General features: G+C 38.3%; 2 long non-coding RNA genes across 2 annotated transcripts; both read right to left on the bottom strand.

Moving 5' to 3' along the window:
* Positions 1–941: 941 nt before the first annotated feature.
* Positions 942–6,640, bottom strand: LOC137850142 (uncharacterized). Its single transcript, XR_011092297.1, has 3 exons — positions 6,360–6,640; positions 1,190–1,365; positions 942–1,052 (listed from the first exon to the last, which is right to left on the bottom strand). It is a non-coding gene; the product is annotated as an uncharacterized lncRNA (long non-coding RNA).
* Positions 6,641–55,327: 48,687 nt separating this feature from the next.
* LOC137850141 (uncharacterized) lies at positions 55,328–109,508 on the bottom strand. Its single transcript, XR_011092296.1, has 3 exons — positions 109,242–109,508; positions 65,519–65,605; positions 55,328–56,012 (listed from the first exon to the last, which is right to left on the bottom strand). It is a non-coding gene; the product is annotated as an uncharacterized lncRNA (long non-coding RNA).
* Between the last annotated feature and the right edge of the window lie 6,463 nt (positions 109,509–115,971).

Here is a 115,971-nt window from a genome sequence, read left to right as displayed (position 1 = left end):
ACAGCACTAGGCAGCAGGAAGCTTTTATTTTTATTTTTATTTTTTTATATTTTTTTTTTTGGCAGATTCACACCTCAGATTAGACCTGGAGACCTGGATATATTTTTAACACGTGTGTTGCTCGTGTATATTTTAACTTTGGCTTACGTATGTAGGGTACATGTTGTAGTGGGAACAGAGTGGTGCAAGCCTTTTCACCAAGGTGACCTCAATGTCAGGCAGCACAAAGGGACAGCAAGCACAGGCCACCCACCCCATCCCTCAGACACGTTGGTGCCCTCCCTGCACTATGCTAAGCCTCTGCTGAGCCAGGGCCAGTTCCTGCACCTGGCTCACATGCTGCCCTCTGCCCAAGGGAGATCCTGGGGAGCTGGCTGCGAGCATCCTGGGTGCGAATGGAATGCCTTGATCGGGAGGAAGGGTTTCCTTCCTGGAAAATGTACTGCAGGGAAGGACAGAGGTTTTGTGCTGCTGTCACCTCCTGATCTGAAGCTGCACAAATATGCTGGATCTGCTTCACTGCCTGGAAGGCGTATTCCCCCTCTGCTTGCCCAACTTGTAAGTATTCAGTGCAGGGGGGAGAAATAAGCTTTGTAGCGCCAAGAGTTTCCTGCCTGCTGGCAGACAGCAACCCTATTCCCAAGGGAGGCTTTGATGTATTTCCATGAAAGTCGGGGAGCTAAGTGGAGCTGATAATCTGCCCTTTTGCATGATGCTCCAGAAGTTACCTGAACACTCACTAACTTAGGAAACAGTGTGGGCTCTTAATAAATAAGTCATGCAATAAGCCTTGTACCATTTATAAGTAATGAAAATGGAATGTGCCTGATAGCACAGATCCATTGGTTAAAAATAATGCTTTAAAAGGACACTGCTACAGTCAATAGGCCACAAATATGAACTTTATTCTTACCCCTTTGTAAGTGTGTAGGTCTCATAATATTAACTTACGTGTTTGAAGAAACCTTATCTTTCCGTAGCAAATAAAGCAACATTGGTTTTGTGAGGAAAAAGAAAATCCAATATTAGTATTTCTTCAGTCATGAGCTTTCCTGGGGAATAATAAATAAGGCGTAAATCAGAGAGTGATATAAAAACAAAATTAATATCCGGATTTTTTGCTAGGTCATTATAAAACACACAACTACATTTCTTTTCATGATTTGAAAAAGAACTTCAGGTTACTCACTAAAACTGTAATTTCAGACTTCAAGGCATGTACGTATGTCCCTTCTGAATGTGATTTATGAAAGAAGCAGTGGGGTTTTGTGTCTTCATGAAAGAAAGGCACTTCATTTACTGTCTTCTGAATCTGATGGCTCTGTGTGTAAAGATATTCTGGCACTATCAAAGGGCAGCAGAAATCTGCAGATGAAATACAAAGACCAAAAGTATAAGTAAGAAGTACTTTGAGAGTATGCTATTATTTGATTATTTAGCAGCTGAAATAAATAAAAATAATAATAACAAATGTGTGAATATTTACATTTTTCCTACCTAATAGCCTGAACCTTGTGGTAAAGTCAAAATTTCAGACAGAAAACTGGATACATTTGGTTGTGAATCTTTGATTAAAAAGAATGGCTAGATTAGTGTTGAGTGGAGGTGTCATTTTGGAAAAAAATGGGATGCATTTTATAATATTTCATATGATTTCCAGAGTTCTATTTGAAAACAGAGTTACTTTTATATGGTAAATGTTTTAATAGTAGGCTTCAGGAGAAAATAGAATATGTTTATTTACTTGTCACTTTTAAAAACAATTTTATAGTAACACTTTGAAGAACTATTCAAATTTACTGTTGTAGTATGGTGAGTAGACCAATATGGGTTTCAAGATGTACTTTCCCTTTTTTTATAGTTAAGAAAATAATAATAATTAAAAAAAAAAAGAACAATCCTCACCTTCCTTCATGCAACTTATTTGTTGAAAATAGGTATAATCATTTTTGAATGAAATTATTCATTCTTTTGGTCATTCTGCTAAAGAGCAGAGGGTTTTATAGGCATACTTTGCTGGCTGTAGTTCAGCAGGATGATTGTTCTGTTAAAACATGGGAAACAAAAAATATCACTATTCAATAAAGTTTTAAAGAAGATAACTAATGACAAAGGGTGTCAAGTCAGCACTAAATTTCTGAAAATGAAAGCCATCTGTCCATTATCCTTTCACTGAATCCAGCTCCATGTATCATTTTGAAGCATTCTGTCAAGCTGCATCAGTCACCTCTTGTTATGCTGCGCCCAAAACACGCAGAGACATAGTGCACACTGCCTAGAGTTGTGCCTGCCCCTACCCAGCCTTTCTATAGTTTACTGAATGGCCAACTTTCCATCCATGTTTTTAGTTCATGATCCTGCAAACCTTAAGAATACATTTTGGTTCCAAGGGCTTTAATAAATTCCTGCTCTGTCATTTCCTGGGCAAACTCCCACTGACTTCCCAGGAGGTTTGCCTGACTGACAACTGATTAAACACAGAGTAAAAGCTTCAGGGTTCAGTCCACTATTTTCAGTGTGACTAAGAAGAACTACTTACCTTTATACAGGAAGGAAATACATGACATTAGGTCATGCTTCTGCAGGTATTTATCACTAGACCTACAGCATACAGCTTTGAGCAAGTGACATAATTAATCCACTTCTTTAAAATAGACTCACATTACTTTAATACAAATGCTGTGTTTTTCATCTTAAAACCAGTCTCATTTAAAAAACAATGTTAAGGAAGGCACATATTTTTCCATCTTCTTTTCAGAAGAAAAGTGGCTATTGTGTCAAAAGGTTTGAAATGTCTTGCAACATAAAAGGGGAACAACCTGTGAGGAAAATTGTCTTATCAGAAAGTTCTAATTGCTATGCAAGAAGTTTTGATATTTTTGCAATATTCCTTTGCATTAAAGAAAGAAAGATGTACTCTTGCTTGTGATGGATTTTCAATGGACAAATTCAGTAAAAATAAAACTTTAAAAAATGTGCCTATGTTAAAACGAAGATTAATTTGGCTTTAACTGTAGGTTATATAGGCTCTCAACACCTCTCAACTTCTTCATATGAAATAAAAGAAAGGAAAATAAATTTTAAAAAATTGCTCTTTTGGAAAGTTCTTCCAGGTATGTGGCTAATGAAATCATGAGTTTCCACCGTAATTTTCTTAGGAAGAGAAACCCTACAATGAACATAGATAAGATATTTCAAATGTTATTTATTTGTCTGTAGTTCATCATTTTAGGTTAGATGATAATGAGAACAGAATAGTTTTAACAGAATATAGTGGTAATTACACTTATCTTGAACCCCAAGCTATTTTGTCAGCTTTTAGAGTCTAATGAAATGAATGAAAACTCAAGTTGTTGTAGTCTTCACTGCCAGTTTGAGCACCATTAACTACCCTTGATCAGCCAACAACACATTGGATCATTTTGGGTATTGGTGTACTTTAGAAACTTTAAACATTTATCAACTTTAAACATTTAGAAACTCTAACTTTTTTCCATGTGAATTATTTTAGACTAGGAATTACTTTAAATATCAAATACCAGCTCCAGATGAGAACCCATTGTGGTCCTTCCAATTAAAATAAATAAATAAATAAATGTAATCTTACATACTGCTTTGAAAATCTACGTATACTTGAATCTGTCTTCCATGTAACATGTTTATAGAGTGAGCAGTACAAATCTAAGGATTTAAGGTTTATTAAAATTTGTTAGAAACTGTGGTTGGTACACATTATAATGTTAGTTATAAGGCAAAACAAAACAAAATAAAACAATAACAGCAACAACAAAACAAACCACCCACCCCTGCTTTAAACCTTTAAAAGCTTCCTGTTCTAGGGCTGGAGGCACTGAAATGCCTCCCTATGTTGCTGTTTTTCTCTTTTCTTTGTTTTGTTGAAATATTTTAAGTCCCTGAAAAAAAATAGTTACTTCTGTTATTGCTTATTGCCAAGTGCAAAGATCGACTAGTTCAGACATTATGAATTTAATTTTTAAAAAGATATACAGTGGAATTTAATGATAGATATTTTAGAGATACTTTCTTCATTCCCTTCACTGTCCTTTTTGTATGTGGTACTGTTAATCTCTATTTTCAGTATGAATCAAAGCATTATCACATTACGGCTCAAACACAGTTAACCTGGAAAAAGCCTTGGAAGGGAATATTAAGCCTTTAGAAGACTCATCCTGCAAAGTGCAATAAAGCAATGAGAATTACCTTTAGTCATAAACTGTAAATATTTGAGAAGCCACCAACCAACTAAACAGGTAAAGAAAAAAACCCTTGCAGACTTTTTAATTATCCTCTTTTAAGTATTTGGCCATAACAACCATTTGCTGAAAATACCTTTTTATTCATGAAGAGCACAGAGGATCTATCTTTATCATGGAGCACCACTCAGTAGTGAGAATGTGAGGCTCCCCTTTGCATGTTCTCATTTCTGGTAGGCTCACCTACCTGACAAGAAACCACTGTCTTTTGGAAAAAAAAAAAAAAAAAAAAAAAGGAAAAAAAAAAAAGAAAAAAGAAAAAAAGACAAGAATAAAATCCCCAAATGGATTTTAGACTATAAAGATCCATTATTATAATTTAGGCTGACCATCTGCATAAAACACATTGGATGACCCATAATTATCTTAATCATAACTTCTGATCAAACTATAGTATATATTGCTCAAAAAAGAGGTCTGTGACCAATTTGAAAACAAGTGATGGAGAAGCAACTATATCCATTGTCAAGTTGTGCTCATTACTGATTATCCACAGTGCCATAACCTGTATATTAACTCTCACTTGAATTTGCATAATTTCAGCTTCTAAATACTAAACTGAAGACATTACACATGGTCACATTACCTTTGATTTCCAATCTAGACACTTGAGATTGCAGCTGGCCAGACTATTCATTCTGAACAGTCATCAGATATGACTCTTTTCACTGTTTATATTTGAGAATTGATCCTGATTTTTATGGATTTGTAGTAATTGCTTAATGAATGAGAATCTTGGACATATTTGAGCTGGATGTTATTGTGCAAATGCTGGCTTCAGAGAATTTTTCCTCACTTCACCATTTAGTTGCAACACCTCCATGTTTTGTGTGTGATTGGTCAGATTATTAGCTATTTTAACAAAGATGTGACATGCATAAAAGCTGTAATTCCTGCCTCAATGAGCTTATGAATAAGTCTCTGATAGAAATGTAACTGTGGGGCATGACAAAGCAATAGACCAGAGGAAAGACCAGCAAATACAAGACATAGCATGATGGATTGTTTCTGTAGGTAGATTAAAGGGGATACAGAGAACCTGAGGCTGTTTCAGTTACTGATAGGCAGGTTTTGTAAGAATAAAAATAGAGGTTTTGGATTAGCATAAAGAAGACACTGTGATTTGGGGAGTGTGGAAGAAAACATAGATATAATTTTCAAAACAGCCACAAAGAGACTGTATGAAAGCTCACATCTTAAGTGCAGACTCTACAAGGGTAAGATGAAAAGAGCCTGTCCATAAAAAGCACTACACAATATACAGCAAAGAAAGCTATGTATACAGCTTGCCTACTGACAGTGCCTATATCTCATAGTTAGAGAGGCCCATAGAGGGAGTGTGAAGTGGCTACACTCCTAATTTAGGCATCCTCGATAATCCCATAATTACACAAGATGAATTCAGGACCTTGTGCCTTTTAATAATGCAGCAGTAGCCACAATCTCACCCTGCAGGCAGAGAGGCACAGAAGTGTAAAGATCAGCCAAGGCTTCAGCACATAACCTCCCCCTCAGCTGGGCTCAGAGGCTGATCCCGTTCTGGAGGTTTTGTCCCACTCCACAGGCAGACTGTGCTGCCTTTTGTGACGGAAACACACTAAATGTGTCACTAGGACAGGGACTTTGCTACTGGATTGGCTTTGTCCTTATGTTACATGACCTCTCCTTGCACCAGCTGCCTGTGCTGGGTGATGTATCTGAGGTGCTTTGAAAGCCAGAGGCGTCCACACTTGCTCTTTTTCTGTCTTGAACTCAGAACATCCCCACCCGTGAATCATGCACCCAGCTGGTACAAAGTGTCCAGGTGGCCAGGTGGAAACAGCCTGAGTGTGGCTTTTGGTTGTTTGCCTAGAAATAATGTCACACGTGAATTTCCATCTCTGCTCCGATAAAAGCACTTCTCCAGGTGAATTAAAATTGATTGCATGAATATTCATAGGCAAGGAAAAAACATTAGTCTGTACATAACAGGATTGCACATTCTTGTTTGCAAATAGATTTTCTTAAATATTAACCCAGTTCCTCTTGAGACGATAAAATCACCACTCTCATTTTTCCTCTCTCCTTTAATATAAATCTGCTTACCTCACATTCCTGTGATATATTTCCACTGATGTGTCCCCCATCACCACGGTCGTCAGTGCACTATGCCATGCTATAGAATGATGGCAGTATGGCAGGCCTAAAATTGTTCTTATGATCCTGTTTCATTCAGGAAGCTGACATAAAATGGCCTGTCCAGGATGTTTTGAATGTCTGGAGCAGAACAAGGAGTTAACTCAGAACTCCCACTGCCCCTGCCAGTGTCACCTCCACTAATTTCTTATCGAGTCCAGGATCTTCTTTGACAAGACCTCAGATTTTTCTCTGCCACTTTGTTCTGCCAAGGGAAAATAAATAAAATGTGTTTTTAGCCTGCTATACTAACAAAGCTAAAGTTATCAATCTCTACAGATTTCTGCTGAGCAGTCTTTTTTGAGAGGCAGCAAGCCAGAGTTATACCAAGTTGTACCAAGCAATACAAGGAACAAGTGGGAAAATGCAGATAGTGTGGTGTGCATAGAAAATATTGGAAGATGTTGTATGTATTGCAAGGGAAGCAAGATGTCCTGAGATTTCATTTCAGTAGGTTATTTTGCCCTGAACCTGTAATTCACATCATGCCTTTTTTTTTTTTTTCTTTTTCTTTTTCTTTTTCTTTTTCTTTTTCTTTTTCTTTTTCTTTTTCTTTTTCTTTTTCTTTTTCTTTTTCTTTTTCTTTTTCTTTTTCTTTTTCTTTTTCTGGATTATAGCAAAGTTTGATAGCTATCACTAACTTTTTTTTTTCTTTCTTTCTGAAATTTTACTAGTCTTCTGTAAGACTAAAGAAATTAAATTTATTTTAAAAGAAGGAGAGGATTTTCCGCAATATCCACAGCTTGCTCATGCTAGAGAAGCAAATAAGGGCAAAAATTCAGAAATACATCTCTCAGATGTATTTCGTCATTTCTCTCAGATGTACATCAATACATTTCATTATGTAAGTGATAGCAGGTTTGAAGCTGCATGTATGCAAGGCAACAATGGTAACCTGTAATGTCATTAATGACACACTTAGAACCATATAAAAGAAATGTAATTAAAGTCACAACATAACTACATGCGTAAAATGTAGCAATAACGTATTACGCTATTTTTGAACTCATTTTTTTTCATAAAATTACAGAAACATAATTCACAAATGTAAATAACTTTATCATTGAATCCCTGGTTCATTTAAAATAAACCCATCAAATGCACCAATAAGTCTTCTTACCGCAAACTGAGTTCTCTTTAGAATCTCTGAGAAATGACAGGAATTTACAGACTGATACCAGACAACTTTTATTCACAGGACAATCATCTTTTCCCAAAAGCAGTTCCAGAGAGAAGTTCCAGAAAGAGTTAACAAGACTGAAAAGCCTTATAAAAATGAAAAGTGTTTAATTCAATGGAGTAAAATTTCAAGATTTTGTTTCATTTTTCCTCAACCGTAAACTCTACAAGTTATAAAGAGACATTTAACTTGAGGTAAAGGAATGAAAGGATCAATATCAATTTAGGTTTTGAAAAAATATTTTTGAAATTTATAAATCTAAAATCTAAGCTATGTATAAAACTCAGCCCCTTAGCTCTAATCTGCTTTGATTGGTGATTAATTTATTTTTACCATGATGGGCTTAATAGTATATAGGTTGTTTACACTAGCTAATATAAATTCAGCTACATGGGCTCCAATGAACAGATGTTCTAAATCTGCAATGTTGATGAGAATGCTCATTAATAAATGGATAGATTTATTCCTGAAAAGTGCATTCTGGCATTTGTTTTATTTTATATATATATATATATATAATTTTTTTTAGATTCCTTATGGAAGTCTAGTTCCCTTTGTCTTAAATTAAATGAAATTGTCTCAAATGTGTCACATGACAGACTATAGCAATAGCAATATGATTGTAATGAAGGAGCTAAATACATTCAGTAACTTCCTGACAGATTTTATTTTTTCATTGCTTGAAGAGGTATTTGTTATAGCTTTTTTTTTTTTTTTTTAACTTAATCAGTTCAAATAGTTGAGTAAAACAAAAATGAAAGAAAAATACCCCCATAATCTACTGAATAATAATCCCATGTGAAAAAAAATAATACATATTACAGGTGAGGGAAAAGACAAAGAGGGTTTTTAAACATAATTTTAGGAGAGGTCATCTCAACATTTCTACTTTACTTGACTGAAGTGGTCTGTTTAGAGTATGTTATGGAAAATGTCTGACCTGTGAACTAAACCAAGCATTCTGCAAAAATTGCGGGATCTTTATTAATGTAAATTAGCAAGCCCAAATATTTTGTTGCAGAGGGGTCAGTCGGAAATGCTGTAATCTAATTACTCTTCAGTTTCATTTATGTGCACAGACGTTTGCTCCTGTAACAGGGAAGACTATTTCTTTTGGCAGCCGCCACAATGTGGAAGCCGACAGTATTTGCCGGCTGATAATAGGACTAATGTGCTGGCGCCCTGACAGAGGGCACAGGAGGGCACGCTATTAGATAAGTGTTTCTGCTACATTACCCAGACAGCGTTGCCCTTCACAGAATGTCCCAGCCACTGTGCGGTTTGATACCGCACAGCTATAGAATGCTAATACCAGCCTAATTATGTATTTTGGCTTCCTTTTTGGCAATGGTCGGTGCTTAAGCAAAATTTAGTGCCATCTTATATGCTCCTACAGCTGGATAATTAAAGGGCATCTCAGTTTTCAGAACGGGAAACTAATGATATGAAGATCAGTGGCTATTTAAAGAGTTACTTGGTGTGCTCAGGGAGTCCTGACAATTAGGTCTGTTTTTAGACACAAAATATATTTGGTAACAAAAGGATGGCTGTTTGCTGCAATTTAGCCAAATTTCTTCCTCCCAGGTTAACCTCCGTGTCACACAGGCTTCCTTGTGCGTTTCCTAGCAAAGAAAACTCTGTTGGTTTTACGCTGAATTTGCAGGGTGCACAGTTTGAACATGTGACAAGCAATATGTGATAGAGCGTCAAGAAGCTCAGAATCAAGACTGCATTTTCACTAAATGACACAGACCGATAGCAAAGGAACAACTAGACACTTGCTCCTGTCCCAGAGGAATACGATGTTCCTGCTGATCAATTTAAGGAAGTCTCTGTGCAGTACAGGATATCTTAAAATGAGATAAATCTGCAAAGAGGGTGAAAGTATTAACTTGATTTATGGACCAGCTTTCTACCTTGTCCTCATGGGCACCCAGCTAGAAAGTTATTTTCAGTTCTTACCTCTTAGTGAATATCAGCATAAAGATGTCCACAGGACTCAGCTGGGAGCTGCTGGTGTGTGAACACCCCCTGAACACAATGTGGGCACTAGAAGCTCGCTGACTTGGCCTTGAATGTATGAATGAAAGCCTGGATCTCAGTCTCGTGTCGAGTGTGAATGCAAGGAGCAGGACTTCACCCACCACACACTTACAGTGGGGTTAGTATTAATTTAAAAACATGACTTTAGCAGCATGCGACACTTCTGCATTCATATTGCTATGTCAGGAAGAGGAACAGAGGGCACACTCCTTTCGAACCTCCTGTTCCCTGTGCTGCAGCAAGGGCAAGATGTGCTGGCATCACATTGCTTGTGGGCAGGTGGCACCCACTGCTGCACCCAGGGAAGCCTCTCGTGGCCTTAGAAGGTTCTCTGGCTCCCAGGGAGCTGGGTGAGCCGCGGGTGACAGCCCGTCATGCAAAGCAGCTGCTCCTCCTGCTCCCCTCACCGGCTGGCTCCCGACCCCGAATTCCAGCGGCATTCCGGCCCCGTAATGTTTACACGGAGGGAGGGCTGGCAGCGTGGGGGAGCCAGGGCTCAGTGGTGCACGCTCTGCCTCCCCGCCACCATCTGCAGGGAGACAGGCGGCTGGAGCGGGCAGAGAACAGGATGGCTTTCACCACAAAATGGTTTGCCTGATGACAGGAGTTACTATGCTCTGCTTTCCAGTGGCCCGATATCTATCTAGAATATAAATAGACTCATATCTCCCCTTTACTTCCATATGGGATCCACAGCATGTGGCGGTTCAAGTGACAAAAAATTCCTCACAGGCTGTTTTGTATGTCCTGGATCTAGGTATGTGTATTCATGGCTATAACCCATGTGGAGGCTTGGTTCCAACTGATCTTAAAGCAGCCCTTTCTCAAGCAAAACTGCTAGAATTAATGTTATAGCTGGTGTCCTCAGCTGTTCAGTCCCACAAAGAAGTTTCTAAAATAATTGCTCTTCTGCCTTCTTCATTCTTATTGTTTGACTTCTGATCTATGGCTTACTGAAAATAGTAAGGAATAGCCCATCAGTGCAGCTAACCAAAATTCTTTAATTCTGATACCTATTAATGCTATGTAGCTTATTTGGCATTGATGGGCACTGTATGCAATTTATGTGGTCAGCTCTAAGAATCAACTGATAAAGTATTTTATAACTATATATTTATTGACAGGAAGTCAGGCTCACTAATTCCCTTTGAAAGGAGGAATCAGTGAGTGCTTATCCATCCTAGAATGGATAAAAATTACTAGGAAAGCATATCAAAAATAGAAACAAAGGCACCATCAGATAAACTCTGACAAAGCACTATGTTTGAATACTATTACATCAATTACCAGTTTGCATCATGCTTAACAGCAGCCAGCATTAAAAATGAAAATGCATCGATTATCGTATATATTCATTTGCTCACCTGTGTGCCTAAGAATATTAAAAAGAGAAGGATAGATAATGAGGGACCACACTATCTCATTTTTAAAGTTTTGCCTTGTGGTTTTCAAAAGGGAAGCCAAACTCCAGTGCACCTGTGACCCGAATAGTGGAAGGGGTGTAGAGTTATGGGGGCCACTCTGATCTCTATACAGCACTGCTTCTGCTCCCGCTGCTCCCTGCTCCTCTGTCCCTGTGTATCTGGCAGCAGCTACAACCTCTTGAGCAGATGATGGGTAGTAGATACAGAGATGGAGATTATGGCTAACAACTACAATAAAAGTGTCTGACTCAACATTTCGAGTCACATTATCAACAGCCCTAGTATTGGGCCCCTATTTCAAATGCCCGCATTTTCCAAGCGGGAACATTTTTTCCCAGCTAACCTTTTAAAGAAAGCGCAGTGTTTAGAGATACCCACATCCCTGAGAGCCAGGCTCGCTGCCGTATAAGGCTGTGTTTTGCAGCGGGAGCCAGGAGTGCTCCCTCTCTGCCCAGGCCCCTTGCAGCTACCCCACAGTGGGCTCCAGCCTGGCTCCAGCTGGGATCCAGGGGCTGGGTGCAGGCCCCTACTGGGTAGCACACCTACACAGCCAGCTGGTCCCCCAAAATTCACCAGTGCAAACCCAGCACTCGCTGCCGCTTGTGCAGCAGTGTTTACTCCTGCAAAGCACAGGGAGGTTGGAGGGTAAAACAGAGACATAGCATGTTTCTGAGTGATACTCCGTCTGGTGCCAAAAGTGTTACCATAATGCCACCATTAAAGCTCCACACCTCACACTGTCCTGTACTACTGCTAACAGCCCTCATACTGAACGGCTTGGACGTGAGAGAAGTTTTTAAGTTCTTTTTGCAGATTGCACAAGGTGGCAGAAATCACTGGGCACAGAGATTTAGTATTTGTTTTGCACTTACTGAAAACAAGACATCCGTTAACCCTGGCAGCAGTCAATAAGGTTTATCCCCCAAAAAGATGAAATGTGACATGCTTAACTCCCCAAAACTACTGATAGTATTTCAGAATAAGGTCTGTTACCACATTGTAGGTTTCTGAGCTGCTTTGTCTTCTTTTGTTTGCTGTCTCGATGTTGTTGATCTAATTCTATTTGCAGATAACAAGGTTAGATAAATTTGAAGGTTATATGAGTTGAAAGTTACGCGATGCAGTTTTCCTGGCCCAATAGCCCTAATCAGAACTGAGAAGGGGAATAAGCCATTTATGAAAGTAGAATTCATACCTCTCAGCCAGCTGAAACTGGGAGCAGTTTGTTCCTAGATTTATTTTTTTAATTGGATACAGTTTGAGCAGATGCCTGCAAGAGCCATTACATAGTAGCAGCTACTTAGAAGGACCCTGGAATTCATTAGTGCTGTTACAAACAGATATTTAAAGGGCTGAAGTCAGTCTTTTAATAGACAAAATGGCTGTAAAAAGACACAAATATATTTATCTGTCCAATCTTTTATTTTATTTAATTTAAATATTTTATTTTATTTAATTGACATCCAGAACAAAACTTATAGGAAATATCAGCATACCCATTTTCTCTTCTGCTAGATGCTGAGCCACTGGAAGACCATTGTAAAGTTCAACACAAGATAATTTCTTCCATTAGAAATGCCTTTGCACTTCCTCTTCTGCTGTAGTAACACTATTTTATCATTTCACCTACAACCACAGTATCTAATCCTCATTGCCTTGTTCCAGCTTCTCTGTTTCCTTGCCTTCAGCCTTCTCATTCTTGTCCTGTTCTCTCTGATTGGACCTCGGTAACTTCTCACTGAGAAGTTCAACATAGACCTGCTCTCACAGCTTTCCTCCTCTTCATCTGTTCTTCAGCTCCTTTTCTAACTCTATTGTTGCTTTGCATGCTCTGGTGTGCTGACTTCCCCTTGCTGTTTGCTGTTCTTGCCTCAATTTTCTGTTTTTCATCTTCTAACAGGGTTCAGGCCATCCTGTCTCTTGCTTTCTACCTGCTTTCCAGTTGTTCTTCCCAAGAATTCTCTTGTTGAAGAAATTGCCTACGTACTCAAACACCTTGCTGCTATGAGGAGTTGCTTCATCATAGCCTTCCTGCAGTCTGGACTCCTGTGCTATCTCCTCCTGGTTCTTTTATTTACTCATTGGAAATATTCTTGCTTCTCTCCCACCTTCTCTTTGTACTCCATAGATCTCATACTATGAACTAGCATTTACAGTTAGTCTGCTGGCTACTGTTCCTTCCCTAACTGTTTAATTCATATTCCATCTCCCTGGTAAAATATTCCCAATGTGGTTATCTCATTTGCAAGCATGATTAGATTAAAATATATATTTAGTTTATATTTAGTTTCAGAAGTGCAAAACTTATCACACAAGTAAAATACTCTAACATACTACCTATAGTGTATTACTGTTGTACTTGGATTAAATCAGAAATGTTCTGCTGACTACCATAGGTACTATAATGTTAATGTACAAACAGCAAAGGGTATTGACCTTATTTCAAATGGTAGAGGTGTGTTCTTTATCATCTAGTCATGCTTTCTCAAAATTCCCTTCTCTGCTGAAGATACAGGCTTTAAATCCTTGAAAAAAAAAAAAAAAAGGAAATAAAAAAAAAAAAAAAAAGTTTTGCATAATTCTCTCTCAATGGCTTTTGCATGTTTGTATTGCATGTTTGGCCCAATCTTACCACATTAATTAGGACACAGTCACACACTGTCTCAGCTGGGAGGCAGAAACTGATAACTGAAAGCTCTTAAGAAGCAGATTCTTTAAACTACCTCCTACCTGCTCCTGAGTCTGTAAGCACTCTTTCTCTGAAGTCTAACAGCCCTAAACAGCCAATGACCTATGCTAATCTATTTGCCTTTCCACTGGATCATAAGGGACAAAAGTAAAGACTCATGCAGACTCATTCTGTGGTGGTGGGTGAGTGCCATCAGGAAAGCGCTGCCATTCCCGGCGAGCCCTCACCTACAAGGTTTCACTTCCACAGACATGCAGGAGAGGCTGGAGAAGGCTGGTGTGCAGACCTGGTTTTGATGCAGAGTTAGGATATGGCCAGAGCACACAGGCTGGCTCATAAATGTGGAAGTGCTCTGAGGTCTGATAATGCGGGTGTAACTACAGCCATGAAATTGCCTCAGCTGAGGTGCAGGGACTTTCAGCAGCCCCAGGATTTCAGCTGTTATTCTCCACCTCTTCCTCCAACTTTCTTTGGCCCACTCAGGGCATTCCAGCTATTCTGCACCATGGTGAGGGTTGCCCCTTGGCCAGTTTGGCTGGCTCCCTTCTGATCTCTGACCTCCTAGATGAAGACATAAGAGAGTAGTCAGCAAGACAGGATGCAGGCTGAAGGTCAGCCTGGATATACCTATCTAAGCACCCAGGGAATGACAGGGTCACTTGGTGGCCAGTAGCTATTACAATATTTAGGAAGGTCACAGAAGCCCTGGAATATCAGCTTCACAGACTGAAACACATGTTGTAATAGTCTGAAAACCGATATCATGAGAGAGAAGCCAGGACCCAGGTGCGACTTTCACAGTTGAACCCTGCCAAAGTGAACACATTGCACATAGCAATTTGAGTAAAAAGAGGGAAAAAGAGAAACTCAGACATAATCTTCTTCTGGGAAACAGGAAGCTTGCTTTATTACATTTCGTGTGAGTGACCTTGTAGAACATTTCTGTATTGCAGAGTGTAAGACTTCACGTCCTAAAAAGAATCAGAAAAGGAGAGGGGACTACATTTTGCCTGGGGTAGATGGCTACTACAGTGCAGGGAAGCTGCGCCAGCGTATACCACAAAGACTTTGGGTCAAGGTTTCCTGTGACCAAAAAGCAGTGCCAAACTTGCACTGAAAAAGGACTATCCCCAATATGGAGCCCAAGACACGGGTACAAAGCTGATCCACGCTGCACTCAGCTTCATCCTCCTGGGAGCCACCTTTGCTGGCTATGGCCTGCACGACCTAACCCACCTCCTCCTCCTACTTCTGCACCGCACAATTCTTTCAAAAGCTTCTTTTCTCTCCCCTCTGCCGCCTTCATAGCATTACGGGCAGATCTGCCAGAGGAAAGCAGGTCTGTCAGTGTTGCTGAAACAGGCCTGCGCACCCCGGCCCGGGGGCAGGCACCCCGTGTGCCCGGCTGGCCGCGGTGTGGCGGCGGGGCTGCGGGAGGCGGCGCGACGCCTTGTTTACTACGGGCCCCGGCGCTGCTCCGGCCGCCGCCTCTGCCCCCATTCGTTCTCGGCGGTGTTTGCTCGCTTCTGCCCGTCCCCCTTCGGGGACCCAGGGGGATCGCGGTGAGGGCTCGGCTGTCTTATCGTGGAAGGCAAGAGCGGTCCTCCGGGGCTGCCTCCGCCCGGCCCCCGGAGCAGGAGCAGCGCTGGCAGCAGGAAAACAGCTCGCCTTAACCATTTCCTTGCGGAAGGAGGAACGCTGCCCTCAGTGCCTCTCCCCAGCCCGGAATGATGCCAGAGCTCGACCTTTTCCTGATGCAAAGCTGCTTATCAAGTACCTGACTTGCACTTAAAAGAAATGTATGTGTGGGGTACCGTGCAGACTGTGCCACCTCATCTTTATACAGTGCTTTTATCAGGATATGCGGGATTATGCGAGCAGTTTACACACACATGCAAATATACAGCAATGCAATTACAAGCTAGAGTGCATAATGCAAACAGATGAGCCACCCGCAGAACTGGCAGAAGACAAATATCTGTTTTAACTGCTGGCTCTTTTCTGAGGTACCAGTAGCACAGCAGTCACCCAGCTGAAGCAATGGAAAGAAACACGTGATTCACCTTGGTGCATTTCTCATACGTCACAAATTCTTCCCTATCTGAAATATGAGGGGCCAGAACTTCCTAGGAATCCTTCTGCCAGGGCTGTCCTTGCATAACAGAAGTATCTATGTGTGGGCTGCGAAATAAGCTCCCTACTTCTACCTGTGGATTTCTGTTACTGGCCCCAAAACTACGGAATGCTCTGCAACAGCTTGCAGTGTTTTTAAGGGCATATGCGAAAATGATCCTTCAGAAATACCCTAACCTACCAGCTGTTAAAAATAATAAAAAATAAATAATAATAATTTTAAAAAATCTTCAAATATCCAGAGAAATATATCTTTGCGTAAAACAGAATTCATCCCTTGGTATATAATTTGTACAAAGCTAAGATAGCATGCTTCTTTACAGTCATATTTTATTTGACAACACAAATGACGAGAAACAGAAAGCCCACTGCAGAAGTCAGCCTTGACACATAATGCCAGTGCAACCAAGACCCCCTCAGCTTGGGGGGAGCATAGGGATGTCAGCACAGGGAGCACACATGTCCATGTGCAGGATTTCTCTGCTCACCAGGTCCGGCTTTGAAGAAAAGCCCTGAAGATGTTTTGCTTTGTTCCTGCATTGTATTTTTAGACAGCATAATAAGAGAAGCTTAGTCCCTTTTCAGCTGTGCTAAAGGACATGCTGATTCCCAAGCTGAGTGAACAGATACTCTCGTATTAGGAGAGATCAGGAAGAGTGCTGATTTGCAGCCCTTTCCCACTGCAGTCTTAAGCAAACAGAGTTTAATTAAATCAATAATGGTCAAAACTACTTTGGGCAGAGAGGACTTTCAGTTCCTTTAACGGTGATGAATCCACTGCCTCTGAAAACAAAAACAAAACAGAAAGGAGAAAGTCTGGGGATTTTTGCCAGCCCTAATCATTTAAAATAGTTTTGTTGTTCTCCTTATTTCAAACCGCTCGGTACCGCCACAATAGCTCTTTGATATCGGACACTGATATTGATCTGGGTGCATCTGTCTCGCTCAGCAGCTGATAATGACAGCACACGTGATTTCCTGTTATTGAAGCCCCACAGACATTTCTGGAGCCAGAGCTTGGCAGCTCCGGGGATCCTTTCCCATCAGCCGCCCAGTGTCCAATGCTCTCATTGCCTTTCAGCCGATGTAAGAAGGATACGCTGCAGCCCCGCTGAGTTGTAAACAACTTGTTTACCTCCTTCTCAGTGTAATCTGTCCCTGCTTCTATCGGCTCCTGTGGCATCAACAGAGCATTAAAACACCCCGAGCTCATAGGCTGATGTGCAGAAAACAACTCAAGGATCCTTTCCCAGCTCTTGCTTTCTAGGGCACAGGAGGTTATTTATACCTGTTGTCTCCAGTCAGCCAAAGCAGCCCAGCTTTTGCATGTGGTTAGCTTTGAAGAAAACTAGTTTGTGACATTAATTCTTCTGGCATGACAATATAAGCAGTGTGAGCATGCTGCTGCTCTTCCTGCAAAGTTGCATTTGGGTCAGGCAGAAAGAAGCACCATCTTTTTTTTTACATGCTGCTTACATCTGAATCAAAAAAGCAGAAAGTGTGCATGATTTTATATCTCCAAAGTGAAGGGAACACCACTCAAAATTGCAGCAGAAGGCTGGTTCATGGGGTAAAACCCCGTGGATTTTAACCTGCATGCAAGAGTGGAGGGGAATTTGAAAACATCTGAAAGTCTCGAGTCTGTCCCCTCCGTATTCCTGGCCAGGACTTTGGAACAACGGTACAAGAAACTGACCTAGAAACAACTTCCCTGGGGTTTGGTGCTGGGCACTGAATAGGAGTGACTGGGCTCTGTGTGAATGTGCTCACTTTGTACATGAGCTGCAGAGCAGCTCTCAGGTGCCCTCAGAGAGTGCGATCCTGCTCCTCTGGAAATGGAGGGCAAACCTCCAATCAGATTTGGGGATTTTAAGAACTGACGGATACTTGAGGCTGGCTGTAGCTCACAACACTCTGCACCCAAGTATCTGAGGTGCTGCAGCACCTGTACAGGGGGAAATTTTCCCAGTCAGTGTCCCATCTGCAGAGCAGAGGATCAATAACAGGCAACTATTTTTGGAGGTGCTCTTTGAAAACTTGTTCTGAGAAGTAATTGGCTTAACGTAAGTGTCTTTCTTTGTATTTTGTAGTACCTGCTCAATCACTTTGGTGAAAAATTTAAAATGCTATTAAAAACAAACAAACAAAAAACAAAAACAAAAAAACACACACACACAAAAAAACAAACCAGCAGTTACTTTTAGTTCTCATGCTTGAAATAGAAACTCGATTTTGATAATTACCAGCTTCTGTCACCCTAATGGTGACACAATAATGTCAAGACTTTTTGATATTCAAATTGAACTGGAGCTCTTGTAAGATCATGGCAGTGTATTTAGCGGAATAACCTGATCAGGGTGATAATCCAGGCAACCTCATTTAGGCATTGCCTCATCTCAGACAGGTGTCCCTGGGAGAGGGTGGATGGTGGGGGGGAGGGCAAGGAAGCATCTGATATGGAAGAACTGAATTGCCTATATCCTCTGGTGTCTCAAAAAGGAGAAGTGCAAATTTGTCCCTCGACAGGGCATTTCTCTGATAACACTTTTGCAAGGAACTCAGAGAGCTCAGGAGGGTGATCCAGTCTGCTGTTAGGCATCTACCTCTTTGGTTGATGAAGAGCTGCCCAGGATGCAGTATAGCATGTCCTGGTATCTCTTCTGGCTGTCTTATCAACAGAAAGCCATGATATCCTGCCCTCACCTTCAACATCTATCTATATCAATATCACCTATATCCACTCTACACCTTCCTTAAGGGAGGTTGTGATGAGGATGGGGTCAGCCTCTTCTCTCAGATAACTAATGATAGGACTAGAATAAATGACCACAAGTTGTGCCAAGGGAGATTTAGATTAGATGATTTCAGTCACCTGGAGGTGTCTTCAAGGAAAAAACAGTCTCATGGCTGACTAAAAGTGTCCCACAACAGACATATTGCTGAGAGGACAGGACTCACCTGCCCAAAATGCCCCAAACAGGCAAAGTAGAATCCTAATGAAATGAGGTGCTCACAGGGCTAGATCCACCCTGGAAAGAAATGGACTGGAATACTGCCTGACCATCAGATGACTTTTAGGCAGCATTTGTACAAACTGGATCTTGTCTATGTCATTACAGCCATAGAAACAGCTTGACTAGAAGTAAGGGAAAGAGAATTTTCCAGTTTTTCTTTCCATAAGTTCATTAAAAGTCTGCTCATTATAGCCAGCACTGAAATGCTTATCAAGGTCTACTTCAGACTCAACTGCATCTCCATTATGACCTGAATTGCACAGTTAGTTTTCTCTCTTACCTGGACCACGTAAAATGAAGTTATCTTCCTCCAATTGCAGTTTATATGGTAAACAGACCTATGATTGAGACTATGATGTGTTTAGTTCTTTTAAAATAACTAAATGTGGTTGGGAAACTATTTTCACATTTCCTTTTTCCCGTTCTCATTATGATCATATGCACATGAAAATATTAGAGAAAACAGTGTGAGTCTAAAGGTAGAAAAGTACAGACAGTAATAACATTTTCAGAAAGTACAGACTCATATGATTCCTAAATGTATTCTGCAGCCAGCTCCTAGATAGTAAATCATTACTGTTGCTATTTAGTCAGACTATGGGTTGTAAAAAAAAATATTTCCCCCTTTGTTGTAAATAATAACTTACATTCTTTTACTTGGTGCTAAGTCTGCTTCTTTAAAAGAAAGGAGAAGAAAGGAAAAGAAAACACATCCAGCCCTGAAGTTTTGTGTGTTTTGGTTTTGTTTTCTTTTGTTTTCTGTGTGGTTAGGAGTGGTACATAATAAATTAATGATAGGAAATTGCAGAATAGATGTATACAGGTCAAGGTCACTTTGAGCATAAATCCACGGTGGTCTAGAAGTTGTACATTTCATGCTATCTGGCTTATACCACTTTATTGATTTTTCACTCTGAAGAAAAAAGAGAGAGAAAGTCTTTAATAGATTTTTATATCCGCAGTCTGTTCTAAATCCGCCTTTGTTCTGATCTTCCTGATGTTCCCACACTTTCATGGCAATAACAAAGTCCTGCTAAACTGCAGTGCTGTCCTAACACAATGACTTGAAAACCAATGGCCGTTTCAAGCTCATGAAAAACATTTGCTAGAATAATCAGAGAGACTCTAGTGTTACAATAGGTCTGTGTGAATAGCCCACAGAGCCAAGAGGGGATGGATAGGAAAATCTCCTTTCGTCTGACTCAGAAGCAGAAGCCCAGTATCACCCGCTTTCTCCACCCTTCAGTATACATATCAAGAGAACTGCAGTGCGGTGTAGAAGCCTGATTAACCCGGTAGAGCTTAGCCATAATGCTATATAGTGATTTAGATACAATTGAAAAATAGTTCACCATGAGGTTGAGGTTGAAATGGGTGCCTGTATGTTGGTTCCAGTTTCTGAATGGAATGAAAACAACCCTGTTACTGACCATTGCTGGATAGGGGTAAACCTTTATACCTCTACAGCAGTCCCTGACTTTTGGAAGGGACAATTAGCATCAGGGAGCTTATCCAAAAGGAACACCAGTAAGGCTGCTTGCTTATAAAGGAAAGAGAAGAGACCATCTAATGAAAATCACTGGGCAGGTTCCTTAAGGATCTGACCACCAAAGGAGGATTCGCTGTATGTTTAAATAACAGATTTCTTTGAAAAGATTTTTGGTAGTGAATGGTTAGCAGAGAGGGTGTTACCCAGATCACTTTTCTGAAGAGATAGCCTTTTTATACGTCAATGTTCAAATAGCTTTAATTTTTACTTAGCTCATGTAAACCACGTAAGGGTTTTATTGATATTCTGTGGGAAACTAATGACAACATTTGAATGGAAAACTACTTATTCATGGATTGGAAAACTTTTTCTTTTAATCTCTTTTAGAGAAATGGAAATAAAGTACATCATAGATAATCAATCTTTATGAAGCTTTTTATAAATTATTATTTATTATTATTTTTTAAGGAAGCTTCAAGCATCCAGTTGAAGGTTCAGCTGTTAGCTATTCATTTTTCTTTTCCCCTGTTTTCTGCAATTTAAGCTTAATTTCTTTGACTGCTCTTAAATATTTTTGTTCAAGCTTGTCAAATGGAATCATTTAATGCTCCTTGAGCTGAAAAGAAGGGAAACATGTGAGTCTACTTTCTGACACTATTAGTAGTACACCAGTCATCATAGGGCTAAAAGCCAAAAAGCACATGTCCAAACACAGGGGTTCTGGAAATAGTTGAAAGTAAGAGAGAGCACCAGCTCCCCAGCCATCCCGTTGTCACAACCCAGGATGAAGGCTGAAGGAAGGGGACTGGAAGTAAGCTGGGCCACACAGTAGTCCACTAATGTCAGTACTAGCTGCTACTGCTGACAGTCTTCCCCCTAAGAGCAGGGAATGTAAATTAGCTTGCACAGCAGCACCACTGTTACTTGTTTTTCTGTTCCGTTTAGAGAAGAACTACTGTATTGGCATTTATCTCTTTATTCAAAATAAGCAACCGTTAAGTGCAGGAACACATGGTATATGAAGTTGACAGAATTATTAGTACATTGCCTAACATTAGCTTTTATTTTAAAAACAAACAAACATTTGAAATTACTTTAAAATTCTAGCATATGGGTTCTAGATATGTTGAAATGTTGTAAGTGCAGGTTAAAACAATACTAAATGACTAAATGACTAATTTCAAGATGAAATAAAGTGTCCTTTGGGTAGTTTCTGGATTAGTAGGAGGTGAAGCGCTCAACATGTGTGTGGTGTGGGAATATTCATATATATTTAGTTTATATCACACTGGCGACAAAGCCTACCAGGAGCTTTGAAGTTTATCCTGAACAGCTTGGCAAGGTGTGCCATCATTCAGGTTTGTTGGTGATTTGACTTTGGTGAATTCAGATTTTAAGGAGAGAACAAAAAGATTGTCTTACGTGAGGACAAATTTACCTAGCACTCTGCCAGTCGAACAGCAGAAACAGCAGCGAAAGTTTAAGAGCATTCATACCTAGTTTCACTTTATCTCACAATTTTTTCCTTCTATCCAGCAACTTTAGAATACCAAAGAATGTGATGGAGAAACTGGCCATTGGAGGAGGTCCACAAAGAGAGACATCCACATTTCTTCCAAAAGCTTTGGAGATGTATTGGCAGAATATGATGTTCAAGCTAAACAAACTCACCCCTAGTTCCACTGCTGATTGTTGATGGATCTCCATACAGCACTCCACAATATGATCCAACAGCAAATGCCATAGGGTAATGTAAGATCAAGCTAACTGGTTGGCTGGGGCTTTATAGACTATGCTGACTTCCTCAAATAAAATTTTAACAAACTTTTCCAATCCCTAGAATCAAATCCAAACTTAGACTTAAGAATTTAACATCTTTGGCTAATGGCTCACCATCCTACACAACTCTTCTTTCAATGTATTTACTAGTGAGAACTGTCCCATTCTGCAGACAAGTTATTTCCTACACAAAATGCCTCCAAAGTAGTTTACTCTTCCTCTTGACCTTGACCTCAAGACTGATTATGCATTTTTCATTATACAACCGACAGCTAAAATGCATAACATTATGTTGGGATGAGTCAAGTGAATGTCTTGAGATCTTATCGTACTTCTGGTTTTCTCTGTCCTGTTCTCAGGGGCATGATAGACACAGCCTTGGTAGCAGCAATGGTGGAACATTTCTGTATCTAAACCTTGTTCTTCATGATTAGAGCACCTCCATCTGAAACCAAAGACACCTTTCTTCCTGTCCAAATGCTCTGGCCACGCAGCTAAGAGGCAGGTACAACCAGTTGAACTCCCCAGTAAGAGCAGCTGCTGTTCTTTCTGCCAAAGCCATTGCACTTGGCATAGTTATTATGAACTGGGCCTCGCTGATGATATGGGGGGGGGGGCGAGGGGAAGGAGGTGGGGGGAAGGAAGGGCTGTGATTCAAGCTTTGGCAGAATCTGAGCAGATTTGGATAGTCACATTATCTGAACTCAAACAAAACTACTAGCAAAAAGGTGGTGCTTGTGAGCTGTCTGGGGCTAAGGTAGCAATCTGCATAAGTCTCAGACTTGAGAAAGTAAATTCTGTATAAGCAGCAGCCCACATTTGTACTGTTAAATGCATTTGCTCCAGCAAATGGTCATACCTCCAAAACAAGGGCTGCAAAGAGGCATGTATTCCCAGTATTGCAAATTTCTCCTTTTCTACAGCAGACTGCTGCATTCTCACTACCTAACCTTTGCCAAGGGTCACCTCCTGTGCACTTTTGTCCCTAATACCTACCAGAAGTAGAGTTTGAGGAAAACAAGAACCCAACCTGGACTTTATGTGTGAGGGAACTAAGTTGGATCTCTCCAAGACAGGGGCCACAAAGGGACTGACATTTATGCAGCGTGACAGTCAGGGACCATGGGATGAACTGTGACACTAAATTATCTGATAATATGGACACAATCTCACTTTAGGAGTTTTTTTTTTTGTTTTGTTTTGTTTTTTTTTTTTTTTCCTTTTTAATCAATTAATTTCACAGAATCACACAGAATCACAGAATTTCTAGGTTGGAAGAGACCTCAAGATCATCGAGTCCAACCTCTGACCTAACACTAACAGTCCCCACTAAACCATAAAACCATATCCCTAAGCTCCACATCTAAATGTCTTTTAAAGACCTCCAGGGATGGTGACTCCACCACTTCCCTGGGCAGCCTGTTCCAATGTCTAACAACCCTTTCAGTAAAGAAGTTCTTCCTAACATCCAACCTAAAACTCCCCTGGCGCAACTTAAGCCCATTCCCCCTCATCCTGTCACCAGGCACATGGGAGAACAGACCAACCCCCACCTTGCTACAGCCTCCTTTAAGGTATCTGTAGAGAGCAATAAGGTCGCCCCTGAGCCTCCTTTTCTCCAGGCTGAACAAGCCCAGCTCCCTCAGCCGCTCCTCGTATTTGTTTTTTTGTTTTGTTTTGGTTTGGTTTGTTTTTTTAATTATTTTTTTATTTGTTTATTTGTTTGTTTGTTTTTATTTCAGAGCCATAAGCTATGGTATTTGAAAATCAGATACCCTCTGTGCTTACTTATGCAGTTGACATTCCAGTAGAGAGTGTCGTAACCTTTTCTGGATTAAATTTTAGTGTTTTTTTTTTTTTTTTTGTTTGTTTGTTTCCAAAAGAGAAGTGTTACCTTCCTGCCTTCTATTTTCTCTCTTTAGCTGGTAAGGGGCTAAGTACTCAAGATAACTTTGAGAGCAACAAGGTCTTAATCATTTTTTTTTGGCTGATAAACAGAATGACTGTAAAAAACTCTATATAGAGAAAAATGCCTTTGATATTGAATTGGTTTTAAGACTGCTCTAACAACACTGACTTCTCTGGAGTTAGTCCAGAGCTTAATGCTAGCACAAGCACCTTCTAAGTTAAGTCCAATAACTCTCATATCATGAGTGTTTCATTTGGAAGAAGAACCAAGTTATAGTTTTATTTTAAATGGTGTTGACTCTGCAGATTCTATGCCAGAAGCTGTAAAAGGAACTGAGTCCAATTATGCAATTTTTTAGATAGGAATTATTACTTTTGGATTATTATTTTTTTATTTTTTTTTAAAAAAAAAGCAAAACAAACAAAAATAACACAGCATTTTCTCTTTATGCAAGAGATCTTAAGGTTGACAGGAGTTTGGCAAACCACTGGACCTACCTACACATTGCTTAGATGTAACCACAGTAGGCATTTTACTTCCAGTGCAAAACTACCATAAGACGAATCAGTTGTGTTGTGGTGTAGGTACTCTTCTGTATAGTTAAAAGATTTCTTCAAAGTTAATTTAAGGTGGGGAGAACAAATAGTTCTAGTAAGTCTACATGCAAAACAAAGCTTGGTGTAGTTCTTGGCTGAAAATTGGCCTTGTAAAATTGACATTGTGGAATCACCTATTTTGCTGTTTATCAGTAAAAAAATGTTGGTACATTTGTTCATCAGATGTTTTGATTTTTCAAATGAGAACTGGGATGACTTAAGTCAAATCTTGATGTTTCTATATTTCATCTATGCAATCACTTATAAAATTCCTACAGTGAAAATTTTGGTTAAACTCTTATACTAGAATCTCTATTTGAGCCATGGATGTTAGGTCCTGTAACACTAGATGTACAAGAAAATAGGTCCACTGAGTACAAAGGTACTGTTCTAAGGCTTTAATTCAAAACAGAGGCAGCATTAAAGGGGGGTCTAACTATATGTTTTTAACTTTCATGTACAAGTATAAAAATACAAGCACTAGAAATATGAAAGCTTGTTTGTTCTGCATTCTTCATCTACTCTCATATTTCCAGACTATTTTTTGCAATAGATATTGTAACTATAGCAACATTCTTTAATGGATAAATAGCATATTTGCAACTGTGCTGAGATGGCTTTTGAAGAACTAAGCTCAAGTTTGTCAATTTACCTTTTCCATATATAAACATACATGCATGGGTTGTAGGGGAAAATTTCAGGACTTGAAGTTATTATGTACCTTTTTATGTCCATAATAAGAATATCTTGTTTTCACTGTTCACAGCTGTATTTCTCTGATATTATAAAAAGCGTGTACTTTACTATGAGGAAGGAGAAGCAGAAAAAAATCAACCTTCTTTATCGAGTCTTCATCTACAAAATGCTTTTGTCCTATATTTTGTCCTATTTGAAAGTCACTTTTTTTTTGCCAGCTTAAATGAATATGAAACAGTTTTAAATGCACATTTTTATTAGCTACTTAAATAACACAGATAACAATTGTTAAAATATTTACTTTCTGCAGATTATGCAAACTAAGTGACTGCTTTTGTTGCCATTGAAGTTAATGGGAGTTTTGCCACAGATACCAGTGGGAACAGGATCTGGCCTTCAGGAACTCAAAAATATTATCAAAGTAAATATGTGTTCTTCTTTTTCAAATAAAACCGTGATTAAGCTACAGTTGTTTCTGTGCTGATAGCAGTCTTCAGAGGAGATTTTTTTTCAAGTGGTTGGTGCTGCATGAATCTAAAAACATCTGGGGTGCAAATTCTGTAGCACTTTTTAATGGATGGACTGATACCACAGTAGTAAGGGATTTCATTGCACAGCCATGGGACAGCAGTCTCAGACCAACCTGCTGCAGAATCTGAAAGAAGGTAGAGAATATTCTTTTCAGGGATGACAGATATCATGCTGCCCCTAATAGTACTTAGATTAAAGACAATTAGTACAGAATAGTCTGCTATAGTACTAAATTATTATGTCCTAGGGGATGCATACAATTCACTAGGGGTTAGTCTTGTCACATCACCCATAATTAGTTTTCCAAAGTTGTCTTACTACTAAGTGGTGCCTCTGGCGATTAGGGGTATGGTGGTAAATAAAATGCTGGGTGATCCTATCCCTGTTGTTTCAAGCTGGGCAGTGAAAAGTTCAAAGATCTTAAAAAGAGATTTTTATTTACCCTTAATCACCATCAGTGAGAATATTGTATCAGATACTGAATCTAACCTACACTATGCCATTTTCCATTGGAGATATTTCCAGATGTAACATGGAAGATGTGCATATGGACTTTTGACTGTAAATATCAAAATTTCTGTTTTCAGCTAAAGGAATATAATTTGGTTGCAATGAAAAGCTTTCTTCATGTACATGTATATCGTATCCCACACTTGTCAATGTGTTTTATGACCATCAAGTTTCCATGGAAGATGGATGAGACTGCCCTGAAAGTGCCCATGTTTAATCAGTCTGGCTATGACAAATTGTACCTCGGATTCTTCTACAGACATGTTACATACAGAATGACAAAATATTAGCCAATTTCTGTCACTGTAGGCAGTGTTACAAAGCCTGTAATTAGGAAATGCAGTGCAATGCCAACAACTTCTAACTCAGTCTGGGAGGTAGGATAGTAGCATTGGCTTTGTGAGGAGCCAGTGCTTGGTCAGGCCAGTCAGGAGAACAGGTATGAGTTTGTGCTGAGTCAGTATATTCCCAGAGAAAATTAAAGCAGACGTTTTCATTTTTCTCTTAGGCAGGTTCTGAGTCACAAAGAACCTACTCGTCTATTTCATCTATTGTGTATCATATTGCTTGGAGGAGGATGAAAAGAAAAGAGGAAGATGAGAGGTAATTTGGAAGGGAGGAACCATATCAAAATATTTCCTCCACAAGTTTAACATATAACCCATTTCTTTGTGCTACTTTAATTGACTTAATTTCTTAAAAGGTGTTAAGACATAAGAAAACGCTTTTGTGAAGAAATACTTACTGGTAGTGGAAGTGTTAGTAGGCTGTTGTGGTAATCTTATAGATCAAAAACCTCCAATTGGATCCTCAGTTGAGTTAACCATCCCTCACCCATACAGAGAGGGACTAGACTTCACATATGCAGAGCAGATGTTGTGAAGAAGGAAATAATCTGTTCTTTGTGTCCACAGAAGTTTGGGGGAAAAGGTATAGCCTAAAAATAAAAGAATTAGTGTATGTGATACTCATTAACACATGATATGCCTGATATTGACAAGATGATATTCTTTGATAGAATTTCTAGTCTAGCTGGTACAGATAACTGAATTGTCATAACATAATTTATCTCGTTTCTTGGGAGTTCAATTTAGTAATGCACGATATTCTGATTAAAAATTAGCAGTTTGCAAAATATGTATATATGAAATGAGTGAACAAAACAGCTGGGATCATAGGACATAGGGAGAAAACATTAATGAGGATTAATGAGAATTGCTTGTCTCTGACTGGTCAATTTTCAGCATAGATTCTCTGTTAAAAAATTTATGAATGACTTGGAATCAACAAATTAAATGGCAGAAAAAAGAAAAACAAAAAAGAAAAAAAAAAAGGTGGAATAATGGCTGATTAAACACTTCCGTACAACAGGTTATACAGGTACAGAACAACCTGGATTGCTTATGAGGTGGACACAGAAAAGCAGTGAGGACTTCAATACTGTTCAAAGACTATAGAACGACAAAGGGGCTAAGATCTTCCCTCTTCTTTGCCCTTATATTCATAAAGTTAGAAAGGACTCCAAGATGCAGTCATTATTCTTAGTCCTATAGAAGGAAGATCTGTATGTTAGGTGATACTTGGCAGATGTAATGGAATAATGGAATCTTCCTAGGAAAAGTGTACCTGTCTTTCATGATCTTCCTGTTTACAAATTTGTATATATGCATCACAGTGTTATAGTTACAGGCGTGCTTTTCTGCATTCAAGATACATGTTCACAGCTCTGTGGTCCACCTTGTCATCCCTCTTTGCATTCAAAGGGCCATCCCTTTGAAAAGACACACAAACATTTTCCTATACCCTTCCTTTCTCCCTTAGCAGATCCATCTCACATAATGGAGCCACATAGAGATGTTTAGAGATTCCCCCTGCTTTTGGCTCAGACAATACCTTCAGTATCCCTGGAAACAGGGTACAGAAACCCAGTCTTTCCCAGGGAAGCCCAGGTTTTCTGTGCCTTATCTCAAATAAGGAACCACAGTGTAAAGTATTTGGGTTCTCTTGGAGGCAGAGGATTACTACAGTTTTAAGATTTACAAGGGACAGGAGAAAGTGGGACTGACACGTGCTTCCATCCAGTCAGAGCTGTCAAGTATCCTCAGGTATCCAAGGAAGCTGACAGTAGTTTAAAGTATCAATCACAAAAAATGAAAAGCCTTTATACATAAATGTGTTTACAAACTTCTATGTATGCATGTATAGATGCATCTCTATATGAATGTATATAAATATGTATGCATGTATTTATCATATATATTATTTAGTAGGTCCATTTTCTTAGGTTGGTTTGGTTTCCTTTGTATTTTGGTATTCTTTCTGTAAAGCTTTTATTGTGATTGTATACACAGGATAGTAATGGTTAGTGAGTCTTAAAGATTATAAAAGGGGAGAGCTTTTAAGGGATAAGAAACCCGTCATAAGGATGCTTTAAATTATTGTTGATCACAGGAAATTTAAGATGATCTCTTTATTTACATTAACCAAAAGTGAAAATACAGTGCTCTATAAAATGTGGAAAAAAATAATAAAGGAGAGAACAGAGTTGGGATGTCTGCATGACAGGAAAATCATGAATAGCAGAGTGTGAGGGGGTGGGGAGAAACAGAGGAGTTATGTCTGTTTTTCTTACTTAAATACCTGTGAAATAATCCAAATTAGAATTAAGGAGCTACTTCTCATATACATGATTTTCCATTATGATAAAAAATCTCTTTCTTTTGTTGAAAAAATGATGTGCTTTTTCAGGGAACATAATATGAGGGTGGTTATTAAGCATTCCAGTTCCCCTTCAGCATGCAGTTATATACATTGATTATTCTTGCTAGTTTTACTAGTAGTGATGTACATAAAACCCCATATATCACCCAGAAATGCTACCCTGAAAAATGTTTTTATTACCGGCACACTGGAGAATATTCAGTGAATTTGCTTACACCTGCTCTCTTCAGTGTTGCCATCATTTTAAGGATTTTAAAATCTGTTAATATGAATCTTTTGGTCAAAGAGCAAGTGCAATTCTGGTCTTCATAAACAATCTGGACAAACAGCAAAAAACAGGCCTGAAAAAAAGAGAAAGGGACTCAAAGACATAATCAGTCTGGGAACCTTGCATATGCTCAGTGAATTTATTTATACATTTATTTAACAAATGGTTTTGAATACTCCCTCCCTTCCTTCCTTCCTTCCTTCCTTCCTTCCTTCCTTCCTTCCTTCCTTCCTTCCTTCCTTCCTTCCTTCCTTCCTTCCTTCCTTCCTTCCTTCCTTCCTTCCTTCCTTCCTTCCAATTTTTTTTATTTCTCTCTCTCTTTCTCTCTTGCTTTCTCTCTTTCTTTATTCTCGTTTTGTCCCTTTCTTGCTTTTTTGTCTCGCTTTGTCTTCCTCTACTTCTCTCTTTCTTTTTCTGTCTTTTACTGTCTCCATCTCTGTCTCTGTCTTTCTGTCTTCCTTTCTCTCTTTCTCCTATTCTCTCTTTCTCCAGAACTGACAAGCAAGCCCAATCTGTAGCATGTTAATTGTCATGCGGGCACTGCAATCTCTTCCCTGTTTTTCCTCCCTGTCCCTGCCATAGCTTGGTACTCCCGGCAGCCTGGTGCTACATGAATAGCTTGGCCTATGGGGACCTTTCTGTCTGGGACAGTACCATTCTGTCCAGACAGGGAGAGACAGGGGTTTTTGTTCTCTAGAAAAAAAAAAAAAAGAAAAAAAAAAAAAAGGAAAAAAAAGAGTAAAAAAAAAAAAAGACCTTAATGCAGCCCTTCACTTAGGATTCCAGCTCAGGAATTCTAATTTGAGCTGCATGCTGCAAAGGGGCTTGAGGCAGCAATTATTCCAGACGTAAATCACGTAAATCATCATTCAATAGCTTCATGTTCACACACGAGTTCTGTACAGGTTTTTTTTTTTTTTTTTTTTCTTCCATATAGTGCACTGTAATGCTTGCTTGCAAATAATAATCTAACACCACGGTTGTGAGGAGAGAACAGAATAAAATACTTTGCTTAAAAATAATTGATTTGAGAAACAGCTTTTAGGAATTATGAACAGCACAGCTGTTGGTAATAGTAATTATTCATATATTGAATTAATTCATATGTGTTTTACCTCTATAGAAGTACATTTAATTCACCCGCTGTTTCTTTTCTCCAGGAACATTCCCATCAGCAGTTTTACAGCTATTTTATGACCATTTCCACTAGAATAGTTTTGTTTTATAGGAAGCTTGTTTGTTAAAACTAATTGTCAAAGCATGTACCCTAATTTCTGGAAAGCAAGACCCAGAGGTGGGTTAGAAATTTGTGGTTTGCCCAAGAAGAGGTTAACACAGAACTTGCCTTAAAATCTCTGCTTTTTTGCAAGGCTGGATCCAGATGTCCTAGCTCAGCATCTTTATTATTATTATTTCTTAAGCACCTATACTTTATTCTGTCTATATAAAATGGACTCTAAGAGCTTTATCACCTGGATATTTTGCTTAATCAAAATGTTAAAGTTGCAGGTTTTTGTAACCAAGGAGGGTTAATTTCTTGAATTAAAATATTTAATCTCCATAATTATCATACATACATCCTTGATGTATTGCATGGTCTTCATTTACCTATAATCAAATATCCATAAAACTAAAAATATTTCCTGTGCTAAGCATTTCTGCCAACCACATTTCACAGATTAAAATCCAAAAAGCAGATAATTCTTGTGTTACTACTTATTAAACTGAAAAAGATCACTGCACATTGAAGAGTCCACTGGTGTGTATGTATATATATATGTATATATATCTGATAAAAGAAGTAACAGGTTTCTCTGAATAGTAATGCAATGCACCACACATCTGAGAGAAAACTGTGGCTGATAAACATAGTTAGCTCACTCTAAAAGCATAGTCAGGAAGGCAAACATATTTTTCATCCTCATGCAGACAGTATTTTATTAGTTAAATTGGGCTAGGCATTTTTGGAGCAGGAGGTGGTTGTCCCATATCCCATGGCCCTTCTTCCCTCTCCTAGCGGAGGGAAGTAGTGGAGCTGCCCTGCAGCCCATTCCCACCTGTCCCTTCTATCTAAGGCTGCACCCAGCTCTCTGTTTAAGTGCTGCCTTTTCAAACACCCTCTGCTTCCCTACTGGCTGGCCAACACATTTTATTAGAGCTAAGACTACACATGGAAGCTGCAAAAATACCAACTCTTTACCTGATGGTCCAGCCAGCACTGGAGTTCGGTGAAGGCAGTGTATAAAATCTGTGAGAATCTTGGCCTTAAATTACATGCCAGAGGTCACAGAGACAGTCTGTGATGGAATAACAAGGGACATATAGATCTTCAGAGGTGTATGACACCTTAGTTATGGGGCAGCCCTCCTTTCCACAGAGACAATGAGTTTATTTTACCCAAAACGTTTAGCACCAAGAATAATTGTCTGCAGTGGTGCCTCATTGCAGCCTGTCCTTTCTTCACTTTGTCACTGTAGATGCTGTTCTGCCTTTGACTTGTTTTAACAACTTGTATGCAGGAAAGTGATTGTTGCTGTCCTCGACTGCCTCACTGCACTGACTGCTGGCTCCATGCACACTCAAGTATGGTCTGCAATAAACTGTGTCATGCACCACTGCCAGCTGTGAGGTGAAATTCTCACCCACACCGTGCCACAAATCTATTAATGAGATTACCAGTAAACTGAGTGTCTCTCTCTCTCTTTTTTTTTTTTTTTTTTTTTTTCATGTTCAAAGAGATGTGTTGTGCAGAGAGTAAAATGCAGGACAGACAGGCAGCATGTAGTCCAGCAGTTCCCCATGGGAAGAGAGTGGAAAAGTGAAACAGTTTAGAAAATCAAGCATGTGCACTACTACATACACTAATGATATTCCATAAATAAAGTTGGGAATATCGACAGATAAATGTACTGTTACCCACCTCTGTCCCCTCTTTCCCTAGTAAATCTGTTAGTGATTCTTGTAACTTCTAGGTTCCATGAGGGATGCCGACCATGATCCCCATAGTCACAAAGGAAAAAAACTGAATCAGCTGAGTTAGGAAGAGTTCTTTGGCTGACTTACATCACAGAACCACAGAATGGTTGAGGCTGTAAGGTACCTCTGGAGGGCATCTGGTCCAAACCTTGCTTAAGCAGGACCACCCAAGAGCAGGTTTCCCAGGACCATGTTCAGGTGACATTTGAAGATCTCCAAGGAGGGAGACCCCACAGCCTCTCTGAACAACACTCATAACCTCTCTGGGCAACCTGTTTGTGTGCTCAGTCACCCCCCACAGTAACAAAGTGTTTCCTGATATTCAAATGGAATTTCCTGTGTTTTATCTTGTGCCCATTACCACTTGTCCTGTCACTGGATACCACTGAAGAGAGCCTGGCTCCATCCCCTTTGCACTCTTCCTTCAGGTATTTATTGATAAGATTTACTGATATTTATCAGTAAATTTTACTGATTTTACTGGTATTTATCATTTATTTATTATATTTACTGATGAGATTCTCCCTGAGTCTTCTCCTCCAGGCTAAACAGTCCCAGCTGTCTCAGCCTTTCCTTATAGGAGAGTCACTCCCATCCCTTCATCATCTTTATGACCCCTTGGACTCTCTCCAGTAGCTCCACACACTTTGTTTGCCTAGTGTATAGAAAAGGAGGGTAAGAGGCAACCTCATTGCTCTCTCCACTTTCCTGAGGAGGAAAGGGGGTGCCACTCTCTTCTCCCTGGTAACTGATGACAAGGTGTACAGGAATGGCATAAAGCTGTGTCAGGGTGGTTCAGACTAAATAGGAGAAATTTCTTTACTGAGAGGGTAGTCAAACACTGGAACAGGCTTCCTAGAGAGGTGGTTGATGCCCCATGCCTGTTAATATTCAAGAGGCATTTGGAAAATGCCCTTAATAATATGCTTTAATTTTTGGTTAGCCCTGAAGTAGTCAGGCAATTGCATATGATGATATTTGAAGCTCCCTTCCAACTGACCCAGTATTCCAGGTGTGGCTTCACCAGTGCTGAATAGAGGGGAAAGATCACCCTCTTTGACCTACTGGCAACAAACCTCCTAATGTAGCCCAGGAGGTTGTTGACCTTCTGTACAGCAAAAGCACATTGTTGGCTCATGTTCACCTTGGTGTCTGCAAGGATGAACACACAGGTCTTTTTCTGGAAAGCTGCTTTCCAGCTGGGTGGCCCCCACCATGTCCTGGTGCCTGGAGTTAATTCTCCCCAAGTGCAGGACTTCACACTTCTTTAACTTCATGATGTTCCTGCCAGCCCATTTCTCCAGCCTGTTGAGGTTCCTCTGGATGAGGAATAATCCTCTGGTGAATCAACCACTCCCCCCAGCTTTGTGTCATCAGGGAATTTTCTGAGGGTACATGGCTCCACCATCAAGATCATTAATGAAGATGTTAAACAGGACTAGACCCACTATCAGCCCCTGGAGTACTCCGCTCCTTACTGGCTTCCAAACATTACTGTTGTGATTACACTCTTGACTCCTGACCAATATATTGTGCAACAGTTATGCACATTCCTATGTGAACAGAGTCTACCTGAGTTTTGATGTACTCTTTGCACACCATAGCAGTGTATAAACAGTTGTGAGGATGCAGTTCAACGTGGACCTAAAGAATACTACACTCCAAATCCCTCCTTTGATTCCCTTATTTCCCTCTCCACAACAATCTCAGGCACCCTCACTTTATATTGGAATTGGCTGGAGTGAATTCCAGCTGTCTGCTTTCCTTTTGTGCCTGGGGCACTGTAAAACCTCCCCGTTCCTTTTCTTTCTGTAATAGGAAGGTCTTTCACCTGACCCTGCAAAGCATCTAGTCTTTTTCCTGCCATTTCCAACCCTATCCTCTTCTTGCTGGAGAAAACAGCAGAAAGCTAATTCAAAAAGCTTGGTGGTAAGCAAGGTCCCATAAAACTTTGCAAGTAGTTGAAAGGAAATTGCAGTCTTTGAGGAAATGGCCTGGATGCTGGTTTATTCTCTTCTTTTTTGACTTTTACTTCAGGAAAAATGCACCAATGAGGAAGATGGTAACAATAATAGCATAACAAGAACTAGAATAACCTTCCTTTTACCTGTAAGAGAGTATTTGCATATTCTCAAATTACTATCTTTAATTCTTCCTCCAGTTGATCTTACTATTTCTTGTGCTGCTCATGATTGTAGTAATGTTCTGCTGGTACAAATGTAAAGCTGGTTTTCAGAAATAGCCAGAAAGGGCAACAAATTTCATGGCCAACTTTACAAACTTCTTTCTCTCTAAACAGCCAAAGTCCAAATTTTCCCTTGAAAGCTCCTATACATTCTAAATTAGGAAAATTCAGAGTGCTATTTTAATTTAATATTAAATAACCTTTCTAGGTCTAATAACTACAAGTTCCTTTCAGGATCCTGCAAATCTGTTTTTCATTTGTCTTTTGATTGGAAAAATAAATAACTGTGATCTGTGGGAGTTCAGAGTAATTCTGGGTCATTTGTTCTAAAATCAACATGTCTTGTTTCAATTTTGCTTTAAATTATGGTTTTAAAAACTAAGTTTACACCAGCAGATATTTTAGTACAAGTTTGGTTGAAAACTAGCCCACAGACATGAATTTTCATATACAAGTGCAATGCAGACCCTGTAACTCCTTTCCATTCTGAAGTCCTATCTTCTGGAGATGACATACATGTATTCACACCTGTAAGCTTTTTGCTGTCAGCTGCAGTACCTCTTCCTAACATCAATTGAAAGTAACCAGTAGCACAAGAGGTTACTGACTAGTCTTACCACATTCTGCAAAGTATTGTCTGATGGCTATGGGCCAGTTTCAGTGCAACATCTGCAGATGTTGCTTCACCCCTGTAACATGTTCACCTAATCCTGCTACATGGCAGTCTGAAGAATCTTAAAACTTGAGTTTTATTTGGCTACCATTTACTACATTTCTCCATCTACCGGAGTCACATAGTGCCACAACAGTGTTTTCTTTCATCAAATAAAAATGCCTGCTACATGCCTATTTCCAGCTGCAATTAGCAGCTCTTTAACAACAAATTATGGAATACATATTAAGAGTTCAAACAGCATTCATATCCCATGCTCACAAAAAAAAAAAATAAAAAAAATCTTTCTATTTATTTCTGTGAAATAAACTCTAAACTCCAGAAGCTAGACATTTCAATCAAACATGTCAAAAAACTTACAATAAATAATCAAGAAAAACAGCAAATTTTAACAAAACATGTAACATTCCTACTATCCAGTAATTCCATAAAGGTGTTACTATCACACTTATTACTGTAATTTTCTTATTAGAAATTATGATCTAATCTCTACAACTGTGTGCACTTTATATTTTGAAATATTTGGCCAGTTCTATATGGGAAATTATCATTCTTGGCTTTTATTCTGATACAAAGAAAGAGCTTAATAAATCTTACTTTTTTTTTTCTTTTTTTTTTTTCCTGTAGAAAGCAAAATGTTAAATTTAAAGAATCAATGGACATGATGACTGCTTTAAGAGCAGGACAGTTGTCTGTTTTTAATTAGAAAAAGAAATCTCTCTTTTTCCCTACCCCAATGAAATTTGCATATTAAAGCATATTAAATAAGGTTTATATTTATTCTTTATGTCTATGACGTGAGGGAGAGGGCAGTTATTGTTCAGCATTGACATCAGCCTTAAGACTACAGACTACAGTCCTTTACAATAGAATTAGACTTTCGTGTTGCATAATGAGATTCATTATAATTGACATGCATAATTCCAATCATGTTCTGTGTTGATTCAGCCTTTGTTGTCAAGACAGCCTGTTATTACATACTGAACTAACCTTACTCACATAAAAAATTAAAACAAAACATCTTCAAAGGTTGTTGGTTTGGGGTTTTCTTTCTCTTACATGAATGCAAGGTACCCCTTCTCTCACCACCCCCCACTTCCCCTGCAGCATTTTCTCAGCGAAGCCAGAAAATCCAATGTGTGGTAGTGAATAGTCTTTCCTCAGTGAGAAAAACTATTGTCAAAAGATGATCCCACAGGACAGTTTCATGAATGTTCTCTCTACATTATAGTGTAGGAAACAACACCATAATAAATATATAAATTAATAAAGGCAGAAATGGCTTTCCAGTATTCCCAGAGTTGAGAAGCATGGCAATTAGTTAAGACTATCAAGGCTGTTAATGTTCATAAAGAGCCAATCAAGGTCACTCAGGGGTACTAATTTACTGAAATATGGTAAAATCAGAAGACTTGACCTTTTCAGCTTCTCTGTGTTTTTTTTTTGTTGTTTGTTTGTTTGTTTGTTTGTTTGTTTGTTTGAGGAGAAATAATGAAAAATTGGCCACAAAATAAGACAATTTTTTGCTACTTGCTTATTTGAAATTATATTGGTGCAAAATGATATTTTGCACTAGTTTATCTTGGACAGTTTCTCACAAGTAAAATTAACAATTGATACTAGATGTACAAAGGGAACTGAAATGCCCAAATGGACATTTCACAGGATCACAGCATCACAGAATGGCTGAGTTCAGAAGGCACCCCTGGAGGTCACCTGCAACAAACCCCTACTCCAGCAGGACCACCCAAAGCAGGCTGCCCAGGATCGTTTCCAGGTGGCTTTTGAAGATCTCCAAGGAGGAGATCCTACAGCCTCTCTGGGCAACCTGTGTCTGCACTCAGTCATCCACACAATAATGAAGTGTTTCCTAGGGAACCCCTGTTCAGAGGCAACCTCCCATATTTACACGTAAGTTTGTCTCCATTGCCTCTTGTCCCATCCTGTACTTCAGTGCCCACCAGAGCTCATTCAAAACAAAACAAAACAAATTCATCTCATCCTTAAAACCAATGGAGAGGCTCATTTAACCAGAGACATCTATGGTGGAGCCATTAACATATGAGCTAGTCAACACCCTTTATAGTTAAAAGACAAAAATAGGTATTTCCTTGTTTTTAAAAATGACATCTAAAATAAGTCAGGTCAGTCACATCCTCAAAACACCCACTAGTTCTACCGACTTTCAGAGAAGTCTTAGCTGACTTCTTGTAGCCATAGGTGTATATATGGGAGCACTGTCTGGTATTTCAAGGCTACATGTACTTTGGCAAGGTCATGGGGATAAGTGAAAAAGCAGGAGTGTTCAAATATTACCAAACAGACAAGCCACCTCATTTTGTGTCCTATTTGGCAGGACTCACAAATTAGATGTTCCTTATTTAACCCATATGTAGACAAGTACTGTATATGCAGACTATTCTGGTCATAGCAGAGCACACACCTTGGAATTACAGTCTGTCTCAGAAGCATAAACACCCACTTAATTATCACTGTGCCTGTCACTTAGGAGACACTAACAAAGGGAAATCAGAGTGGAAGCAGAAGGGTCATATACCAGTTCTTACTTTCCCCACAAAACAGTTGAGACAATTTTTATTTATTTATTTATTTATTTATTTATTTATTTATTTATTTATTTATTTTTGAGCTACAGATGAAAATTGGCTTGAAGGGAAATGCCAGAGTCATACAAGTTCAATCAACAGCTCTGGCAGAGCTGGAGAAGCACACCAGAGAGATTTCAACAAGATCTATGTAGCCCATTACTATGAAATAAAAACGTAATTGCCAGTAACACAGTTAATCTGTTTGCCAGTTAGGCAAATTATACCCACCATCACCCACCCCCTTGCTGTGGGTGTGCTACCAAGAAAGAGCATCCCGGTCTGAGGGAATGGTTGTGAGGAGGCAGATCTGGAGCACGGCTTTCAGCTCAAGGTCTGAATGAGACTCAGGCCTGGAGAGGAGGAAGAGAAGGACAAAGTGAAGGCAGGCAGGAGTGGGCTGGTACTGGTTAGAGTCAAGTCTTCATAAACCTCTCAGAAAGGGCAGAGGATGTTACTTAATAGTGGCCAATTCAACTTAACTAGGGCAGGCAGCCTCCTGCACAGCTCTAGCACTTCCTGAAGTGACTTTTTAAGAGAAATCATGTTTGTGAGGGGTGGCAAGTCTTTGAGGGATAAATTTAAATGGAAAGTCCTAGCCCAGAAAAACGTCATTACTCCTCACATGTTGATGATCCTGACTGAATGGTCTGAATGTCCAGTTTATCCAGGGAAATTGGAGGAAAATTCAAAACTAACACCCAAAAAAATAAAGCCTTAAGACAGGCTGATGGCCAAGACTATAAAGACGAGTTTGTTCTTGCCGGCTAACTCCCAAGGTACTCTTTGCCTTCTTATTTTCCTCATGTTTTATATAAAAAGGGGTCACTTCAGGGATGCTATGTCTTTCTGATGTGGCTTTGCTCCTGCTCCATAGTCTTGGCTTTCATGAGAGAAGCTGCTTGGTGAGCTCTTCGATTGCGGTATACCAGCACCAGTACTGGGGTCCTGCTGTTGGTTGAAAATTTTTATGGGCACTTTTGTCAGGGTTGGGACATTTGTAATTCCTACTTCACTCATGAATTTTGATTCTTGTGAAATTATGGTGTGGCTTTCATTCAGCCAAGAAGCTGAATGAAAGGGAACTGGACAGGCAGACAGGATTTATAGGACTCACACCCTTCTGGAGTACCAGTGAGGAGACTGTATACAATGGCGCTGATATGTGGCAACTACTTCCCTGCCTTGGGCTGGGATTTAATACAGATTCAGACATCCAGGCTATCTGAGTGCCCTCTATAGTCCATGGAGATTCAAAGCTTGATTTAGTTGCCCTTTGTAATTCATAAAGTATTTGAGCCATCTCTGTGGTATGATAAGGACCAACTGCATGGTCTTCTGAAGTGGCAGCTGGGGTCTAGGAGAAATACATTAGGGCATCTCATGTGGCACTAGATGACTATATTTAGACAGGTGACTACCACTTCAGATTGTCATTGACTGTAGCGTGAGACAGAGGCTGATGGACCAGCACACAACATATGTTGCAACCTCCTGAATGCAGGTATCTGAAATGAAACTGAATTCATGTTTAGGACATCTCTCTTCAAACTGTCTCTGTTTTCTGAGACTTCTAGAAACATATTTATCTTTGAGATCTTCACTTCTCTGCCAAATCTGATAGAAATCGGCCAACGAGTCTTAAAATTAGTACAGACAGGATAGGGCATTTCCTAGGTTTTACAGTAACTCCCAACAGAGAGCACACAGAGAATTATCACCTAGTTTTCAATCATTCTACAAAATCCAAGGTATCTTCTCCCTTTCTGACTACGCTCAAGATGTCTGGAAAGAGATGTAACTGATGACCATCCCTATCTGAGTAATGTACAGGTAACAGTTTCTCAAGGACATGGCTACTATTGCCACAAAGATGTCTGTAAGACTGGAAAAGTAAATAACATGCTAAGTAATACTAATAATAAACAGTCTGTATGTTCATAGTCAACACCGAAAAAAGGAAAAAATATTTTCATGAGCCTGACAAGACACTGACAATAAAGCAGTTATTAGAGCTCTAGAAATGCTGAAATGTTGCTGCAGGTAAACAAGGAGCTCCTCCTATTTTTGTCTGACAGAAGATTTCCTCATTAGTACAGAAGGTAGTCCAGGTAGTCACTTTTATTCATAAATAGTACCACTCACTTCTGCACCAGATTGGATTAAACTTCTTGGCTAACATTTAAAATGCATCATAATGTTTCCCCTAAAGCTTTCTTGTAGATACATGTCTGCAGAAATTGGAGACACATAAGTAAAATTTTTCATTGCCACATACCTAAAAAAATAGGAAAACTTTTTTTTTTTTCAAAACGATATACAAATTAATCAAAAGACGGTGTATATAAGAAACATTAAATTGGATAAATTTCTGAGATAAGTTAATCTTCAGTAAACTTGCCATACCACAGAAACACCCAGATTTGTAATATGAACTGATACATACTGAAAATCAGTATGCCCCTGAAGCAAAGGGAAATAGTCAAAGGATAATTAATAGTCAAAGGATAATTTTATTTAGAAATAAGTCATAAGAAAATCCACTGTCATTAGACAAGTTTGTTAAGACTAGAGAAATATGCTTAGGAAAAGAAAAAGGGAAAGGCAGAAGGGGGAAAAAAAAAAGAGAGAGAGAGAGATTACGTGCACTCCTTGCTCTGACTAACTGACACATTACTCTGGCACATTCTGGCACATTAGAATGAATATTATTTCATACCTATTTATAAACCATTATCTTTGCCAACTAATATTACCTAGAGTCTGTATTATCAAACAGCTGTAAGTATTTACATCTGTATCTTTATCTAGTAGATTAACAAATCAAGCTTTTAGGCACCTTTGTTTTTTCTAATTTTTTTTTTTGTTTCTTCTTCAAATAAAACAATTTTAAACCTCCATGTTAATCTTATAATCACAAATCAAACCCTGTGTTTATATTTTTATGTTTTAATCCAGATCTTGAAATTCACAGTTTGCTTCCTTATTCTAATTAAACCTTCTTAAATGCTAGGGAAGAGTTTGAACTAATGTGAAAAACTGATAGCAGATTAATGGTAGAAAAGTGCGAACAAATGCCTTTGTTGATGGAAGTCATCTTCTTCTGCTGACTATGATATATATCTGTGTGCATATATGTGAGTAGGGTTCTCTACTGACAATGTTCTCTCCTTCACTTACTTCCAAAGCTACTCCTATCAATCAATGGCAATTCTTCCGAGAGACTCTAAGTAAGACTCATTAGCTGAATTATACATATAATCATGCATATGCAATAGGAATTTTTAAATCATTCTCATAAGCTCAATCATTTCCAGTACACTGGTGCAGTCTTATGCTGTGCAGTCACCTGTTGTGGTACTATGAAGACTATGAGACATGTTGAACTAATAAACAGAGTCCCTTACACATTGAAATATTGGGAAAAAAATGTACATTTTCTTCATTTTGCTTTTTATTAAAGAGACTTTTTTAGAGTTTGTTTGTTTTTGTTTTGTTTTATTTTGTTTTGTTTTATTTTTCCCCACAGTTTACATTAATAAATGAATCCTAAACTGTGTTTTTATTTGAGGATTCTGTTACGCCAGTCTGGAAGTGGAATGAAATCATCCAGTGGGAGTAAAGTGCAGCTATATTCACTTTAAGACCTCTATGTACTCTGAGAGGGAAGAGTTCAGCATCTGGTTTTGAATGAACCAACACCTCAGTTCAAGGTGATGGATGCCCTTAAAAGGTGCTAATGGAAACTGAGACCATATTGTACCTGATAGATTTTGGCTTCCTTTGAATGTGTGTCATCTATGAAGATACAGTATAAGAACCAAAAAATAAAAGCATCACCTGACTGACAGAGAACTTCCTGCAAGAGGCAGTATGTATGATTTTAAATCTTCAAATCAAAAATGCCTATCCATATACACATAAAACTATATATTCACGAAAGAAGTATTATATGTTTCTTTCCTCATGAACAAATGGGTTTTAAGGCCTTAGGATTGTCCTTTCCCTAATGACTCTCTAAAATATGAACAGCATTCATTGCTGCTTGATGATAATAGTGACCTTATAATAGTTTCCATGGAAAGAATTCTGAGATCATAAACAGTGACAAAGTGAGTTTGTTAGTTACCAAACATACACATTCCAAAGGTACATGACATTTAATTCTAACCTATTTTTAGAAATCATAGGAAAATGAAGACAAATTAACTTTTTCCAGCAGAAGCACTTACATTGCATTTCCAAATACAATTACAGAGGAGAACTTCTAATTGACTATTATTAGAAATCAAGTCATTTCTATTACACACTTTAAGCTGTTCTCCAAAACAGGGTGTTTAAAAGGCAGCATTTATGACGGACTCCGTGAACTGACTGTCTGAGTCAGATGACCTAAATTCCTCTAAGCCCCTGTGCCTAATATTTTGTGTTAGATGACACTAGGCTGATACTCATTCAGTACCTTACTTAGGCTTTGTGAACTCCACTTCATACTACGATGCAATGTATCCTCGTGTACAGAGGCCAGAAAGCATTGCACTAAGTCTGGGACACTTGTCTTTGACGTAAATGGATATTTACCGTTTATTGCAGGATCTCTGATTCCTTTATTCTGACCTTGTAGAGAAGTCTGTGCTGCGTTGCAATGAGTACCTGGAGCAAAAGGGACTGTTTCCATTTAAGGTGAAACCTTGGCACAAGTGAGAAGAGTTTTTTCATCCACCTGTCTTTATAGGTAGCGGGAACATATTGTATTCAAGTGTGATTCTCCCCTTGCCCTTTTCAATGGAGTTCTGCAGTTTCTGCAAGAAATCCTCACATCTCTCAGGAACCTGTCAGCAGCATCTGATAAAGGCTGACAGCAACTACTGAGCTGATCCAGTGCTTTGCTTTGGAAATCAAAGCAAACACTTTTTGTACGCAAAGAAACAGTCCTCTGTTTAGTCAAGCCCTTTCTTCACATCCACAGACAAATCTCTCTGACTTTGTTTTTTCTATACGTAGAAATATTGGCATGGGGGAAAAAAGTCCTTTACTGATGGGACCACAGTGTCAAATCCTCTTGTATTAAAATAAAATAAAATAAAATAAAAATATATATTTAGCAAAGTTAGGTTATTCTGTTTGGAGACAACTTCTAAAGCTACCTCTGCAGAATAGGTACTTTTTGCCTCTCTTTACAGCCTCTGGGAGTTGGGGAAGAAGGTTATCGTTAGGAGAGGTATGTCACGCAAACCTTAGGAAGTACTGAGAAGCCCACAGTTGTCTTCCCTGCTAGATGTGAGGTAATCATTTTCAGCCTGATAAGCTATTGTAAGGCTTGGTAAAGGTAAGGGGTACATTTTAGATAATGAAACTCTCACAAACCACAGTGTAAAGGGCCGTGTAAGTATCTGGAGAGAGCAAGAACTGTCATGGTAAATAATGTTTGGTGGATAAAAATCGAAAATAGTTTTGTTGGAGACAAAACTTTGTTGGGCATGAAGTATATAATGTATATACTTTGATAAATATATAATCTGCAACTTCTGTACAGTGCACAAAAGCACTGACAGTCCAGCAAAAGCAACATAAGTTCTGAAACACAAAGAATGAGCTTGACAGGGAACTCATATGCCCTGTGAACTCTGTAATTATGCACAGCTGAGGAAACTAGCAACATTTATATTATGGTATAGTGGTAGAAAATCAAGAGCTGCTAAGTAAGGTCATAAGAATGGTATAGGAAAAGAAAGACATAGGGTTCAAATCTCTCCTGAGTGAAAGCCAGAGACCTTCCCTACCACATTTCCATTGCTTTCACCTGAATATGGGTATGAAAACTCCTCCCATGTCCTCCCAGTGGTGCTTTTTCCCTAATGCACCAAGAAAATCCCACCCATGCTACTGAATCCATACACTGTTTTTTTTTTTTTTTCAGGCTATCCTATTTCAAACAATATTTAGTAGCAGAGACTACAAAGGAAAGCCCTTACACTCCATTTATGGAAAGACAGGGATAAATTGCTTCCTCCTAAGCTTTGTCAGATAGAGGCTGGTTTATGCAGATGAGTGTTTTGGTATGGTCATATTGGAATGAGGGACAATGCAGACAGATTTCTTTGTGTCTCAGAGGGTATTCAGCTCACTCAAGGACACCTATCGTAGTGTAACCTGAAATGCTTTATGGTAGGGTGACATGCCATGATTGCAGTGTGAGTAGTTTTTAATATTAATAAATACATTGCATTTAATTTCCAAAACAGACACTGTAAATCAGCTGTTTGAGTAAACTGCTATGTTTTTCCAAGAGTGAGATTTTTCTCATCTGTGGATGCCTCTTTTACTACAATGATGTTATTGATACATTCAAATTAGTTTAAAGTACACAGTGGAAGAGCTCGTAAATGGAAGGAAAGTTTTTTTTTTTTTTTTTTTTTTTTTTTTTTTTTTTTTTTTTTTAAGCAGTAGAAGCCATGCAATGTTTGTCTGTTAGCTTGTTTTATAAATAGTGCAGTAAACCCTGATGTTCACTCTTCTCTGAAACATCTATAATTAAAGGGTGATGGGCCAGATCGTGAACGCCTTATTCAAAGTGAGACTGTTCATGGTACAAAGTACTCTCCAGAGTGAGTAAGTGCATCATAATTTGGGCTGCTGTTGTCAGTGTTTAGTAATAGACTGCTGTATAAATAGGTCCTTGGAAAGTACCAAAGTGTTCAAGCCATTTTAATTGCATTAATATAGCTGACAATAATCCATGGGGAATATTCTGGTGTCTTCTGGTAAATTCTGATTGTATCAAGGTAAAGGCAACTTTTGTAAGGCTGTGTTGGCATTGAGAAACGTCTGTGTTTCTACTCAGAGGAAATTGTGCAGACACAAACAAGCCCTTTGCATTGCTTACAAGACTACAAATCCAGTCTTAATTTATTGGCACCCATTTGATAAAGATGAAGGACAGTGACTTTTAGATACTCTTGTTGCTACTGGGCTTCTTTGTCATATTTATGATTACTAGGCATCAAATTTTCAAGTTATTTATATTCCTAAGGTTGTAGAGAGTTGCATTACAAGACTTCCAAGACACTTTTTTTTTTCTATTGAATCTGATATTTGATTTGCACAGAAACTGAGCATTATCTCTTTCTATATGGATCTCAAGAACTTGACTGCATACAAAGTTCTTAATCTAAAATTGTTCTTCCTTCTAGCTTCATTTCCTTGTAAAATGAAAAAGAATATTAATACTTTATTTGCACATTGTTTTATCTGTAGGTTATAATAATAAATATTTGCAGTCTTTCAAGGTTATTATAATGAATAACAGAACTTCAGAACAAACAGCTTTTCTTTTTAAAAACCCTGATAAGAGTACCATTCATTAGGTACACTCATGCTAATTCTCTGCCTCTGCCTCTATTGCTTTTGAATTATGTGCTCTGAAGCCTTCTTTGGCTGCAGATTTCTATGACCCATTGGTATCTTTGGCACATGTTCTGGTACTCTTTTTTCTTTTTTTTTTTAGCCTTTCACATAAATGGGATGCCACAGCGCATTTGCCCTACATCATCACAATAGTTTCGAGTGGCTGATTTACAAGTAGCTTAAGTTGTCCCATCCCCATACCTGTAAGGTCAAGGATCATGTGGCAGCAGATTCAGACAGCTGTTAGACATGCAGAGATACCAAAATCTAACAGTCCTTAATCAAGATATTACAAGAAATACGTTGATTTAAACAATGCGGTAAAATATATGCATGTAGCCTTATTCCAGTTGCATCAGAATTCTTAAAAATAGTTTAAGCAAATTCTGCTCTCAGTCAGAAATTTATAATCCCTCTTTTTGTGACTCCTTTCTTTAATTATGGTGTGTATCTGCCTCCACTTTGCAATGTTTTCTTCCTCCAAAGCTGATGTAAAAAGTATCCCTCTGCTATAAACATACCCCTTCTATTTTTATTAATCTTTTCTTCATTTATTTATCCCTGATCTCTCTTGCTGTCAGTCTACCACAGACATATTTCATATGTCGCAGTGTTAGTGTCTTCAATGTTTGTTCTTCTGACTGAACTGCCCATGTCACTAATTTACAGAGCTCTAGTCCGTAGACCCATGGGTAACTGAAATGGACAGTCTCGTTCTCCTAATGCTTAGGGTTATCCTGTCCAGAGAGAATGATCACATTTTCAATGCATGGCTTATCCCTAGTTTTTCTCTTGACCCTATCTTGCCCTCAGGATATAATTATTAATCTTCATTGTTAAGGATGAGGAGGTTCTGTTAAAATTCAGTATAAAATTCTATACTATAGACCACAGTGTTTTTATAGGATGCAAACCAAGGATATATGCTCCAGCTTTGGGATGCATGAGATCACATGGGAAGATACAAGGTGCAACAGTACTGGTACATGACATCAGGCAAGGAAGATGAACCTGTGGCAGTTTTGTCCACATTTGTTTCCAAGAACAGTATTAGAAATCAATGTCACTGAAGACCATGGTCAGGCACTGTTGTGAACATCTGCTGGGAGCTTTTGGGAGCACATCAAAGCTGAGGAAAGAGACAACAAGTATGTTGTGCAGAAGATCACTGGTCCAATACCTGTGTTCACTTTTAGACCCACTTCTATTTATCAATATAAATGCACCCAAACAACCTAAATCCTCACATTCTGTTTTCACAGCTGAGTAACCTCATTAGGTTGATTTTTATAACTCTTGATTTAAATTCACAAAAAGAGTTTAAGGCTTAGAAGGTTCAGTTATCGGAGTTACTTTAATATTTATGTTATTTTAAAAGTAATATTTGTCAAATTATCATCCTTTCCATAACCAAAATAAAATAAAATTCCTTTCTACTGTACTGTATTAGATAGATAACTTCAATTGCTCTTAATGAATTTTTGGATACTCAAGTGTAACCAATAGCTGAATTTTGTTTCTGCCTGTTGCAGTGACTATTTTTGCTTTTGCTTTTAAAGAAGGAATGTTTTCTGAGATCCCAGCTCTGAGTTCTTAATACTGCACAACAGAGCATCCCCATGGCTTACATTTCTACTAGTACATTTAGCACACCTAACAATGACCAGACTGCCTCCTGGTAATTGTTCCAGGCCCATAATAACACTCAGTTGTTCCCACAAACTTTTTGGAAGAATATTACTTGGCTCACACAAACATGATGCCAAGGGCTGTTGAAGCAATTGCACAGTATAGAGTATTGAATTTCAGTGCCCAGAAAAATTCACTGATACTGTTTAATTTCATTTTGTAGATGCAGTTGTGGTGAAACTGGATGAGTGAGATTAAGTTGTATTATATTTGCATGTTAAAACCGTAAATTAGAATTACAGCTGTAAAAAAAATTAAAAATAAATAAAAAATTAAGGCTTTTGAAGCTCACAAAGTTTCTATATTAACTAAAGGATGCATATGAACACTCAACTGTGCATCCATGCCACACACAGTGGATGAACAATGCAATTTATCTGTGGAATCTGAACAACTAATCATATACAGTGCCTATTAGCACCCCATTAGTTCACATATACAATAAATAAAATGATGTTTCAAACTAGCTATCTATCTTCTGTAACATAAAAGAAACATCTATGCTTGTTGTATTTAGGTTGACATAATTATTTCCATTCTAACCCCCCATTATAAGCTATGTATATCATTCCAGAAGTTATGTCTTTTGAAAGGTGTATCTTCCAGGCCTGTTGTCTCTTTGAAGATCATTTCACCTTTGTTTATTCTGCAAGAAAGAAAAAGAGCTTGCACACTGTACAAGTAAGAAAGAAATCTGTGTTATCCTAATAGGAAGGAAGGAAGAAAGGAGGGAAGGAGGGAAGGAGGGAAGGAGGGAAGGAGGGAAGGAGGGAAGGAGGGAAGGAAGGAAGGAAGGAAGGAAGGAAGGAAGGAAGGAAGGAAGGAAGGAAGGAAGGAAGGAAGGAAGGAAGGAAGGAAGGAAAGAAAAAGAAAGAAAAAGAAAGAAAAAGAAAGAAGAAAGAAAGAAAGAAAGAAAGAAAGAAAGAAAGAAAGAAAGAAAGAAAGAAAGAAAGAAAGAAAGAAAGAAAGAAAGAAAGAAAGAAAGAAAAAGAAAGAAAGAAAGAAAAGAAAGAAAGAAAGAAAGAAAGAAAGAAAGAAAGAAAGAAAGAAAGAAAGAAAGAAAGAAAGAAAGAAAGAAAGAAAGAAAGAAAGAAAGAAGGAAAGAAGGAAAGAAAGAAAGATCTATATAATATCTATATATTATATAGATCTACATAATAAAATGCTGTGGAGCATTGTGAGCTCATTTTTTTCATTCTGAAGACATTTAATGAATAGTTTTTTTGGATGTTATAAAAAATTGATATTCTGAAAATAACATACCTGGCATGCATAGAAGGCTTTAAATGTTTTCTCACTCAGCTGTAATTATACCTGAAGCCTTTTCTTTGGCATTTCCTGACTTTCAACTATACAAAAGTATAGTCCCCCCATCCACATAACAGAGCCTTCCTGAGATTCCAGGAAAGTCTAACAGGTTGCATAGTATCTACAGTGTATTAATTCTGTGCTCCACTATGTATATATTCATATATTCAGCACGGAAGATATATTTCTGATATATAACTACATAAATTGGTGAATGGGAGTAGTTCAATACATGATCCATTCCAGAGTGGAACAGAAGAATTTGTGTAGAGCTTAGGGATATGGTTTAGTGGGGACTGTTAGTGTTAGGTCAGAGGTTGGACTCGATGATCTTGAGGTCTCTTCCAACCTAGAAATTCTGTGATTCCGTGATTCTGTGATTGTATAAAACCCTACTGGTGGCTAGTGAAATGAAAAACATCCAAGCAAAAAAGACCAAAAAAGAACTGTCCCTCTAGGCATTTGTAGCCACCCTTCCCTTCCCTTCCCTTCCCTTCCCTTCCCTTCCCTTCCCTTCCCTTCCCTTCCCTTCCCTTCCCTTCCCTTCCCTTCCCTTCCCTTCCCTTCCCTTCCCTTCCCTTCCCTTCCCTTCCCTTCCCTTCCCTTCCCTTCCCTTCCCTTCCCTTCCCTTCCCTTCCCTTCCCTTCCCTTCCCTTCCCTTCCCTTCCCTTCCCTTCCCTTCCCTTCCCTTCCCTTCCCTTCCCTTCCCTTCCCTTCCCTTCCCTTCCCTTCCCTTCCCTTCCCTTCCCTTCCCTTCCCTTCCCTTCCCTTCCCTTCCCTTCCCTTCCCTTCCCTTCCCTTCCCTTCCCTTCCCTTCCCTTCCCTTCCCTTCCTTTTCACTGTATGTAAAGATAACATTTAAAATAACTGATAGCAGAGGCTTGATGAGTCATGAGGATAGAAAACCTATACTTGATTTTCTTCCAGAAACAGCTTCTAGTCTAGCCATGTAAGCCTATGCAAACATAAAATAAAACTAGAAATATTTTACGTGGATTACTATGTTAATTACTATCTCCACTAACAAAAGCTCTTTTCTCAACTGTTTTGAAAGATGAGTTGATATTGGATTATTACTTAAAACATCCTACATCCAGTGAGGCAAGTCTATCCCAAAATAAAAATAGCTTGGAGAAAATTTTGCCCTGTTTTCAGGCTTGCTAAAATTGCAATAAGCTTAGTTCATGCTTTGACTAGCTCGCAAACCTAGGTTATGAATTAGTAGGAGGACATGTGTATGCACAGTTCAATGGTAATGAGAACAGCTGAGAAAATCTGTCACTATAAATTTATGAATGAATGTAGGAATTCAAAACCCAAGCAGCAGTTCCCTTGGTTATTCTGGTCATCAAGCTATTAAAACGCTTTAGCAAATAGAATTTTGCCTTTATATCACTTCTATTCTATTGCCTCTTTGCATTGTCTGTAACAAGTCAGAGATTCAGGAGAGAAAAGAAAAACAGCTCACTGGAGAAACTATAAAAGACATGTACAGAGTCCACTGAGAAAATAAAAAAGTCTCTGTTTTTACAGGTGAGTTTTCTGTTGAGATGAAGACTAAATTAGCACAAGATGCCCTCTGTAAATAGATCCTTATTGTTTGCAGATCAGAAGCAATTGTGAACAGTGAGGAAGTCTGAACCATTGCTACAAATAACTTTCCCATCTTTTTTTCTTCCAGTTTTTCAGGATGGACTGATAATTTTGTCAGCCTGTTCATTATTCTACAGTAATTAAACAAATGGAACCCCAAGAAAACCTTCAAACTAAATTGCTTTTTATAAACATCTAGGTCACTGTTCTTTTTCCTTTTTTTTTTTTTTTTTTTTTTTTTTTTTCCTGGACCTAATTTCATGGGCCACTTTGGTATCTTAGTATGATTTTATAAGAATGAAGTCACTGTCACATAGAAAGGACAAGGTCAATCCAGATGAAAAATAGACACAACAATAATCTTTTCAGAAAGGAATAATGGCATTCATATTCATAATGGTATATTTTAATCGAATAGCACAAAAAGGCCCAGGAACACAAAGACTAGGTAGCTAGTGGAGAGTTCCTCACTCAGTTATTCTTGGTAATAATAATGTCAGCATTCATCAGCATTTTAAATGTCAGAATGAAACAAGTTTGTGCAACCATCTTCAGGAAAGAAAAAAAAAAGTAAAAGTAAAAGTAAAAGTAAAAGTAAGAGAAATTGACTGAATTTCATTTGAGGCTTTAAAAAAGTGAATGGGGAAAAAGGAAAAGGAATGGGACAAAGACCTTTGGAAACAGACAAGTCAGAGAATAGGAATGCATTACCATGAAAAGCATTCTTAGGAGCATTCAGAGGGAAAGTCTGACGTCCTCTAAAATATATTGCAAGTTTTGCAATCATGAAGGACCTCTGTTATATCCACCTTGTATCACTAGATTTTCAGGTGGTTGCAGAGTGAAAATTGAAAGCATGTTGCATTTATGTTGCATACTACATTTCTTAGCATTCATTTTTGCTGGTGCTCGTGTTCTTTCCCATAGTATTTATAGTGACCAGAGGAGAGAATCAGTGCTAGCTGAGCTTTTACTATTGTTTTGGTTTTAGCTGCCAGGAAAAAACTGACCTCTTATGGCCTTCAGCAAGTCTGGCTTGTGTTTAGATGGATGATCAACTACATTTCAATTTAAGTGAAAATAACTTTATGCAGAAGTAGGTTGAGGGCCAGCACCCTGGACATGCAGGGAAGGAAGAACTAAACAGTCCCTTCTTCATCCTATTACACGGCCAGCATAAAATGGGATAATGAGAACAATCCTTGCCTTGAAGAGAGGAAAGATTGTTTCCCCTGCGGAGTGCCTCACTAGAAAAATGGTGTGGGGAGGGAGAGCAATAGGAAAAGCAATTGCTCTTTTTCGCCTGCCATTTGGCAGGCACTGTGCCTGGTTTACTGAGAAGAGAGTATGCCACATTCATTAGGAGACTTTACAAAAGAAACAACTGGCATATACAAGAAATCTGAAGGGGCCTTTTTTTTCTGAAGTTTCCCTCATCAGCAACATCTCCCTGTGATCCCTCAAGGACAGGGCCCATTTGGCACCCCCTAATCAGGTGGCATCTGTCTGAAAGGCAGATGAGTATGTTGTGAAGTGCTAAATACATAAAATAGTACATGAAACATTATATAAAATCAAGCTAATTTTATATAAGCTTAGGTAGAGGACTTGTTTTGCCTTTGTTTGTGCATGTTGTCAAATCATTTACTATATGAGACACAAATTTATGTTCAAGAAACAAACCAAAAATGGCAAAAACTTTCACAGAAGACCTCAAAAGGAAAAATAACCAAGTTCTGTCAAAATGTTAATTCAGACTGAGATATAAGCAAATGTTATGAGAGAAAGGAATTAAGTGTATTCTCTAAAAATGAAAGGGAATATCAAACCAATGCACTGACAGATTGCTATTAGTGTTCCCAAATGTCTGATCAGAGCACGTGCTCATGGCATAATTATACAGGCCCATCCATAGTTGAAACATATTAGGGATAGTCTATTAGATTACGATTACATTTTTGTGGACAACAAGGCAAACCTGAGTGTAGACAGTGTGGTGGATATATTCACACACACAAATATAGGAGTAATGCTGATAACACAGGAAGATTTTTTATTTTTTTTTAAACATAACTACATGTCAACTAGTCTCACAAACTCCTTCATGAGGCTACAACATGGATCCTTTTAGCAGGCAAATTTTCTTGCAGTCATCTAATTTCTCTTTAGATATTTGAAGGATAAAAACTACTACAGGTCTGCAGGGCTAAAATCTAAGAGAACATCCTGGTTCAGATTCATAGATATAGAAAGGAGAAAATGGGAAAATAAAAAAACTCAACAAAACCCACTCTTTGTTTTAGTACTCACACCAAAATATTTTGTATTTTGTAAAAATAAAGGAAACTTTAATGCATAACAAAGACATATGCTTTGTTGCCAAGCTTTGGTCTCTAGTCAAGCTTTATGGCAAATTTATAAGCCATGTAATATGTTAGGTTTTAGCAGGTCTGCTGACACAGCCTTTTGCTATGATGCTCACAACAGCAATAAATAAGCCTTGCGCTTTTGATTTATGGTACCATAAGAGCTTATCTACATTCCGTCAAGTTCAATGGGAGTCCCTCCATTGACTTCAATGGAAGCTGAATCAGACATATAAATGAGAAGCAAGACAGGCTTGGAGAGCTTGGTTCAGATCTGAGATCAATGCAGACCCAAATAGGTGAGAAGATGTTTTACTTATTCTTTCTTCTTCTCACCCTATAACAAATTATCTGTAAACTAAGCATGAGAATTTGTCATATGTTTGAGGTTTGTATTTGTGTTCATGGTGCATGAATCAGTTGTGGCCTCTGCCTTTGAACGTTCAGGAACACTTACTGGAATTTTGTAGGTGGGAAGCCATTTAGTTGGGAAGCCATTTAATTGTAAAAAAATGGCATCAAAGGTCTCCTGCCATCCACTAAAGCACACAGGGACTGTGAGAAAAGGGTAAAATTGTGGCAGTTTAGGTTGTGAATGAATCACAAGTGTCAACACAGTCCTTCAGCAGCTCCACTTCTCTGTGAAATCTGTGTCAAGGCCAAGAAAGGTGTCAAGATAATTGATGCTAGTGTCATCACAGGATGCAGAGGAAAATAAGTAGAAACCAGGTCATCAAAGAGCTTCTTTTGTCATGTTAGGTGCCAAAACCCAACTGCAAGATGTGAAAGAGGCTTGTTCTCATATAAATAATAAAGAGACCAAGAGATATAAGCAGGTTGACCAGTTACTTCCACCCAGTCAAATCCCAGCTGGGGACTGTTTGAGCTGGAAAGCTAAGGTTGCCTGTCACTGAAACATAAAAACTGAGTTGATCACTAGAAATCACAGAGCAAATTATTTCCCTTTTTCTGCTACCTTTTACATCCCAAGCTAGACAAACACAGTGATTACATAATGGCTGTCCTAGAGTAAAAAGTATCACCCCTCTGTTAAGTTGACCGCGATCTTCAAAGTGCTTTAAAAAGCCTATAAATTCTGTACAATTTTCACACTGAATGTTACAATGGAATGCATGTTACTTTTTGCAGTTAGGCTCTTACAGCTGGATTTAATCTCAACTTCTACAAGTTTCTTTGCTCTTATTTACCTATATTTTTGTCAGAGCAGTCTGACATTTTGTTGCTGCATTTGATTTTAAAATGATTATGGTTGTTAAGGCCTTGTGACTAAAAAGCCACTTGGGCTTAAAAATTTGAGTCATAAAGCTGCAGCCATTGAAAAAGCCATACAATGGCTGTGACAACATGTATTTCTTTAGTTTTCCACAAACAGATCTGCCATCCAATTCACACAAATCACAGATGAGGCTGTGCATACTGAAGGTAAAGGAATGCATGTGATGTGTGAGAAATTAAGATGGGTACAATGAAATATTGTATTTCATCCCTAATTTCAGCTCAAGAAAATGCTATGCAAACTTGGATCAGAAGGGATCTAATTCTTAGATTTAATAATAAATAATAATAATTTCAAACTCTTAAAGTTTGTAGCCAGGTAGCTGGCTGTCTAGCTTTATTTGCCAAAAAAATTCACCTGAAAGTACAGCTAAGTAGAAGTCTATAACATGAGACTCAATATCTGAAAACAAACAAAAATATTCATGCTAGGCAAATAGCTCTGCCTTAAAGGTTTTACATTTTCCTCAGTGAAAACATACACTTTATTTTGCTAATTGCATTAATCTCTTTTTGTGTGTATTTGAAGGCTATGATTTTAACTTCCACTTAATTCCACTGCCCCCCCCCCTCCACCCCTCCACCCCTTTTTTTGACCAGATGAAAGGTATATTTTCTGTTCTGTGAAATGAGCATTGAGTTGCTGGCCATGAGCCACATGTCTATTAAATTTAACTAATAACATTTGCTTTGGTAGATATTAGGTAGATAGATAGTGTCCTGGGAATAACTGCAGGAATGTAGAGCTTCACTCTCACCTTTTTCTTTTTCTTTTTCTTTTTTTTCTTTTTCTTTTTCTTTTTCTTTTTCTTTTTCTTTTTCTTTTTCTTTTTCTTTTTCTTTTTCTTTTTCTTTTTCTTTTTCTTTTTCTTTTTCTTTTTCTTTTTCTTTTTCTTTTTCTTTTTAAGCAACTTTATTTACTTGTAAGATTCTCATAGGAATGCAAATGACTGTTCCATCACTTTGCTTCCACCATTACTTTTCTTCAAACTGATGAGTGCCTAATAAAATATTAACTCAGTTTGTGCCTAGGGTAAAATATACAATAGGGACATGACAGTGATGTGTGTAATCAAACTAAGGTTCCTGTTCATACACCAGGAAGAATGTAGGCATAGAAATCTTTCAGGCTGGCTGTTGAAGAATTGTCTATCCTTTTAACTCAGTCATGAATGTTGTCCTATTGGTATTCGACTGCTTTCAAACTAAAGAGAGCAAAAAAGTAAATACCATCTTAATCCAGTGTAAACTAGATGACCATGTTTTCTCAAATTGCAATTAGATTTGAATATTTCCAATATTAATTTTAAACTATATCCAATATGCTTGACTGATTTTCAGTTGTGTTCAACAACCAACTCTTCCACTTGTCAGAAGAGGAGAGTTCTCTGCACCTCTGGAAAGGTACTTTTGCTTGGGAGTCCCAAGTCATGTGGATTTTACTGCCTGCTTGTAAAAATACAAATGTTACATATAGCAACTACAAAAAGCTGTCCAATTGCAAAACACGTGTACTTTAACTAATCTAATATCTTACTTTTACTTACTTTTCCCACACTCCTCACCTGGCAGCAAAACCAAGATGCAGTTAGGCATTTTCTAGATACGAGAGGTGACAAATAAATAAATAAATAAATAAATAAATAAATAATAGAATTTGAGCATCATTTGTTTCTAATCCTGGTCAGACTACCAGGAATTATCTAAAATCACCAGAAGGTGGCCTCTGCTGCCCCAGGGGACTACCACACCAGTAAGACTGCAACAGCTTTACAGGAACTCTTCCCCTTGGGCTGGGCTCATGTAGGTGCCACTCTTCAGCTGCCTTTCCAGGACATGCGACTCTCTAGGGCTCTGAACATTATTCCTTTCTTGTTCTGATTCTACAAGGATCTTCAGGAACTGACTGTCTCTCTCTTCTGTCAGGCTTTCTCTTCGTGCTGTGATGATGCTTTGCATCAGCTAGAGCTTTATGTGAGCTATTGGAGAAAGGAGGGCATTTTCATTTACCCATACAGGACAAGATGGCACTATAAGGCCCATCTACAGGTCTGAGAAGGAAGGACTATAAAAGGCTGCATAACAGCCTTGGAATTTAGCCATATGTTCATCCATACAATTTTTGGCTGAGACACAAATTCATCTCTTGCAGAGATGAAAGCTAGTAGCTGCAGAGCCGTACGCAGCAACTCACTCCAAGAATTCCATCCAGGAAGTATATATATATATATATATATATATATATATATAAAAGTTAAAACTGCAGAGGATATTTGAAATAGCAATATATTATAATCCATCTGAATAGCTCCAACCTGTAATTTGGCCATGAGCAACAGGTCCTGCTCTCAGCTTTACAGCAACTATCAAATATTGTTAATTGCACTTTTTATTGCATTTGGATTCTACTCATACAATCCCCCCCCCCAACCCCTCTCTTCTGAATCTTCAATAAAGCAGTCATCAGAGTAGATTTCTTTAGCTGAAAACAAACAGACAAACAAACTTGTTAATATAAGCAAATATTTTCTTCTTAATGAAGACAGACACATTCATTTCCAAAGAATACCAACACATCAGGCAACAAATTAAGTAAATGACTGTATTCAAATTTGCCCCCAAAAGAAGACTTTGGCTTTTGTTTAGCCAGAGGAGTGGGCCAATCAATCCCTTTAGGCAATTAGTGAACTCTTTACTGTAATCATTGAGCAATTGTTCACCCTTGTAATCCTATTACTAAATAATCACTTAGTCCACCCACAATCGGACAACAGCAGTGGTGGTCTTAGGTGAAAAATTTTTCATGGGAGTGAGTGGGATTTTCACGCTCTGGTCCTTTGACATCTATATTTTTTGTATGGAGAAGGAATCTTCCCAGTTAAGCAGCCCACACACATATCAGTGCCCAGACATGCAAAGCCCATGAGTGAGTTAATCTTAACTGCCATTCAAATACAGTCATCATTTACTTTACACAATTATCTGTCCTATGGATCATAAGACACCAATATGTAGTTTAAAATGTTACAGCACAGTAGAAAACCACAGTATTTCCTACCATCTACATTTTTAGAATTCTGGATCCTCATGGAAAGAATAGACCAGTGAATATATATTTGAACAACCAGCAACAAAATGAACTGATCCTGTTTAGACCTTCATGTGTTTCTAATAGGTATGTTGCTGGAAAGAAGATTCTTTTCATAGAGTACTGACAAAGGATGTAGTGGGGAGTGGGTCTGATATGGTTTGTAGTGCATCATCATAATCTGTACCTGAAAATGCTTTACTTCTATAAATATTACAACTATTCCTTTTTTTTTTTTTTTTTTTTTTTTTTTTTATGAAACATTCTGCCTGTATAGGTCTGATTTAGACATTGTGTGTGTGTGTGTTTTTGCATGCAGAGCTGTAGGAAGATGCTTTTGTGTTAGGGCTGTGTCTACTTCCCTGTTCCTGACATGTTCAGCTCAGATATTTTCCTCCTCCATTCTCAATATGGGTGTCCCCTACGCTGGACTGGTTTCAGCTACTCCTCCACTGCTTCCTGTTGGTTTGATATCATGCCGCTTCCCACAGTCATGCATGATTCCAGCTGAGCATTGTTATGGCCATATGTGCATGTGCATGTATGAAACAGGGACTTGGAGCTGCATACCCCAACAGTATGAGGGCAACTTAGCTGGTGGTCAGGATCCATACTAGACCTCTGCAAAGGAGTGGCCTTTGCCCACACAGATGTACTGGGTTTGGTAACATTCCAGTTTTACCCAGGGAGTAATCCCAGAGTGGCTAAAACTGTTTATGGTCGTCCTTGGAAACAACTCCCTATAAAATAATGTTTGCGTTGGTTTCATACTATCATTTCAGAAACTGTAAGATCTTGAAGAAATGGAAAACAAAGAAACAAAGTGATAAAAATAATAGACACATAAAGGATTGTTTTTGAAAATATATCAGTACATAATGCTGCTCAGCAGCAGTACTATTATTGCAAGTTGCTCAAAGTTTCCACTCACAATTACTTTTTACAGAACGCAGTGTCCTGGACATTTCAAAACATAGTTTGGTTGAACTTGATATACAAGGCACCTATAATCTCAGAGAGGCAATTTTAATATATCTTATCTGCTTACACCCAAAACTCTCTTGACCCAAAGACCCTTTGTAAAACAAAATAGTCTTCTCACTGAAAGGAAAGGATATCTAACATTATCAGGTCCAGAGAAAATGAAGGCTTTGTGGATTTTTTTTTTTTTTAAGGTTTGCTTACCAGTGATGGAGAGGAATTCACAAAGAGCTGCTGACAGGATAGTGAAAAGTTTGGGATATGAAAGACACTGCTCTGAATATCATCAAATGGTTACTGTGTTGGAGGAGCTGCACCCTCCTAATATAAAGAAACAAGCAGCCCCAGATCATTAGTCTGCCTGAAGGAGGTATGTGTGGAAAGAATTAAGTAAAGCTGTTTGATTTTGGGCTGGTGGGAGGTTTGGGGTGGATTCCAGAATGAAGTAGATGAGACACATGAAGCTTTAGAAACCCACTCCATAGATGGAGATTGCAAGCCACATACTAATTGCCTGCCCACACAGCACCAGTGGCAAAGCAGAAACGTGGGTGCTGTGAGTGGGGGTGGCTGTGAATACCGAGGATGAGAGATCTTCCCCAGGCTCTTCTGCACACTGGCAAGAAGTGGTCTAAGCTGAGATGGTCTGGGGGGCAGGTGAAAAGAACAGGCTGCATTTAACATCTTCTTTAATGCTGAAAGCATCTCATGAAAAGAGGTTCTGTAGACTAATGTGCTAGTGCCACAAAGAATTTCTATGAATTTAACCAGACAATATAAGATGAGTGAATGCAAACTTGTTTTGGAGATCTAATCACATGATACTCTTCATCTTTGCTTTATATGCTGTGGATGATGCAGAAGCACTCTGCAATTCCACAGTTTTTTGCCATGAAATATGTACTTAAAGAACCTCAGCATCTCAGTTTGAGGTACAGAAACTGAAGAGCCATAATAGGATCTTTGGCTTTTAATCTATAAATGTTTATTCTCTAGTGAAGTAAGATAAAAGGACAAGCTGAAGGAAACACTATGCTGCAATCAGAGGGCCTTCAACCCTTGCATTAAGTTTTGGACTGATGGCCAAGATCTTGGCATGTTCCAAGGTTTCATTTAAAATGTAATCTGTGCTTTCTGCTTCTCTGATGTTGTACAATTGCTTGCATTCTGCATTTTATCACTTTGTTCTTTTCTAAGAATCAACGTATAAGGGAATAAATCTGTTATTTTTTTTAATACAATGTTATTTTCTAGGTGACAGAAGGGCTGCTTTTGACTGCACTGTTTTATCCACAACTCTCATCACTTCTGTTGTTTAGAACTGTCCCACTGATGACTCTGAACTCTTAATTTTTTTTGTCTTTGGAATTTTAGGTATCAGCTAGCAACCTATTTTTTTGGCCTGACTGATTTTTGCCAAGATCTTTTGATGCTTGTGTATTCTTCACTAAGGCAGTACTGAAGTAGTTCACAATAATTCCTGATTTTTATCCCCCCCACCAAATTCTCCATTACAGTGGTATAAGAACACCTGATTTACATATGTAAATAATGAAGACATACAAGATTATATATCATTTATTATCATATAGAAAGATGGTGGTTAAATCCAACTCTGGCTAGTATCCTGGCTCATCCCTCCAGTGACAAAATTCTCTAGAATTCTCCATTTCATAACACAGACATATTGAAACAAGCATTTTTTTTTTAATCCTACTTTAACTTCAAGGCACATAACTGGTTTACTTGGCCATGCAAGAACACTTCAACAAAAAACATCATATGCAAAATTTAGCAGTGATCTGAGCTGCTTTTCCATCTTTTGCTTATTATTTCTTCAGAGTGTGACAGCTAGGGTTGTAGACCACATCAGACGTCCTAGGTGTCTTACATTGATTACAGAAAGTGTTTTCTGAAGAGCTGAGTCTCCTTTCATTCAATATTAATTCACTAATATTGTCATTATCCTCCATTTTGCTGGAATCTCTTTTGAACATTTTATGTACTTCAGGGCTGGAGGAAAATTCTCATGTTTGTCCCTACAGATATATGGAGCTTCATCTGTGCTCACTGGATCACAACTCATTCCACACTTTTGTGAATTCTCATAGAAAGCTTTTATCTGTTAATTGCTGCCACATCTGTCTGTCTGTAAAATTTATTGTAACAGTTGTTGAGTCCCCAATAAAATGAAGCACATATTGCATCTGATTCCTTTTTATTATTATTATTCATCTGTAATTACTTACATATAGGCATTTTTTGTTTGTTTTCTTTGGGGAATTTTGGTTGTTTTCTTTTATTTATTTATTTATTTCTGTAGGAAACTCATCTTTCTGGAAGACCACATGAAAAATCATCCCAGCACTGACTTTGAATCCTCACAACCACTTAAGCATCTTAAACCTTGAAATCTTAATTCATAATGACCTCCTCCTGCTTTTGGCCAGCTTGACAGTGTCAGCTTCCCTTGCCTTGGTGTTATTCTGTCTCCTTTTTTGTTTGTTTGTTTCTGTTTTTTTTTTTTTTTTTTTTTTTTTGTTGTTGTTGTTGTTAGTTTTTGTTTGTTTGTTTGTTTTTATCTTTAATTTTTGTAGTATGTTTGCCTAGTAGGCTTAGCTTCCAAATGCTGAGGGTTTTGCTTTTGGGGGCTTCAAAATGTCATAGGGAAGGAAATTCAGTCCGTTTATTCTTTTCATGTAGCCTAAAATAGACTGCTATCTTCAGAGATATTCTCACTTCTTTCATTACCAGAAAGGCTCTTTGAAAGTCTTGTTCACTGCTTACAATCTTTGTGCGTAACTTCACTCAAGAAGATGGAGACTCTTCCCTGTATTCAAATCTTCTTGGCACTGAAAGCTGAATCAATTTGTTTTTAGACTCTTGTCTTTTGACAGACACTATTCCTGTGGCATTCTTCTTATGAACTCCCTTGGAATCATGCCCAGGATTATTTTTGTTTATTCCTTCCAAATTCCATTCCACCCGCACTAACACAGAATTTTAATCCTTTCCTGCTGGCGGTACGGGGTTTTGTTACAATATTGGAGAAATATACTAAAGAAACTGTTTTTTCATTTCACCCTCCAAACACTTGGCCTGTGCCAGTAGTTTGAGAAGACAGCCTTTGCAATTCATTCCATGCTGACCAAGAGAAACATACCCTTGCCTCTCTTGAAGCTCAAGCCTAGAGAGAGTGCAAGAGTGTAGGTGTCCATTCTCCCCTGACATAGATCAGCTCCAAAGTCAAGCTTTGTAGTGACTTTTTTCCTTTTTTATTTTATTGTTGTTGTTGTTGTTGTTGTTGTACTTGACATGCATGTGTGACTAGGATGTTTCTACAGCTTTGCAATCAGGAGTTGTTTGTTTAGCTAACCTACTTCACTTTGGCATTCATACAAGTTTCTCCATGATGGGTTAACAGCATGTAAGTAGTCAGGCAGTGACTTCTGCCTGTGAGTGTGCCTTCCACTCCCTCGCTTGTTTATGCCAGTTTATGCCTTGGATTACCTCTAGGCAAAATAGTGCCAAGCCCTTCTGTAAGCAAATACAGCTATTACAAGGCACTTGCACAAAGAAGGGAATGTGACATTTTGTGTGAAAGGTGGCAAGCTACAAACGTTCCCTGAACTCTGGGATTAAGCAGTGTCACAGCAGAGGGTGCTGTGCCATGTGTGGTAGAGATCTTCCACTGGGGGCTTCCTAGGCTGCAGCATCCCCATTAATCTCAGCTGCCTCAAGGTGCACAGGAAAGCATTCGTTAAAGCTGAAGAACCAACATCTTGAAGTAATTTTGAGCTACCAGCAGGAGCCAAGGAAAGGAGCAGAGGTCTGGTGTGATATTCTGTCTACCATCTAAATACTTTTAGGAGGCAAGTTGCTGCAGGCTGAACCAGTTACTGCTTTCATGTGGCTTTCCACTTCATCTCCCATAAAACCCAATTACATTGGGATTTGATTCTTCACCTGGCCTTACCTGGCAACTCTCTTCCATGTACTCTGTTTGATGATGAAACATCTGTTGCTCAGATGCTTCACTGCATTATTACTATTATACCAGACAAACATATCATGCACCTCCTGCTCCTCCCCACCCCCTTAAACACACACACACTTTACCCCTCCAAATAATGGCAAAAGTATAAGACAAGTGAATTTATCAGGTGAAAAATCTGATCTTATTGCTAAGTTTAGGTTCTTCATCACATAACAAGCATATATTTATTAAACTTCAATATAGTTGTTTGGCAGTCCCTCTCATCTTCTAATCTAAGTGGGAGCAAGAAAGCTTCCTATCAGCATCCAGAAAAGTGCAGAAGTGATATAGTTGTCCCACATAGGTTTTTGAGTTGCTGATTTAACTAAGGTGATGGTCATACTTGACTGTGATATTTCTATTTTCAGTGATTTACTGAATATCTCTTTTCATTCTTTTCATGGTCTTAACTTTTATCTCTCAAAAAGATTTATGCCTACTTATTTGTGTGTTACTGATCTAATGAGGTGTGTAGGCACTTTCTCACGACTGATCCTGGCCCTTCTAACGTATTCCAGGAAGTGTCATTCCTCAGTATAAGAAATGTTCAATGACCATGATTCCTGCCGCTTTCACTCAGAGAGGATGCATGGGGTGGAAGTGTCTGTCTTTTATAACAGGAGATTCTATTTTCCCATCAATTGACACAACTTGTACTCCTGAAAACTTCAATATAGTAAGGAAAAACTCACCTGTCTTAAAGTTTGGGATTGTGCATAATATCCTTAGTCTGCTAAACAGTGGCCCTAGATAACAATACTAGACTTTTCATTCACTAAATGGAACAAAATACAGAAAATTAATTTAGCTTTGCCTTGATTTGGAATAGGATATGATAAAGGACAAATACAGCTTGTCTTTATAGTAAGGGTATAAAACTGTTTTTCAGATCACTTTCTTCTTATTACTTTTACTTCAGAGTTGAAGGAAGCATTACAAAAGCTGTGGCATTAACATAACCTTTTGGTAATCCTGCCTAGATTCTCAGAATATGGGAAGCAGGAGGTTGTTTTGCTTGTGTTTTATTAAGCTAATTTCTGTTGCAATAAGCCTGAAATACTCACTGGTTTTATTCAGACAGAGTCCTGGTTCACCATCTATATGCCTCAGGTCAAACTCATTAACCACCAAAATCAATTGACTACAGAACCTGTATCCTTATTACTCAATAGGTGATAAACAGGTTTTCTTGAGATGGCAGTCTTAGAGAAGCTTGAGGCCTTATTTTTTTTTAATTTGTTCTAAAAGTCAGATTCAACCTAAAACTGATTTAGAATTGCAGAAATTATGTGTAAAGCTGAGAAAAAGCAATTGTTTTATGAGACTGACTGTTCCTTCATTTTCACAGTATTTTTGCTTTTGTTCTTCATGGTTTAGCGATGATGTTCTTTGGCTCAAAATGATGATTTGATGTAGGACAGTGGAATGGGTTACCATGATCCTGAACTACTTCACTTCTTTTCTGTGATTTTTTTTTCTAGTTAGTTAGCTGCTTCGTTAAGGGATTTGCTTGCTTTAAATGGAAGTAGCAAGTGTTCTTGCTACTGTTGTCAAATGTCAGTGTCCTTTTTTGAGGAATATTTTTATTTAATATAGCTATAAAGTGTCTTTTTTGTTTTTCTTTCTTTTTATTTTTGTTTTCTTTCTGACAATGCTGTAACATGCTCAATATCTATTTATCGCTTTAGTCATGCAGGTTTTTTAATACTGACAATGCAGATGCAGTTTGCAGCAGAAGAGAAGGATATAACATGTCTCTAGTGTGGATAAGGATAAGGAAGATAAGGAAGCTCAGACTGTGAGTGAAGATCAATGTGCACATGAAAAATCATCATAATTCTAGTACTACTTCTTTATGAAATGGCATTTATCTGTGTCCTGCAAAGAGGACACCAAACTCCCCTAACTGAGATGCTTCTTCACTCTCACCTCCCTTTAAAAATGTTCATATTACTTTCCTCAACAAGTGTCAGCTTACTTCAATTGAAGTACCTTCAAATGCATCCTGAGGGATATCCTATTCAGCTAATATATTTGTCTAATCTTAAGTAGATCTCTCTCTCTACCTCCCACCTTTGATTTTTGATTTTAATCAAGCAGTTAAGGGCACCTTTCTACCCCTACTAGCAGTATTGTGAACTTTGGCAATTCCTTTAGGCACGGTTTCACCAGACAACTAAGCTAAGTAGATTCGGTTCAAGTTGTCCCACCCCCCAACAAAGGACTCCTATGAAACCAAGAGATTACTTTACATTTAGTTTAAGTTTTGTGGATAGGCTTCCCAGACAAATAAAAAACATTAATTTCTATGACAACATAGCAGCTATTCATTTGATCATACCTAACAACATGGGAAGTACTGTCCAGAATACAAAAGAAACTTCAGTTTGTTTATTACTAGGACAGGCTAGCAAATAACTACCAAAGTTGTTCCAGCTTTTATTCAGGAATGAATCTCTTGTTCTTCTCTTTTTTCTTTTTTTTTTTTTTTTTTTTTTTTTTTTTTTTTTCTGTTTCATTTTAACACTGATATGCTGATTATGGAGTACAAGCTGTATCAAAATTTAAAAGAACGAATAGAAGATACAAGTACAGTATGTTAAGGGAAATGTTTCAGGAGGAAAAAAAAAAGGAAAGAAAGAAAAAAAACTATGGTAGAAGGCACAAAAGGATTCTAATGAGAGAAAAGTAACACGATGGTGTTAGACTGAAAGAGATAAGGGAAGTGAAGAAACAGCACACTTGTCTCTGAAAGAAAAAGAAAACAGAACCCTACAACAGTATTTGACTATTCACGTTGGAACTTACTATCTTTGAAACATGACTTGCTGAATAAAATAAATGAGATATTATTGCACAATGTACAAACACAAAAGTTCTATTATTCTCATCAGATGCTTTTGAAACATAGTAGTAACAATAAAATTAATTATAAAATAAACAGATCAAACATCTTTCCTCTGTTTTATACCAAGATAAATAAGCATAAAAAAGTGCAAGAAAAACAGGTTAATTCTCCTGTATTCTTTATTTAGCTGTCAAAATAACAGGAAAATTTCCCTGTTCATTTCTTTGAAGATAACTTTGAATAGAATTTGTATTTTTGATCTATGTTCTTCCTCCACAAAAATACAGACAGAAATAGTTTTGTTACGTGACTAGTTCAAATGAAGTCTGAGGTAATTTCTTAGCTTGGTGTGAAAAATCACTGCCATTACTCTTGATAATACAGTATAATAAAACATCTAGTATTAAAAAAGGACTTCAAAATTTGTTGCTTTTCAAATTATTTAGCTAAAAGCCACATGCCACACTTACTTTTTAAAAATATTTGTTCCATATGAAGAATACTTACCCCTTGATCTGATCTGACTTTTATTAGCTCACTAAAAATGTAACAGAAAGGCTTATAGACTCTCAAGTTCCTTTGATTATCCTGCTGCAGGTAGGGAAGAGCCGTGTTGAAAAGGAGTGAATTTTGTATATATGTGTGCATGAATGCATAGATGCACACCTGTCCTCACCCCTGTGAGAGAACACTTTCACTCTGCAAGCAATTTCACAATGTACACAACCAGCTCACAGCCTGAAAGTCTGTGTTTTCTCATTAAATTCAGTGCATATTAAAATTTTGTTGAATACCATATCAGAAAGGACATCCGATCTTGGTAGGAATACTGAGGAGAGAGGTAATAGCTTGACTGGAAGGTATCTTTAAATTAAATTAGTGTGAAGTAAGGATGACAAAAATCACTGACTAAAATCCTTTCTCTCTAACACCAATTAATTTCCGTATTTAGTGACACCTCTCATACGGACACAGAGACATCTGTCTGTCTTGTGACACTCCAGACATGCTGGTCTGACCCAGCAAAACACTCACATTCATTCCTGGGATTCACTGGGTTTTCTTTTATTCTTATGTTACATTCTTCAACACTTGTTTGATTGGTTCCAGAAGTTTCAGCACCTAAAAGAGCAAACCTTGAGTGAACTTAAAATGGCTCCTCCTAAAGCCATTCAAAACACAGAACAATAGCTGATTCTGAAATACTGATTTTACTATATTTCAAGCAAAGATTTCACAATAGACATGCAATCTACCATTTGGAGGCACAGATTTGATGACTGACAGACCTTCCCTCCTGATTGTTCTCCCTGCCCTTTTTGTGATCCTCTAATATGGGATATATAGGTGAAAACCTGGTATTCATTGTCACTGCTTAACAGCAGAGCAGTCCCATACCATCCAGACCGCTGACCCTTTCTTGTTTTTACATCTGACTTTGCTCCCAGTAAAAACAAGAGCAAAGAAAGGCTGAATATAATATAATAGGTATTTTTGTCAGGATAAAGCCATAAGATGTGCAAGACTCCAAAACTAGAAAGGACTCCTGGTTAACATTGTTTAGCAATAGACATAAAGCCAAAGTAGTTTTTGTCACTGATTTAATAAAATTCAATATTTATATCCATTTCTTTTCTATTTGACTAAGCAAGGACTGGTTACAGATAACTGTGAAAGCCGCAGAGCTGAAGTAAATTTGGACTCCCTGTTATGAAATATGAAATAGCAGATTCAGAGTAGTCATGATGCCTTACAAACAAACAAACAAACAAACAAACAAAAAACTCCCACTGAAATAGTAAGATAGAGAAGAGAGGGGAAGCAGGAGGTCAGGCATGATCTGCCCTTAGTAAAGCCATGTTGGCTGTCACCAGTCACCTCCTTATTTTCCATGTGCCTTAGCATAGGTTCTAGGAGGATCTGCTCTGTGAACTTGGCTTTGGAAGCCCCTGGAAGATAACTGACTGAGGTTCACGCATAAAATGTGGATGAAGGACACAACAGACAAAAATCATATGGCAGACTTCTGCGGGGGGGACCATGAGGTAGAAAGGTCTCCTCTACTTTCTGCCCCATCTCCTCAGCCTCAGGATATCCTCTGTGAGCTGTTCCCCTCTTGGGCCCAAAGGGCAATATGTGCTTGTGAATATGATGGAGAAGGGAAAGCCCAGTGTTGCTGTTCTGAGTCCAGCTCAAGAATGGGGCATGCTGCTGAGGGCTGCAGTCACCTGAAGGCACACAATGGCAACTGTAAAATCCACAACCAGATGCAGTTATCCGTAATTTTCACACTGACCCGGGGTGACATAGAAGCAAGCTGGAAGCATTGTGAAAAACGTGGATTATTTTTTTCACAAAACATTACAGGCAGTTTCAGCATAGTGTCTGGAACATTTTACAGTGATTCCTCAGTTAATCCAGAGTATCTTTCATGAAGTTAATGTATTCACGCTAATGAAACTAACAGCAAAATGTGGTTCCCTATGGACACGTCTCCCATCCATTCACCCTGTTGGCTACTGCTCCTCCCTAACTCCTCTGAAATGATGGATTTTCATTATATTGAAAACATCTCCTCTCCTCATAGTGTCATCACAAGCACCATAATGTGCGTGTGTTGTATTGCCAAGCATCGCTTAGCAACGGGACCCTGTGTTCTGCCAACTTTCTTTTCACGCTGTCAGTCTGAATTTAACTGAACTTGCTGTGTTGTGTTTCAGAGGACTGACTATATGTCAGTAACGTGACTGATGAATGCTCCAAATATACAAACAAAAACTGGCACTGACCCCCCTCTATTTATTAGAGTGTGTGAATTTCAAGAAGTCACTTTATATTCACATTATTCAAAGACAAATTGTTTACAATCACAATAATTAATCTTGATAAATCCTCATAAAACACTAACCATTTGGAAAGTATAATTAGACCCTTTCAGTTTCAAATGTAGATTCAGTAACATTCTGTGGCCCAGCCTTCTATGGCATCTACTAGTCAAGTGCCACTGTTGAAATCAAAACCACCAATGATTTGTCATTTTGACAAACAAGGTGTTGAAACTTCTGCAGGTTTGTATATGCAAGATAATCTAATCGTTGACAACATTCTCCATTAAAAAGCTATATGGACTTTCACTGAATGGCTCTGGAGAACCTGTTGATGGCTTCTCGTGCCGTCATCAGAAGACTTCTCTTGGCAATGCTCAGTACACTGTAAAGTTGGATGGTGTGGCAGAAATTCTGGTGGTTAAGAGACCATCATTGCAAAATTAAGTCTATTGTTCATTGTTGGAGTTTTTATTTCATAAGCTACCACTGGGGGGGGAGGGGGGGTGTGGAGGAGAGAAAAATGAAAAAGAAAAAGCTGCCACAAAGGGAGGAGGATATCCAATATAAAGATAACTAGCAGTACATTTTTTATACATTTATTTATACATATCATCTGCCTTAGAGGAAATTATGCTTCCATTCTACAAAACCATGAATTTCAAATATGAAATCATAGTTGGGATTCTTCTTACGTAGTTTTAGGAATTCAGTTCAGTCAGATGAATACTGAAGTTCAGTGTCACCTGAAATGCACTGCAGTATGCAAAACACCTATATGGGGCTGCAAGCATGACAAAAGTCCCAAAGGAGTCTTGTGCCTCCATGAACAGACAACTGGAGCCCAGATAGGATTCCAGAAGGCAGGTGTTTAGGCTAAAATGAAGAGTGTCTGGATAGCTACACTGAAGGTATCTAAAATAGGCCTACACAATGGAGATTCAACACCATATTCACACTCTCGTGTTTGTCTACACCCAGGTACCTATATGTGGTTTTGTCCCGCTCTACTCTACTGGTGCGGCCTCACCTGGAGTACTGTGTGCAGTTCTGGGCACCACAGTACACGAAGGACATTAAACTGTTAGAGAGAGTCTAGAAGAGGGAGACAAAGATGGTGAAGGGCCTAGAGGGGAAGACATATGAGAAGCAGCTGAGGGCACTGGGCCTGTTCAGCTTGGAGAAGAGAAGGCTGAGGGGGGACCTCATTGAGGTCTACAACTTCCTCACAAGGGGGAGTAGAGAGGCAGGTGACCTATTCTCTGTAAATACCAATGATAGGACCCGTGGGAATGGCATTAAGCTGAGGCAGGGGAAGTTTAGGCTTGACATCAGGAAGAGGTTCTTCACCAAGAGAGTGGTTGCACACTGGGACAGGCTGCCCAGTGAAGAAGTCACTGCACCAAGCCCGTCTGAATTTAAAAAGCAATTGGACTGTGCACTTAGTCACGTAGTCTAAACTTTTGGGTAGACCTGTGTGGTACCAGGAGTTGGACTTGATGATCCTTATGGATCCCTTCCAACTCGGGATATTCTGTGATTCTACATGTATGATTCTATGTGGTTACCTACATGTCTAATAGGAACCACCCATTTTTGAAGGGTGTGAATCTTCCTCATATTCTGTATCATATCTTCTAGTTCCATGCAGCTGCCTTGGATATCCTCAGATGTCATAAATGGCACAATATACCTGTGTTTTGGCAAGCAAATCTCAGATGTGTTAGTCAGCTCACAATGTTTGCCTGCCTGAAGGCTTTTCTGTCAGTCAGCAAGTACAATTTATTAGAAACACATCTCTGTGAGGTAACAACTTTTTATGCCACTACTATGCCTCCCTAGAAAGTGAAAAGAAACCAATGCTCATGTTTTACTGGGCTTTGGAAAGATTGGGCCAAAGTTTTGAATAAATCATGAATGAGAATGGTTTTGACATGTTTTGGAAAGCCCTTGTACTGCTGTTCATTTCCGGTAGTAGAGGCACCTCAGAGACAATTATTCAAGTACCTACTTCAACAATCTGCTGTAACACTGATGTTACTGAGTGGTCCAGTGAATACAATTATAGAAACCCAATATTGATGCTGGTGCTGTGGCCAAAATCAGATCTATTTGAAAAGATAAATACAGAAATCCTTCAGAGAACTGATGAGCTTGATGCAAAAGTCTTCAGTATACAAGGAGGTAATTCTTGCTAGGTAGACAGTTTCTCCCGCTACATTCTCCCAGAGCCTGTATTACCTAATATAAAAATACAGGCTAAAAATACTGTTACATATCAAGCTAATTTCTTTCATGTGAACATATCTAGACACAGAACAACTATAAGGCTAAGTGACTCCTGAGAAAGAGAATGGCTAGAAACAGTCTACTAGGACAGTAGTATCCATCCCAGTAAACTGCATGACTACTTAAAGGCTAGATTAGTTGTTTGGGCAGGCAGAAACTAGGCTGCAGGCAATAGATTAGTCACCTGTGCTATAAACCAGGAAAGTAAAGATGGAGCTTTAGTAAATTCACTGGAATGTTAAAATGTTCCCATGCTGGTTATTGTTTCAAACAGTATTATTTTGATAAGTAGATCTTTATCTGTCAACACCCTGTATTTACTCTTGCCTTCATGAAGCTTCTTCTGTAAATATTACTACTGACAGGACTTTTCCCTTTCCCAGTTCTACATTTCTCTGGGATTAATATATATATATATATATATTAGGGTTTTATTTCACTGGGACAAGCTATTATGCTTTCAAGTGCAATAATGATGATAATTGTGTAACTAAAGAAAGTCTGTCTGTACATGGAACATATGAGTTGTAATACTTATGTGTTGAGGGTACAAACTGTTCAGAGGCAGAAATGATGATCTCATTGAATTGAATTCTTCTACACAGCTTTCTGTGAGGAACGACATTTTTCTATGTCATAAACTCATACCTGTATCTCTTAACACACCTATATTCAACTTGTAACATATGAAACCGCATAAACCAACCAATAGTGAGATAGGAATTGTTCCCTCTTCTGTAAGCAGTAGTTTAGAATATTTCCTGGATTTCTTTTAAACCTTAGCTCCAAAACTTCAGATCATGTCCACTGAAAGTTCATTAGATTCCCACCTGAGAACAACCTGAATTCAAAACTTAGATACTTTTAGCTCTTCCTAGGCTGCTACCTTGCTCTGAATGTGCCCGTACCTCTAATCATGGAGGGTTTTTAGTACAGAAGTTCTCTAGGCAGTTGAATTCCCCAGATTGCTTAATGTCTGTAATTAAGCATCTAGGTCTCGTTTCAACCAAGAGAAGTACCTATTTCATCTTAAATTCCAAGCAGGGTAGGAAATGTTCTATGAAGTATCCAGCACTCATAACACTGGTATGTATGTGCTTATTTCTGAGGTAACTACTGCTCTCTCCAGATTGATTGCAATAGGCCAATTCATTCAGAATTTATTAGGTATGGACTGACAGGCAGTCTGATCACGTAAATTCTGCTTCATTAGGAAACCAGATTAGATATTTAATAATTCTAGATATGAACCTGAACACAACCCCCATGTCTCGTGGTTGAACATTCCTGGAACTTGGTAAAATTTGGATCCAGAGCTGAGATTCACAGCTTTCTAACAGGCTGAACGAAAATTCAGGGTATGAATATTTCCTAATTTGGGGAACATTTGTGCAAGTGCCAGGACTGTGTGACTCAGAGCCATTTCTAGTTAATTCTGTGAGTAGGGAATATTATCATTTCTTTCATGTGGTCACATGATGTCCAGATAGAAGCACAGAGCCTCCGCTTTTCCTGTAATTGATTCATACAGAAATACTTTATTTTTAAAGACCAGAAGTAATATAAATGGACTCTGAAGAATAGATAAAGCTAGATCAATATTCTTAAATATTGCTTACTAGTGCTGACCTAAGCATATGCCAGTAGGATAACAAACCACCTGCTAATCCATCAAAAGATGAATTAAAGAAACATTTCAGTTGCATGGCCAAGACTCAAAAAATTAAGAAAACAAGAAAAACAGCTTGTCTGTGAAAATTTCACCATTTCCCCTGGTACAAATGTATCTCATAGTACAGGGTATCTTGTTTAAACACCCTCTTACACACACATACACAGACACACCTTGTTCACTCAGGTAACTTCTTATTAACTCTAATTTAAAGTGACACCCCAAAACACACCTACTCTGCAACCACTGCAGTGACTGAAGAAACGCTAGCTTGCATAGCTATATCTATTTTCTTGCAGTATCATGGAGCTTTGAACAAGCAAGTTTACTCTGCTTTTCAACATAGAAGCTTAGGCTACAAAGCCCCAGAAGTGAGCCTGACCAGAATTCAAACCCACCGTTGAGACCTTTGGAGGCAGTCTGGAGGAACTGGAAGAATTGGAAGAAACACTGGAAGAATTGTACCATATGCTTTTAATTTGATATTCCTGGCTGACCTCTACAGTGTCCAATCCTGTCCTGCATCTGAGGGTGTGACCCACTCCATGCTACATGTTCACCCACCTCCTTGGAGGGCATAGACTCAGCAGATGTCTTGGAGCATGTCTGCTACAGCCCCAGGTACATCAGACCTTCACCATAGGTGGCTGTGGCCACTACTTTCTACTGCACTTTCTGCTGGTCCCAACAGTTATTGATACCCATTTTTCCTGCCACTTTACTGCCTTGTTACGTGTGTCCTAAGAGATGCTCTTATCTCAGGTACAGAGGTGGAGAGTATTGGATTTACAACTCATTTCTGACCTACTGGGTCGTGCTTACTGGGCTTTCTAAGTGTTAGCTGCCATCCTCATTGCTCCTCAAACTCTTTCTGAAACATTCTCTTAGACGATACCTTTTTTTTTTTTTTTTTTTTTTTTTTCCCCAAATTGAAGACTTTAAACGTTTATGGATTCTTTCCCTAAAATTCTTTCTTCCAGGCTGAACAGCTATTGAATTTACAAGCATCTTTTTTGAAGCCTCAATATATCTATTCAGGTGACAAATTGGAGTGAATCATACTGCTTTTAAAGCACAAGTTAACTAGTACAGGTGGTTTCCATTGACCTTCTTGAGTGCATTAGCTGAATCTGTAGGATGATACTGACAGAAGTTAGGTGAAGGATTTTTGTTCAGGGAAATGACTATATCTGAATAGGAATAAATTAAATATTTTCTTTGTAAAAACACAATTCATATTTTGTACTGTTCATCTTCTCATAAATGGCATTCAGATATATGCATATAATAACCTATTGGCAAGCCAAGAGCATCAAATACCACTAAACAGATGAACATTGGGTAAACTTAACAGACAGCCCAAACAATCATCAGACACACCCTTGACTGTCAGCTCATAATGAACAACTACACAATGCAGTAATATAAGAACATTTTGACTTGACTGGGTTTATACAATCCATGGGATAGGGATTGCTTAAGCTTTTATTTTTCACACATAAATTTTCTACCAAGCATTTAAAAATAAAGTTGTAGGGGGTTAGAAAATGTTACTATTTGAGAACTTTCATATAAGCTGACTTGGTGCTTGCAAACTTTGCCAAGCAGCTATAATAAAGCACAAATTTACCTGAAACATGGAAAGTAGCCAACCTTTTAAGGGAACACATTGTCAAGTAATTGTTTTTGACTGTAAATGGACTCAGAGGACTGGAATAGCTTCTTTTGCAACTCTTACAGGAGTTAGTAGCTTTGCAAACATTTCTCCAATGATTAGATTGCTTCAGCAATTTAAATCTTGTTCATTTGATAGATTTTTCCTAGTCTCACTTTATCTAATTCTAAACTATATTCATGGTTGTTCTGATAGGTAAAGCATTTAAGTACTTTCCATGCCTTTTCACAGAATCACAGAATCGTATAGGTTAGAAGAGACCTCCAAGATCACCTGGTCCAACCTCTGACCTAACACTAACCAGTCCTCCACTAAACCATATCACTAAGCTCTACATCTTAGTGATGTCTTTCTACATCTTAGTGAGGTCTTTTAAAGACCTTCAAGGATGGTGACTCAGCCACTTCCCTGGGCAGCCCATTCCAATTCCTAACAACCCTTTCAGTAAAGAAGTTTTTCCTAATATCCAATCTAAATCTCCCCTGGTGCAACTTTAGCCCATTCCCCCTCATTCTGTTGCCAGGCATGTGGGAGAACAGACCAACCCCAACCTCTCTACAGCCTCCTTTAAGGTACCTGTAGAGTGTGATAAGGTCGCCCCTGAGCCTCCTCTTCTCCAGGATGAACAATCCCAGCTCCTTCAGCCGCTCCTCATAATACCTGTTCTCCAGACCCCTCACCAGCTTTATTGCCTTTTTCGTATTAATGTGCATTTTAACTTTTGATGGAAGTGTAGTGTTCATTTATAGCAGTTACCTGTTCAAAGCACTAGTTGTTTTAATTTCTACTCTGAAATGCCTGACCCTCTATGCCTAACCATTAGCATCTATCAGAACCCCGATTCAGAGAATTGCTCTGTAATCACGCAGCAGCTGGAGTCACCTGTCTCAGATGAGACAGACTATAAAAGTCTACTGACTTAATCAGAAGAAATATGGTCTCATTATGCAACTGTCTCGTCCTGTTTCCTTTCTCATGGACAAGAGGTGCATTTTTTGTTAGTTCAAGGTCAACAGAAGTTGTACCACATTGTAGAAAAAAATATACAAATCTTTCCTGATGGAGATATCTAAATAAAAATAGAATACAAGATTTCGGCAAGCACTTGTAGTATCCCAATGGATAAAATCACATGGATGCTGCTCTGCAGCTTTTTATAGCATGAAGTGTAGGAGTTATGGAATATGTATGTTTTTAGTAGCCTGTTCCCAGGAACAAGCACTTTACAATACAGCTTGGAATTAACCAGAATGAAATTGCTTCAAGAAATCATGCTTTAAAAAATGTTTGTGCCTTGACTAGTTATAAATACAATTAACTACAAGCACATGTAAATGTAGCATGAAAACCAAGGGTGCGGGTTGACAATTTTACCAAATGGTGTCCTTTGCACTAATGTAAAAAACTAAATCTCACAGAAATATGACTATTTACTATTTACTATTTATTTCATTTCCTAAATGGGACTGAGCTGTCAAGAATGTCCCACACACAAACTGTTAACCAAATCAAAGTTCTTGAAATCAATATAGATTAAAAACAAACAAACAAAAAACTTTTTAAAAATATTTTTGAAAATGTAATAATGTAATAGCAACAATAATTTGTTTTAAATTTGTTTGGATTGTTCTAAATCCATGCAATCAGACACCTTTTTTTTTTTTTTTTTTTTTTTTCACTTTCTCCCAGTTTCATCTTTTAACTGCTTGTCTCTTTCTGTATGAGTTTGGATCATTTCTCTTAAGACAGTGACCGGTGGTTATTTTTGACCTCAGTGACATTGGAATAGCTCAGTTTTCTCCAGAAAGTTACTTTTGATTCACGGAGCTTTGAGTTCAGCCTTTTATATAGAAGAAAAGATTTTATGAAGAAAGTACTCACAACACTGCACTAACTGAGTGTTTTCATAACTACTTTTTTCTATCTATTTTTTTTTTTTTAAGATTGCCCCAGAACTATCTCCTATCCTGAACTTCAGCACAAATTATGTGTTTAGGGTCACAATGTAATCCTCTGATCAGTGACCAGATTGCTGCTGACATATGTCGACAGTGTCTGCAGAGGATATGGTAGCAGATACTCCAACACAGTTTCTGAATTCTGGTCACAGCCAGAAGCTCAGTATCACTCTGCACACCTGTCCCACTCATGTCCCTAGCAAACTCCCCAATATCACAGAGTCGTAGAGCGGTTTGGGATGGATGGGACCCCAAAAGTTGACCCAGTTCCAAGCCCCCTGCCATGGACAGGGACACCTCCCATTAGATCAGGTTTCCCAAAGCCCTGTCCAGCCTGGTCTTGAAAACTTCCAGGAATGGGACATCCATAGTTTGGATGAAATGGAGAGCAAGCGAGGAGTAAGATCATTGTCTGAGAAAAAAAAAAAAAAAAAAAAAGAGTGCTTTCTTCTCCAGCTAAGCAGAGCCAGCACCACTGAATGACAAAATTAACTCAGAAGGGATTAAGCATTGGATGATTGTGTCACAGGAAGGAGAGTCAGAAGCACTGCGTCAGCATCAATACGTAGGTGCTGTTACAGAGAGAGGAGTGAGGTCAGAGAGAGCTGTGTCATAGCAGAGGATGAGTAAAGTGAGTTGGGGAGGAGCTCCACATCACAGATGGCTCAGCAGAGAATGAGGACAGCAAGTTTTGATGTTTCTGTGGGGTGTTGTATCTTCTGCAAAAGAAAAAAAAAAAAAAAAAAAAAAAAGAAAAAGAAGAAAAAGAACACGAGCAACTCCTCACAGAAGTCTATAGGAAATGAATGGAGGGAGGTGTGTTTGACATGTGGGAGGTTACGTGAGGAGTTGTGGGGGAACAAGGAGAAAGGAGTCTGAGGCAGGCAATGTGAGTCACAGCACCCACCAGAAAGAACGTGAAAAGGCAGCAAGCAAGCCTAAGACTAGACATGAATATTCACAGGGAGGAGGTGGAAGAAAGAAGCTGAATGACTAAACTACAAGCGTATCTATCTGGTTTGCCAGATAGTGTGTGCTGTGCCTCAGCCTGAGGATTTTGGTTTTTGTCATGAGTTTCAACAACCAATATCTAAATCATGTAAGGTTGTCTAGAGCATGCCTCTAGAAGCATTTCCTCATTTTATTTAATGCACGGCTTCTTTTGAATGCTCTCCAGCATTATTTCCATCTGACACAACTGTAAGCAGGCTTGCTTACAACAGAGGTGCAGGGATTGGATGGCAAAAGTGATCACGTAAAAAAATGAATCTTCTTTTTTTTAAATAGATGGGCTGTGCAGTTATGTCCTCACTTATCCAGCAAGAGGCCCTTTTTGGGCCGAACAGCTTAGAGGATCAGAAGTGTTTTTAAAACTTTTTTTTTTTTTTTTTTCCTTCCCGGGGTCTTATCCAGTCCAGATGGACAGAAGGTGAAAGTTGTTACAAGTTGAATGTTACTGTTCAAGAGGTTTTGTGAAATGAGTTGGGGCATTCAGCCAAGCTCCAAGTGAAAATGTGTCTGCAGTGCAATTGACACCTGAGCTGTTAATCTTAGTTGCCAGTGACTGCAGTGGATTTTGCTTCATGGTGTTCTTTTTGCTATAAAAGATCACTGCAGCACAAAATATCTTTGAATCACTGACTGAAAGTTTCCTACAGTTTTCACTACTCTCAATTCTCTATTCAAAATCAAATCTTAAATAATAAACATCTCTAAAGGAATTGCATTTATTGCAATACGTGCAATAAAATTTTATTTATTTATTTATTTTCTTTTTGCCAGCAAATAGAGATAGCCATGCCTCCATATCAAGTAACTTTACTGAAGTATGTAACCATTGTTCTTAAATTACTTATTTATAGCTTGTTACTCTAATCTTTAGCAAAACTAATGTAATGCTACAATCCCAGCTGGCATCAGGAAGGAAGTTAGATGCCTTTCTTTGTACAGGGCTCAGATGTACTCTTGTTGTCTTCAATATGTAAAATGTTACTTAGAATAGGAACATGTCACCAGTAATTTGATAGCTATCATCCAACACCAAAACTACAATGTAATAAGAACCAGGCCCAATATTTCTGGATGGAACAATTTTGCACAATTATTTTGAAATTTTCAGACAGACAAATATACTGTTTGGAGCCAAAAAGTTATAGAGGGTGAATGTGAGATATAACCACCATTTTGCTCATTAAACATATGCACTTCTGTGGGATGACATATCACATGTTGACATCATCGTGATCATCTTCTAAGCATATTATCCTAAACAGTCATAATTTAAGGATCATCTCAAAACTATTAGGTGTCCATATTTACTTCATCTTATTTGTCAAGACTATTGTCAATGGGTTAAACTTCGAAGCCCAATAAATACATAAAAATCACATATCTGTAATAAATATAATTAGTATACAATGGAAATGTTGTAATCAAACCAGCCAGCAGATCATTCCTTTATTGATAACTTGCTATTAATAGCTCTGCTCATAACTCCCACTGACAGAGAGATTGAGGTTTCCATAAAGTGAATCCATTTGCAGAAAGTTAACAGCATTTATCTCAAATGCCACTGGATCAGACCAAAGCTGCAGGTCAAGTAGTCCTCATACATCAGTTCTCCTTTTCCTTCTGACTGTGCTTTGTGTCTCCCTAGCTGCCTGCATACCAGGGTTTTCTTCACAGGGAAGCCAGAGCACTGTAGGGCAAATGACACACAATCAAATCTTATCCTGACAGGAATTTGGGATGCAGCCAAAGTGACCTTGGAACCGGGACTCATTCCTTGGTCCCTCAGTACAGGCAGAGTCCCTGTTAGCACTAACTTAGATTCTTTGGTTTCACCTTATTTTCCTCATCTCCTCACATACCTTGCTGTTTCATTGAGGCACTTCCCCAGATTATTTTTGGCATAGTCATCGTCTGTTGTGATAATCTGCTCTAACACTTATTTGTTCAACAGTTCAGACTTGACTACACGTTGCCATACAAGAGGTGACATCGATGGTTTCTTTCTTCTGTGTGGGTAAGCCTAATAGCTGTTCTTTCATGTGAATTCCTCTGAGGTTTGCTCTGTTTTTCCATGAGGAAATCACACTCTTGGCATAATGATCATAGATGTTGATTTAGAGTTTTTCACTATGATTGCAAAATGTGAAAGTTGTGTGTTACTGACTGCTCATTCCTGCCATTCAGTTCCTTGCCTCCTTTTCTCTAGCTCTGAGTATCCTGTTCCCTCTGGAGCAATCCCATTTTTTTCACCTCTACATTGTACAAGTTCCAACACCCTTATCAGAACAGAGCATTTGTGATCTGAGAATGGTTTACTCTGTACCATGTACAAAATACACACTGTGGTTTGCTCACCAAGGGGATTAATTCAGAAAGTGAGCATGAGCTTCCTAACAGGATGGATTTTAGAATGGAATTTTGTTTTCAGTACAAACCTCATCAATATGTGTTTCAGTAAAATTTGGTCGATCTTTGCATGCTTAACATGCATAGATATGTTCTTTTTTATTATCAGTAAAACCTATGTCAACATGTTTGCACATTCTCAAAAAAAAAAAAAAATTTTGTAGGAATATGCTAAGCAGAAGTTATGCAACATATTGCCCAGCACAATTTGCAAGGCACAAATATAATTACACACACACACACATAACGATGCATGCACATACACAGGGGCACACTGCCTGAAAGTAATTACAAAGCAGCATTATTGACTCCATGACTCTGCACTTAGACCCGTTGACACAGAAGAGAATGAGGCATAGAAAGTACCTTGGTAGAACTCCATTACTGCAAATAGAGCTACTGTTTTATTTCTCTGATTCCAAAAAAAGATGGCTAAAATCTTCCAGAGTACTTTAATGAATAGCGGTGGTGCATATCTTGCTGGATTTTCCCTAGACATTATCTCTCTATATTATCACAGAGGTTACTCTCAAATATCAGGATTCCCTGGGGAAGTCTTTCACCTGGTTTCATCAGAACTCCCTCTACAGCTTCACCTGTTTAAGGAAGGCATTATTTATAGACATGCAGTTACAGGCCTCAGACCCCACTGGAAGAAAGAGGATGCAGCAGCAACCTGCTAGTAACTCTGATACTCTAATAGCAAACTCTGAATGCAATGTGAAAACATAAGGAATATAAAATGAATGAGTGGTGGATAAGACGGTATCTTCTTCAGGGTCTTAGACTAAAAGACTCTGAAGACACTCCTGAACTATCAAATGAAGATAATTATATTTTCTGGCATGAAAACCATTCAAAGAGTAAATTTCTATTGATTTTCCCATCTTGCAGGATCTGTACGTAAAATGTTCTGCCCATTCAAAACACCAGTGTCAGCCTTTGTCTAACACCTGTGAATATGAGACATAAAAAATAAGAACGGAGGGGAAATTTTTGTGGATTAACTAAAATTTTCTGCAAAACTTGACTGGGTAGCTCAGTTACAAAAATCTTCCTGTTAGGGGATTAACAGCTGTTTTCAATGAAAGAGGACAAATAAGAAGAGATATAAAAATAAGCTGCAGCACATAAAGACAAAAAGACAAAAAAAAAAAAAAAGACATTGCTGTCTTGTATTTGTCACTCCGTTTCTAAATGTTTTAAATCTGATTTGGCAAACACAAGGTTCTCCAATTCCATTTTATACACAGTGGAGAAACTGCCTGCCTAGGGCAAAATGTTATCCAGTAAGACCCTTGGCACACTGCTATGGATACTCCACACCTTAGTGCCAAAACTGCTTTACCATCCTGATTCTCAAGTGGCCTACCAGGAGGAAATATGTTTGTTCACTTCAGCTCTGAACCGTTTTTTGGCTACAAGCTATTGTGTTAGATCTCCTTCATCCTTTAATTTAAACTCCTATTGTTTGCAGTTCTCAGTGTTCTAGATGTACTCGGTGTTTGAAGTTTTGGCACTGTTTGTACTGATTGCGCTTTAAGGACAATAAAGTCATGATTTGTGAAATTACAGAGCACTTGGATTTTTGCCTGTCAGCAATAGCCCTGCTGTGGCATCAACAAACCCTGCACAGCAAATACCTACTCACTAGTAGACAAAACGTTCGCTCCTGCAGTCCCAGGTGCTGAAATTGTCTGTGCCTTTCTGTCCAAAGATCCACAACATTTAGAATTCATGAGAGCACACAGACCATGTACAATGCTACAATGCTTCCTGTAGTCTGATACCCTCTTCCACAGCCAAAAATATCCACTGAGCACAGCAAAAACTGAAACTCCCACCCTTCCTCGAAGCAGGTGAAGAAGGTGTTCCTCATGTGTCCTGGCAACCAAAAAACTGCTCAGAATGTTTTGATAGCTTCTATTTCCCTGCTCACAAATCTTTGGCAGCCCTTCCTTCCCTTATTCTCATAGCTGTTGTGTAGAAAACAAAATGTAACCATTTGAAGCTGGTGCTATTCAGCTATATCAAGGCTTAATGTCTGCCATCTACTTCTTAATTTCTCAAAGGTACACTACACTTTCATGCTACCTCTGCCTAGATTGTAGATGGAAATAATTATTTTCTAAGAAAACTATCCTCTTTAAGTTCGTCACCTACAGTGGTAGATGGTAAAGGTTTCCCAGATAAAGGAAGAAAAGAACTGTGATGTCAATTATGTTTACATTTTTAACCACATAAGTCAATTAACCATATTCTCATTGGATTCCTAGAAATTCTACTATCCTACTATTAGGAAGTTTTCTTGTGCATCCTGTCTTCATGTTGATAAATCTACAGTGATATCTGGTCTTGCACAACAACAAGGAATAAATTATTTTTTTTCTAGTCTCTGTGGAAAGCAAAAGCTAGGATCTTTCTCTTCTTTCCACACGGTAGGGTGGACTAATCATACGAAGTCATCAAAAATTCCCTGAGGACTGGTAAACTTCAGATCCTCTTTAATAATGCTGCATATGCTCATCTGAACAGGCCCTTGATTAACATCTAAGGCTGCAAGTTTTCACATGGAGAATTCATATGTCTCTTAATAATGAACGGAGATTCTGCAGTTACTTAGTATATCTGACGTCAAATTTGAGAATGCAGACAGTTTACTCACAAACGTTGATTGTTTAGGGATATAAAAAATAAATTATAATAATAAAAAATAATAATAAAGAGTTCCAAAAAGAAGTGAATCATGAGAGCCTGAGAGAGCAGGCTTTTAGACAGTTTTGCTCTCCTCCTTTGGACTGATTTCCCCAAGTTATTACACTGTGTACTTCAGGAGTAATTCCATGTAGTAGAGGGCAAGACATATAGAATATATCCACTCCTAATGATGAATTCATAATTTGGAAGAATTCACACCATGAGGAAGCAATGGACTATAGTGAATGAGACCCAAGTATTTCTGTAAAATAACTGTTTCATGACAATTTATTCAAAATTGTTACTTTTAAGAACTTTTTAGGACATAAATCTCTTTATGCCATCAATTTTGAGAATAGAATCTGAATTACAACTGCAAATGAATTCATATAGCTCTTAGAGTATACCCACAGTGGAACAAGGTGGGTGATTTTCCACTCCTTTGTGTCTTGTGTAGACTTCTAGACCTTGATTCAGTGATCCAAACACAAGTATGTAGTTGCACTTGAGACACCCAAGGTAGCCTGCCTGCATGGTAGACCTTCCTGCATGGTCTGCCAGACCAGAACTGGATGGGATCTGTAACCTCCAGCCCAATGCAGATAGATCACAGAGCATCTCAAAGGGCATTATTATGTCCTGTGTTTTGATAATTGAGTCAGAATCCTAGGTTTAGGAAAAAAAGGTATGTAACGCAAAAAATAAAAATAATAATAATAATAATTTATGTTTATTTAGTCCACTATTTGTAAAGTAAATTCAAATGGCCACATAAAGACACAGAGTAGAGGAGGAATATTCAGAATCTGTGTCATATTCAATATTTCAGAAAATAAATAAAAAAAAGTGCTGCTATCAGTCTTGCTTCCCACTAAATACAGAGCAGTTAACAACATAAATGATGCTGTCAGTAGGGTATCCTTAAGCCTGAAGACTGTTCCTGTCACTGAGTGTCAAGAACCACCTTTTCCCTGAAAGACCACCCACTTTCAGTTTTTGATCGTTTTAACCCTTCTAGAACATCCTGGAGTAGTGATCTCTGATAATGAAACATTTGCTTTACTTCAACCTAAAGGAGAGGTTGAAACCATTTGTTTTTAAACCTCACGCTGTCATCTATAATTAATGGTATGACCCTGACTTACTACAGAGCTTGAAAGGAGTATATACATTGTCAGCTGCGGTTCTTCTTTTTTTTTTTTTTTTTTTCTTTTTTTTCCCCCATTTGGCAAATAGCCAGTTCCTTATTCTTTTATCTTTGAATGCAAAAGGTTATTTCAAGAGATTGAATGCTTGGTTTGTTTTAAGTATTTTTATTGTTTCATCTGCTAGGATCAGTAGTGAATGGAGTTTTGCTATATAAAGCTGTTAAAACAACATCTCCCAAATTAGACAAGGGAAATTAATTTTCCTTCAGTGAGAATATATGCCAGTAGCTCTTCTGCCATCTTGCAATTTTTCTTCTGAATAGCTAGTCTGGAAAAGAGTTGCCATTTTGCTATAAATGCAGGGGGGCATTTATCTCATGGCAAATGTACCAGTGTACCAAAACAAGATGTGCCTTGTCACTCTGAAAGTCACAGCTCTAAAGGAAATTAAGGCCCTGTAACATACTGTAAATATGAGCTATGCACTTAAGGTAACATTTGGTTGTAAGGAATTACAGAGCAATTAGATTATTTTGAGATGTGTTTGAACATGCTGAACTGATTTGTAAAAAATCACATGGAACCTGAACATGTGCTCATGGAAATCATTGTGTGTTTTGCTACCTGCTTCCCTGGAAAACAGAGCTGATCCTGGCTTTATAAGACTTATATACAAATATGAATGTGTATGAATGTGTCTGTGCAATATAACACTTATTTCTCACCATCGGCACCCTAAGTGGTACAGGACTCCTTAGTACTCCTAGAAAATAAGCTACTAACACAAGAAACTATTCTTCATGTATGGTTCATACAATCAGGAGCACTGCCACAGGCATGCTCTTTTCCCTGGCTCTAAAACACTAGGGATTCTGGTCGACGACAAGTTGACTATGACTCAAAAGTGTACCTTGGCAGCCAAAAGAGCCAAGTATATATTGGGGTGTATCAGTCATAGCACTACTAGCCAGTCAAGGGAAGGGATTGTCCTGTTCTTCTCTGAGCGGCCTTGGTTTGCTCAGGACAGAGCAGAGCAGGCTGAGGGGAGGCCTCATGGCGGCCTGCAGCTCCCTCTTGAAGGGAGCGGAGGGGCAGGCGCTGAGCTCTGCTCTCTGGGGACAGCGACAGGACCTGAGGGAATGGCATGGAGCTGGGACAGGGGAGGGTCAGGCTGGGGGTTAGGGAAAGGGTCTGCACCCAGAGGGTGGTCGGGCACTGGGACAGGCTGCCCAGGGCAGTGGTCACAGCACCAAGCCTACCAGAGTTGAAGGAGCCTTTGGACAAAGCTCTGGAGGTGGACCTGTATCTAGCCAACAGTTGGACTTGATGGTCCTTGTGGGACCCTTCCAACTCAGGACATTCCATGATACTGTAATGTATCAATGAATAACAATGGCAGCTATAGGAAGCAGGACAAAAGTTGCAAGTGAAATGAATCTGTCATGTTAATTTTCATCTGGAAAACTCCATTTTGAGGTACAGTTTATTGGCTTCTAAGGAATAAAGATTAACTTAGGACATCAGAGAGGATCTCATTTTCCCATATGCGAAAACACATTAGAAGTGTGTGGTTTGAATAAGTTACTTAGAATTGTAATTTCAGATAAAGTGCTGAGGTGTTAGTGAATGACCTGCTTGGTTCATCTTCATCTTGCATCTTGTGTGTAATAAGGTGAGTCAGACTGCAGAGATGAAGAGATATGAGCACAGTTTGTTGTGATTTTTGTTTGTTTGTTTGTTTTTGTATTTTTTTTTTTTTTATTTTCTCACCTCTGTACAGGCCAATCAGTGTATTTGTATAAGAAATTACAGAGATCAGAGTAAGACAGCAGAAGCACAGTCACACCCTGATTTGTGGCACTGGCTTTTCCTCCAAAGGTTTTTCCAAACCAGCAGTTTCTCTTTTGCTTCTGTGAAAATGGGGCAGTGAGCCAACCACATGTACTTCTATAAAGAAGTTGAATGTGATTGTGGTCCTGTCTTCACCTACTGGTAAGGACAACCTTGTCCGTATTACAGCCAAAAATTCAATTGAGAAGCATGGGCTTTCACAGTTGTATCCCAGGAGATATACGACACTAGTGTACACTTTTTATGTATTTCATCAGGGAGAAAAAAATAAGACTTCATTTATTAAAATAAAGATACAGTGAGGGTGATCTGAAATGTCATCCTTTCAAATGCTCTTAATTTGACAGAAATAAATGAATGTAATTCTCTAATTTTTGCATAGCCCAAGGGCCTTTAAATTTTTAACAAAGCTTGAAAAAATATACCAAAAAAATGCTATTATTATCTCAGTTGCTCAAGGGAAAATAAATTAAAGGGGAGGTAATTAGTTATTATACATATGTGGATGTAATTAGATATTTAGTGTGATATGTAAACTATGTCAACTAATTCCACTGCAAAACAAAACAGTATGTAAAGATGAGCATGTAATGCCAGAAGTTATACACATTTTCTTTCTCCCTTAACAATCAAAGTTTTGCTGTGTTTTCAGAGTAAAAATTCAATATATTTTCCTAGTGTTTTATGCAAGATTACCCCAAAATATCACTAAATATCAATACAGTCATATTTTTGCAGGTCTATTAGGGATTTACTCATGAAATCACTGTCTTCTTTTGATTAGTAAGACCATAAGATAGGAAAGAACTCAAGTGTTTTGGCCTGTGAAACAGAAACCAGATTAAATGGAATGTATTCGTTCTCTCCTATGTGGAGAAAGCTTTCTAGTTTGAGCACCAACACCTACATAGTAAATAAAGGTTAAGCATGAAGCATGATTCAAACAATTACATTGCTTGGTTACTTATAAAGTCACTGAAATCCAAAAGTTCAGATTGGACTACTCTGTTACATATTGAGGAAAAAAATCATTTAACGTTGACAGTCATATCTGAAGAAAAATATGGAAAGAAAATAAAATGTTACCAACACCTCTTTTGTATTTAAAATGACAAGGATTTAGATATGTTAATTAAACCACTCTCACATGTTAATTTCTGGGTTTTCTTACTATCTGTTCGTTATTTGTACTTGCAGGAAAACGACTTAATATTTCACAGGTCTGTACAAATTGTTTTAGTCAACAAAAACCTGGTCAACAAAACACATGTATTTGGCCAAGTACTTGATAGTCAACTTCGAAATTAAAATGCTTAGTTTGACCATGGTAAATGATGCTTAACTCTGTAAGTGAGCATCATCTGAAGGACCCTCTCAAGCCGGGGCATGCTTTGACATACAAAGCTACAGGATAAATTTTATGTCGTCTTTGATGCACTAGATTTGCCACATGTCAGCATTCCTTAATTATTTTTTTTCAAAACAGAGAAAGAGTGAAAAATAGCACGGGAGTAGAGGTTCTGCCTGTCTTTCCAAGGACTGATGCTTCTTCTTCCCAAGTCAATGGGAACATTTTGCAGGTTCAAGCTCAGGATTCAAAAAATCCCTAACCCACTTATGCTCTTCCTAGGATCTTTTGTTACTCTTACTACAGATGTTGAGAAGTGGTAAAAAAATGGGCAAGAGAGAAAGCTGTGAATGAAGGAGAAGGGGTATTAGAAGAGAATAGAGGAAGACAAAATAATAGTGAGAAGGAATAAAGAAAAAGAGAATAAAATAGTGTAATTTAAAAGTAGTGTGTGTGATTTTCATTTGGTTAATTATACATTCAAATTTCTGTCAACTGGCAGAACATATATAATTCTTTCTAATATATTTAAAACACTTCGGAAATTGTTGCTGACATGCCCTAGTTGGATTTCCTCCTCTTTTTTTTTTTTTTTTTCTTTTTCTTTTTCTTTTTCTTTTAACAGGTTTAAAGTGCTTGGGTAGGGAAAGGGGTTTAGGTAGGCAGATTGCAATTACTCTGTTAATTTTCTTATATTTTTTTTTAATTCTATAAGATTTTTTTTTTCCACAAAAAAATAAACTACAGTCATTTTATCTCATCACAGTATCTATATCATGATGTATAATCTCATTATACTCTGTGCCCAATTTCCTTTTGTGCCAGATCTTCAGCTTATGCCAGTTGGTATAACACTGTTGAAGGACCAGACCTGACTGTATTAGATTTGTAAATGTTCTACAGAAAAACTAGCTATAGATTTATAATATCTTGAAATAGGTACTATAATTTTAAAACATGAAGAAGTGTATCACATTTAATTGTTATATCACATATATCACTGTACTGTAACTACTGTGACTCCATGCATGTCATTTTTTATTAACACCAATATAAGCTAAATGAAAATCAGACCAGCACATGATCAGTGCTTGTAGACATGTGGGATATCAGTTGTATTGGTCATTTTTCTGCTGTACTCAAACTGATCATGTTTTGCCTGTACAGCATGTAGTACCTTTAAATTTGAGTATCTCGATGTACTTTATGAAGACTAATGGATGATATTTCACAACAGGTTTAGAGAGCAAGGATTACTGTTATTTGCCATTTATCAAAGATTACAGTGGATTTGTTTTTATTGATTGATGTGATATATTGCTTTCTCTCTTGAGTTCAGAAATGGGATGGGTGTCTGTTGCCAGTAGATGTGGAGTAAGAAGCAGTAAAAAGGCATTTTCATGTTTATCTACTCTATATTTAAACAACTAGCACTGCCAGTGTGCTCTCCTGCTGTGCACAGAAGTTTATCACACATGAATAGCTGAAAAACAGACCCAAGGAAATACAGTTTAGGAACTTTTTAAAATTCTTCTTCTAAAATTTCTAGGCCTAACTTCCACCATCCCTACCCATGACATCTATGTTCTTCTCTTATTTTTGTGTTACGTCCCACATGCTTTCCACAGCATCTAAAGAAGATGTAACAGCAGCAAAAGGCTGTGACCTCTCTCTGGCTACCAACAGCAACATTTACATAAAAATCACAGTCCCTGTCAGCCTGAAGACATGAAGACAGAGTAGTTTTTTAACCAGACTCTCCTATGGATTGTGTGCTAGTTTGCCACTGAAGCAGTAAGCTTAGTAACAAGTCTGTATTAAATGGACAGTGGCAGAAGCACAGGACCAAAGTTCAGACTAATACTAGTTGTGGAAGGATCATCTGTCAACTGTGAGCACAATCCACACAAGTTTCCCCTTAGGCACAATGATTTTATCTGGTCTGGTGCACACGTCAAAGCCAGCAGCTTTTGAGAACGCCATACTATTTCATTCACAGCTCTGTGTTTTGTAAATGAATAGATTCACCATGTCATAAAAGACTACTGCTTCAACAAGGGAAAGGATGACAAGTCAACTCAGCTTGTATTATTGCTATAGCACAATTCCTAGTCTGGCTATCTTCACAGAGTCAGCTCAAGGACTCAGCTAACACTCACGCTCACTCACTGCAAGTGAAGATGCAACACATACATGGTATGATCAGACTCCACATGACAATTTCTTGTGACAGAGAATTACTCCTTATATATGCATGCACCATACAATGCGAACAGCACCCTCAGTGTTTGCATATGCAAAACCGTTACAGAAATCAGTAGATTTCTCTCTATACAGGATCAAGATTATTCTTGCACTCTGTGTGGTATGTTGACCCCAGCTGGTAGAGAAGCCCCATACAACCACTCCTTAACTCACGTTATTCCCCAGTGAGACAGGGGGGAGAATGGGTAGAATAAAAACAAGAAAGCTTGGGTCGAAATAAAGAACTTTTAAGGAGTGAAGGAAAGAGAAGACAAAAAACAAGTGATGCAAAAGCAATCACTCACTGCCTTCACAAGTAGTTCAATGCCCAGGCAATCTCTCAGGAATGGTTTGCATCCAGACCAACTCCATCCCAGACAGTACGCTATACTATTCATGTGTACAAACAAAGTCATGCGTGCAGTAAGTTGCCAATAACAAAGGAAGAATATAGTCTTAAATGTGCTTCTTTGCCCTTACTCAAGGTAAGGTCAAGGTCCATCCACTTCATCATCACCTGCACTAGGTCTCAAAGTAATTTTTTTTTGTAATAATACTCCCACCCAGCTAGGCTGTTATTTCTTAATTTTCCACTTTAACTCCATCCACTCCTTGAATTTTCATTCTCTTTTGAGTAACATATTGAAAAGTTCTTCATCCTTGCTTGGGTGGAGATCTCAGTCTGACTGTGTCTAATGATGTTAGAAATGAACTGAATGAAAAGAATGGATGATGAGACAAAGCCCACTTACTCCAGTAGAATTATGCCCATTGCAATGCACTGCTGTTATTCAGAGATGACAGGCCCTAAATCGCTGTTTAACATCTTTGTCAGTGACATGGACAGTGGGATTGATTGCACTCCTGGCAAGTCTGCTGATGACACCAAGCTGTGTGGTGTGGTCAACATGGTGGAGGTAAGGGATACCATCCAGAGGGACCTGGACAGGCTTGAGAGGTGGGCCTGTGCAAACCTCATGAAGTTCAACAAGGCCAAGTGCAAGGTCTTGCATCTGGGTGAGGGTAATCCCAAGCACAAATACAGACTGGGCAGGGAATGGATTGACAGCAGAACTGACAAGAAGGACCCGGGGGTGTTGGTTGATAAAAAGTTCAACATGAGATGTCAATGTGCATCCTGGGCTGCATCAAAAGAAACATAGCCAGTAGGTCAAGGGAGGTGAGTTTCCCCCTCTGATCTGCTCTTGTGAGGCCCTATGTGTAGCATCATGTTCAGCTCTAGGGCCCCCAGCACAAGAAGGACATGGATGTATTAGAATGAGTCCAGAGGAGGGTGATGAAGATGTTCAAGGGGCTGGAGAACCTCTCCTATGAAGACAGGCTGAGGGAGTTGGGGTTGTTCAGCATAGAGAAGAGAAGGCTCTGTGGCCTTCAGCCTTTACAGTGGCCTTCTAGAACATAAAGGGGGCCTGTAGGAAAGCTGGGGAGTGACTCCTTGTCAGGGAGTGTAGGGATAAGACAGGAAGAAATTCTTTACTGTGAGGATGGTGAGGCACCAGAACAGGTTTCCCAGAGAAGCTGTGGCTGCCCCATCCCTGGAGGTGTTCAAGGCCAGGCTGGATGGAGCTTTGAGAAACCTGGTCTGGTGAGAGGTTTACCTGCCCATGGCAGGGAGGTTGGAACTGGATAATCTTTACAGTCCCTTAACTTTACTGGAGATTTAAACTTCAAGAAATCTCTCATTCATAATGAGAAATCCTCATTAACTTTTCTTTGAACACAGAAAACAGAAATACTGAATCTTATGCCTGAATGCCAAATATTACATACCATTGTATGTGTGGTGCTTCAGTTAAACAGTTTTGAAGTCTAATTCCTTTTCCTAATCTGTAAATATACAGATTATATATTCAGAAATATACAATATTCAGAAATATATTTCTGAAGTTTAGACCAGATCAGGAATTTACTATGTGAGTGTACACAAATGATATGGAAAGAAATTCAGTATTTTAAATCAATGTACTCTTTTATAGGACAAATCTATTTTCAGTTTGTACACAAGTCAGTTTAGATTGATTTCCTATGTCCAGATCTGTTTATACTATGTTTGCTGTATTTTTGCAAGTTTTCTGTAGTAATTTTTTCTTTAAAAAAAAAAATAATTATTATTATTTCTGCTAATGAATGCATGGTTTACAAGGTCATCAAACATTGAATCCACAAAAAGGACTTAGGTTTAGTATTTCAAGACATCATGGCAGGGGTGTTACTTTTGCAGGGAGTGCAAAAGAATCAAATATGTCAACTGATGGAACTGTGAGTGTGACTTCAGAATTGGCTCTGATAATAAGGATTGTGGAGCTACAGTTCTGAATGCCTCTTTTAACATGCTTTCCACTTTGTTGACAGAGACTCAGCACATACACTACAGGCTGGAAGTGACAGATGGATGTTAAATCTTTAATGGTGGTCTAGTGAGAGAGAAAAAACTTTGGAAAAGGAAGCTCTTGCCTCAAGGTATTGAAATGACGATATTTAAGAGATCCACTGATCTAGACGAAAGCTAAAGCAAAGTTCAAAATTGGATGGGAAACAAAAATTAAAGGGTGGATCTTTCTAACATAAATGACTTGATATAATTGAAGTATCATTTAAGGTCAGAGGGGACAAACTAGTCCACAAAGAATTCACAGGCAAGCAAACAAAATCAGGGGTGATAAGAACATATGGCAGTATTTCTATGGCCAATATCTTTACAGAATAAATTTCTGTCAAGAACTGAGTGATGGGAGCACATGTGCTGAGAACACTCTAAGAACAGCACTAAGTTCATATATGAACTATGCATCTGGTTCTCACAGCTGATTACCTGGGTGCAACACTAACCTTGTGACAGTACCACTGAAGATTTTAAAGTCATCTCCCTGTATGGAGAATTAAACTAATGGTCTAAGGATCTTGCAGGATGGGGAATCCAATGAAGGTGCTGCTTCCAGCCTGTATCTTTGAATGAAGTTTAATTTGGTAAGTGTATCATGAAAACACCACCTGTCTCATGTCCTAGAACCATGTCCTAGAGAATGCTTAGTGTGATGATCCATTTATGGCTTGAGTGGGCTTATAAACTCTTGTTGAGCTCCCTTCATACACATAGAAACCATAAGTACTTCTTCCCAGAGTACTCTTTTTAAATTCATATAGAAAATTTCAAGGAAAAAAAAAATCATAAAAAAGAACACGAGGAGTTACCTTTGAAAATTAACATACACATTTTACACATTTTTCTAGTTTACCTTTGAAAATTAACATACTTTTTTTTTTTTTTTTTTTTTCTAGTTTTAGCAAATTCTCTAGATGTGTTTGGAATTTATTGCCCCTGTTTGGAAGAAATAGGTTTTGACTTGCAGTTGGTATTTTATCTTTCAGGAACAACCTTTTCTTTTTCTTTTCTTTTCTTTGCTCAAGACATGACACAAGCCATTTCATTGCTTGAGCATACAGGCTTTAAAATTCTTGTATTTAAGGCACTGCATCACTTTATCTTTATGTATGTCCTTGATCTTCTCTTCTCCTGCTACCCAGTCTCCACTCTGTTAGCAGTGCCACCCTCCCACACAATCTGTGCTTTCTTGCACATTACTTGTTATACTTAGAATGCTTTTCTGAGCTGGTAATCAATTGCACTTGCCTCTTTTAGACCTGCTCTCAAATATCACTTACGGTTTATCACCACGAAAAGATGTGTGGACAGGATGGATGGATGTAAAATTAGTACTGGTCTCTAGAGGAGTGCATGCCTCCAGCTGAGTCCAGCTGGGTAACCCACTGTCATTTTTGTCTTTTTTTCTCTCTTCTCTCCATCCCTTATTTTTTCTTGTTCACACCACTTATTTATATCATGATTAGATTATAGTCTGCTAGGAAGGATCAGAATCTAGTTATTTCAATGGCACCTCTAGAACCTGGAAAACTTTATTTAAAGACCCCCTATTTAAGGCCATAGGCAAATACAGAACATCTGTTCATTTTGTGAGCTTACATGAGACTTAGACAAACCAGTCCAAATAAATTCAAAATATGTAAGGGACAGTACAGTTATAGGTCAGAGCATGACTTTCCAAGTTTATGTGAAAGGTAAGGATCCTACCATGGAAATTGGGTTTGTTGTACCATCCCTCCAAAATGACAATAATGCTGTTACAAAACTATGGTAGAATTCCTATATCTCATTCTTAAATTTGGATACCAATAGTATCAATTCAATGGAGGCTTCCCTGTATTTCAGTAGGGTGAAGTGAATATTTCTGTATCTAGTCTCTACTGCTCTTCTTGGACATTCTGAACATGATATGGTGTATGGGTTTGTCTCTCTCTCAGTTTCAGCTTTTGAATAGTTATTGCTTGGATCTAATGCAACAAGAAGCAGACAGTTACCCAGATTTTAGATAGCTCCAGGATCATTTATTCTGAATTGAATGCTAAAGTAAATTAGAAAACAGCTGCTTGCATTTCTCTGAATTTGAAGGAAGATCCACGGTGTTTCAATTTTCCTGGTATTTCTGAACATAGCTGCTCTTCCAGGCATTGGAAACAAATCTATGATCAAACAAAAAGTTTTTCATTTTCCCTCCTTCTCTGAAATAGTTACTGAGGAAGCCTTTCTGTATCACCTACAGACCCTTTTTGTCATTCAGCTCTCTGGTTAGTTTCCTCATGGAATCAAGCCTTTTGCCAGCTGAGCCCCCTAGAAGTTGCCAGGATGCTTGCCAGAACTCGTTTGAACAAACAAACAGGAAAATAAATACATCTTAAAAATATTTGTTATGCTGCTGAATGAATTTTTTCAAATATTGGTGGGTGTCATTGTTCCATCCCTCCAGCCCAAACATGACAACTTGACATACATGTATGCACCAATCCATTGATGTCCTATTTCCTACTCTCAGCTTGTATAGCAAAAGATGGGCCAAAGCCAACTGTATGGGGTTTAACAAAGCTAAGTGCTGGGTCCTACACTTGGGGCACAACAAACCCATACAACGCGACAGGCTTGAGGAAGAGTGGCTGGAAAGCTGCCTGGCAGAAAGGGGCCTAGGGGTATTGGTTGATAGCTGGTTGAATGTGAGCCAGCAGTGTTCTCAGGTGGCCAAGAAGGCCAACAACATTCTGGCTTGTATCAGAAATAGAATGGCCAGCAGCACTAGGGAAGTGATCCTCCTTCTGTACTCAGCTCTAGTGAGGCAATGCCTTGAATACTGTGTTCAGTTTGGGGCCCCTCACTATAAGAAAGACATTGAGGTGCTGGAGCATGTCCAAAGAAGGGCAACAAAGCTTGTGGGGAATCTAGAGAACAAGTCTTATGAGGAGCAGCTGAGAGAACTGGGGTTATTTTTCCTAGAAAGGAGTTTCAGGGAAGGCCTTATCACTCTCTACAGCTACCTCAAAGAGGCTGTAGTGAGGTGGAGGTCATTCTCTTCTCTGAAGCAACAAGCAATAGGAAAGAGGAAACAGTCTCAAGTTGTGCAAGTGAAGGTTCAAGATGGATATTAGGGAAAAAAAAAAAAAATCACTGACAAGGTTGTGTGGCATTGGAACAGGTTGCCCAGGGAAGTGGTTTAATCACCATCCCTGGAGGTATTTAATAGATATGTAGATGTGGTTCTTAGGGACATGGTTTAGTGGTAGGCTTGGCAGTGCTAGGCTAATGGTTGGACATGATGATCTTAGAGGTCTTTTCCAGTCTAAATGATTCTATGATTTGAATCCAGGACACACACACTAAACAAGTAAAATGACTTCACAAAGTTAATACTTCAGCTATGAAATGTAAAGAGTGGCCCATTCTCTGCAAGTACTCAAAAGCATCACATATTTCTCTGATGTTACCAAAATCTTTCAGAATATGAATTAAACTTTGGAAAAGCTGATAACAGAACATTCATGCAGTTAATATCATTTCTATTTTATCATTTACAATTACCATATGATTAGAAACTGAACAAGGAATCCTTTATACCTTTATAATTTTTGATCATATCACAGGTGTTCATTAATTTCTGTATACTGTGGATTGGAACATTGTTGGACCATCCAGTAGATTACAACTATTAAGTAGTTCCCAGCCATCTCCAACAACTTTATGTGAATTATCTCAAATGTGCATTTACCAGGAGAAGGGAATTAAGGTGCCTGTGGTCCTCCATGAACATTGTCTCAAGTTGTGCACATGTACAATCACTTGATTTCTTTGCTAGTCAGGTTTCTCTCCTGAACAGTTTCAGATTGCCTTGGGACCAAAACTGTCTACCATTAGCCTCTCATTGACTTTCAGAACAAATGGCATCAATTGTTTTTGTACTGTTGTAGGCATCCCTGGAGTACACAACAAGAAATAAGCAATAAAACAAACAAACAGTGCTTTAATCAGTAAAAAATGCATCTGTTTGTTGGTGGCAATGCCTAGACTTTTTAGATGAAGAACTTCTTGAATATGGTAACTCACATCCTCTCTCCCATCATCTAGTGATGATATTTGCAAGTCAAGCTTGATAAGACAGAAGCACTGAAAATTTGACTTACTCCTCCAGAGTATTAGTTTGTGTTCGGATAAGTAAGAAATTAAATACCATAGAGCTGTCAAGTTTGTAAATTCTACCAATAAAATACCTGAATGTTTCCTGAATCCATATAAGTTTGAACGTGATCGATTAACTCTTTTTCTGAACCTTTTTGTTTCAGTTTTATTAAACTTTTCTGTATATTACCTGAAAAGGGATGCCCTTATTGAATTCAATGGGGACTTCATGGCCACAGAGAAAGAGGAACAGAACTTGATTTATGGAAGTCTAGAGAATCCATGTCTGTGGGATTTTGTATATTAGTCAATGCCATTCTCCTGAGTTCTAACACAAATGCTCCTTTTTACCGCATGAGGAATTTAGAGGACTTCCAAACAGCAGAAGACTTATAAAATATCTTCTAAGAAAAAGAACAAAGGATTCTAAGAGACTTCGAAAGGGCAGGAGACAATTCCAGGAAGCCAGGCACAAGTGTAATTCTTTGAAGAACTATAAAGTTTACATACTCAATGGCTATGGAAAATGATGAGGTTGGAGGCAAGGAACTGCTTGTTTGAAAATGGAAGCTGACTTCTGGATTGTCATCTCCATCCTCAGAAGGGTGAACAGGACATTCCAACAAAGGCTTATTAGACAACATCTTACGATAGTGACTTTTGTTTAAATGTTTGTTGATTTCAGTTATCTGAATTGAAGCTTCTAAGAGCCAGCAGAGACTGGTTTCTTCTAAAAAGTTCCAGGTTTTATTGCTGTCACCATTTAATTTGCACAGTGAACTTAGGGTCCAATTGATGGTGCTCTGCAGATGTAACTAAGTCCTGGAAATCTGATTGAAATGTTTGGTATTTCAACTCCCAGGCCATTTGCAAGGCAGAATTGATTCTTTTACCTAAATATGGGTGAGAATCCATGCATGAATCAGTTTAATAAAATTCTTATGTGATCAAATAGTCAACTTTCAACTCTTCCACTGACTATTATAGGATTTTTATGACCATAAACAATTCAGCTTAGGAATCTACATGGAAAGAGCTTTTCCTTGTTTTTTTAAAGACAAAGTTTCACCACAGTTTTCATACTATGTAAGGAATCTAGACTGGGACACTCAGAAAAGAGCAACAAATCTGGGGTAGAATTTTCCAGAGAGGCTAACTAACTACCAAGGACATCTTATTGCATAGTTCACAGTAAATGATTTTATTTTTTTCCCCAAAGCTTTAGCTGCTAGAATTGAGAATTATATGAATGCATGAAAATCTCACCTTTATTTTAAATAAAAAGAAATCATGATTACAGAAAAATGGTGAAACTGGAACCAGGCTACTTCTCAGGATTTACAGAATCAGAAAGAAATGCAAAGAATAAGGCATACATTTGTTTAAATCTTAAGGCATTTAATCCTCAATACTACTGTTGAAAGAGTGACTCATGATTTTTAACTTGCACAATTAGTAATACTTATTTTCAGAACCAGAGTTTTGAATATCAGAATAACTTAGGCACTACATTTCTACACATACGGTCTCAACTGGATTTTTGGCTCTGAGTAACCTTGGCAAAATTCCTCCTTTTGCTATTCATTTACATAGGAGATTTGTATCTAGATCCTTGGGACTAATCTGAAGCCATAGGACACTTCTGTGCTGTTCTGTCACTTTATTCACTTTTAACCCCTCAGTTCTCTATCCCAGAAGTTATCTACAGAAAGAGTCACAGATCAAAGGGTCATTGTGCTCTGAGAAAGTCAACACTCTTTGATCACTTGAGAGCTGTTTTTTTTTTTTGTTTTTTTTTTTCCAGGCAGCACTGGCTATCCTCCCCCACCAACAGTCCTCTGCACATACATGCAGTTTATTCCAAGCAGATGTTAACTACTGCATCTGCCACTTTCCTTATCAAGTGACTTGCAGGTCCACATCTTCTCAGCACATGCTAGCCACCTCTGAAAGCTCTCTGCATGTACACTTTTTCCTATTGTATGTTTTCATCCTTGTCCACTTCTTATTTCCCACACATGCCTCTATCTGTTCCATTTGCTTCCCTGCTTCATCTTCCTTTCTTCCGTACCTGGTTTTTCATTCCTTATTTATTTTCATTAAAAATGCTGAGCAAGAGGAAGGCTTAACATCTAGTATTTATAGATAAGGATGGGAGGTTAAGTGATTTGCCCAAGGCCACACAGAATACTGGTGGCAGAAAGGTAAAATCAATTTCATGTCTCTGTGACTCAACAGACCCATAAAAGAAGTCTAATTTGAAGAATGTATTTTAAACATTGATTTAAAGTTGGAGTCCAATGAAAGCAGCTCCAATTACAGAGCTCTATTTATCTGCTAGCTTCATCTTTGCACTGTTAGGCACATGGGCCATGTCTAGACTTCCTAGGTGGGGCATGCCACAGTGCCTGTCTGACTCATATGCCTGACTTTTCTTTCCTTGGGTCTTGCTTACAACATGGCAGAGGCACACATCCAGACCCATGAGCTGAGGGGTGTAATATAGATGCAGTCACATAGGGGTGAGTGTCAAAGATCAAGATGTGGAAATGTACAAAGTTCTCAAGGAATTTGTGTCAATCTAATCATCAAAATATGACCCAAACATTTATTTTTTAAAGAAAAAATGCTTTTTTGAAACATAATAGTACATTTCTGTTAAGTCAAACCACCATCTTACCTGAGGTTTCGTTGGTACGGCTTTTACGTAGAGCTAGGTATTTGCTTATATCAAATTTCTTAACATAGCGATAAACAGAGCTGTTTACTTGTGCCCCTCAAAACAGAGTCTAATGTTGCTTTCTGCTAGACTCCAAGCCATAATGTCATTATCCTTGGCACAGAACTACTAGAAAATGTTGTCAGCCTGTCCACAAAAATTAGCTCTGCACTACCATTGAATTCTAGGTGCTAATCCAGTGCTTTGCCCTGACACAGGGTATCTCTGTTCTCAAAGCCACCAGAGAAAGTTCTTTTAGAAAAACAACAACAACAACACAAGTTTATGATTCACTTTCAGACTTTGTTCACCTAAATGACTTGTTTGTGCACCATGGAAGGGAAAACAAGAGATTCCAGAAACTTGCACACACAGCACGTCCTTGTTTATGCCTTTTAACTATATAATAAATGCGCACATAAATATGTAAGGGAAGGGTCAAGCAAACTTTCAGTGAGGCTTTTCAAGTTAGCCGTCTTCTACAGTGAAGAAGCACAGTCTACTAAAAACGAAAGTTTAGTATTTGAATTTAATATTAAGCTATGTAATGTTGAGGGGAAGTGTTTTTTTTTTTGTTTGTTTGTTTGTTTTTGTTTTTTGTTTTTTGTTTTTTTTTTTCAGATTTGTTTTTATTTTTAAATCCTGAAGCCTAATCTGAACTGAAATCATGACTACAGCTTTGAGTTAGTTTAAGGAAAAGAATAAGAGCCAGGAATTTAAGACACTATTTTTCCTTGTGGTTTCTAGTTTAAGGGGACTCTAGAGCTTACCAAAGTTTCAAAGTAACTCTTAATATCTGTTTATCTCCCATTTCCTACCTACTGTGTAAAACAATAAATAAATAAAGTCTCATGTTCACATCAAGGTATCCTGTTAATTTGTATACCCCTCTTTAGTTCAAATTTCATTATATTCCTTCTCCCTCTGCCATGTCTTTCAGTCTGTATTCTCTTCACTGCCATATCATGAGCAATATTCACTCTCAAAGAGACTGAGTACAGGTAAAGGCAAGTGAAGATGTACAGAAGACTGAAATACAGATTTGGAAATCAGAGAGGTTGAACCCTGACAAATGGCATTTTTTTTTTTTTAATCATACTTGCAGTAAAGTCAAAGGAATTCTGATAGGAGAAAAAAAAAACACCAACTGATATCTCTTGGCATGTGTTCAAGTACAGATGGGTAAACTTCACAAGGTTCTTGTTATTTATATTATTGTAACATTCAGAATTCCAACTCACAGAAATATTTTTTCCCCATCCTAAAAGACCAATAATCTGAGATGAAAGACAGTCACAGCATGCTGTTAGAGATGCATTAAGAGGTCTTCAAGGACTTTTACAGAAATAAAATATATATATATATATGTGAAAGAAGAATATATGACTGAGGATTAGTCTAAAGGAATAGTAAAATTATAAATACACAGTTTTTACAGAAGCCCTAATGTTCAGGGCACAGCAAGTAGTACAAAACATAAGAGGCAAAGAAAAAATTTCATTTTTCTACAGTTCGGTCATACAGTTCAACTGTCAAAAAGTTCTAGAGTCTCCATTAGATAAAGGAACACATAACTTCATTAATGGAGCAAAATGATACAGAGCATGTCTCTATTTCATTCCTTATCAAAAAAAAAAAAAAAAAAGAAAAAAGGGGAAAAAAAAAGAGAGCAATCAAGTTTTAAAAATATTTAATTTTAATGAAGAGATAAGAGTAGATAGAACAAGAATAACAGCAGGAGATGCACCAAAGGCAAGCAACGAATGAACTTCTGAGGAAAAGAAAAAGAAAACAAGCCAGTCGATTTGCTTTCCTTCTTCTGAAATATCAGAAGTCAGTTTATTTGTAGAGATTGAAAAACAATCAGGTGATAAACCAATATCAATTTGTCAGTACAAATTGTAACACATTAGTCTACTTTGCTCCTTTACCAGGACAGCTGGCCTATTGGATAAAGAATTAATTCAGAATTAATTACAAATGACATTTTATGTTATTTATCTTGTATTTAAATTCAAACTACCCTCTATGGCATCCTCAGAAGAAAATTGTAAAATATGGCTCTGATTAAACCCATGTCACCATTCTACTGCACAAAGCTTGGGAAAAGAAAAAAAAAAAAAAAAAAAAAAAAAAAAAAGACTTACAGGTAGTTACAAATTGCTTCCTAGTCAAACAATTGTCTGGAAGACATTAAAATAGGGCTCTCCTGATCCTGATCCTAGTTACATTCAGTATTTCAAATTACTTTTTTTGGGCAGGTGCCCAATTTTTCTGTGTCATCATTTTTACTGCCTAGTAAAGTAGTTCTTCTAAAGTAAACTCTCTCTCCAAAAAGAAAGAAGTAGCCTGTTGTCTCATGAACAAGACCTCGACCGGTTAGGCAGAGAGGATCTTCTTCCAGATATTCGCAAAGGTAGCTATTTTTCTTTATTGCCTAGTGGAAATACAGACACTTATTTTAGGAGGACAAATTACTAAGTTTATGGACTGGAGTTTAAATGAAGAAAGCTGGATTCAATCCATCAATAATGGAATCAAGTATGCTTCTAGTTAGATATCTCAAAAAGTGAGAATTACAAAGCAGTTGGGGGAATAGAAGTTGAATGATCTAAATTATTTACAAAAATTACTTCAAATCACAAGCTAGAATTCAATAAATGCAAGTATACAGAATGCTCAGAGGAAACGTAACTCCACTTTGCAACACAAAATAAGCTGTTTAGTTGCCATGATGCAAAAAGGGGGGGAAAAAGTGATTCATAAATCTAACATCTGACTTGCAGAAAAGATAGCACTTATCCTGGGACATGCAAATATGTATGGTGAATAGGAGGGAAGACCTAATATAGGTCTGTGTCCAACACCTTTTAGAATCATAGAATCACTTAGGTTCTAAAAATTAAATTCTATTTAGGTTACAATAGCTCTCTTTGTCCCCATACTTTAAGGAAAATGGGTACAAATGTTATTGTCCATCAGGGAAAAAATAATGCTAAAGGAAAGGAGGCTCTGCATATACTTTATTGAAAGAGAGGAAGAGGAGATAATGAAGGAAGTGGAGTAGGAATGAAGGAAGTGGGACTTGCTGCCTCATTTTCCTGTGATACTAGGAGCTGACTTTTTCTGTCCAGGTATGTCAAGTAGGATCAAGAAATAATGAAAAAGTAATAATGACCTTGACACTTAATGGTTCTTTCTATGAATTCATATGTAGGATGGCAAGACAAGAAGAAATAAGCTTAAATTACTATAAAAAAAATAAAAATGGTGTAAATTAAATTGTTTGCAACTCTGAAGGATCAGTAAATAAGTTTTTGAATCTTCTCCACTACAAGATTTTAACTACCAATTAGACAAACATTTGTCAGGGAGTGTTTGGATATTTACTGCTCCAAAGAGGTAATCTAAAAAATTTGTTTTTACTTCTGTAATTGCTTGATACAGTAAATACACTAGGAGCAATAAAGGATATGAATCAAAGTCTTCATTACTGCTGTTTGATAGATGGGAAACTGAGCTATACAAACAAAGTAACTTACACGTGACCATATAGAAATTCGACAGCAAAAAAAACAGGGACAATATGCAAATCTGTTAAGTCATACTCTGAAATTTAACCACAAAACTGTCTTCTCTCTGGCCTTTGTATTCAATTTAGATATGTATTCAAATGTCTGTGTGTTTCTGTGAAGACTATCAAGAGTGATCTTCAGCCTCCATCCCTGTGTACAACAGAACTGGCTCCCCTTCCTGAGAGATAAGCTGGCAAGTCCAGTCTCCTCTCACACCTGTTAGCCTTGAAAAGGCTCACTGCCCCCTTTTAAATCTACCAGGCCTGACTGTCCCTCAGGCTCCTGTGTGATAATAGAGAAATCACTTTCCATTTTGGACCATTTTAGCACTAAGGTGCATTTCAGGTTAGGAGAAGGGGTCAAGGGGATACACTTACAAGATCACTCAAAAGGCTGGCATAGGCAGCCTGGACCCTGGTGTTCAGAACATGTTCTGCTCGTGTTACAAGAAGGCTCTGTGAGATTTAAAAACCGGTGTCTGTCAGAAACTTCCTGTTCAGACAAAAGCTAACCCAGTTATGTAAGAAGGTGTTAAATGTACATGGAAAAATTATGCTTTTCCAAGAAGCTGTCAGTGATTACATTTGCTAAATCTGCAGTCATTTTCCAGTAACAAATAAATAATCAGACAGCACATTCTGTGAAAAAATAATAATGTTGAACTAGAGGAGGCAGTTGCCATTTCAAATCAATAAAATGTAGTTCCTTGTATTTTCATGTTAAATAAAAACAAAGACTTGCCCAAAGAAAGCAAGAGCTAAGCTGTTTGTTTTTATATTCACTTGGATCCTCAGATCTCTTCCAGAGAAACTTGTGGATAAACAGGTTTGTTTACGAAAAATCTGTTCATTATTGCATTAGCTATATTATGGCATTTTGGTTTCAGATGAAGTTGCTCTTCAGGCATTTGCTTGTTTAAAATTAGGGGGATACACAACTTAGTGGATAAAAGCGGGGGACTGAAGTTGCGTAAGTGAGGTTCACAAGTAATCCTTTCAAATCTGTAGGTTCATCCTGAAGTGATTCATCTTAAACCTGATGAAAAAGTCAATAAGCATTAAATATGTAAAGCCTTTTCTTCTTCCTGCTTCCTGTCATGTTTGACACTATTCCAAATGAAGGTTGCTAATATTGTTTACATTTGGTTCCCAAGAACTGGTGAAGAATACCTCTAAATAACACCCTGCTTCCTCCTGTTTTCCAAAAAAAAAATCATTAATTTCAGGGCACACAATTCCTATATAAAACTAGTCTTCCTCTGTGTCATGTCTGTTAGAGAGACAATGCCTAATTTAACTATTTTGTTTTGTTTCTAGGACTACATCCATGTTTGAGAATAACCTGACCCTACATTTCCAGGTAAATAGTAAAGCATGTTTTGCATAATGATTCTGCATTTTGCTTTCTGTCTTCTCAATAAGAAATTTAATTGGGCAGGAGGGGGAGACTTGGCAGACAATAGTACACAGCCATCTACACCCAACTGACAACTGTGTTAATAGGCTTTTTAAAAAATGTGTTACACATCACCAACTTGACATAGAACAGCTGTATCCAGACAGAGAACACTAAAAAATACCACCTGGCAAATGATATATTCTTTATGGATAACAACTATTCTTTGGAAGACCAGAGATGCCACTTTTTCTGCTTTTTTGAAGATTGATGGTCACCCCTTGAATGAGAATGTGCTTTTAAACTGGAAAGTATCTTATTTAACTAATGAATACCCTTATCCTCATGCATGGTATTAGCAGAATTAAAAGTCATAGGGTGTCCTTCCGTTAAAGTTCTCTGCATAACCAGTATAGTTTTGGGGGGTTGGCTGGTTTTTCTCCTCAGTAGGCCTTTTTTTTTTTTTTTTTTTACCTCACATAGTAAGATAAAGTGTCCTTCTTGTTGTAAATGGATTAACACAAATTACTCATCAGTTATAGTGACAAGAGAGAAAATGATCAAAATATTGCTGAAAATGAAAGTGAGGTTGGTCTGAATGGCAAAGGATTTGACAATTTCCGATGAAGGGCTTCTTCTCCAGTTAGGAGACCTACAGAATATAATTCAGGACAACTTGCTTTTGCAGACTGCAGTGATCAACACTGATGAAAAAAAAAAAAAAGTTAAACTGAAATCCTGTCTTATGAAACCTACAGTCATTTAGTCATCTGCTGATGGTGAGCAACAGCTAATCACGACCAAATGTCCTTAGGTTGTGCAGCCTACACAAAATCTTCATGCATAATAAAGATCCTGTTATTATTTCCCCCTTTCCTCTTCCTTAGGCTTGGGGAACACTCTTATTATTTCTACTTTTGCCATTGTCTTTACAATTTCTATCACTTTGCCTGGATTGTCTTTCTTCTTCCTTGATTTCCACATGGACTGCAAAGCACTGCTTCGACTTTCTTTTCAATAGTCATTTATAACTTCGTGTGTTTGTATGTGTTTCATGGTACAAACTTTAATTAGAAAGCGCCATTCTTTTTTAAGTAGTGGGGGGGGGGGGGGGGGGAAGATAATCCATTTTCAGTGCACTAGCTTGTCCCTTTTTAGATCAGTCAGTGTTTATCTTGTGACACTGCATGATCCATTAAGCAGCATGAAAATGTTCTCCCATTTTGCTTCTTGTTCCCAGAAGGGAGCAAGGAAAGAGTACTCAGAAGAGCAATTGCTTTTCCTAGAACTCCAAGATTTGCCAGTTTCCCTAGGGCTACTTGTTTCTCTCAGGAATAAATGTATTAGGGGTTATAGGGCCCAGATTCTTAATAACTATAATTAGCTATTCTTGTGATTAATTTGTAAGTTAAATCCTATTTATAAATATACATCTTGTATAGGACAATGCTGATGTTGAACTCACACAGTAGTCACATTAACTAGTATAACATTATGACGAGGTTACCAAAGGCCTTGAGAGCATATTTCCATGTTTGCATGTAAACAGAACATCCAAATAGACTTCCTGTAGGATTTTAGGCTGCAAACCCTACCCATTCCAGCACTTATCCCACCTTGGCTTTCCTAGCAAAATAATGTGGCTTCCTGTTATGATGCGCTGCATTTTCTGGTCTACATTAAAAGAGGCTTTTTTTGTTGGTCCGTTGATTAAGAGAACTGGACTGTAAACTGCAGGTTTTAAATTTTTTACGTTATGTTTCTCAGTAATGTAAAATCATTATAGACTGACATTACCACTGCAGTCAAACTTAAACATAAATAAATAAATAAATAAATAAATAAATAGTTATTTGTTAGAAGTTAGCATAATACATGTTAAGATGTGAGAATACTCTGTTTTGGCTGAGAAACTGTTTCCCCTTTGGACAATTAAACTTGAATGTGTCATTCTTACCAGTTTTTCATTTAAAGGGAGAGGAGGTTTGGGCCAAAACATATGTATTAAGTTCAAACATCTGCATGCTGTGTTTTCTATTCACACATGCGTATGCTGCAAATGTGCACACAGCAAGACTGAAGGAAACATTCTGGTGTTCAAGCTCTGTATAAAGGCTCCAGACAGTAATTACAGCCTTGCTTTTTAAGGCAGTCAGATTGTTTTAGACCTAATGAAGACCAGCCCAAGAGTGACCATTTTATAACTTAACCATGTTTTGCTGGAAAACTAAAAAGAGTGTGAAAAAGTATTTTTAAATGAGAAAAATGAAAGATATATGTAGATAATGGGATAATTCTCCAGCTGGAATATAAAACTCTCTTCTGTTATAAATTAAGAACTACAAAAAAGCAAATTGTTACTGTTACCATATGTAGATAATGTAAACTACATGACCATCTTTACTCGGACAGGCACGATGAGGTTGTCATCATGACTTAATGTGTTCAAAAAATGAATGGGAACCTTTGTAAGGTATTACTGTCTGAGAGCCTGAGGCAACTAAGTAATAGGATTAGAAAAAATAAGCAATGTGTTGAAGGAGTGTGTTAGTAGCAGAGCAAGGTGAGGGCACTGACTCCTGGCTCTGGTGCCTTGACGGAAGAATATGCAATAACAGACAGCATTCATTAAAAATAACTATTGATCATTTATATTTGCTTAGTTACTTTAACCTGCAAGGTTACTAAAAGATACACTCATATGTGTAAAATACCAATGGAATAATATTACTGTTACTATGGTGGGTAGCAATATGCTGGCAAAGAAAGAATAATAATTTGCTTAACCCCTATGCCTTGTTGGCAGCAAATATTTGTTGTGGTATTGGTATGTCTAGGTTGTAATATAGACAAGAGAGGTGTCATTCTTGTGAAGCATTGTACCTTTAGCACGTTCTCAAGGTGCTAAATCTCAAGATCATTGTACTCCTCAAGGGTACATGAGCAGTCTTGAGCATCTTGAATATACCTACTGAAACAAGAAGGACTCATGCAGATACCACTTCTTTGAGGGATCAGCAAACAGTCTATGTCTGTGACTGGCATTAAGCAGGAAGTCATAACAGGTGATTTTGCTGACCTCTTAAGCTTTAACTAATGTGGTTGTGAATATAGGAGGAATAACTTGACCAAGGACATTAGAGAAAACCTCTAGTTCAAACACACCAGGCTGTATGTATACCACTGAAGCAGTGACAGCTGTCACTTCTGCTTGTGTAGGCAGCTGCTGGGAGGCCTCAGTCTGCTTGGAAAATTTGGGTACCAGATATGCTGTGACTGCCTGTGTGCAGGATGACCTGAGTCAAGGTGAGCACCACTGTATCTGAATGGTATGAGTTCAGAGAAGATACAACAGCAATGTCTTCTTGCTGAATACAACTGACATCTTGTGAGGTCCTGTGTTTGCTCCACAGTGTCTGCTGGAGCCAAGACCACACTAGACTTTGAAACTGGCTCAGGATTCAGAAATGGAGCAAAAGAAGGAGAGGAATGGAGCACTGAGAGCTGAAGAAAAGTGTTGGGTGGGTGAATAAGCTGTGTTGAGGTTCTGGATGTTATGAGTAGTATGGAGTAGAGTACTAGAAGGGCAGATGACCCAAGGCCAAAGATCTGGTTGTGGATGAATCTACAAAAGAAGGATCATAATGAGAAACATGGTGGGAGACTAGGTGTGCACACAACCCATGCAAAGACATGAGGCTGCTGCAGTGACCAGACACCTTCCCCCAGCCACTACCCCCAGCAGCAGCACGTTCTCCAGCAGCCATCCTAACAGCACCTGCCCCCACTGCCACTGCTCATGGTGGTGTCTGACCCTGCTGGCACCCCAGTCTTGAGGCTTGCCCAGACCATGGTTACCAGGACTTCATTCTTCTATGTTTGGAAACTTCCTTTCATGTTTATTAATCTGGTATCTCTGATGTCCTCTCTAGTCCACCAATAGGTGTGTATACAACAGGTGAGGTACATCATCTCTCAGCAATAATTATTTTACTTTCAAGACCTAAATAATGATATTCGTGAAAGACTCACTGAAGTTGATTCCCAACCAGCACTGCTGCAGCTGCCTACTTTGATTTGCCACAATTCTGTTTCCTGCTCAGCTCTGCTCCCTAGTGAAAGGACTCAGTGCAATATGGGTTGCCTATCAGCCATGGGCCACACCTCTGGACTCTGCCATTTCTCACTCAACTGTACTGGGAAGGTGGTTAGCCAGGCGTACTCGGAAGCAGAGTTCGTTCTTTCTGTGCAAACAAACCTGCAGGAGTAAACACCGTATCCTTGGCTCATTGTGCTTATGAGTCACTTTTTGTTGATGGGTGGTGGTTTCAAGTGTGGGATTGTAGCGAGTAAAGTGCTTTGTTTTTATTCCATGAAATGAATATAACTACCATACTTAGCATTCTCAAAGCTCTGTACAAGCTAATCCTTGCAACATTCCTATGAGGTAGGCAAGCATAATTAATAATTTCAAAAGATGTGGAAGCCAGAACATAAAAGGATAAGTCATTTGCCCACATCCTGAAGGTAAGTCAGGATCCGAATCTAGTAGAAGTACCTGATGCCAGACAAATTGGTAATGTACTAGACAAACTGCTTCTTAAGCCCTTTCTCAATTATCCAGCTCAACGCAAGTAGGAAAGTTAAAACAGCAGGGGAAGTACAAGTCGTGGATCAGATTAAATCTCCAAATTTGAGAGTGATTCTTTCCCTCACATTAGAGAATGTTTGACTCCAGAATACAGAGAACAATACAGCTCAGCTTTATGTCTTGTGCTGATTTTATAGCAAGATATTGTAAGAATTTACTGAGGAATTCATGTAAGGAAATAGCATCAAATACGTCATGATTTGTTCATTCTGTCCCTGTAGTGGTTGTCACCCCAGGTCCCACCCACCATCATTGTCATTTACTTCTTTCCTCAGGTCTCCTTTGACCCCCTTCCCTGTTATTCATACCCGTATTCAAAATGTCTGTCACCTATCTTTTCCCTTTCCCAAGAAACTGTCACCCACCTCCTTTAAGCCATGCTTAGCTGACTTCAAAGACATCAAGTTCCTCCTCTCACCCTTCTCTATGGGGGAAAATTTCCACTTTTTTCCCTTCATGAAACACCGCAGAGACACCTCACTCTCTTGCTGCTGCCTTTGCAAGCACCTGATGAGGCACAGGCACACGCTGATGACCTGAGGGTCCCTGCAATCTTCCTGCTCATTTGTCTGCCTGCTTGTTGGCATCTCTTTTCAATTGTAATCCTAGAAATAGGGTCAGATTATCTGAGGAAAGAAGGGGCAAGGGATTGCTAATTTTGTTCTATACTGTTTTGAATGCATAAAAGGGAGCTGGGAAATGCAAAGCAGACCGCGCTGTGTCCTAGGAAAAACTAAGGTTTCTTAGATTTTGCCAGGGAAAGGGCAAGTGAAGTCAGCCAAAAGAAAAAACTTGGCCATCTTGACCCATTTTTAATTAAAACTGATAATATCTTTCTCTGCAGCATGACTTTGCATACGCATGTCATTTTGCTTTAGAACCAGCAGAGATCATTTTGTCCTTACAACAATTTCATGCAAGTTTATTTATATATTCAATGCCAAAGCAGATTCAGTCAGATTTAGTATTTACCTGCATACTGATCCTTACAAATTATAAAACCTAAAACACCTAAGAAAACACTAGACCATATAAAGATTACACAGAATTTCACTGAGTGTTTTGGAGATTTTTTGTTACACATTTGAAAATGACTGCTTCATTTTGTAGAGAGAAAAAAATACATAATATATGAGATATCTTTACAAAAGATATACGTGTGTGCGTGCATCAGTATGTAGAGTGTATTTCAGTGTGTGCGTATGTGTAGAGATAGGTACAGATAGGTAAGACTTTTGTGGAAATTGCTCTGTTTTCAAAAGTCTACATTGTTAGTATTGATTAATCCATTCTAGAAACCTCTTTTCACAAAAAGTGAAGTAATTTATCTTTCAGTAGAGTCTTTTCAGCTTTGTCATTTAATTATGAAACTGAAACCTCTCTTTTTGCAGATATTATCCTGGCAAGGAATATCTATTCACTAGTTCCCAGGCAAACACCCTACACCGGAATCAACAAACAGGTTTGGAAGAGATGATTGCAAGGGGGAGGTAGATGTATCCTTTGACAGCTGGGTTACTGGTTTATACCTAGCTGGGCTTGTTAGTGACTGAATGACATACTGTATTGCCAAAGCAACAGTTTTCATTGGCACTAGATATAATTTTTTTGACACATTTTTAAGAAAAAACAAGATTTTGAACTCCATCATATTTTATAGAATTTCAAGGAGACAGTTTTAATAATCTCTGCTTTTATTTTTTTCCATGCTTTTTCCTCTCTTCCAGTAATCTCTTAATTAATGATTTGTTTGGCCTGGTTTTGCAAGACCTTTGCAAATGGAACGAAAACCAAATAGGTTAAAGAAAATACTGCTGTGAAGTTATAATTCAGCAGAAACTAACTTCATGACTTTCTCTATGAGTTGCTTCTCAGGAAAGAAACAAATGGAAATTCTGAATGTGAAAAATCCCAAACTTCAGATATTTGCACCTGAATCTAAATTAATCAGAACTACTTTAGGAAGAGACCTAGATGTGTCTATGAACAGTTCACTGAAAACCTCTTTAACATCAATCAAAAGATCAAACACACAACTGAGCTGCAGAATACCTTTCACTGAATTTGTTGTAAATACCACATTACATGTCAAGGGGTTGTCCAAGCCTAGCGTAGTTGTTGTAGCAGGAAGAGACAATATTGAGAGCCAGAAGATAACTAGAGACACAGACAGGCCACAGGACTGTTGCCGTATTAAGTGACCTGAATAAGATCCGCTGATGGTCAGTAACTTGAGAAACAATAGCAACTTCTCCTGGAAGGGACTAGACAGGATAGAGAAATAAAGGAAAAAAGGAAGGGCAGTAAAAAGTGCGATCAAGAAAAGTAAAAAGGTAACAGAATATGGAGATGACCAGGCCATGAAAGAATAGAAGGGAGCTGGGGGGGTGAGACTGTTTTTATTTAAGAAATTAAAACTCTGAAAGGTTAAAAAAAAAAAAAAAAAAAAAAGAAGAAAGTAACCAGACAAGTTTCAAGGAATTTTCTTAACTGTAAGTCTACCTTCAGATCTATTTGATTCAATAAATACAAAGTTTTTTGCTCTGCTTCCAAGATTGCTCCCTGGAACTGTAGCCCGATATGTTCGAGGGCCAGGTTTTGTTCTCCAGATATCTAATACATTGTAAACAGAAAAACCTTTTGCATTGTAAGGGCTATTTAATTGCAATGTATCAGTAACAGATAAGCACTTACACAGAGATTACTATGCTCAAAACAGTGTGGAAGCATTAACTAATTATGTTAAGTATTATTACCTCCAGTTTGCATGAGGACATTGGACAGAGAGAGGAAATACCACACCAAAGATGACAAAGTTCGGAGGAGGGTTCATAAGCCTTTGACTGTACTACCCCTGAGTTTTACAGACCTGTTTACTAAAAATACGGAACATTTTTGTTTATGAAAGATGAGGATTAATAATTTACCCAGGACATTAGGCCCTTTGTACCTAGTGTACAGTAGCATGCGTTGGAAGCATTTGAACTTTTTATAGACAACTAACAAAGTCTAAATTGGGACACAATGCCCCAGGCCCTGCTGGAGTTGTACATGACCTCCAACTGATAAATGAACTTACATGCTGACTGTACACACAGGGGGATGTTAAAGACAGACAGAAGTCTTTGGCTGAAGTGTGTTTCCTACCCTTTATAGTAATGACAACTGCATGCTAAGTCACTTGGTGATCTGTACCAAGTGTGAGATCTATCTGCACCTCCCTTGTGGGTAAAAAGGATTATGTGCATAAACATGAAGCATCCTTCTGCTTTCTTCTTCTGTCTTTTTACTGAAATACATGCAGACATCAATAACAATAACTATGTCTAGTTATCTGTGTTAAAAGTGCACTTATATTGTGCATCAACTATATTGAAACAAACTGCTTTATTTCATTACCACAGGCTTCTCCATCAATAAATTATAGCTTACATCAAAAGAACAGGCTTGTTTTCTGTTTTCTAATTCATCTACCTTGTTCAGTCATTTGCTTTCCTGAAATCTTAAAGGACTTCAATAGGCTAAATGGTTTCTATATTAGTCACTCTTTAAGGTGCTAGCTAATAGTCAAACATGGACTTTATGTGTGTGTGTGTATATACATATATTTTTTGTGTGTGTACATTCAAATGATATTGTTATGTGACTGCCTAAAAGTGATTCTAAAGAGTATATTTTTATTATGGAAAGAAAAACTTAAGCATTTTTCTTTGTCATCTATTTTTATCATCATATTAAATGCCTCATTTGTTTAGATGCTTAACTGCTTCTCTTAAAGAATTCCAGTTTCCTACAATCTGGAATTTGCCTCCTCACCCGAACTCAGCTGCTCCAAATTTCTCTATCCTGGTGCTTTCCAAAGTCAATAGCTTTTAATAGACCTTCTTGAATATTTTAGGGTGTGTTTCTTTATCTCTAAAACCAAGGAACAAATGCTACAGACATCTATTATTATATTGTATATGGGCATTTTCATCAAGTTCACTCTTTCTCTATACACTATAATTTATTTTATTTTTTTTTCTCTCTCTGGTTTTCTCTAAGGTTTATTTGTTAGTAAGCAAGCCAGAACTGACAGGTTGCTCTGTTCTTTGATGAACCCAATAGTACAATAGTGATATTTTATCAATAACAATCATAAAATCGTAGAATTATGGAATAGTTTTGGTTCAATGGGGACTTTAATTGTCATCTAGTCCAACCCCCCTTCCAGAAGCAGGGACACTCTTCATCCAACTTGAAGATGAGACATCCACAATGTCTTTGGGCTATCTGTTCCAGTGTCTAACCAACCACAACCTTTCACATCATTATTTATGCATGACAAAATACCATACTGATATATTGACAAATTAGAGGACTGGGCAACCACCAACAATATGAAGTTTAACAAGACCAAGTGATAGATTCTGGACAATGGATGGTCCAGTCCCTGGATACACAGACAGACTGGGGGATGAGAGGCTGGAGAGCAGCCCCGCAGAAAGGGATCTAAGGTGTTTGGTCAATGGCATGTTGAATATGAGCCAGCAGTATGCCCTGCAGACAGGAGGGCCAACCATACGCTGGGGTGCGTCAAGCACAGCACTGGTCAAGGGGAGGGATTGTTCTTCCCTGTTCTGCATGGGTGCAGCCTTACCTTGAGTACCGTGTGCAGTTTTTGGCACCACAATATAAGACATAAAACTATCAGAGGATCTCCAAATCACAGTAATAATGATGGTGGAAATGGAAAGATGTATGAGAAGCAGCTGAGGTCACTTTGTTGAGCCTAGAGCAGGCTGAGGGGAAGCCTCATGGCAGCCTGCAGCCCCCTCACGAGGGGAGCAGAGGGACAGGCGCTGAGCTCTGCTCCCTGGGGCAGTGACAGGACCCAAGGGAACAGCATGGAGCTGGGACAGGGGAGGGTCAGGTTGTGTGTTAGGGAAAGGTTCTGCACCCAGAGAGTGGTCAGGCACTGGGACAGGCTCCCCAGGGAAGTGGTCATGGCAGCAAGCCTGTCAGAGTTCAAGAAGTGTTTGGATAATGCTGTCAGACATATGGTGTTGTTTTTGGGTGGTCCTGTGTGGAGCCAACAGTTGGACTTTTGTGTCCCTTCCAACTCAGGAGATTCTGTGCTTCTATGATTCCAAGGATTTTCTTAGCTGTATAATGTAGGCCCTGAAATTTCTGAAAACAATCCCATGCTTAATCTCCACATATGGCTGGCCCCACATGAATCATGGCATCATGACCATCATCTTCTGTTTTGTGTACATACACAAACATACACACACACATTTATACTCACCTATATATAAGAAATCTTCATGGCAACGTCTATTCTTCTCGAAGTCATGGCTCCTGGACCAAAAGACTACATGGACATTTTGGTTTTGATTCGTGACACAAAGTTGTAAAGGAAAACACAATGATCAAAATATTTCCTATGATCTTTAGAATCCCCAAACCAACACAAAATAAAATCATATAGCAGCTCTCATTTCTTCCTTAGCCACCCAGTGCAAGAGCCAGCTGCATGATTTAGAGACTATGGCATGTTTAGAGGCAGATACACAGTGGTTGAACTACTGCTCTACCTAAAGTTAAGTGTATGATCTAGTATTTTTAGGTTTAGATCTCTACACATATCTGCACATTGTAAGCTATACTTGTGAACAAGCATCTGAACTGCACCCGGGCTGTCCTTGGGGAAATAACTTCATTTTCCCATCTACATTTTTTTCTCACACACAGACACCCAGCTCCAATGTGTCTGTATACCAGACGGAACGCATAGGCTTGCTTGCTTGGAATGAAAAGCCAGAGGAAACCCTTGAAAAGTTAGGCTTTTTTTGCTACTAATCATGTTGGGAATAGGGAGTGAGGCAATGGGTGCTAGTGATGTTGCTGACAGACACCAAGTACAGCAGCAGCTACTGTTCTGCACATCCTGTTCTCAATGTCAGCAGCAACAAAAGGAGAAGATACTCAGACAGGCAGAGGAGGGGGATGAGTAGTTTAAGGTAAAGCAAATATTTCTCATCTCCATGGGAGTAGGCAGACTTGATTCCACCTGGAATTTGCTTTCCTCAACAAGCTTATGCCTCTGACAGAAGTGTGGATGAGGAAAGAAAAATTTCTTTTATTGCTACTCTAGTTGTACAGGGATGGCCCAGATGTGACTGGCTGAGAAACGGATAGAGGAATATCTGGCATATCAATGTTGACATTAAGGGTGTTAGAGGAAAGGAAGACATCCCGACTTTTTATAAGTCCCCAGTAAATCCAGGCTTGTGCTTTATCACCTTTGTTAATGGTCACATAGGCTGAAGAACTTTAGACATCTGCATTGTCAACATCTGTACCTGAGGTAGACAATGCAGGCTCTCCTTGTATGCAGTGAAATGCATGAGTATCCCCAGGCAACAGTTCCTCTCAACAGCTGTTGACATATATATCTGGTCAGAAGACTTGCACCCAAAATGCCTTCTTACTGCCTTGTATGTATTTAGAAGAGGTGCCTCAAAACTGAGAGGCAATTTATAGGCACAGAAGCTCAAGACATGGTAGCTGGGATTACAAGTGTGCTTCACTGGAGGGGAAATCAAATCAAAAGGTGAGGCTGGTGTCCCATCCCAACCTCCTGTTGGCCTTCAGGGTCCAGGTCACCTCTGTGTGACTATGAAGTCATCTCAAACATGATAATTTCCTTTCTACCTCTCAGTAAACCTCTTCATTTCTTACACAATTTATATTTCCATTCTTGGATAAAGTGGTTCAGGAAGGCAAGTGAAAACATATATGAATGAAGATACAGATGATCCTAGAAAAAAACAACGTCTTTGCACATGAACATCAAAAATGGAGAAATGCAATGAATAAACCATATTATGAATCTTTGCATGATACACACACAGTGACTACAGCTAGATTTTTTTTCGCCTGAATTATTAATATAATTTATCTCATTTTAATTAGTCAATTTTCATCCAAAGCCTATCAATGCCAAGCGTCCTTTTGATTTCAGTCAAGTTTGGTCCAGACAAATCTAGCAAAATACAAATACATGTTTCAGTAATAAGCTATCCATTATTGAACTGGCCATTTTTTTTTTGAGAATAAGCTGTGTTTCATCACTTACAGAAGCTTAAAGCATAAAACAGAAACCCCTCCTTCAAGACTCTTCAATTTATACTTTAGCTCTTGGCCTGAAGGTTCCCATCCTCTTGTGTAACATCTCAAGTGAGGAAAAGGTTAGAAACAAATGCAATTAGCATTTGCTATTCAGACGGAAGTGTAGTTAAGTGAATGTGGCTTATGGATGCTGAATTCCTGAGGAGCAGCAAAGAGAGCACAGGCCTCTTTGAGGCCACAGAAGGAAATGAATTCATCTGCTTTATTTGAGGGTACTTGCAAATGACAGGGAAAAAAAAATCCATGGAGCAGGTCACCACAACCCAGCAAAACAAGCCATGCTAAGTACGGTACAAGGGTCCAGATAAATACCATCTTGAAGAAATGGCGTATTATTGAAAAATATGCAAAACATATTATCCTGCTGCAAGCATTCTCCTGTTCCCAGCTGTCTGCTGCATACCATAGCTACAAAATATGTCTCTCTATTTCCATGAACTCAGTTGTAAAGGTTTTTGCTTGGCTGATTTTTCAAGTTAATGACAGTCAGGGCACTTGGGAGAAAGATTTATGTCAGTGATACACAGGTTCAGCAAATTGTCAAAGAGTTCTGCTGTGCAGTTAATCATCTTTTCTCCATTACAATTTGTAAGTGCCAGGCATATACACTGAACCATCTTTATAATATAGATATCACAGGTATATAAGTATTATATGAATCAGCTATTAAAAAAAAAATACAAAGAGTGCTTGCTACCTCACAGATTTGTAAATCTTTATGCAAAAGACACCCCTCCAAAAATTGTGGAGGCAGTCACATTTAGCTGTCATCATTTTTATGACAGTACTTTAATCAGATCTGCATCTCAGTTATATTTGTGTGCTCCAAGCTACTCCATCTAGAATTTCATACATTAGGATTTTTGTTTATTTGTTTTTTTGTTTGTTTTCCAAAGAGAAGCCATTCCTAGTGGGAAAACAAAACAAAACAAAACAAAACAAACAAAAATGAGAGAAAGAATCACCTAAGAATGCTGGCTTGTTGCTCATGTTATTTTTTTTCTTTTAATAGGAGTGGGACTGAGGAAAGACTCTACCTACATTGAGATGTTGATGGTGCCTATTAGGCCACCAGCACTAGCTCCAATAGTTATTCTCCAGCCCACCCAGCCAAGGCCAAATGCAAAGGCTTTCATCTTTTCTCTGAGCTAGAGCCACTGTCTCACCAGCACCAATTGTGAAAGATGCCTTGATTCAGGACCTTGCCTTTCTCAGTGGTTTTTCTGAGGTGATTCAATGACTCAGAATTGCTCTTTTAGAAACAAGATAAGCTTTCCTCCTTTTGGGGTTTTATGGTTTAATCCCCAAAACCGGACTTCTGAGTGATACAGATATATATATTCCAAGGACAGCCTGATTAAGTTACCTGCCTGCTTCTGTTCGTGCCTCTTTTAAATAACCTTAAAGTAAAGTCCCTTATTTCTGTGGGACAGTACAGACGCAGAACCCAGCTTCCTTATAAAGTGTACTAATAATTAGGTAAAACTACAGGTTTTGTTGGAGTACTGAGGAATTCCAGGGTAAGTGGGCTCAACTCCAAAGGTGTCACTGCCGTGAGTGCTCACATCTCCCTCCCTCCAATCAATTTTCCCTCTTCAGGCAATTCTGTGAGAATTTGGTTAATTTTAAAAGTCACACCTTCAATAACTTTTTGCAGCTCTTTTGTGCAATTTTCATTTTGGAACTCAGGAATACAAAGCATCCAGATTATTAGTGTTTATTAGCCCAATAACTTTTGGAAGTCAGTTTTATAACGTGTATACTGCAGCATTCCATTCAGATCAAAGCAAACAAACTGCTCTAATTGGTTTTGAGATCAAATACACAGAGCTTTACATTCACTGATCTACACGTGGTTTAAATTATCTACATTGTACAATCCTGGACTTCATATTTCATGCTGTACAGTAAATAGAGCACATGTGGCTTGGAATGTATCTACTCTATGCTTTAGTGCTCATACTTTTGCCCTCTAACCAACAGGATCAGTTAAAGGTACTGGCAAGAGCCTAATAAAAGTTGATTGCAATAGCCAGATTCAGACCTGATGTGGAAGGATACTAGTTTATTGATTTCAGTGGGGTCTGCAGGTGCTAAAAGTAGTGTTGAACCTTTTATGTGAGGCTCCAAATGCATGCAGACAAAGAGTCAACACAGTACAGAGTCAGTCCTGACCTCTCTTTCATCGATGTATTGGATTACTCTGGATGACATGAACAGAACAAGTATGAGAATATGTGCATGCATAGATATTTAGATTGCAGAATTACACCTCTTTTTTTTTTTTTTTTTTTTTTTTTTTTTTTTTTT

The sequence above is a fragment of the Anas acuta genome, chromosome 1 (assembly GCF_963932015.1).
Source record: "Anas acuta chromosome 1, bAnaAcu1.1, whole genome shotgun sequence".
NCBI classification, from domain to species: domain Eukaryota; kingdom Metazoa; phylum Chordata; class Aves; order Anseriformes; family Anatidae; genus Anas; species Anas acuta.
Note: the sequence above shows the minus strand (reverse complement) of the source record. Positions and strands in the feature narration are given on the sequence as shown.